This window comes from Gossypium hirsutum, chromosome A07 (genome assembly GCF_007990345.1).
Source record: "Gossypium hirsutum isolate 1008001.06 chromosome A07, Gossypium_hirsutum_v2.1, whole genome shotgun sequence".
Lineage (NCBI taxonomy): Eukaryota > Viridiplantae > Streptophyta > Magnoliopsida > Malvales > Malvaceae > Gossypium > Gossypium hirsutum.
Genome location: NC_053430.1, coordinates 374,765 through 518,943, shown reverse-complemented (window position 1 = coordinate 518,943; position 144,179 = coordinate 374,765). Strand labels below are relative to the sequence as shown.

At 31.8% G+C, this 144,179-nt stretch overlaps 8 protein-coding genes, 2 long non-coding RNA genes and 2 pseudogenes across 26 annotated transcripts; 7 read left to right on the top strand and 5 right to left on the bottom strand.

Annotated features, from left to right (window-relative positions):
• Positions 1 to 2,040: 2,040 nt before the first annotated feature.
• LOC107930842 (protein phosphatase 2C and cyclic nucleotide-binding/kinase domain-containing protein) lies at positions 2,041 to 9,919 on the top strand. Of its 5 annotated transcripts, none has more exons than XM_041117041.1 (16): positions 2,175 to 2,230; positions 2,407 to 3,560; positions 4,015 to 4,146; positions 4,222 to 4,452; positions 4,547 to 4,672; positions 5,137 to 5,199; positions 5,647 to 5,729; positions 6,140 to 6,371; positions 6,465 to 6,781; positions 7,004 to 7,091; positions 7,189 to 7,255; positions 7,530 to 7,807; positions 7,914 to 7,979; positions 8,141 to 8,262; positions 8,915 to 9,071; positions 9,149 to 9,919. In XM_041117041.1, exons 2-16 carry the CDS (start codon positions 2,517 to 2,519, stop codon positions 9,392 to 9,394), a joined length of 3,252 nt encoding a protein of 1,083 aa, XP_040972975.1. In that variant the 5' UTR covers positions 2,175 to 2,230; positions 2,407 to 2,516; the 3' UTR covers positions 9,395 to 9,919. The 5 variants fall into 5 exon arrangements, with proteins under 5 accessions (XP_040972974.1, XP_040972978.1, XP_040972975.1 ...); XM_041117042.1 differs by having other exon boundaries at positions 2,175 to 2,302; XM_041117040.1 differs by having other exon boundaries at positions 2,041 to 3,560.
• Positions 9,920 to 17,094: 7,175 nt separating this feature from the next.
• Positions 17,095 to 18,364, bottom strand: LOC107930825 (E3 ubiquitin-protein ligase ATL42). Its single transcript, XM_016862571.2, has one exon. It carries the CDS (start codon positions 18,286 to 18,288, stop codon positions 17,143 to 17,145), a length of 1,146 nt encoding a protein of 381 aa, XP_016718060.2. The 5' UTR covers positions 18,289 to 18,364; the 3' UTR covers positions 17,095 to 17,142.
• A 9,347-nt stretch (positions 18,365 to 27,711) lies between these two features.
• On the bottom strand, positions 27,712 to 29,213 carry LOC121231929 (uncharacterized). Its single transcript, XR_005930167.1, has 3 exons — positions 29,153 to 29,213; positions 28,591 to 28,673; positions 27,712 to 27,920 (listed from the first exon to the last, which is right to left on the bottom strand). It is a non-coding gene; the product is annotated as an uncharacterized lncRNA (long non-coding RNA).
• Positions 29,214 to 42,322: 13,109 nt separating this feature from the next.
• LOC107930844 (leucine-rich repeat extensin-like protein 3) lies at positions 42,323 to 45,799 on the top strand. Its single transcript, XM_041117039.1, is given in 2 exon segments — positions 42,323 to 44,689; positions 44,692 to 45,799. Coding segments are annotated over 2 exon segments (2,829 nt in total). The 5' UTR covers positions 42,323 to 42,589; the 3' UTR covers positions 45,421 to 45,799.
• Positions 45,800 to 60,883: 15,084 nt separating this feature from the next.
• On the top strand, positions 60,884 to 76,311 carry LOC107930796 (probable serine incorporator). 3 transcript variants are annotated; one of them, XM_041117036.1, is made up of 12 exons: positions 60,997 to 61,140; positions 73,897 to 74,194; positions 74,272 to 74,345; positions 74,429 to 74,588; positions 74,669 to 74,693; positions 74,805 to 74,894; positions 74,971 to 75,142; positions 75,223 to 75,296; positions 75,381 to 75,450; positions 75,526 to 75,728; positions 75,798 to 75,871; positions 75,940 to 76,292. In XM_041117036.1, exons 2-12 carry the CDS (start codon positions 73,969 to 73,971, stop codon positions 75,999 to 76,001), a joined length of 1,230 nt encoding a protein of 409 aa, XP_040972970.1. In that variant the 5' UTR covers positions 60,997 to 61,140; positions 73,897 to 73,968; the 3' UTR covers positions 76,002 to 76,292. The 3 variants fall into 3 exon arrangements, with proteins under 3 accessions (XP_040972972.1, XP_040972970.1, XP_040972971.1); XM_041117037.1 differs by lacking the exon at positions 60,997 to 61,140 and having other exon boundaries at positions 73,812 to 74,194; positions 75,940 to 76,311; XM_041117038.1 differs by lacking the exons at positions 75,798 to 75,871; positions 75,940 to 76,292 and having other exon boundaries at positions 60,884 to 61,140; positions 75,381 to 75,494; positions 75,598 to 75,728.
• A 3,444-nt stretch (positions 76,312 to 79,755) lies between these two features.
• LOC107930793 (protein SODIUM POTASSIUM ROOT DEFECTIVE 2) lies at positions 79,756 to 82,096 on the top strand. 2 transcript variants are annotated; one of them, XM_016862511.2, is made up of 4 exons: positions 79,756 to 80,003; positions 80,199 to 80,408; positions 80,563 to 80,638; positions 81,680 to 82,096. In XM_016862511.2, the coding sequence occupies exons 1-4, from the start codon at positions 79,869 to 79,871 to the stop codon at positions 81,799 to 81,801; spliced, it is 543 nt and encodes a 180-aa protein (XP_016718000.1). In that variant the 5' UTR covers positions 79,756 to 79,868; the 3' UTR covers positions 81,802 to 82,096. The 2 variants fall into 2 exon arrangements, with proteins under 2 accessions (XP_016718000.1, XP_040972969.1); XM_041117035.1 differs by having other exon boundaries at positions 79,777 to 79,875.
• A 2,722-nt stretch (positions 82,097 to 84,818) lies between these two features.
• LOC107930866 (3-hydroxyisobutyryl-CoA hydrolase-like protein 3, mitochondrial) lies at positions 84,819 to 90,869 on the top strand. Of its 4 annotated transcripts, XM_041117034.1 has the most exons (11): positions 84,819 to 85,239; positions 86,084 to 86,185; positions 86,363 to 86,407; positions 86,645 to 86,697; positions 87,854 to 87,988; positions 88,100 to 88,196; positions 88,837 to 88,966; positions 89,063 to 89,241; positions 89,373 to 89,500; positions 89,620 to 89,721; positions 90,391 to 90,869. In XM_041117034.1, the coding sequence occupies exons 1-11, from the start codon at positions 84,921 to 84,923 to the stop codon at positions 90,490 to 90,492; spliced, it is 1,392 nt and encodes a 463-aa protein (XP_040972968.1). In that variant the 5' UTR covers positions 84,819 to 84,920; the 3' UTR covers positions 90,493 to 90,869. The 4 variants fall into 4 exon arrangements, with proteins under 4 accessions (XP_040972968.1, XP_040972966.1, XP_016718114.2 ...); XM_041117032.1 differs by lacking the exon at positions 86,363 to 86,407; XM_016862625.2 differs by lacking the exon at positions 86,645 to 86,697 and having other exon boundaries at positions 86,363 to 86,427.
• A 17,998-nt stretch (positions 90,870 to 108,867) lies between these two features.
• LOC121203113 (uncharacterized) lies at positions 108,868 to 115,731 on the bottom strand. 6 transcript variants are annotated; one of them, XR_005930165.1, is made up of 7 exons: positions 115,434 to 115,731; positions 115,157 to 115,269; positions 114,986 to 115,057; positions 114,816 to 114,859; positions 114,381 to 114,730; positions 114,155 to 114,265; positions 108,868 to 109,249 (listed from the first exon to the last, which is right to left on the bottom strand). It is a non-coding gene; the product is annotated as an uncharacterized lncRNA (long non-coding RNA). The 6 variants fall into 6 exon arrangements; XR_005930166.1 differs by lacking the exon at positions 108,868 to 109,249 and adding an exon at positions 110,076 to 110,566; XR_005930164.1 differs by having other exon boundaries at positions 114,986 to 115,269; positions 115,434 to 115,721.
• A 9,087-nt stretch (positions 115,732 to 124,818) lies between these two features.
• LOC107930788 (uncharacterized) lies at positions 124,819 to 128,681 on the top strand (annotated as a pseudogene).
• Positions 128,682 to 131,297: 2,616 nt separating this feature from the next.
• Positions 131,298 to 134,187, top strand: LOC107930870 (nucleolin). Its single transcript, XM_016862631.2, has 3 exons — positions 131,298 to 132,265; positions 133,132 to 133,387; positions 133,605 to 134,187. The coding sequence occupies exons 1-3, from the start codon at positions 131,948 to 131,950 to the stop codon at positions 133,991 to 133,993; spliced, it is 963 nt and encodes a 320-aa protein (XP_016718120.1). The 5' UTR covers positions 131,298 to 131,947; the 3' UTR covers positions 133,994 to 134,187.
• A 2,995-nt stretch (positions 134,188 to 137,182) lies between these two features.
• Positions 137,183 to 138,276, bottom strand: LOC107930807 (non-specific lipid transfer protein GPI-anchored 13-like; annotated as a pseudogene).
• A 651-nt stretch (positions 138,277 to 138,927) lies between these two features.
• Positions 138,928 to 142,092, bottom strand: LOC107930777 (E3 ubiquitin-protein ligase At4g11680). Of its 2 annotated transcripts, none has more exons than XM_016862492.2 (5): positions 141,940 to 142,092; positions 140,950 to 141,405; positions 139,785 to 139,907; positions 139,439 to 139,697; positions 138,928 to 139,352 (listed from the first exon to the last, which is right to left on the bottom strand). In XM_016862492.2, the coding sequence occupies exons 2-5, from the start codon at positions 141,279 to 141,281 to the stop codon at positions 139,200 to 139,202; spliced, it is 867 nt and encodes a 288-aa protein (XP_016717981.1). In that variant the 5' UTR covers positions 141,282 to 141,405; positions 141,940 to 142,092; the 3' UTR covers positions 138,928 to 139,199. The 2 variants fall into 2 exon arrangements, with proteins under 2 accessions (XP_016717981.1, XP_016717982.1); XM_016862493.2 differs by having other exon boundaries at positions 141,856 to 142,002.
• Positions 142,093 to 144,179: the final 2,087 nt, after the last annotated feature.

The window sequence follows — 144,179 nt, the reverse complement described above, 5'->3', positions numbered from 1 at the left end:
GTTAGACTCGGACTTCAATATTCAAAGCTCGAGTTTAAAATTATATAATTTATATCATATGAAAATTAAATATAATTATTAAAATGCAAATATTAAAAAAACATGTAAAATTGTTTGAGTTTAAAAATTTAATAAAAGAGCCATTCAAAAAAAAAATGGTACTAAAAAAATACAATTGCTTAATATTAAATACAATATTGTATTTAAAAAAAATAAAAATATGGACGAATTTAAACGAGATCGAGTTAACTAGTTACAAAATTGATGATATAGCTTTTTAATTCAACAAATGAGATTAATAAATTTTTATGTATCATTAATTGATGTTTTAAAAAAAATAATACTTAATTTATTAATACAAAAAATTTTTTAATTCTATAAATATATTAAAAAATTATCATTAATAAATAACAAAATGAATAATGAATATGGAGAACTTTTCTTTTTTCTTTTTAATGGGTAATTTGTTTGTATATATTTTTTTGGTTAGGTGAAATTGTTTGTATTTTAACGACATTTCATAATCTACGAAAAGAAAAGTGTCTCAAATAATAAGAGTTTCATAGTGGAACTCGTTTGGTCACCGTCATGAAAATGGTGGGTCTTTTTCTAACATGATATGTTCTCGTAATTCGTTTTTGTTGCATCCACTAGTAATGATTTTAAATTTTTTAAAGTTTAAATTTATAATTTAATTAATTTTTAAGTAAGATATTGATTTGAATTTTATAAATGTAAAAGTAGTGTTAATTATAAATCGTTTATGGTTTTAATATTGATTTAAGTTTGTTTATCAACTTCTGTATTTATATTTTAATATATATAAATATAATGTAATGTTAAATTTAGCTATTAATGTATGCATATTTTACTAATGTGACCCTTATTTTTTTTAATGTGGGCTTTATATTTGAAAAAAAAGTCGAATTTGACGATTAACATTTAAAAAAGAGTTGAGATGTTTTTTTTAAATATTCATTAAAAAATTAATATTTTAATTAGTCTTCCATTTTAAAAAATAATTTTTTAAAAAAGTTAATTTTTAAAAGATTAATGATTAAATTTAACTTAAAAATAAAAAATTTAAAAATTAAAAAAAATTAAAATAATTTTAATGTTATCCTTAAAAATATATTAAAATAAAAAGCTAAATTAAGTTTGTTGATAATCTCAAATTTGGCTTGGCTTGACGACAGCTGGAGCTCCGGCTCATTGCTTACGGGATTTGGAGTTAATTTCGTCGAGGATCTTGAATCCTCGATAGTTAATCTAGTAATGATTAAATTATGATTTTAACCCATTTATTATTCTTAATTTATTTTTTTTATCAAAATTAAAATAATTAATAAAATAGGTCAAACGAACAATTTATTTATCGAAATAGGTCGAAAGGGAGGCCAGCAGCTGACAACTTTCGCTCAAGTAATTGTTCCGATCAAGCATGGAGTAATGTTGTAAATGGGTCCCTGAACTTTTTAAAATTTTTGATATGGTCTAATTACTTTAAAATTATATTTAAAAATAGTATGTCAATTTAAAAAAAAAGAATAAGAGATTATATGAAAATATCAAATTGATATAAATATTTTTATTTTAGTTATCTTAAAATTTTTTAAAAGTGTGGTTAAGCACATAATACAATGTTTTTGAAATAAGAGAGATAGTTAGACTGGTCAAACTATTGATTTTCGATCCGATTGATTCGATTATCTAGTTGGTTAGTTCGGTTCAATTAATCTATATTGATTCATGAATCAATTAATTTAATCTCTTTTTCTAAATTGATGTACCGACCAGATTTTGAAAATAAATTTTTTTTGTCTTAGTATTGACTACCAACCGGTCAATATTAAAATTTTTAAAATTTGAAAAATAAATAAACTAAAAATGTCCAAATATTAAAATTTTGACTTATGCATAGTACAGGGATTAAAAACAGAAATTGACCCACTTTACGGCACAAGACGCTGTTTCATCTCGCGATGCTAACGGACGCTTCCCTCATCTATGAGAGTGCCTTTCGAGTAATCCACTTAAAATAAACAGTGACTCTACGGCTCTTCCTTTCACTATCTCTGTTCCATTTGTTTTATATTTTTATATTTTTCCCCATTTTAAAATAATTTATTTAAATAATATATATTATTTTAATATTGTAGTAATTATTTTAGACTGATTGGCTCTTTTCAATTATTTAAAAAAAGAAATTATAAGAACGGTTTTCAGAGCAGTAAATCACATTTTTTTTCTTCAAACAATTTCATTTCAGTGACGAAATTCGAAAATTCTTTGAACAAGAAATGTTGAATTCGTTAATTTTTTTCTCCAATTGATTTATTTTTTTCGAAATTTTGAATCCTATCGCATTTTTTTTAAATTTTGTCTCTTTTTCTTTGAATTTTGAAGGAACAAAAATGGAGTTTTAGTTATCCAAACAGCGATGAAATGAAGCATTTAACGATTTCGAAGACTATTATCGTCTCCAGATTTTGTTTTTGATTTTTTTTTGTGGAGTGATGGGCTGCGTATACTCGAGAGCTTGCATCGGCGAGATTTGCGTGCCGAAGGATGGTAGAGTTAAAGAACCGCAACGCGGGAGGACAAACGCGGCGGAGATTGCCGTTTTCTCGCCGACATCCTCAAACGAAGGTGAAGAAACCAGAGACCAAATCCACTCTCAGTTAAGCTTGAACCTACCTGGTGACCAGGAGCTTGGCATCACGCGCCTCTCTAGGGTTTCATCTCAGTTCCTTCCGGCGGACGGTTCTCGAGCGGTTAAAGTTCCGTCAGGGAATTACGAGCTTAAGTATTCTTACTTGTCTCAAAGAGGTTATTATCCAGATGCTTTAGATAAAGCTAATCAAGATAGTTTTTGTATCCACACTCCGTTTGGAACTAATCCTGATGATCATTTCTTCGGTGTTTTCGACGGCCACGGTGAATTCGGAGCTGAATGTTCACAGTTCGTCAAAAGGAAATTATGCGAAAATTTGTTGAGAAGTAATAAATTCCACGTGGACGCTATCGAAGCTTGCCATGCCGCGTATTTGACGACGAACACGCAGCTACACGCTGATAGTTTGGATGATAGTATGAGCGGAACGACGGCCATAACGGTTTTAGTTCGTGGTCGGAAGATATACGTGGCGAATTCTGGTGATTCGAGAGCGGTTATAGCAGAAAAGAGAGGGAAAGAAATCGTGGCCGTTGATTTGTCGATTGATCAGACACCGTTTCGCGTTGATGAGCTGGAGAGAGTTAAGCTATGTGGAGCGAGAGTGCTTACATTGGATCAAATTGAAGGGTTGAAGAATCCGGATGTGCAGTGTTGGGGAACGGAGGAAGGCGATGATGGTGATCCTCCCAGGCTTTGGGTGCCGAATGGGATGTATCCTGGAACTGCTTTTACAAGGAGTATTGGGGACTCGATTGCTGAGACAATTGGTGTTGTGGCAAATCCGGAGATTGTTATGCTGGAGCTCACTGAAGATCATCCCTTCTTTGTGCTTGCTAGTGACGGGGTCTTTGAATTCCTTTCTAGTCAAACCGTGGTTGATATGGTAAGGGAATCATTTGAATGTGCGGGATTTTGATCATTAGTGATTAAACTGAAACTTAGTTGTTGTTACCTGTGATTTATGATTAATGCTAGTCGGTTAGATTTCTTAATTTTTGGTCAGAACTTGGATGCTATTTTAGGAGTTTTTAGGAGTTTGCCTTCTTTTGTTAATGTTGGACTTTGGATTTGAGGAATTGGTATTCATATATTATGCAAATTAGAAAAATGACCATTGAAGTACATTCCATGAATTTCTGGTTGTAAAAGGTTCTCTATTTATTATATTCTTATTAGTTGCTTATTTAAGTCTTCCTATGTGTCTATGATAATGGTATTTTCTTAATTCTTCTCATCATATTTTTATTTAGGATGATATATTTGTTCTTATTCTTAGATATAAAATTTGATGCCTAATTCATTTCATTCTTTATTAGTAATTGTCCTTTATATTTCAGGTTGCAAAACACAATGATCCTCGTGATGCTTGTGCTGCAATTGTGGCTGAATCTTATCGACTTTGGCTTCAGTATGAAACCCGAACTGATGATATTACTGTGATAGTTGTGCATATTAATGGACTAGTTGGGGTAAGTGAGCAAGCTTTTTGCTCCAGATGTATTTCTTGTCAGCATGGCTAATTGTTTCTCATTTGTTTCTCTCAGCAGGCTGGTGGTGAATCGGCTAACCCTGCTTCTATTTTACGGCCTCCTGTTCCTCAAGTGTCAGAGGCAACAGGATCAGAATCTCCTTTGGCCTTTAGCTTGAGCTCTAGGAACCAGCAAGCAAGGCATGATTTATCACGGGCTCGTCTTCGTGCTATTGAGAGTTCATTGGAGAATGGGCAAATCTGGGTTCCACCACCTCCAGCTCACAGGAAAACTTGGGAAGAAGAAGTAAGCCTTCTGTTCTATTCCATAGTTTTGGATGCATTAAAGGGTTTCCTGACAAAACCATTCTTCTGTCTCGTTTTATGATGATGTGTTACAGGCGCATATAGAGCGGGCGTTGCATGACCATTTCCTCTTCAGAAAACTAACTGATTCACAGCGTCATGTTTTATTGGATTGCATGCAAAGAATTGAGGTCCAGCCAGGGGATACTGTGGTTAAACAGGTTAGTCTTTTAATTTTCTCTTATTCTTTTGTTGCTACTATTTCATTTAATTCTGATGTTGTTCCCTTACTGCATGAGCAAATAATGTCTTGAAATCACATCATTACTATGTTGCTATCATGTAAGTTATGAATAACCCAAGCGAAGATGCCACTTTACTAGCGGTCAGTAGGATAGAAGTTTGAAGCAATTGGCAGCAGTAAATCCGATGAATGAGCTGCTGATATTAAAACCATTAGGTGTCAAAGATCCAAACTTCTCCTGCATATAAGCGTGCTTTCTGCCTCTGTTGGCTGGTTTGGTTTGAAATTGAGGTTCTTTTTGACAAAGCTGAACCCTGGTTCAACGACCTTGATTTCACATGCAAGGACCGGAGTAGCTAATATCTTAAATACAGGTCAAGATGAAGTTGTTTGCATGGTTGCAATTGAAGTTAGTATCCTAATTGTTGTTATATTTTGTAGGGTGGTGAAGGTGACTGCTTTTATGTTGTGGGAAGCGGAGAGTTTGAGGTCTTGGCAACCCAGGTTTGTTTGTTTGCTTTGATCATTATATATATATATTATATTTGGTATCTTTCATGTCTGTTTACTGTTTATGTTCGGGGTTCATGGCTGTCCCTCCCAACAATGTCGTTTCCAAGGTTCAAACCTGCGTTCTCTTCTTGGGAATGCAATTTGCCTTGCCACTACGCCCAATTCTTATCGGTTGCTTTGATCATTATATGTAATATTACCTGCTATCTATGGTTAAACCTATCAAAGTTCTCAAGGGCCCGAGCTTGTTTTATGGAATTTGAACTTAGCCTCAGCTCAAATATTTGCATCCTTATTGTGGTTCAAAGCTCAAGATTGTCATGTTCTATTTCTCTGTTATCAAATTTTCTTTTTTGTTTTTATTAATGGGTTCTTAGTTCATGGATGATTGTTTATTTTTAGCGAGATTTAAGTTTTCATAAGAAACTATTCTTGCAGGAAGATAAAAATGGAGCAGTGCCAAGGGTTCTGCAACGGTATACAGCTGATAAGTTGTCATCGTTTGGGGAGCTGGCACTGATGTATGTTTTCTTCTCTTTTCCTTTCTCACCTCATAGTAAATGAAGAACTCTCTAATATATTTTTTGAAGTTGACATTGTTTTGCTTATTAGAAATTGAAGCGCACATTTATTTTTATTTTTTAAAAAAGAAATGCACATTTGGAAAGCTTATTGAGAATTTATACGGAGTAGCAAACCAAAATTAGGTTAACATGTTACCACCATTTATTTGGAGTAGTAACAAAGCAAAAATCCACCTAATTTTCTTAACACCTACGACCTATCAGTCACTATTTTGGTGCATTTTTAGTTTTCACATGTGGTGTGTGTGTGAAACCTGCTGGTTTCTTGAATTGGGGTTATTTTACTTCGCTTTCTGGCTAATTGTGTTGTACAACTTACCTTGATAATTTGTTTTATTGGTATACAGGTACAATAAGCCTCTCCAAGCCTCTGTGCTCGCTGTGACAAGTGGAACTCTCTGGGCTTTGAAACGAGAAGATTTTCGTGGAATTCTGATGTCTGAGTTTTCTAATTTATCATCCTTGAAGTTGCTCCGCTCTGTCGATCTTCTATCAAGGTTAACAATTTTACAGCTGAGTCATGTTGCAGATTCTCTTTTCGAAGTTTCTTTCTCGAATGGGCAGACCATATTTAATAAGGTAGAAGTTTTCCTTCCAATGTTATATTTCATTTTCTGTGTATTATTTTTGGTTCATATTCTTATTTTGTATATTTCTCTTGCATATCTGCAGAATGAAGGCCTCTCAGCATTGCACATTATCCAGAAGGGCCAAGTGAGGATTACTTTTGACAGGGATTTGTTAAGCAGCCCAAATGTCTGCAGTCTCAAGTCTGATAACTCCAACGAGGATGATGATCAGCAGACTGCGAAAGAGCTGTCTGTTGAAAAGACAGAAGGAAGCTATTTTGGGGAATGGACGCTTCTTGGTGAGCAGATGGATTCTTTAAGTGCAGTTGCAGTGGGTGATGTCATGTGTGCTGTTTTGACGAAGGAGAAGTTTGATTCAGTTGTGGGTCCTTTGACAAAGCTTTCCCAGGATGATCAGAAGTATGTCTTAGTCTAATGCACTGAATGCTGCATCTTTGTTTTCCTCCTTTTTTCTGTTAGAATGCGTTTCATTTTATATTTCACATAAACCTTCCATTTTAGAATCTGTAAGCTTTTAGAATTCTCTAACTGAACAACAATGAACTTTTTATTCCTTCTCTTCTCATTTGAATGTTTAATACTTTGTTTGAGAATGATATTGTTGTCTTCATTGCCATTTAGGATTAGAGACTATCCTCTAGACGTGACCAAGGATTCTTCCAAAGAAATTGATATTTCAAGTCTTGCTAAAGTTAGCTTCACTCAGTTGGTAAGAAGTGCTTAGTTCTACCTCTGCCTTGTGGCTAATGTAGCAAAATGTGATCATCAAGAGAACAATTCCTAAACTCAGCTAATGGCATATGCAGGAGTGGAGAACAAGTTTATATTCCACTGACTGTAGTGAGATTGGGCTTGTACTTGTAAGAGACTCAGGTTGGTTATATCTGTGTATTTACTTTTCCTCTCATTTTAAATTAAAAAAAGAAGCTTTTTCTTGTGTAACAAGTTTAGGCACAACAGTTAACTGACATGCGATATATAGACTGATTATGCATGCTTATATTAACTGACCAAGGCATGTCAGTTGCATTATGGGAGTATAGGAAAATAAGCATGTTAGGTGCTATCTGCTATGTTGTGTTTTTAAGGAACTTGTTATGGAACGACTGATAAATATTTTTTTTGTGCTAAATGGATTGATTACTAGAAAAAATCCTTAGTTTGAAGAGGTTTTCAAAGCAGAAGGTAAAAAAACTAGGAAAAGAAGCCCAAGTTTTAAAGGAGAAGGGTCTGATGAAGAGCATGAGCTCTGCAGCTTGCATGCCGGAGATTTTGTGCACTTGTGCTGATCAAATGCATGCTGGAATTTTATTGAATACCTACCTTGTCTGCCCTTTGGCTTCTATACTTCACTCTCCTCTAGATGAACAATCAGCACGGTTCTGTGCTGCATCTGTTGTTACTGCTTTAGAAGATCTACACGAGGCGAGTTTCTAGCAGTAGTTTTCTTCCACTTCATTTCCTCAATTCCTTGTGTAGCTGTAATTTATTTTAGTTTGTCATTAACACCCACATTTCATTTGAATTTCAGAATGGTGTCCTTTACAGAGGAGTCTCTCCGGATGTTTTAATGTTGAACAAAACTGGCCATTTACAGGTTGGTACTATTGTATGCTGTGTTATAGTTTGTGCTGACTTTTATATTTAAATTACTATTAAGTTTACACATAATCAAAGGTCTCCCTTCTCTTTTACATATGAAGGATGGCAAATCACGAGCTAAGCTTAGTTATTTTATTTTGTTATGTTGCATTGCAGCTTGTCGATTTCAGATTTGGGAAGAAGTTATCTAGTGAGAGAACATTTACAATTTGTGGGATGACAGACTCTTTAGCACCAGAGGTAATTCAGGGAAAGGGCCATGGTCTTCCTGCTGACTGGTAAAAATACATCCTTTTCTCCATTTGTCTGGTTGTCATAAACCTCTTCCTGCTATATTTTTTATCTAAATGAACAGAATTGATTAGCTCAAAATAACTACACTCCTAGCTTGTTAAAGAACATGATTTGGGTTTATAATGGAGATTAATTAACAGTAACACAAAGAAAAGAATTTTAATTTAACCATGAAGGTTTGGTTAGTGCATCAGAAATGTCTTAACACCTACAGGATGTTTTTGTTGGCTTACTGAAGGGTGCAGTGGTAAGGAACATTGCACTGCCAGGAGAGAACTCAGGTTTGTACCTTGGAGATGACATTGTTGGGAGGGGCAGCCAAGAACCCCAAAAGGATTAGTCTTCATGGACCGTAAAACAGACATAAAGGATACCTTGGTCATACCAAAAAAGAGGGAAATTCATCTTTAGTTTGTTCCTTTACCTGCCACTTAATATACCATAGGTTTTCCTATTGTAGTTCTTGAAAGTTTTCATGTGGATTTTAAAGAACATCAAAGATGGAGGAGCTTTGTGTAGGATGTGCGGTCCTAATTTACTATTTCTTACCAGTGGGTTTGAAAGGGTTTGTGCAGTTTGATGACCCTTTTTTCCTCTCAGCTTTCTTCTATGAAATTAATCTTTTGAAACATGCAGGTGGTCCCTGGGAGTCCTAATCTATTTCTTGCTTCAAGGTGAAATGCCATTTGGATCGTGGAGACAAAGCGAGCTTGATACAGTTGCAAAGATTGCAAAAGGACAGTTTACACTGTCGCAGAATTTAAGCCCTGAAGCTGTTGACCTAATCACTAAGGTCTTTATTACCATTTCTTAGATACCTCATAGAAATCATGGGATCGCTCACATGTTTATGTTAAAATAATTTTTCAGTTGCTTGAAGTTGATGAAAATGTAAGACTGGGTTGCCATGGTTCTGATTCTGTCAAAAATCATCCATGGTTTGATGATGTTGATTGGAGAGGAATCAGAGATCAAAGTGTTCCTGTTCCACACGAGTTAACTTCTCGTATAGCTCAACATTTAGAAAGTCATAATGAAGAGTGCCCTGTTGCCGTTACTTCCCCGACCCAAGATATAGCAGTGCTCAATGATCCAGAGTGGCTCGATGAATGGTAGAAGAATGACCTATATAGTTTCTCCTTCGGTCTACATTTTGCCAATAGTTTGCGAGTTGAGTTCCATTCGACATGATCAAAATGACTACTGGATTATCGGAAACTGGAGCAGAGAAATCATTGCAATAAAGTCAATTGTAAAGTTGAAGGCCTTAGATTGCTCATAATTCTGTGATTTTTTGGTGCTCAGTTGCCACATTAGCCGCATCTAACCAACTCAGTGGATAGCTCAGTCAATAGTTTTTTTTTTTAAATCTTCAATTTTTACATATTTCCTACTTTTGTATATAGGTAAATATGTAAATAAGGGTTCCTTGTACTTCAGGCTTCCACTTCACTTTACCGGCGGCAGTAGATAGTTAATTGGTGGGGTTCGGCCGATTAGGTCGTTATAGATGTATTGGCATATCGAAACCACATAGGATATGTTGATTGACATCTGTAATTCTTATTTCGAAGTTACTCGATCATTTGTACTGTTTTCAACCGTCTTTTATTTAAATGAATTCTAGTTTTCTCTTGCAAACCAATCCCGTCTTTCCCCAAGATATATAGATATATATATTTCTATGCGCAGAAAAGCCTGCTCGGAAAAGGAAAATACTCCAGGGCACTTTCGATCAAGTTCACCAGCAACAGTTCGGGAGAAGACAAGGAAAGATTGCAGGTGAGGTCTTTCTTCTATGCTTAATTCATGGAGTTAAAGCATGCATAGTTTCTGGTTATACTTGCTTTTGCTGTGTTTGAAACTGGTCATATCTGATTATCTTATTCACAGAGGGAAGTTGCTTCCACGAGAAAGATAGTTGAGTGGACTTTTCTCACTTCTCAACCAAGTTTTAAAGGAACCTTATCACCTTTATGGAGTTCACTGCCAATGATGTTGAACAAATGACTTTGATGAGAAGAGAAGATTTTTGTTTTTGACAATATGTAAAGAAAAACACTGTCTGGCATGGATATATGCTGTTATTCATTAGTTTTACTGTTGAATTTTATTTTCTGTATTAATAATTGGTTGCATCTGAGATTTTGACATCGGAAAGCACTGAGACTGGGACTTATACAAGTTGATCTGTGCAGTTTAGTACTTCAGTTCTCAACTTCTCCAGTTCCGATATGGATGATGGCTATTTGAGGTTCTTCTCCGAAGGATAACACGGCTACTTGAAACAATGATTTGCCAAAGTTATGAACAACAATGATCTTTGTGTCACTTTTTTGATACCATAAGATGCCTTACAGCAATAAGTGGCTCTGATATCAAATGTCACGGCTTACGTCAACGTGTAAGGTATCGGTCAAACGTTTTTGTCTGCAAAAAGCGTTTCATAAGTTAAAGATGATATGATCATTTATATCCCATTCTTTAGTATATAGCCAATATGAGATTTATAACACTTCTTTAGGATTACGACACTTGTATACACGAGGATCAGAAGCGGAGAATCCCCAAAAGATAGACAAAGTTGTTGCTGTACTTAGCTTGTCCCGAGTTGGTACAAGAGGTCACCGGTAGAGAGGAGATAATCCCGCATCCAGCCGTGCATAATGCTTTAAGGGTTACTTGATGGGTTCAAAGATATTCAGGTACTGAATTTGAAAATATAAGGCAAAGCTGTTTAGTACTTGGTTGCTGTTGAAGTCATTGAATTTAGTTTTGAACCCATTATAGTCAACAAAATTCTCTAGTTAGGGAAATAGAAAATGCAGTAAATTATTACTAGATTACTACAATATTTTAGGGTAAACTATACTAAGGTCACTAAACTATTAGAAAATTTTTGTTTTGGTCACTTAATTTCAAAATGTTACAAAATGGCCATTGAACTATTCGAAAGTTTTTATTTAAGTCACTAGGTTGTTACAATTTTTTTAAAAGAAGTTTTGCTAGAAAGCTCTAAGCGAGAATTCGACAATCGATACGGTGGATAAATATCCATCGATAAGTAAAATAATATACCTTAGATCCAACTCAATATGATGGCTAGTGTCAAAGATCAAAGAAGAAAGTTGTTTGGATTTTGGTTCTCAGATTAGTGACGTTCAAAATTGTTTCATGAAAAAAATTAAATTGTGGAATGGAATGAGAATGAGAGTTTTTGATTGGTGTATGTGGTGTGAACAAAGGGTCATAAATCACCTATTTTAATAGCCTAGTGACTTAAATGAATTTTTTTGAATATTTCAATAATCATTTTGTAACTTTTTGAAGTTAAGTGACTAAAATGTAATTTTATTAATAGTTTAGTGATCTTGAATGTAGTTTACTCAATATTTTAATATTATTATAGTTGAGTGTATGACAAAAAAAAAAGTGAGATTATAGTTTTTATGGACCTGTTCAATTTGTAGTGCATGCAGGTGACCTTGAATATTTTGCTGAAAGATCGTAAGCTATATCAAGTGATCAATAAATTATAGAGATGCATGCCTCAAACCTAATGGGGGGGGGGGGTTGATACTTGACCTCAAAAAGGGATATCAATGGTTTTTTTATTGGCTAAAACTCGTATTAATCCAAATTGATTTGTACCCAAAACAATTCGAATCCTAAATGATTTAAATCCAAAAAAATCTTAACCCATACGAATTCAGAAAATCGAGCATCACATGAAATGAACAGGAAAGGACTTAAATGACTGGAACTGAAATATTGTGAAAATTTTAAAAATTGAATTTACTGATTGATCCCGCGGTGATGTCATTAGACTGAGGAGTAGTTGGTGCCTTCCATAATTTTCTATGGAGGCGTGGGTTTATTAAAATATATTGGCCTGCATTCATGGTGTTTTTGGTAAGTGAGTGGCATGATCTGGTTCTGGTCAGGCAGATATGGACGAAGGAAAACAGGTAAGCTGCTTTAACTTTTAGGGATGGCGTTGTCCCGAATATTCGAAATTCGTAAATTTGTTTTAAAATCTCAATTTGTACAGTATTATTCAATTATATGATGGATAATTGAATCTATTAAATATTTTGTTATACAATTATAATAAAATATATAATAATTCGACTCAAAATTCGACCAGAAATATTTATGGTTTAAATAGTCCCAAACATTTTATTTGGGGGTGGGGAGGCCATACAAACTATTTTATCTTCTCTTTTTCGGAAAAGTTTCTTCCTCCCTACACTTAACCTTCTTCAAGACCATTTTGTCTCTCCATTTTTACTTTCGTTGATACTGTGTATCAATATACTAAATTAATCAAGATAAGAAAAACTTCAAAAGTAAAATATTATTCTAGATAGTAAAAACTTCAAAAGTAAAATATTATTCTAGATAGTAATTGGAATGAATTAAATAATTATTCAGATATGTAAAATGCAAATAGATTAGTACATTTCGACGACTTTTAGTGTTTTTTTAGAGTTTATAAGTGTAAAAACATGAATAAATAATTACAAAATAGAATAAAATCAATACAAATTATAAACAGATGAATAATAAGTAATTATCAGATAAAATCTATACATGGTAACTGTATATAGTGGGACTAGAGACCCATTAATGATAATCGCACATGATGAAATTTGATCTTGAAAGAGATCTAATATATCATTCTTTGCCAACAATATCAAGATCTCATTGACAATAATCACTCATAAATATAAAGAAATAAAGAAAAACAACAAATATAAATTTGAGCGAAAGACTATAATAAGCAAGGAAAAAGTATAACTTAATTGAATAACCTACATTCTTTGGTGGTGTTTATCAAAAATAGAAAGAAATAAGCTTTTTGGCTGCATTTAGAAGAGTTCATTGGTCGAGTTTCATAACGGTCAGATTTTTTTAAAAAAATTAACATTAATATTTATACATTTTTAATAATTAAATTTAATTAAAATTATTTTTAAAAAATTTGAATGAGCTTATATTGAACTAAGGCAAAAAAATAAAATCATCATCCAAATATGATGTAGGATGAATCAAACTTTTGAATCGGACTAACCATTAAACCTGTAAACAGTTCTAATCAAAATATTTTATTAAGACAAACCAATCCATTCTTTAATCTTATCTAATGCTAAAGACATTAAGCAATCAAACCATAATCAACGTTGCTTTATCTTAATATGAATTGACTTGGAAATAAATAACGACATGCAGTTTATCTTTTGTTTGAACGAAGTTGCTTGGTCAAGGCTGCTGCAATAATTGTTTTTAACCTAATAATTCATAGATATCCATGTTTTTTTCTTATCCTATCATAATCATGTTTGCGGTATTTTATAATAAATTTTGATATATTTATAATCGCTTAAAGATTAAACTCGAGATTAATATTAATTAAAAAATTGAGCTTCATTTATGATTCGTTCGACTTATAGATTTATATAATATGTACACTAACATTGAATCAAGTATGTGAAAAAATTAATTAACTGTTACAAAAAATTAATCAATCGTATTTTATAAAAATATTATAGAGATTTTTATATTATGAATTAGATTGCATTTTGCCCTCTTTACTAAAAGAATAGACAAATTAATTCCTATGCGTTAGATTAAATACCTCTGTTAAAAATTTTATCTATTTTTATTATTAAAAACTGTTATGGTTAACAAAATAACTCCAATTTTTAACCGTAAAAATAGATGAAACTTTTAATAAAAAGACCAATTTGTACATTTTTGAGTAGACGAAACAAAATGCAATCAAATTTTTAGTATAAAGACCTTCATGATATTTCACCCTTTTTTTGTCGATATTTCAACTTCTCGTTTCCCGTCCATATATAAATTTATACATTAAAAATATATAAAAACAAACCTTAGTTTATATTGTATTATAAAGATTGAGAGATTTATATACTCTTATGTTTCATTTATTTTTAAAAAAAATTATGCTGATATCATATTTTAATTTTTTAAAGAATAAAACAAGCAGAAGCATATCGTTTTCTTTGTTTTCCGGATACTAAATATGATTAAATTATTTCATTTATTTGTCAAGTAATGTAACATTGTAATAAGAAAATATAAGATGTAACTTTCAAAACTGAGTTCTATAGATTGTGCAAAAGCAGGACAAGAAAGAAAGACCCATTTCTTACGTTAATACAACAGTAGATCAAATAATAAAATAATAGACCAAACACAATTAAAATGAATTTGAGTAACAGGGTAGGGATAACAGTAGGACGGGACAGTACGAATGCTGCTATCCAATTTATTACCACGTTATGTGTTGTTTTATTATTTCTCTTATTTTATTATAGATGTGTAATCTTGAAATCTATAGACAGGAGTGATAAAATTTTATTGAAAATTATTAATGGGAGGTCGAGATAAAATTTTAAAATTTTTATTCTTAAAAAGATTAAATTATATTATTAATTTTTAAAAATGGCTAAAATTACAAAATTTTTAATTTATTTAAATGACTAAAAGGGTTAGAATGAAAATTTAATAGTTGAGGGGAACTACTAATTAAAATTTCCCATTTGACCAGGGGCCAAAATCCCCTGCCTGCCCTGGTTTCGTCTCTAGCTATCATTACCTTTGTTGTGTTGGGATGCATTTATCCCTGTGCTTCACTTTAATTGTTTGTTAGATTTTTTTTTAAATATTTTTATTTTTTTAAAATAAGTAAATATTTAAATATAATTCTTTAAAAATAAACGCAAAATTAATGGGTCTTTTTATATCACATTTTTACATTTTTTTTCATTTTAATAGTTATATATATAAGGGTAAAATGATAATTTCATATGATATGATAAGAGTAAGCAATTACTATAATTGTTCTATCTCCATAGTAAAAAAAAAACGCTCCATTTCATATTTTCTTTTTTTAAAAAAAGAGAGTGAATTAATTCAAAATTCATTAGACAATTCAGTTTTGTCATCTCTAAGGTTTATTGTTGATTAAATTTTTTATTTTGAGAGGTTTATAACAATTAAGTCAAAGCAAATGAAAAATAAGATTTAATTATGAATTTCATCCTCTAATTTACAAAAATTAAGAAATTAGTCCCTTTATCTTATTAGATTTTGGTCCTCATACTTTATACAATTTGAGAAGTTAGGTCACCTCTTGGTAAACAAGAGAACTTGAACTATTGGTTTTTGGTAATTTATTGCATATAAGTTGTTCAACAATTGATTTTTACTAATTCTTTGCATACAAATTGTTCAACCTTTAGATTTATTATTTTTTTTTTTTAGGTTTATGATTTAATAAAAGAAAAAGTTTAATAGTGCTACCCAATTGAATTGACTTCTCTGGTTTCGTAAAGTAAGAGGATCAAATTCTAACAAATTAAAATAGAAAGACTAATTTCTCAGTTTCACAAAGTAGAGGGACGGAATTCAAAATTAGACAATGAAATCTTTACAAACATTGAAAAGTTAATCCTTCTATTTTAATTTATTAGAAATTAATCTTTGTATTTTAACTAATTTCACAACTTAATCCAATTGGATAACAATTAACAATTTGAATTTTTATCTATACCCGTTATCAGAAATTGCATATTCCGTTCATGAAATCTGCCTTAAAACTCATTTACCTACAAAAGCAAATAAAACAAATATTAAATTGGACTAATTTCTTAATTATCATAAAGTATGAGGATTAATTTATGAAAAATTAGGTGTATATTATTATTGTTTGGTAAAGGTGTGCAATATGCAGCCAATATATATTACAAGCTGACAATATGAAAAAGCTTGCATTTAATAGAGATATTGTTTTAAATTTAGGTTAAAACTTTAATGATATAATATTTATCTCAATGTTTTTGTTTCTTTCCAAATTTAATAATCCAAAAATTTGATTAATATTTTGTATCCATCATCTTTATCCCTAAATTAATCTAAATAAAATAAGCTTTACTTGACATGGATGGCTAGAGATTGTGCTTAAATTTTTTCCTTTATAATAAAAAATTAATTATTTGATTAGTGTAATTATTTTGAAAAGTTTATATGTAATAAATTTAAAATTTTATGAATAAGGTTCAGTCTTTGCAACTTTAAATTTTCATATCCAAGTCTTATCATATTTAAATGTCATATAAATTTTTTATAAATTATTTTAAATTTAAATTTTATTATGCGTGAATTCAATTTAAATATATTAAAATTTTCAATTCATTATATTTTATTAAATTAATTCTTAGTTTTAATTGATGGGACCGATTTGTAAGATAATTATACTTATAATTATTACTTGAATAAGTGACATTGGTATCATTGGCAGATTTTATTTTCAAAACCAGATTCCTTGGGTCTGCCATTTTGTCAACCTTGTATGTATATATATATATAATTTAATATGCTTTAATTCGATTAATTCTGAATTTAATTCTAAAAAATAATAATTTAAATATACTTAATTTGAATTTAAATTAATTTAAAAAAATAGTTTAAATTTGAAACAATTTGAATAAATAATTTAAAAAGATTAGAATTTAAAGTAATTAAGAATCCAAAATGTTTTAAACCAAATAATAAAAAATTTGAACCTCAAAATTAAATGACTTAAACGTAAAATAACCCAAAACTCACCTCATTCGACCCGACGAGTTTAAAATACCAAAATAAATAAATATAGTGCCTTTTTTCTATATATATTTCTAGACTTATGGCTTTTTCATAAAACATAAATTTTCCATAAAAGAAAACAATATGATTTTTTTTAAAAATCATGGAAAATAAAATTCAGAAAGGAAAATAATTTTCTAACTCTGCCTATATTTAAAATTTATGCACAAATTTACTTACATGAAAATATTTCAAACATTTAAGTGCTGTATTATTGTATCCTTAGATTGTTGTTGATACCTCCTTTTTTCTTTATTAACAAACCATTGAACTGTTCTTCTTGCAATCGGCAACCACAGCCGCCTTATTCTCTCTTCCTTTGTGTAATTTTCCGACAAGTAACCGCCGCCGCCTGTTATGTTCCTCGACAAAGCAGTGATTTCCGACATTGATCTTTTGTCACCTTGGTTAATTGTATGGCGGCTGGTACTTGCTTCATAATCATTGCTTCTGTTTAATGAACTCACTTTGTTCTCAAACAATCTCTTTATCTCTACCTCTTCTTTGATCTTCATGATCCCATCGTTTCCGATGGGTTTCGTGGACCGACGGTTATCATCGTCAGTTCCTGGTATTGAGAACCTGTTGCTCGACATATCGTTGAGCATTTCGGCGTTTAAGAACATAAGGTCCGATGAACTTACACTACTCCATCGGTTCTTCATTACCACATCGGATACAATGATTTTGTGATTTAACTTATGAAAGATTTCGGGTTCGGGTCTCGGATCTTGCTCTCTTTGTATGTAAAGTTCTATGTTCGAGTCTTCAGTTAACTCGGATTGATTCCTTGAGAACCTCATACTATTTGTGTATACAAACATGGTCAAATCCTCAGCGTTGACTTTTTGTCTACAAAGTGGACAACTTGAATGTTTTTCAAGCCATTGATCAATACAATCAATATGGAATCCATGTTTGCATTTAGGTAATAACCTCATGATTTCGATATCATCGAATTTCGATAAACAAACTGCGCATTCGAGCCCCTTCTTCGATCCTTTAAGCGACGAGAAACGAAAAAACGGGAGTGATTCGATGACTTTCCTGTCGATCCCGGAAAATCGAGATCTTGTCCGATGGAGCAACCCGAAGTGATGATTGTCACCGTGATGAACCGGTCTTCCTCTATGACATAACTTGGCATAGATTAGTAAGAAAAATGTTAAGGCAAACATGACACAAAGAATACCTATGACAACCGCAAGGCTCGGTCGGAAATTCGAGACGGGATCATCACTTGGATCGGGAGATTGCGCATCGACGAGGACGATTGAGATAGAAAGAACTAAACTAATCAACACCGTTAATTGATTCATCGGACAGTATCTGTGCATCTTAGAATTTTCCCCCCAGAATTCTATTGCTTCACTGCATGCATTTTAGTTAGCAAAAGATGTACTTTTAATAGTTCATATACAGGTAGTTTGATATATATACATATATTATTATATATCACGATGATGAAATTTAAAAGTATTGTCTATTTTATGGTGCCACCTAACAAATTATTAAATAATTAAAAAAAGGTTTGCTTTTGAAACTTTGAAAGAGTTTTTGCATTTGACATTTAGGAGATATTCCATTCAGAATGATAAGAGGCCTGCCATTTGTGTTCTAAATTTTGTTTAAGACAAAACTGTTTACTTTTGTATGTTTTTTTAATTATGTTTTGATGATTGAATTATTTGAAAGTTTTTATTTAAGTTACTAGATTGTTAAAGTTTTTATTTAAAGTCTGAATAATATGCTTCAAGCGACAATTCAACTATTGGTATGGTGGATTAGTACCGATCAATGAGTAAAAAAGCATACCTTAGATCCAAGTTGATATGACGGTTGGTGTCGGAAATTGAAAGAAGATAGTTATTTAGATTTTGGTTTGTAGATTCATAAAAAAAAAATTAAACTATATAAGAAAAGGGGAATGAGGCTTTTAATTGATGCAGACGGTGTGAATAAAAAATGTCATACAATAACGATTTTAACAGTCCATTAATTTTAATAAAAACTTTTGAATAGTTCAGTTACTATTTCATAACTCTTTGAAATGACCAAAACATAAATTTACTAATAATTTAGCGACCTTGAATGTATTTTATCCTTTAACATATAAAAACAATTTTTATTTTTTTCAGAATTAAAATGAAATTTGTCCTTAATTTGGTGGCTAAGGCAATATAAAATATCAAAGTCCTGTTAAAAGACTAGACTTGGGCAGGTCTAATTGGTTTTATATCCGTTCAATTTGAATGGAGTAAATTTTAGTTTTAAAAATTTTGGATCTCAGGTTAGCTTTGGTCTTGAATTAATTTTGGGTTTGAGTTGAATGAGTTTAGAATATTTACTTTTTATGATAATAGTTTTGAAGGCGGAACTTTGTTGGTCGGAGAGGGTTTTTCCTCCCCCCAATTTAAAGAAATATATTATGCTCTTTAAAATTTTTAATTGTTTTAATTAACCCTAAAAAAATTGAAAATTCTTATTAAGTCCTTGAAATTTTTTGAAAAGTTTTGATTTGAATTTATCGAATCAATTTTCAAAGTTGAATCAACATCAACGAGTCTAAATTATTTAAGTGTGTAATTAAAAAGTCAATCTTAACCATTAATACAATAATAAAGTCAAGGGGTTGCATCTAGTCTATCTTTACGTATTAGGTTAGGTTGTTTTAGGTGAACTCATCAACTGATCTTCGCCGGCTAAAATACTCACTAACCCACCATCAAACTTCTGATATAATGAAAGAAGCATATATACATACATAAACTCGGTCAAATGGGATAATTTATTGGAAAGTCATTGAAATAAACCAGCCTAGATGGTATCTTAATGATTAATACAACTTGCGTTTATCAAACATTATGAATCTTTGGTTGTGTTTTAGAAGCAATGTTATGTTTATTGGATTCTTCAATTTTTTTTAAGTTTTTATATCTGACACGAGTGTCAGAATAGGTGAATCTAGAAATATTTTTAGAGGCAAAAGTTTAATATAAAAATTTTGTGATGTCAAAATTTAATTTTATTATTTATTAATTTATAATTTCATATTTTAAGGGACTTATTTTTTTCATTCTTGGGAGCAAAAATAAAATTTTACCATATATTAGTTTAGAATTTTATTATTTAGAAGAGACTAAAGAAATAATTTTCCATTTTAAGAGCCATCAAAGATCCTTTAAATATATACAATATAGAAAATAACCATACCCTATATTAAATAGATACCCGTACTGAACATTTATATTTGAGTTTAAGTGACATAGATTAAATGCGAATTTGAAAAGATGGGTTGATATATATAAATAAAGGGAAGCAAATGATTGTTGATAATTAATTGGGAAATCAATTAGAGTAATGAACATAGACTCAATAAATCATGCATTTCTTTATGAAGGTGAACATGGAGAGAACCCAAAGGGGAAACCCAAGAGTCAACTATGAAAAACTTTGGTCTCCATTGAAAAAACATATATATATATATAACATTATATATGCATACATGCACATGTATATTATAGGAGCAATGCCATTTTGGTTATCATTAATGATGGAAGCATATGTGTCCCTTGGATTTGGATATATTCAATTTTTTTCTTAAAAAAATTTCATGTATTTGGAAATATTTTAAAAGATTACATCTCAATACTCAATAGCCATGCTTGAAAACAATCTTTTAAAACATCATATGTATATGTACCAAAGTGGCCGAGATGATTTTCTCGAGCAAAGATTGTCAAATGTTATTCAAGGCCATGGCAATGTATGTTTTTGGCGTTCGGGACCGTTGCCAAATCATTCTTAGTCGGAGTATTGTATTTTTCCTTGACATGCAATTTTATGAGAGTTAAAATGTAATTCATCATTATATTAATCTATATCTTTATGATTTTAAAAAAACATTAAACTTATAAATTGATAACGGAAAATATTTTTCTAATCGGTATAATTCATTAAATCAATAATTCATCAATATTTTAATCGGTATAAAACAATTAATAGATGTGGGATGCTTATGTCTTAAAAGCTAAAAGCTTTGGTCAGGAAATTTGAGGATCAAATTAATAGAATTTGTAAATGTGAAGGGTTAAATTTTATTAACTTATTTAGAATTAAAATTAAATTGATAAAAATATGTAAATATTGAGGACTGCATGTGTTATTATACTAGTTAAAAAAAGACTTTCTATTACCCATTTAACAACATATAATCAAAACAAAAATAAATTCAAACATGAAAATTTTTTTAAAGTTCAACCTACCCAAAATATTATATAATAACAAAAAAAAATCCCATCAACCTCATTTGTATCAGAGCTGTCTGGATGAAGTGACAAACACTTGAAACTATAAATCAGTTTCTTCTCTTTTTTTTTTTCTGAAAAGATTTTGATTGACATTTATTTATTAAATTTAAAATTCTAAACCAATTGTTAAAGTGTATTTTGGTTTTTAGGATTAATTTGACTAAACATCTAAAATTATCATTCAGATTTTAAATTGCTCCCTAAATGTTAAAATGTTCTAATTGAGTTCTCAAAATATTAACATTATATTGATATGGTCTTTCATTTCAACTTTGGCATCAAGTTATAAATTAATTGTTAATTTAGATTTGACAATGAGTATATTTAAAAATGCACAGATAAAATTATAAATATGTCTATGTCTATTGTATGGATAGTTTAGATCTAACATGTTAAAAGAATAGACAATATCAATAAAATTTATGACATTTATTTTTTTTAACATTCGGATCCAAACTATTCATGCAATAGACACAAAATTTTATCCATTGTCAAATTTGAATTGTCATCTAACCGCCCTCCCAAAGCCAAACTGATAGAAGGACTTGATTAATACAACACTGATATTTCGAAAACTCGATTAAAATAATTTAAAATTCGAGAACACATGACCCATTTAAAATTTAAGATATAGTTTGAGGACATCTTATTGAATTAACTTTCATTTAATTAAAAAAATTATCAATCTAATTGCTTATTTGGTCAAGATTCTAATTTATAGGGTTGAATCCTAGTTTCTAAAAAAGCATAATTTATGAAAAAAAATAGCGTTAAAAATTTGCTTTAAATTTTGTAAGTATAAACACATCACATCCAATATGATAAATACAACTTTTAATCCACTTTCCAATAATTTTTTTTATGAGACTTTCTGATAAAATTTTAAAATCTTTGTTTAGTAGTTTTCTATGATCATATAGTCTTTATTTCTTTCCCATCATGGGTGCACATTTTTCATCAACTAAATGATAATTAAACATTAGTAGTTTCTTCATACAAAGCCTTGGGTTAATTTCATTGAACCCCCCATTGTTTATATAACACTTTTTTTGGGCTAGTTTTGTTTTTTTTGTGTGTGTGTGTGTGTGCGCGCACATGCGCGCGCTAAAAAGAAAGTGGGGGTATTGAGAGAAAAAAAGATGGCTGGTGGGGGTTTTACTGATGATGAGAACTTAAAAGAGAGCCCATTTCTATGAATACAACATTACTAGTTATTTTATATTTGCTTGCCTAGTTGCTGCCTTGGGTTGTTCCCTTTTTGGTTATGATCTTGGTGTTTCGGGTGAGTTTTGAATTAGTGTTTTTGCTTCTGTTAGCTATGTAGGACCATTTCCATCATAAAATTACGTGATTGATCTTGGTTTCAAGGTTTAAATTGTTACTTTTAATTCAATTAGGTACCTAAATTTAGTTTCAATGTTTAATTTGAAACTTAAACTTTCTTTTTTTGTTCAAATTGTCACTTAAATTTAGCTCCCTAGTTCAAATTGGTTCAAATAGCTAAGTACTAATTTAAAGAAAAAAGCCAAGTTCGAATAAAAAATCCTTAGGTAACAATTTGAAGGTAAAAGTACCATGAATGCCATTGTACTAAGAGTCAAATTGCATTTTTTTCTCTCTACTCAAAAAATGGGCCAATTAGCCTTGTACATTAGATCAAAGAACAAACTTATCCTTTTATTAAAAATCGGTTCATTTCTATTGTTAAAAATTGATCCATGTACATCAGTATGAGATACATGTGTAACTGTATGATTATTTCGTCAACCATGTCAATTTTTAATTGTAGAAATGGATGAAATTTTTAATAGAAAGGACTATAGTTTGCTCTTTAATCTATTGTAAAGGGATTAATTAGCCTATTTTTTGAGTACAAAAGAAAAAATGCAATTTAACTTCTAGTGTAGAGCTCCATTGTATTTTTACTGAAACTAAGTTCAAGTACTAAAATGTATATTTACCCTAAAATTATCTATTACCCATTTTGGCCATTAGGTTCAAGCATTACGAGATGCTCCTACCTTGTGAATTCCCCCGTAAATCATTTAGGCATTACAAGATGCTCTCACTCTGTGAGTTATACCATCATTTTTCATGAGACTTGTTAGCCATATGGATTTGGTTGCATTTAGGTGGGGTGACATCCATGGATGATTTCTTGAAGGAATTTTTCCCAAAGATATACAAGAGGAAACAAGAAAAGCTAACAGAGACAGATTATTGTAAATATGACAACCAGTTGCTCATATTGTTCACATCATCATTGTACTTTTCTTGTCTCATTTCAACATTCGGGGCTTCCTATATGACAAGGATCTATGGTCATAAAGGCAGCATACTTGTAGGTGGTATCAACTTCTTCTTTGGTGGTGTCATTAATGCAGCTTCAGTGAACATCCTAATGCTAATTATAGGTCGCATACTCGGTGCAAGCATTGGTTTCGACAATCAATTGAGAAACCATAGCTCCCTTTTAACATGAAAATAAGATCCATAACCATAGTCTATAGTTGGTAAAAGTACTATATATGGAAGCTCTTATACTAAAAATTAGCTTGCATTTTGCCTCCTTACTAAAAAAAAGGGGGTAAATTAATTTTTGTACATTAGATCAAAGAGCAAATTAGTCATTTCTGTTAAAAGTTTCATCCATTTCTACTATTAAAAACTGACATGCCCGATGAAATAACCAGATAGTTATACTTCATACTTTTTCTTTTTGCAACATTCGAACTGTGCTGTTGTCAAAAGACAAACAAAATAGCAAAATAAAAACAAAATTACATCAGATAACAAAGTCGCATACCACCATAACAACATCAGTAGAGCGACAAAACAAAAATCTAACTACCAAGCTTTAAACATTTTCTCCCTATAAACGCCAGCAATAGCCAAGGAAAAAGCCAATTCGTTACTTTTCTTATCTGCCACCAAGTAAACAACATTTCCAGCCCTTAACAAATCTCAAACCATGCCTGCAAAAATTGCTTGAAAAGACCAATGGCTCAATGCCTTAATAACTCACCAAGAAATCACCACCAAATAACCAAGATCAACAAATAAAAAAACAAAAGAATTCTAAATCTTAGTAAAAAATACTCGTAGATCTACCTTAACCACACCAGCCTCAGCCACAACAGTATCGATAGCTTTCTTATTTGCCACCAAGAAAACAACGTTTCCAGCCCTTAACAAATCTCAAACCATGCCTGCAAAAATTGCTTGAATAGACCAATGGCTCAATGCCTTAATAACTCACCAAAAAATCACCTCCAAATAACCAAGATCAACAAATAAAGAAACAAAAGAATTCTAATCTTAGTCAAAAATACTCTCAGATCCACCTTAACCGCACCATCCTCAGCCACAACAGCATCGATAGCAGTCATTGAACCAGATAATAAAGCTCTTACATCACCCACCTTATCTCTCTACCCCACCATATCCCTCTCAACCATCTTTTACAACCCCACACACCAAAAAACTATAACCATCCACGAGGGAGAGATTGTAAAAAATGTAAGCTGCTGACTTAAAATCACAAGAATCAAAACAACACCTATTCGGACAAATCCACCAAGATCTCTCTTGCACCTTGACAACATAATACACCGACTGAATCCACAACAGCTCCCTCATCAAAGATTGAAAAATCAAAATTTCCAAAGACACCCTTTTGCTTTCAAACACCAAATCGTTCAAGCAAGCCAAACAGTCAAATAAGTTGCCAATATTGATAACAACCAGAAACTCATCCTGATATCGGCCAATATAACAAAGATACATAATGTGAAGAAGTCCTCAAAATCATCAATCTATTTCCTAAACATATCCCACCAATCTAACAATTTAAACTAAAAACCTTCAAGAAAATCTGCAAATGAAAACCAAGTTGAAAACGTTCTCCGGCTCTCTATAACACCAAAGACAGCCAACCAAAAAATTTTTAAATTCATCCCTATTGAACAAAAAATCCTTAGAGGGAATTCAATCGATATCTAACATCCACAGGGAGCTATGCACTCTGGGAAGTTCCTCACGTATCCATAAACTGATGCAATCGAATCTAAAAACCACCCCTCCGTCCAATACCAATAAATCCAAACATTTTTATACCAAAAAATCTCCATATTTATCATTATCCCAACACAAGTTGTCCTCCATAACTAGAAACCAACACCATACCTCTCACCCTTACTGCCAATTCTCAACACATCACCTCTTCCCTATCCAACCAACAATCTTAAAGAGAAATCATTCCATTCATCTCTACATATCCCAGATAGTCTCAAACAATCAACACCCGAACAAACCTTGTATCAAACAATATGAAAAAGTTTTGGAAAGATTAGTCATAATAGTTGAAACCCATCCCAAATGACAAACTAAAACAATACTGTCTATCCCCTCAAGCACCCATTTGCCCTCAACAACAATAATCTCATCCCACAAAAAACTCGACCGCGACCAAAAAACGCCCCTTAACCCATATTGTTAATAGACCTTCCGATCTAACACAAGCATCAATAATTAAAATCCAAATCAGTCATCACCTCAAAAATTTTCAAACAAAATCACATGACACCGATTCCAAATAAGATTCTTGAAGAAAACAAACAATCACCCTATAGATTCCCACAATCTGAAGTCAAACAGTCATCTCATTCTCTTTGACCCTCCTACTTTCTTGCTACTACAACGATCCTCCTCTTACACAAAACAACTTCAGCCTAGAAATGACCCTTATCCCAAATCATTAATAAACCCCCTGACCTTTCAACAGCAGCAGCGAATATGAAAACAAAGCAATCTTCACCCCAAAATTTTCTAATTAACTCTACTAACATCGAATCTAATTTAGTTTCTTGAATAAAACAAACATCAGCTCTACTTGTTCTCACTACTCTATTGACAACCTCAATATTGGGAACCGAACCCAACCCTGTAATGTTCCATGTAGTAATTCTCATACTCCTTAACAAAAAAAATAATAAAAGAAAACAACACGAAAACATCCACATACCAGTATCCCGAACTGTATCAACCCCCATCCTAGAGTGCTACCTATTACTTTCTATAGATCCTCATAATTTCTTCAATAATTATCTCTTCGTTTCCTTGCACACTGAAACCCAGCCTTTTCCCTACCTCCCACGTCTTTTTCACTACTCTTCGGAGAACTCTTTTTCTATTACTAATATCGGAGCCCGAAAGAGACAAATTCACAATACTGTCGTCGATTCTCAAAATCCCTTTTCCTTTTTGTTTTCTTAGCCCTCTGTCTCTCTCTGCTTCTCCTTCATTGAGATTGTTGTATCTTAGATCTCGCGTATAGATCTAGTTTTCTTGTTTAGAGCTTTTTTCCTTCTTTTACCTTGCCTAATTTGGAAATATTCCTCTTCAATCTCTGCTGTAGAAATCTGATCCCTATGGCTCTTTGAATCAGAAAAAAGAGCCTGATTTTGATTTAACGTTGGGCTTACTCTCAAACATGTACTCATTAATTTAGTTTCATTAAACTTGTCTGCATTGGCCCTTAGACATTGATTCTCAGCCTCTACATTCGAACCCAGGCCCACTCCAGCGACATCCACACATTGGATCTTCAATCTATTAATCTGCTCTATACCCAACCCCAAGCTCATATTGTTTACATCTGAAGAAATGTGGACAAGTAATTAAGCATTTGTCTCCCCTACTACAGGAACACTCAACATGTAATACCCATTACTCGTATTTACTGTCGGAACAGGGTACGAGGCATTACTGGACTAAAATATAAGCATTTGTACAAAACTGGAACAATTATTTCCACTTAAACTTAAAACTTTTCCAAAAACACACTTCATGTCCTTATTACGAGCCTTCAAAACTCGAAACATACATTGGAAATGGTTCGGACTAAACCGAGAAGTTTGAAAACTTTTTAGAAAACTTAGAAAAATTATCATGTAAAAGGGATTACACGCCCGTGTGACATGGGACACGCTCGTGTGGCGTAGCCGTGTAGCCTAGTGGCCGTGTCGCTGGGGCGTGCAACTCTCTGACTTGCATCCATGAAGAAACTTGAGTCACACGGCCTAAGCACATGCCGGTGTTACTAGGTCGTGTGGTAATTAAAATTTTATATTTTGGGTGCAGACTTCACACGGCCGTATCACACGGCCATATTGTAGCCCATGTGTGTCACACAGCCAAGCAACACGCCCATGTGCTAGGTCGTGTGTCATAACCTGGACATTCTATTTCTCATTTTTTAAATGCAGGGGGCACACGACCTCAACACATGCCCTTATAGCAGGCCATGTATCACATACGGCCTAGACACACGCTCGTGTGTCCGTCCGTGTAGACGAAAATAAGCCATTTAATACCACTTTTCTCACCTTCATACTATCCTCCTGCACAAAAATACATTTATACTCCAATAATGCCCAACCAATCGACCATTTCAAGCCAAAACATGTATATTTCATTATCTAACACAACCATTACATTCTAATTACTTGACCTACTTAATCATTCTTTCTATATCATTATTATTTTAGGCCCTATACATGCCATATAAATCAAAAAGTTGTTTACAAAATCTACTAGAGTAAATCTGAATAGTGTGATCCTCGATGTAGATCCGATCCTCCGAAGGTATATATGTCAATCTACAAGAAACAATAAACATATACAAGTAAGCTTATAGAAGCTTAGTAAGCTCATAGGCATAGAAAATAAATCTTACCGCATTTTATAACAATCATATAATATTCAATTTTTACTAATTCCTCCTGTCAATCACAAAACCAGTGATAAGTTCACTTTGTTTAATTCAATATCACTTATTAACCAATTTCAATCTCTTGGGCCCATTTATCATTTACCATTCTTAATCAAATTAGGGATCGATTACGGAATTGAGTACCTCGTTTTCACAATGCCATGTTAAACTATGGTCTTGTACATAATCACATATCACACACCGAAGCCACAACCTAGCCATGATCTTACACGGATCTCTTATCACACTAATGCCATATCCTAAATATGGTCTTACACTGAAGCACATAATCACATCACACCGATGCCATAGCCCAGCTATGGTCTTATACGGAAATCACATATCACATGTTGCCATGATCCAACCATGGTCTTTTCCGTCAATTCGTCTTAGCCACTGAACAAAAGTATTCAAATCTATTGTTCCAACTAATTTGTACTTTTATTCAAACATTAATTCACAATTATCACAATTTGATAACATTCATATACAATTATATATCATAAGATTCATGAAAGTTTCATAATAATACATAGAATTTAGCCATATGAACTTACCTGGGCTAATTTGCAAAAGTCGTAAAAATTCAGGAACTATTCTAGTAATTTATCCTTTCCACGATTTGCTTCAAGTTCTTGATCTATAATTATAAGATCATTCAATTATTAGAATTTATCATAATTTTACTTTATTTCATACTTTATGCCTTTTAATTTTGAAATTACACTTTTACCCTAATTTTTTTAGTTTTTACAATCGGGTCCCAACTCAATTTATTCATTAATTAAACTAATTCCTCTCAATTAACACTTTATCTAGACATTATAAACTACTTCAAATCCTTTTAAATTCAAAATTTCAACACAAAACCCTAATTACAACAACTTTCACAATTAGGTCTTAAAAATCAATTCCTATTAAAATCTCTTCATAAAATCATCATATAATAAAATTGAAACCCAATTCCATGCTAAATAATCATAAAATTTCAGCACTTATTCATGGAAACTTTCTAAATTATTCATAAAAGCAAAAACTAACGAATTAGATAATAGGACCTAGTTGTAAAAGTCTCAAAATCATAAAAATTACAAGAAATAATCAAAGAATTAAGCTTACAAGTAGTAAAAATATGAGAAACCAGCTTAAGAAAACCCTTCAATGGCGTTTTTAGCTGGAGAGGATGAAGAAAAATGAAGAGAATTCTAGATATTCTTATTTAATCCAATTTTTAACTATTCAATTTCAATTTAATTACCATTTTGCCCTTAGTTCACACTATTTCTCAGTTATTCACTTACCTAACCGTCCAGCCCATTTTATTTTGGGTCAAATTGCTCTTTTAAGTCCCTATTATTAATTTTTTAAGCCATTTAATCATTTCTTACAATTTTACATCTTATTCTATTTAGTCTTTTCCATTCAATTGACTACCGAAATGTTAAAATTTCTTAACGAAAATTTAATATTAACTTATTAACACTCCATAAATATTTCTAAAAATATTTATGACTCGATTTATAATTTCGAAGTCTCGATACCTCGTTTTAATCTCAATTTAGCTAATAATTTTCTTTAATTCGCAAAATTCACTAATTCAAAAATATTTCTAAAATCACACCTAACTTTTATTTATTAATATGTAAACTCACATGTTGGATTTAGTGATCTCAAATCACTATTCTGACACCCTGAAATTTGGGTCGTTACAACTCTCCCCTCTTAAGAAATTTCGTCCTCAAAATTTCATACTTGAAAACAAATGCGGATATTGTGATCTCATTGATTCCTTCATTTCCCAGGTTGCCTCCTCCAATCCATGTCGATGCCATAACACTTTTACTAATGGTACTCGTTTGTTCTGTAGTTCTTTAACTTCTCGAGCTAAAATTTTCACTGATTCATCCGAATAAGTCATATCTAATTGTATCTCTATCTCGGTATGAGGAATCACATGTGAAGGATCCAACCTATACCGTCTCAACGTTGATTCATGGAACACATTGATGTGATCCTGATCGCATCATGTAATGTCACAACCCAACGCCGTCGAGATTGGCCTAAACACGAGGGCCCCAAGTGCAAGATGAAGCTAATTTTTAGCTCATTTGAATTTCTTTTCGTGTGGTTCAACATTTGAGCTCAAGTTAGCTCATTCGTGCTCAAGTCAGCTCATTCAAGCTCAATTTAACTCGTTGAGCTCGTTATTAGCTCTTTTAATTTAATTTGCCGGAATAAATTAATTAGTTGAGTTAGTTATTTTAGCTCAAATAATTACTAAGTGTTTAATTAAGAAATCTGGACATTTTAATTATGTTTGTTTATTGCATGTTTAAATTGTTTTAATTATTACCTAGCATAAATGTGTTTGCCTTATTACAATTATTTAATGTGTGCGATTTAAGCTAAGTAAATTTGTTGAATTTGCTAGGACAATGTACATGGACGGCAAAGAAGAGGTGGACTGCAACAAGCATAAAAGCCGAATTAATGTGGAGGTGAACGGCATGAAATTAAGGAAGCATTTGACCAACATCATGCATAATTTATGGAACAAATTAAGGAAGCACTTGACCAACATCATGCATAATTCATGGAAGAATTTGAGGAAGCATTTGACCAACATCATGCATAATTCATGGAAGAATTTAAGGAAGCATTTGGCCAACATCATGCATAATTTAAGGAACAAATTGATGAAGCACCATGGCCGAATTTGGCTTCCAATTTTACCCATTCGGCTACCCTTTTGTTTTGCCTATAAATATGTGTTAAATTTCATTGTAAAAGGGAGAAGAACCTTGAACTAATGTTTTTACATTTTGTGAGATTGTTTACAACTCTCATTGTTCTCCAAAGACTCGTTTGACTTATCAAGTAACCCTTGTGGCGTCAACCCATTCTTCTTATCCGAACTTATCACTTTGCATCCAAAGTGTGGCGTTCAAGTTATACCGAGGTTCCTATCATCTTTGATAGTGGGTCAAGGTTCCATTTTATTCGTTTTCCATCCATACAACATTTAACCTTTCCTAAGTATTCGTATAAGTCCCGGGTTAACACACTTATATTGTGTTGGTTCAACTTGAATACTTGGTTTTCATTCACCTATCATCCTCAATACACTTCATAACCCCTTTTGAACTAAATTTGAGCCTTTATCCCTTCTTTCTTAACCTATCTTCGACAAACCTTGATATTACTCCAATTCACGATCGGGTACATCAACGACTCGACTCTCATCACCGAGGCCGGGGCGTATCACACATTATGGATCTTCTTAAGTTCCGGTGGCAAAGCCAATCTATAAGCTACCGGACTAATTCTTTCTATGATTTCATACGGCCCGATAAATCGTGGACTAAGTTTTCCCTTTCTACCAAACCGTAGAACTTTCTTCCACGGAGAAACTTTCAAGAACACATGATCGCCCACATTGAACTCTATATCTCTTCTCTTCAGATCTGCATACGATTTTTTACGATCAGAAGCAGCTTTCAAACTATCCCGAATAATCTGGACTTTTTGTTCAGTTTCCCAAATCAAATCCACTCCCACTAACTTCGATTCACTTAATTCAGACCAATACAACGGAGTTTTACATTTCCTTCCATATAGAGCTTCAAACGGTGCCATTTTGATACTAGTTTGATAGCTATTATTATAAGCAAATTCAGCTAAAGGTAAATACTAATGAACTTAATAGACTTGAATTTTTCTTATTATTATAGTTGAGTAAGGTAGAAAAAAGGCGAAGGTGGCATTTTCAAATTCTAAGGTTTTAAAAGCAAATCTAACTTTAGTTGATGTTAAGTTGAATGGAACATACTTTAGTTTGTTCTCATATGCCGACAGCTTTTAGGGACATAAAATAAAGAAGAAAAAGGAATAGATTTTTGAGTTTTCTGCCCAACCTTACTGTTTCCCTGCTTCCTCTGAAATTCACATTACATGATTGTTTGTTTGTTTGTTTATATATATAAATAAATTTCATCAAAAGCATTGAACAGGTCACCAACTGCTCAATATTCATAATGTCCAGGTGTCCAATATTTTCTTATGTATTTAAAGGTTTTAACTCATCTGTAGCTTTTTCTTTTATATAAATATTATAAAGTTCATGATTTAAAAACCACAAACATTGTTAAGTTTAATGATTAAATCTTGTTTTTCTTATACTTATTTGAATAGTTGTATTTAGAGATGATAAATAGTTTTTAATCCAACCCGATTTAATAAGGTCGAATATATTTTTTGAAAAAAGCCTGTCTAATTTTAAAATCATTTGGGTTGAGTTTAGATTAAATTTATTTGTCTCGACATAATTACTAAAATATTATTTATATATGATATTAATTTAAAATAAATGATAATAAAATATATACTAATATTAGCTGTCACATAATTATACCTAAAACATAATTAATAGTATCATTAAAAAGTTAAGTCATAATGATTTACTTGCATTATTTGTCAAATCACCTTAAAGTTTTGTTAACTTTGTTGACATGCCATACATGTGGATTGTCATATGGGTTCCACGTTAGCAATTAATTTTTTAATTTAAAAATTCAAAAAAGTATAAAAAGTATTTGAAATTATTAAAATTGTTTTAAAATGTAAAAATTATTTAGAAATTAATTAACGGCTAACACAACATACATATGGACTACCACGTGAAAGCTACATCGGCAAAATTAACAAATATTAACTTTTCCACCCCTTTTGGATGATTTAACAAACAATATAAGTTTAAAAACTAAAAGAAACGAAAATTAAATGAAGAGTTAATATGATTTCTTTTATAAAGTTGGATTGCGAAATAACTTAAGTGTCATTATAATGAACAAAGACTTGAACTTACTTTAACTTCTATATTTATAAATGTCCCAAAATTTTCTTACTCTACAATTCATTTATGTTTCGAGGAGGAGCAAGACAGAAGTTTATTTTATTTTTAAAAATAATTTATTGTTCTATTTTGATCAAATATTGAAAATATTAAAAAATGTGGTACATCGAGGGAGTCAAGTAAACCTTTAATTGTACCTTCTTCTTCTTTTTTTTTTTTTTAGAGTTAAAAAAAATCATTCATTCGTGGGTCCTAATATATATATATATATATATTCGAGATATTAAGAGATTCGAGCCCATTGCACCTTCCTACCATCCGAACAGGGTTTTATGTTAGATGATTTCAAGATATTAGATTCATCATGCATGTATATCTATAAAATATGTTGCCGTGGGACAATGATACTTATGGCGTAGGTACTTCTAGTTAGAAACCAACACATCCAACTTATGATATTTTTCTATTTAAGGTCCAAAAAATTTATGGGTCTTTGCCGTCTATAAATGATCAGCAGGTTTTTGGGACTAGAAAAGAAAATCAAACAAGATTTGGAACATGTTAACTTTTGAAGTTATTGTGGGGGAGTTTATTGGTCTTGCCACACACATAAATATAATCTCCTTCGAGGATTTTGAGTGATTGGAAACACGACAATTAGGAGCCTTTAGTTTGCATCTAGCTAATTATCTCGGAATTTTAATGATTGAATTTTGAATTAGATTATGCGTGTGGATTTTCTTTCAAATTTTTAAGTTTAAATTTTATCAAAATTTATTTTGATTTAAGTTTAAATATATTTTGATTTTTAATTTGTTATGCTTTACATTATGTTCACTCTAATTTTAGTTTATCAGACATGTATTATTTGTGATTGTACTTGTAAACTCCATAAAATTTACAACTCAAATAAATTATATGTAGAGCTTAGGAGTAAAGATAAGAATTTTTTGGAAGGCTGGGATAATTTTTTTAAAAAAAAATTGAGGGATCAAAGCTAAAAATTTTGTATTGAAATTGCTTAAATTGAATTATTAATTTTTTAGAGAGGTCAAAAAATGAAAATTTTGCATTTAAGAAAAAAAAAGATAAAAAAAGATTAAATTGAATTATTTATATTTTAGAGGGGCTAAAAGTGCAATTAAATCATTTAATCAAGGGAGCCACGTTGAAATGTCCATGGCCTAGGTGGCCTACTTGAATGGTTGGGCCGGGGTTCAACAAAGATTTTCATGTCTCAAGCGATCCAACTCGAATTCCAAATTAAATAAGAAAAAAGGTTTTTTTTTAAATATTTGAACAATAAAATGAATTCAAGGGTCAGACTTACAATGTTATTCAGAATCAAGTTGTGATTCCGTCCAACCTAATTTATGAATAGCTTTAAAATGGATACCCTATCTTCTCTCCCTTTCTCCACTAGTAGAATTTAAACACAAAAAATAAAGAATTATTATATTCCACATTGGTAGTGAAACTACTTTGGTGTCACAATTGAAGCTAAAAATATGCCACAAGGACCATGTATATCTTTTAATTTTTAAAAACATGTAACTGTTTTTTAAAATAAAATTCATTGTCGGTGATTATAATTATTTTATGTGTACATTATAATTATTCATAAAAATATAAATTTTTACACCTTGAGTTTTAAATGGAACCCAAATTTAATTAAATTCAACAGTTTCAATAACAACAACTCACCTACTCTAAGCCCCAATTGTAAATGAATTGATTCTTCTTTCTTCTCCCCTTTCATTGCTATACTTGCAATGAAAATTTGACCCCTTATGCTTTTGTTAGTGGCTTGGAGTGGTTTGAAATATCCATATCAAAAGTGGCTTAGCCCGTTACCAATTAGTAAGGAGCTAATAACCGTATAACATAAATTTTTATATTTTTTGAAAATTTGGAATTTAATTTTTTATATTTTTTATATTTCAAAATTCGAGTTTAATTGTTAATACTTTAAATTTGTTGGTACGACATTTTAAAATTAAAAAATAATACTCATTCAGTAGTTATGTAATTAAAAAATGACGTAATAATTAACTTAAATTTAACAAAAAATTAACAGTATTAACAATTTAATCTAAATTTATTTTTAAAGTGTAACCGAAAAAACATGTTATGTAAGGAAGGAATAGGGCATCTTATCTCCAATGGAACCAAGTTTTGTGCATTTGAATTTGATAAGATGAGGAACCAGCATATGGTCCCCCTATTGCATTCTCAAGGACAAAGTTTATTATTTTCAGGTCCATTCACTTTTTTTGGGTGGATTATTGAAAAGCTGAACAAGATTCGAATGAAAAATCTTAATATAAGTTCACTGCCATTTTCATGGCATGTTGCGTTATAATGGACCAACCCACTGCCGTTGCCTTTTGGCATTGCCTTCCCTAGCTTAACCATCTTGGTCCTCACATGCAATTTACCCACCTTGGCATTCACGTAGAAATGTCAATTTAGCTGGGTTATTCGATTCTTAATCGAATTGTCAACTATAAAAGAAAGCAATTACTAATATATTTGATGATACCTTAACCTTGTTTATATAATTGCCCTTCTCTCAATACCACACAAAAATCTAGATCAATCATTTTAGGGTTTTGGTTAATTCTTTGTTAGTTATTTTTAATTTAGGTAATGTAATCATTTGTAGGGGTGTAATAATGTTGAGTTGAGCGAAACTTTAGATAATAGCGAATTTGAGCTCGACTTGAATATCAATTTTTAAATTTGAGCTCAATTCAAGACATAATCAAACTTGATTAAACTCATTCATTTTTAAATTTAAGTTTATTCATAATCAACCTATTTCTATATAATAAAGGTAAAGATGTGATTTGATAATATAAAAAAATATACTAAAGAGAAAAAGCTTGTTTAGTATTGAGAGCCATTTGAATAGAATATCATAGTGTTCAAATTCAACTCGACCGATAGCTCACGCTGCTCAAGCTTGAGCTCGACTCGATAACTACTGAATTGAATTTGAATTTTTTTAAATCGAACCCAAATAATTTATAAGTATCAATAACTCATTTACACCCCTAACCATTTGTGTTTGTTAGTCAATTATTGGAGTTCAAATCCTTTTAAATTTTATATCAAATTTAAAACTGGAGTTTAAATCAATTTAAATTAAAATTTGAGGTATTTTAAATTCTAAGTTTGAATCAACCAAATACAAAATCTAAGTGATTTAAATCGGAATTTTAAATTTAATTATTATTTTTACAACTTAATCAACTTTCCTTGGGTACCATTCCCATCAAAACCAGAAGCAAGTGGGACAATTGGCAAAAATCCGCGACGACACGAAGGCAACTTTCACATGAAACGTGTCGTTTTGAGAAGTATAGCTGGCATTGCCGGTTGGATTTTTGTAAGGTTATAAAAAAGAGGTTCAACTATGAAATCCATCCCTATATTTTATGAAAATTAAGAAATTAATCCCTCCAATTTAATCTATCAAAATTTAATCTTCAAATTTTGTGAAAATTAAAATTTTAATTCAATTAGGTAACATTGTTAAAGCTTCACATTAAATCCCTAATTTGAAAATAAGCAGTTCAGACTAAATTATCAAAAATTATCAATTAGACTAACAGTTTAAATATGTCATAGGTCATTATACTCTTTATAAATTTAAAATTTAATACTTAATACTTTTTTTATTTCAAATGATTTAGTTCTTTTACTTTTGAAAAGTGAAAGGACCAAATTTTAACATTTTAAAGTATAGGGACCAATGTCTTAATTTTTTTATAAAATAGAAGGATGAAATTCACAATTAAACCTAAAATAAAGTTCCACCTTCTTACGTGCCATTAAAGGGTCCCATGATGACCTGTACCATCCCGCCGTTTATACGCTACGCTCCTAATTAAGTTGTCTTTGATAATGATATCTTAGAAGAATAAAAATTAATTGTGTTCTTTTTCATGAAAATGAATAATGAAAAAGAAATTGACTTTATTTTTCGGTGATTATTTAATTTTATAACAATCAAATAATAAGTATCATAAGTGAATATTAGCATGAAAAATATAATGTATTTATATCTTAGTTGTTAAATGTAGTAAAAAATATTCTAATATATAATTTCAATACTTATCCAAAATAATTTCGTCAATTTTTAAAAATTTCCTTCTAACGTTGTATTTACTTCTTCTTTATAATCTCATCCTTTTTTGTTTATTTCCTTTCTTTCAATCATTAGGTTTTTTTTCATTAATTTCGTTTTTTTTTACGTTTTTGTATAATTAGACAATTTTTTTGTAAATTTAAAAATGGAAAAAATTATAATATTTTTCTAATTGCACTCAACGTTGATATTATATATATAGGCATAAAAGTTAAAATTATATATAAATTTTGGTATAATGTGTAAATTGATACATGAAATTTTGATTGTGATTTAAATGTATACATGAAACTCTTATTTTGATTCAATTATATACATTTAAATAAATAAATATAAATTTTATTTTATATTGAATAAATATAATTATTTATATAAGTAATATGTTAACATAAAATGATATTAATTTTATGATGTTTAGTGTATAAAATTGCACAAAATTAAAATTTATTTATAAGATTACATATTAGACCAAAATATATGTCATCACATGTCATGAATAATTTAACAAAATTAATGAAAAAAGTTATTATTAAAAATAATAATAAATGGGGTCAATTTGTTAATTTTGAAAGTTTCAATTTGCCATGGTTTTGGTCACACATTTAATTGCCCACTTGTTTGATTAAATTTAGATCATGGAAATCTTTTGGTTTACGTTAAAATGTTGACAAAAACTCTAACATTCAAGTCGTAATTTATAAATTGACAATAAAAATAATAAGATTAGATACTGTAACAACATAATAATAATAATAATAATAATAATAAAGTATGTTAAATACACCGTGTTGCACCGTTTATCAAAACTCAGGTTAAGAAAAAAAATTAGAATTTAATAATTGAAAGTGATATGAGTATATTACTTTTGTTTCTTTTTTCTTAATATTATAAATTTTACTATCAATTTATAATATTCTTTTAAATGGTTACATTCTATTCTTATTCTTTTTGTTAATACTTCCTGCTAGTCATTTTAGAATATTTTATTGATTTAAACATCAAACAACAACAACAAACTTCCACACCACTTTATTTATCTATTTATTTCGGTCAATCCTTATACTACCATAAGATTTGAGATCTAGTCCCTCTAATTGCCATATTTATTGACATTAGTTTGTTAAAGAAATCTTGGATTATCTCTTACACAGTAAGGATCCATTTGAAGACTTTTTATGTAATTGAATTGAACTATTAAGTTGTTTATTTTAAAAAGGTTTAGCTATCAAACTCCAAGAAACTATTTAACGAACGGTGCAGTGGATTAATACCTCATTGATGAGTAGAAGAATAATCCTTAAATCAACATTAATCTAAAAATTAATGTCAGAGATCGAAGAAAAAAGTTATTTAAATTTTGGTTCATAGATTTATAACATTCAAATATATTTTATAATAAAAAAATTTAATTGTAAAATAAGAAAAAAAAGAAGACTTTCGATGGTGCAAGTAGTGTAATAATAAATTTACTAATAATTAGTACCTAAATGTAATTAATCATATATATTATATAAAATAAAGGGTAAAGGATGTATTGAATTCAAAACATTGATGTTAATCAATATTTAATTTGAAAGAAAATGTGTTATGATTGCATGAATAGCTCAATTAACAAAAGCAAACAACAATAATTTTCGTTACATTATAAAATAATAAAAATAAAAAGCCCAACAAAATGATCAAAAGAAAAAAATGCAAAGCTAGTGTCTATTATAGATGATGCGGTCGCGGACGCGGTCCAACTCAACTCACCGAAGATCCAGCCGTGAATGACGTGACACGTGGGGCCTATAAAGGGCCTAAATACTCGCTTGATTGATGTGGCTTAAATTTGAAACCAAATCTTTTTCTACCTTCTGGTCTAATTCTTGATTTAAGTCCCTTTATTATGTTATAATTTAACATTAAATCCTTTTTTATTTTAGCATAGTTTGATTCCCCCTGCTTTTTTAAATATTATTTAACAGGACAAAATTTATAGCACCTTAGTTGCTTTTTTGATAAGTGGTGAAGTAGAATCCTCTAAATAAACTTGAGCATTTAATTGGTATCAATTGAACATGGTTTGATACATTTCATTGTCTTTGATTGTGTGCTCGAAAATCAACGTTAGTAATTTGCTAAATCTCACAGACACCTCACCTAATTTTTTCTCGTTGAACTTTAGTGGTGACTCTTCACTGAGGAACACATCATAGGGTCAACCCCTATTGAAGAGCAGACACTTCCCCCAATCGATCCTTGCAATCTGTCCACATTAGTCACCACCACATCAAGCCAACCCCACTCACTAATCATCCTGTCCAGTCTAAAGAGCCCGTGTATACATCATAGCATCACTCAACCTGAACCAATTAGGACGAACCAATTAGGACAAACCACTAGGCTATCGATGCCTCAATCACAGAACAACACGTGACACATTGAACAATGAAATATTCATATATATATATAAACCAATAACTCAATGAGAGGGCACAAGTAAATCTAAAACACTTGACTTTTTCGTCTAATTAAACCATTGTCATTCTTCTACTATCCTTCCACCTACCTCCGACCACTAAATAACTCTCCGCCTAGTAGGATGAACTATCCTAAGGTACCACCATCTCATCTATGTATCAACATAACTAAAGATGTTATCGAGTTGTATCTACTAATAATATTATTATAAATTTATAAAAGTAGAGGGACTAAAATAAAATTAAACTTTCCCCCCTTTATCTCATTGCCCTTGGAGGGGTTTGTTTTCCTAGTCCAATGTTGATGGATTGTTATGATAAATGATGATCTATGGTTATAATCCATCACCATCAAGCTTGATGCAGACGAGCAACATAATGGATCTTTCGATGTAAACACATTTTAAAAGCTTTGACAAGCGGCGCTTTATGTCATGTATTAAAATAAAGATTTAATCAACTCGTGTTTAGTTTGGTGATCAAGAATTGTTTGTACGTAGAATCGATACAAATTTAAATTTCTAGAGAGCAAATGATAGATTTTTATTTGGACAACTCGCTTTAGACATAATGTATATTTGTGTGGTATGAATATGTTCATATTGTATATGTGTACACAATACCAAAAAATAAATTAAAAAATAAATTTAACAAAAAAAATCAACATAAGAAAAAATATATATTTTAGGGGTTAATTTTAAATAAATCAAATTCTAGTATGAATATAAGGCATGTCTAAAATTCTTAATTTACCCTTAATGCAGGTCTTACAAATTTTAATCAGAATGATTTAGTAGGAATTTAGTCTAATTTTAATTTTACTGTTTGAAAATTACTTGACAGTTAAATTTATTAATACGATAAATATTCTTAGTAAATAAGATTTCTTAGTCCATTAATCCCATTTAATAACTCTTAGCCAAAGTTTTAAAAACGGTATCACTTATCAGATTGATTTAATTATCAATTTTTAATAATAAATACTTTGATAAAATTATAAATTCATTTAATTAAATTCATTTAAACCAACAAATATATTAATGACCCAATTCTAATAACTCCTAGCAAATAGTGGGGATAACGGTCAAACTCAAAACCGTATTTGAAAGTGGAAAGTAACGTACCAACAAATTACTATTATTTTCTTTTTGGTTACTATTGATAGTTGAATTACTTCAATTTTCCCATCGGAACACATGGAAAGAAAAGTGTTCATAAACTGGACAAAAATAGTAAAATATTTCAATGGAGTCTCAAAGCATTACAATTGTATTAATTAAATCCTTTTTAGTACTTAATTATCAGTTTTAGCATTAAATTCTAACTTGGATCAGACATGGAATATATGAACCAAGTTTCATGGACAATTTATATATTACATTAGTTCTTCAGGTATTTGGATCAAGTTTGAAACTTGAAATTACTTTATTTCAATACCGTCATTGACTTGAACATGATTAAATTTAAATTATAAAACGGATGAGGTACATGTGACATGTCATGAGTTATTTTATTAGTCATGTCAGTTTTCAACAATATAAATGAATGGAATTTTTAATAAAAAGAATCAATTTACTCTTTCATCTAACATGCAAGGATTAATATATCTATTTTTTCGAGTAAGAGGGACAAAATGTAATATAACTCCTACTAAATCTTTGTAATATTTTTACCTAAATAAACTCGAGACACAAGCTAACATTTAACGTCTAAAACTACAAACGATGCAGAAAATAAGATTAAAGCTTTAAGGGATCCATCAGAATGTTTTAAAACTTTAAACCAGTTAACCCAACAAATTTCACCCTAATCTTGTGATGTCACCAGTCTACCCGGTGGATATATTATTTTTGTGGTCAACAGTGGTGGTCGGAAAATCCTACTAACGCACATATTATTTTAAAATAATTTGAAACTTTAAAAATTCAAAAATTGGGAAGGTACTGAGTGACAGTTTCCCCTTTTTTATTAAAATGGGTTGGTTCTTTGTTTCAAGTTTGAAATGGGAATGAGATTCTAAAAGGAAGAAAGTCGTCAGCCTAGCTATGAAAGAGAAATTTTAATATTATTAATTATAACACTGAGATAGAAATAAAAGGAGCTGGTGGCTTTGAGCTGTGATTTAGCTGTCCCTTTATTATTATTATTATTATATGTTTCTCACTTTGAATTTAAAGCAATAATTTTGGTTTTGTTCCTTTTACTATGTTTAAATTTCAAATTTAATCTATCTATTTTAATTTTACATAATTTGGTCATTCATTTTCTGTGATGTTACAAATATGTTAAAAGTGACAAAGTGGTTTATTTAAGCTTAGGCCACGATTTAACTTTTAAATTATACTAATATTTTTCACTTTGGTACATGAATTTTTTTATCTATTTTGATACTTGAACTGTCAATTTGGTTCAAATTCATCTCAAAATAAAAAGTTGCCAATAACAACATAATATATGACACATTCTTATAGGATACCTATAATTCTTTAATGAATGTTTGATTTTCTTCTTTTTTTTTAATTTAATATCAAGTGTAAGGGATAGGATAACACCATTCAAACCCATGTTAAATAAATGTATGATTAATCACTAGTCCATCCAAATTAAGATAATGGCTGATTTTCATATGATCTTAATCATGTAATTGAATAAGACAGTAAAAGAATTATAATGTTACTTCAATGATATGAAGTAATTGTGCTGTCCTTCCCAACTTATAATAATATTATAAGATTGTAAATTTAAAATTATCCCAAAATTGAAGTAAAAGGACTAGATATCAACTTTTAACATAATATAAGGACTAAAGATAATATTAGACCTTAAATCTAAATAATATATTTTATATATAACAGCTTTACAAAATGCTACATTTATATTTATCTTCTCTCCCATACACACATCTCCATACTCGAAAAAACCAAAAAAGCTCTCTCTTTTGTCTCCTCTCTACATTTTCTTCTTCAGATCTCCAAATTGAAACCCCAAATTCGTGTCTTCTGCACAAGCCCCATATTCAAAACCCAAGCTTTTGTTAAAAAAAAGTTCAAAAAAAGGTGGCATTTTTAATATCAGATGTCTCATGTGAAATGAAGAAGACGAACCTTATCGACCTCCATTGTTATTCTTCTTTCTGTTACCTTTTGCTTCTTTTAGTTTCAGTTTTTGTATCCTTATGTTCATGCGATGAGCATTATGTTTCCAGCCATGGCGGACTTACCGACGAGGAAGTATCGTACATAAAGCAACGACAGCTGCTTTATTACAGAGATGAGTTCGGTGACAGAGGGGAGAACGTCACCGTCGACCCGTCACTGGTTTTTGAAAACCCGAGGTTGAGAAACGCTTATATAGCTTTACAAGCTTGGAAAAAAGCGATTCTTTCCGACCCGTTTAATCTCACCGCCGATTGGGTTGGATCCGGGGTGTGTGACTATACTGGTGTTTACTGTGCTCGAGCACTTGATAACAAGAGAATCAGAACCGTCGCCGGTATTGATTTAAACCATGGAGATATTGCCGGATACTTGCCGGAGGAGCTTGGGTTACTCACCGATCTGGCATTGTTTCATATCAACTCGAACCGGTTTTGTGGTACGGTTCCGCATAAGTTTATAAAGTTGAAGCTGATGTTCGAGATGGATCTTAGCAACAATCGGTTCGCCGGTAAGTTCCCTGAAGTGATTCTTAAGCTTCCTTTACTTAAATTTTTGGATTTGAGGTTTAATGAATTTGAAGGAACTGTGCCCAAAGAGCTTTTTGATAAAGATTTGGATGCTATTTTTATTAATCACAACCGGTTTAGATTTAATCTACCGGATAATTTTGGTAACTCGCCGGTTTCTGTTATTGTTTTGGCTAATAACAAGTTTCACGGTTGTGTGCCGGCGAGTCTTGGGAACATGACGGGTCTTGAAGAGATAATTTTAATGAACAATGGGTTTCGATCTTGTTTGCCGGAGCAAATTGGGAGGTTGAGAAATATGACTGTTTTTGATGTTAGCTTTAATGAGTTAATGGGTACTTTGCCGGAGCAAATTGGGAGAATGGTGAGTCTTGAACAGCTAAATGTGGCACATAATATGTTGTCTGGGAAGATTCCAGCAAGTATTTGTCGGTTGCCAAAGTTGGAGAATTTTACGTTTTCGTATAATTTCTTCACCGGAGAACCGCCGGTTTGTTTGGGGTTACGTGCTTTTGACGATAGGAGGAACTGTTTGCCGGCGAGGCCTTTACAACGGAGTGCTGCTCAATGTAGGTCTTTCTTGTCTAGACCGGTGGATTGTAATTCATTTAGATGTGCTCCTTTTGTTCCTTCTTTGCCGTCTCCTCCTCCGCCTTCTCCGCCGCCGGTTGTAGTGCTGTCACCGCCACCCCCATCGCCTGTTTTTATTCCACAATCACCACCTCCGCCGCCGCCACCGCCAGTATACTCTCCCCCTCCCCCTTCACCACCTCCACCTCCGCCGCCACCTGTGTACTCTCCTCCTCCACCGCCACCATCTCCACCTCCACCTGTTTATTCACCTCGACCTCCACCACCACCACCACCACCACCAGTTTACTCTCCACCACCACCACCTCCATCCCCACCTCCACCATCACCCCCGCCACCTACTTATCCATCACCACCTCCACCATCTCCTCCACCACCTTCACCAGTATACTGTGTGAGGTCTCCACCTCCTCCACCACCAAATTCACCCCCTCCTCCACCTCCATTGTTTTCCCCACCTCCACCAGTTCCTTACTACTATAACTCCCCGCCACCGCCACACCATTCACCGCCACCTCCTGTACATTCTCCACCACCCCCACCACATTCACCTCCTCCACCAATTTATCCATACTTATCTCCACCACCACCACCACCTCCTGTTTATTCCCCACCTCCTCCAGTTCACTCACCACCACCACCATCACCTCCTCCATGTATTGAGCCACCTCCACCACCACCACCACCATCCCCACCTCCACCATCACCCCCGCCACCTACTTATCCATCACCACCTCCACCATCTCCTCCACCACCTTCACCAGTATACTGTGTGAGGTCTCCACCTCCTCCACCACCAAATTCACCCCCTCCTCCACCTCCATTGTTTTCCCCACCTCCACCAGTTCCTTACTACTATAACTCCCCGCCACCGCCACACCATTCACCGCCACCTCCTGTACATTCTCCACCACCCCACCACATTCACCTCCTCCACCAATTTATCCATACTTATCTCCACCACCACCACCACCTCCTGTTTATTCCCCACCTCCTCCAGTTCACTCACCACCACCACCATCACCTCCTCCATGTATTGAGCCACCTCCACCACCACCACCACCATCCCCACCTCCACCATCACCCCCGCCACCTACTTATCCATCACCACCTCCACCATCTCCTCCACCACCTTCACCAGTATACTGTGTGAGGTCTCCACCTCCTCCACCACCAAATTCACCCCCTCCTCCACCTCCATTGTTTTCCCCACCTCCACCAGTTCCTTACTACTATAACTCCCCGCCACCGCCACACCATTCACCGCCACCTCCTGTACATTCTCCACCACCCCCACCACATTCACCTCCTCCACCAATTTATCCATACTTATCTCCACCACCACCACCACCTCCTGTTTATTCCCCACCTCCTCCAGTTCACTCACCACCACCACCATCCCCTCCTCCATGTATTGAGCCACCTCCACCACCACCACCACCATGTGTGGAGTACACGCCATTACCGCCGCCACCATCACCATCACCCCCACCCCCAATTCATTACAAACCACCTCCATCACCTTCACCCCCACCCCCACCAATCCATTATCATTCACCTCCACCGGCTCCCGTATACGAAGGGCCACTTCCACCAGTAATCGGAGTATCATACGCTTCACCTCCACCGCCACCTTTCTATTGATTCTTTCAAGAGTTTCCCTCTAACCTTGATAAAAAAAAACCCCAAAAAAGAGGAGAAATTCTCTCCCATAAATTATTTGATATTTGGAGTTGTGAAAAATAAAAGAAGAGAAGAGTGTAGGTTGAAAGGAAAGATGTATGTATAGGGGATGAATTTGCAAAAAAAAAAAGAAAAACCATAGTAATCTAAAGCCCTTACAATGGTAGCAACAAGCAACACTTGCTTCATGTTGCTATCTTGCTTCTAGTTTGTGGGTTTTTTTTCTTTTTATTATTGTTATTATTCTCTCTTATTTTTTCTTTTATAGTATATTCTCATGAACATTTTACATGTACTTTATCGTCACTTAGCCATTCATAATCAATTCTCCTTTGCTTCATTCATACCTTTTACATTCTTCTTCCATGTAATTTGAGTTTTCCTATAAAAAATTTTACTCTTTTAACATTGTGTAGGGAGCATTTTCCAGTTTTTTTGGCTTAAAAATTCTGGGTTTTTTAAAATAGTTTTGTATGAGTGGATTATGAAAAGCTCCCTGGAATTTCTATCGAGGAGGTAGGTGGTAATTGAGATGATTAGTGGGACCCTAAAAAGGGGGCCATTTTCAAGTTTATTTTTGCCCTTTCCTTAATTGGTGGTAGATTCAATATGCCATCAATTTTTAAGCATTTAATCAATGTTGTTGGGATTTAGTCCCATGTGCAACCCTTAATGCTGGTGGGTTTAAATTTTCCAATTTACACTGAATGTCTTTTTCTTTTTACATCTTTTGTATATTCACCCGTCAATCTTTCCTACAAAAGTTCGTAAACTCTTATCACTAAATCTCTATTCCATTATCCACCTATCTTATCCAAAATTACCGAATCACTATTAGTAATTTGCTAATTAAGATTTTACATCAATTAATTTAATTGTAAAATGATAATTCGAATATGATATGAAAAAATATTTAAATTAAGGGTATCAAATTATAAGCACAAATGTGCTTACTTTATGAACAAATTAGATAAATTTTTATTCGTCCAATATATATTTCAAATTATATATGAATTTTAATTTTATATATAATTTGATCAATAAATTTTGATTTGGTGTGGTGCAATGAAAGTGAAATTTTATTTTTTTAATTATACACGTAAAAAATAATTATAATTTTTACGTTTGAAACAAAAATTATTTATTTTTATATTAAATTATTATAATTATTTGTGTACACATTAAGTAAACTAAAAACTAAAAATGGTGTCTCATGTGTTGGCAATTTATGTAAAAATGATTAAAATCTAAATGTCATTAATAGAATTGTATCCAATCTAAGTTTACAAATGATATTACATATTAAAATAAAGTTCACGTGTTTGATATTTATATTCTTTTTATCAAGTGTTTTAAATATTTTTTAATTAGATTTAAGTTGACTTTTAACATATGTTCTTGTAATATTAATATTTTAAAATTTAATTTAAATTTTAAATTTTAAACTTAAATTCGAGATTAATTTAATATCTATCATAATTTAAAAACCACTAGTGCAATTAATGATTTTTTGGCATTTTCCTTTTTCTTTTTTTTTTTCCATTTTTGAATATGAAATGTTAAAAGTTGAAATCCATAGACACCACAAGTGGTGGCCGTTTCTGTTGACTATTGTCCTTTTTTTCTCAACAATGTGGCAAGAAAACAATAAACCCAACTCTTCCTCAATTGGTACTTATGTTAGTGCTTCATTTGAGTAGGACATGCAGGCTCTCAGTTGTGATGGTTGAGTCCATTAAATGTGTTTCATATAAAATTAAATGCTCTATATTGTAGTATTACATTACCAATAAGTATTATATACCTAAAGATAAGAGCGAATGTAAGAAATTTTTTTGAGGCCAGAATTAAGTTCTATAATTTTTTTGAGAACTAAAATACAATTTTATTATTTTAAAAGCTTATATCTTTATAAATTTTTAAAGAATTAAATAAATTTTTTATCATTTTGGGGGGTCAAAGTGCAATTTGATTATATATTAATTTAAAACTTGGGGGCTGCTTAAGAGAACGTAAGTTCTAGTCTAGGAAACGACATATTGGAGACGGCAACTACAAACCATGAACGTGGACTATAAAATGGGCATTAAGAATATAAAAAAAAGAACAATCGTTGTTACAATTGTCCAAAATTATCCAAATTTAAAACGGCTCAAACAAATAATTATTACAGTCAATTTGAAATGATCCAAAATTGAAATAATTTTAATAAAACAACTCAAAATTGTTTAAACATGAAATAATTCAAACCTGAAATTGACTCAAATCCATTGTCTTCATCAAGTTGCAATATTAAATATCTGATTACCTGGAGCGTATCTAGGGGGATTGGTAGGAGCCCGTCTCCCCTAAAATGAAAAAATTTTCACCTAAATCCTTTAAAATTTTTAAAATTTTAATTAATTAAAGTAAAGTTACATTTTTATTATTGTAAAATTATAATATAATTTCTGCCCTAAAAAGATTTCTTACTTCACCATGCTGATTACTTAAATCAGTTTATTTGCTCTTGTTATTTTCTGGCCTACAAAGTAGAGTACTAAATTAAAAGGGATGAAATTGAACAATGTTGTTCTCTTTCAATAATAATTTAAATGATGAATGGACAAACAAAGAAAGAAGAGCCCCGGCTGTCGGATAAATGCATGATTAGGTACATTACCCTAAAAATATGAAAAGTTTAGATAAAAGGGTAAAATTCTGGTTTTGGTCCTTATACAATATTTAATTTTAGAATTTAATTCTTATACTTTAATTTGAGATAATTTGATCATCCTAGTTTCATCACGTTTGTTCTAATTAAAGTTTAATTAAAATATTATCTCAAAAACACATTTTCCAACTTATCGTGTTGACATGGTTTTTTTTTTGTTGTTGGAAAGGGTGTTTTTAAGTATAAACTATATCAACATTTTAATTAAAATTGTTAACCTTATTAATTATTTAGATAAACTAGTAATATTATAAAAATAAGAAAAATTATATTATATAAAAAACATCTCAACTTATGAATGATTGTTAGATATTCCCAAAAAAAGAAGAATCTACTATCCATAAAAGCAGTGGTTGAATGTAGGAACCATTCCATAAGGCAATATAGGGTCACCTTCCTAGCTCTCAAATTTCAAATAGGCTATTAACATATAATGTTATCAGAGTTGGAGTTTTGTAAATAAAAAAAAATTAATACTTTCATTTATAAATTTTATTGAACTCAACTAAATATTTAATTGAGATTCTATTAAACACTAAATGTAAGTAAAATAAAAAAAAATAAAAATGAGATGGCATTAAAGAATTTCATAACATTGTCAATTTTGAGCTTGAATTCTATTTGTTTAAATTAAATTAAAAGCAAAGCCAACAAGCAAGTCTTCTACTTGTACATTTCCCATTTGCAAATAGAATGACAAAGGTGCAAACTATATCTCACCAAAAGATGCAGAAAGAGGGAAAATTAAATAGAAACTGGGGCCCTACAAAAGGTGATAGTCACATGGGATGTTAGAGCTTTGCACACCATAAAAAAAAATGATGTAAAACTTAATTGAATTTTGGGTTTAATTTTACCTCAAAAATGGGGCATAACTATCATTTAATTAGTGTTTGGACTGGCTGTGATTAGGTTTCATGTATTGATGGAACAATATAAAGCCATTGCTTATCAAAAATAACTTTTTGTTTATTATCTGTTTTTTTTACGTAATACTTAAAACTACTCATAACTTCTCTCCAACTCATAAATAAGAGAATAATATGCTTTAGCGCACTTGAATCCATAAATAGGAGTTTGACATTTTTTAAATGTAGTATTTGTGCTATTTTTAGTCCAATTTAATACTTGTATTTGACAAAAAGTTATATGTTTTGGTACTTAAAAGTAACGATGTTAATTTTTTCGTGTTTAATTTTAGTTTTAGAGTTGATTTGGCGAAAGTTAATTGTTAATATTATTAGCTGATTATGAATTTTTAAGAAATCAAAATTAGAATCCGAATTAAATACAAAAAATATATATCATTGTGACCTTTAACACCATAATATATAAATTTTGTTAAATACAAATATTACATTGAACTAAAAAATAACACACAAACTAAATTAAATATATATTAAATTCAAGTACAAAATTATATATTAAAATCATAAAAAAAAATTTGACCCCAATCAACCAAAGAAAATTAAATAAAATAAGCATTTCCCCATCAATTTACCAAATCCCACCCCCAATGATTTGTGTTGTTCTTATGGTAATCTTTTTGCCCAACTTGCTATCTAAGTATTGTTAAAAACAAACAAATCCTTACAAATAGGTAACCTTATAAAAATAATGCATTATGATGAAGATATTAAAAGAGGATTTGTAATTTTGAATCCCTATGATGATTTAGATGAGTTAATGTTGAGAGTAGGGGCAGCCGGCAAAATCCGATTTTAATATATTATTAGTTTATGTGGTACTTGTATTTAATAAAAATTATATATTTTGGTACTTAAAGGTAACATTGTTAATTTTTTGGTGTTCAATTCAGATTTTAAAGTTGATTTCATAAAAATCCATAATTAGCTAATAAAATTAACAATTAACTTTCATCAAATTAACCCTAAAACCCAAATTAAATCATATCTACCGGACTATATTTGACAAAGTAAATGCAAAATTAAACAAACTCACAATTAGCACTAAATTTATTATATAAAAAAAATCATAAAAAATTCGAACCTAATAATCTTAGCAATTAACTTTCATAAAATCAATCTTGAAAACCTGAATTAAGCACTAAATGTTAGTACCATTATCTTTGGATACCAAAATATATAACTTTTGTCAAATATAGATACTCAATTGGACCAAAAATAATACAGATACCACATAAGAAACAAGTGTCAAGCTCAAGTACCAAATGATATATTAAGCCATTTAGTAATTATATATATCTTTTGCTATCTTTATTTATTTATTATTTTTTAAAATTTATAAGCAAAAACAACTTAATATATTTCTAGTATTTACATTATAGTATACTATGTCTATTTTTCATAATATATAAAAGAAAAAATTATTAACTTCAAAAAGTGTTAAGTCGAGCTCATGTTTTGAATTTTAGAGTTCGAATCATCCCATATTTTAAACAGGTATAATGTTTTTATCCTAACTCATTTTTCAATTCTAATATGTATGTCCTAACTCTCCCAAAATTCGGACAAATCTTGGGCTTGAACGAAAGGCACCATTCTTGAACATGTTTAGGTTTAATTATGGCTTTAGTTTTCTACATTATTGAAATTTAATATTTGATATTTAAGGGTGGGAGGGACAATTGATAGTTTTAGGCATTGTATCAAAAAGAGCAGATATGATAAGAACCTATAATGAAATTAATATTCTTTATATATATATATAGTTTTACTTTAATATGACTTATAGCATTATTAGTAAGGCATGGGTTCGATTGCGCTGAAACTATTATTCTTCTATTTAAGGGTTGGGAAAGGGCTATGGTTAATTTTAGGCATTTTATCAAAAAGAATAGATATGATCAGAACTTATGATGAGATTAATATTAAAAAAAATAAAGTGGTGACATGAAATAAGCTTTTAAATAGTTTTAAATGTTCAATTGATATGTAAATTTTTTATTGATAATTTTAAGTATTCAATAAATTAGACTATCATATCACTCTAATTATATGATCGAATAATAATAAAATAAATAAATTCACTTTATAACTTTAACAGAAACAAATAAATATATCATGATTGTAGGCCTACTAATAAAATTATAAAAATAGGGAAATTAAGTCTCTAAGTTTCTAAAGCTTTTTAGTCATTGTGACAGAGATGGGGTGCTGGATTTAGTAATGCAACTTCAACAACAAGAGTACACGACCCTCTTAATGGTCTAATTGGAGTCAAGTTAGTAAATGAAATAAGGTCCCCATAATTTAATACAGTTGAATTTTGGGTCTTGGCATCATTGATCAACATCATGGATTTATATATATAAGGAAAGGTAGGTGATGTTTATATAGAAAATCTATAACGATTGTATTATGAATTCAATTGATAACTTTATTCGGAATGTTAATTAGTTATAATTCGTGATTATTTGAAACAAAATAAATTCTTTAAAAAGTATCTAATCTAATATAAAATTGAATTGTAAAATTTGATACTAGGAGCCAAGCACTTAAAAATGGGGTTATATTTACAAATTTAAATTTCAAATGTATCAAATTATTTTATGAGAAAAATATACTCCACGAGAAATATTAGGGGTTGACAAATTGTCCTATAGAGATATAATAAAATATTAAAATTAATACATTTTTTTTAAAAAAAAGAGAGACATACAACATGTTTATGAAATAAAAACAATACATTATCAATGTAACAAATATTAACCCTAAGTTGTAACTCTAATAATTTTAACAGAACTACAATAAGAGTCAAGGTATCTTTTCTTTCAAAACTTTTAGAAATTTTAAAATTTTTTAAAGTTTGATTTAATTTAGTTTTTTTTGTAATATTATTAATAAATTTAAATTGATTTCACATTCAATTATTACCACTAAAATAATGATATGGAATAATTTTTTAAATGATGTTAAGTATTTAATTAATATATAAATTTATTATCGATTGAATATGATTGAGAACGAAGAAGAAAATAAATTTCAATTTCATAATTTTTTATTTTCTTTTTGGGTTGAATGGAAACTAGTTAACAGGACTAGTTAGCACCAACTACAAAACTGGAGTTGTCTTCCGCCAGAATCCGTAAAACTGATCCGAGTGGTTCTGCAAACACTTGCATTAAACCAATATCAGCATGTGCAAGTTTGGCCATATGATCAGCGACCAGATTTGCAGTTTGTTGGACTTACCGTAAACGGACCACCAACTCCGACTGAGCATTTGCGACACTAAGCGTAACTCAGTAAGATTGCTGTCCACAGCACAGCCAGCCCGAATAGCTTCGACAAGAACACCATTGTCACTCTCCAACTCTACTTCCTATACCCCATTCACCCAAGCCAGCGGGATGCCCTTGCCTCCAATTGAAAAACCGAAGCAGCCCTATATTCATCGCAAATCAAAGCTGCCAGTCCCCATCCGAGCCCCGCAAGACTCCTCCAACAGACGAACGTCGACAACTTCAGGCCCACGCGCCGCCGTATTAACCTTGATCCAAATTTCATGTCATAACTTTAACCACAACAATTAAATATATCATAATTTTCAACAAGTTTCTAAAACCTTTTGGTTATTAAATTGTTGTGATGGTGATGGGATGTTGGCTTAGTAATGCAACTTCAACAACAAGAGTAAGCCACCCCTCTTAACGGTATAATTTGAGTCAAGTTAGTAAATGAAATACGGTCCCCAAAAATTAATACAATTGAAGACTTTGATGAAAAAAATTAATTAGGACTTTAATTTTGGTAATGGAATTAGTAACTCTATTTGGAATCTTTTATTTAAAGGGTAATAGTGTCTAGGACCGAATATAGGACTCAATGTTTATTAAAACTTCACTGTAATAGAAATTTTTTGCGATTGTACCTTAAATTCAGTTGACAACTTTTTTCGAGTTTTAAATTTTAAGGGTCTTTGGGATGCATCCAATCTATATAAATTGAATTGTAAAATTTGATACTAAAAGCGAGTCACTTAAGTATGAGGTCATATTGAAAAATTTACATTTCAAATGTATCATCTTATTTTATGGGGAAGAACATAAGAATGAATCCTAAAATTACACATAAACTTTGGTTTAAAATACAATGTTATACATGAACTTTAGGTTTATGCATATCATTTTGGGTTGATTTAATATTTATAAACATCTAACATTATTATCGATATAATACTATTTTACATTTATATATTACTTACATAAATAATTATAATATAAAAATAAATCGATATTTTTATTTTTTTTAAATATGCACAATTAAATCGAAATCAAAATTTAATATTTATAACCATATGTTAGAAGTCCTAATAATAAGAAGAGGCTGACTATAATGGAGCCAGGGTGCCTTGGGGTTTTCAATTTTTTTAAAAATTTCAATTAAGAACCCTTCAAATTTTTGGAATTTTAATTAACGCCTCCAAAATTTTTAAAAATTTTACATGAGCCACAATTAACAAGTCCATGGGTGTAATTTAGGCCTAGTGTTCATATTTGGGCCTATTAGTTTCTCTTTGAGAAAGTAGTGATGACATACATGTTCATTAAACAAGATGATAATATCTATTTATTTGGGCCATCAATGTTATTTTCTGTTTGGATTTCTAAAGGAGATTTGACATGTTAACCATCAAATTTCGAGTTTTATTTTTTATGAGTTCTCACTTCTCAAACCTCATTGTAAATTAGTTCTGTTTTAATTATATCTTCAAATTATTCAAGTTATATCAATCAAGTCATTTTGTTATTAAAACTGTTAAATGATATGTCAAATCTTATATAGCTAAATTTAAAATATTAAAAAAAAACGATATTGCAACATAACTTTTAAAAGTAAAGACTAAAAATAAATTAAAACTAAAAAAAGAGAGTGAACGATAAAGCATCCGTAAAAGTTCCGAAAACTTCAAAATCAAGATTTTGACAACATGCATTTTAACAATATTCATTTTAGGTTATGTCATATAAGATCCGATGTATCATTTAGTAGTTAAATTAATAATTTTAATAGCAAAAGAACCTAATTAATATAACACCGATAATTTGAGGATGTAATTAGAATTATTCACTAATAAAAAAATAGTCAAATCTCCTAAAAATATTATATGACTTTTTGAGTGAATTTAGGGAGAAACTAAAAATTTGTTTTAAAAAAGTTAGTAATGAATTACAGATTTGTGGTTATTATATTAATTTATAATTTCACAAAACTTTGAAGAGTTTAAATGGTAATTATACCATTTTTTGGGTCCATAAAATGATTGAATGTCTAGGTATAAAGTGAGGACTCCATATAAGCTTTATTATTATTATTATTATTCATGTCTGTTTTATAATTTATATTCAAGGTTCATATTTCATGGTTGTCCCACCTAACAATATTATTTTTAAGATCTGAACTTTTGTTCTTTATTGAAAATGCAATATGCCTATACGATTTTTGCCGTTGAATGTCCAAAAATTTTATATTGAAGAATGATATTGAATTATATGATTTTGAAAGATGAAAATGTAATTTATTATTAACAAGTGTTAAGTGTAATGGTAAAGTATATTAAAATTTTAACAAGAGAATTCAATTTTTCTTTTTAAAAACGATATCGTTAAAAAGAACAATCATAAATATCAAAAAATTTAATATTCATGAATCGTAAAATGAATATAAAACATACCGTAATTAAAAAAATGATAATTTTACTAATATTTTTACCTGACACTACCTATCCTCTCGTGTTGGAAGGAACAAAGGGGCCAATGTCCCTACCTTCAAATTCTTTTATAAATTGTGTTCGACTTGCCTTTGCAATTTTTGTGTATAGACAGACCATAACGGGAGCCGAGAGCCTTGGCCTATCTAAATATTTTTGAAAATTTTTATTAGGCTTTTGAAAATTTTAATTAATACCTCAAAGTTTTAAAAAATTCTCATTAAGCCCTTCAACTTTTAATTGAAGACTTCCAAAATTTTAGAAATTCAATGCAAAGATGCGTTAATGATTTTGTGCCACGTCACTTGCAAAATTGTTCTCCCGAACTAGGCCTAAATGTAGGCAATCCATGATGGACATGTTTGGAAGAATAAAGACCAAATAAAGGGACAAAGTTAAAACTTTCTTTTAGGGAGGGCCAAAACTAAATTATAAATTTTTAGAATGTATAAGTACAAAATTTTCATTGTATTAACTTCGTTGATATCAAAAAGTGGCGTGGAAGTTAGAGTCGATTTACCTTATTTGGGTTGAAAGTCGTAGGGATTGATGGAAGAGTAAGGCTGGAGAGGAGAAGGAGCAAGAAGGTAGGGAGGATGAAAAAAGGGGGTTGGGGCTTGAAGGAAAGTGTCTATGTGTGGACCTCCCTTGCTCAGTAGCGAGATATAAATATGGGTCAGCTTCCCTTGTCATGTATCGCCTCCTAATAGGCTAGGTGGCCACTTCTTGATTCTTTCTTATGTAACATGGGATGATTACATTACATGTGATAAGTAATTGATATTTTGTCAGTAATATTTAATAATTGGATTGATGGTTAAATTTAATGTGTTTTAAATTGAAGCGATGGTTAAATCAATCAAGTTGTTAGTTCAATCAATTCAATTGATCTGATTAAATTTTTTTTTAAAATTACAGTTCAACTAGTTCGTATTAGTTCTTAATCTGATCGGTTCAAATCACTCTTTAAATCGATACCCCGATCAGTTCCTAATTCAATTCAAACATCAATTGTCGAATCAATCAAATCATTAATTTTGATTTAACTAATTCAATTGTCGGACCAACAATAATTAAATAAATTATTAAAAAAATTATAAAATCGATTCACCTATTAGAGATGGATTCAACACTTATATTTATACTTGTATACCAACTAATTCCCAATTTAATTGATTAGTCCAGTCCAGCGGTAGTAGTCTAATTGTCTGAAATGGTTAGCTTGTGATGTAGCAAAACAATTTGTATGGCGAAGTTAAGAGATTATGATGCCTTCACAAAGGTATCCTAGTGGCGGAGCGTACATGTGTAACATAAATGCATCACCATTTTTGAGGCCCCTGCTTACCCGGGCGCCATCCTAGCCAGATTTGTTGTACCTAACATGCTTGGTTCCAACCAGAAACATCGTTTGTAATAATATTCTTTGTAATTTAATTTACTAAACCAAACTGATTAGATGCTAAGCCTGTCTGTCCAATTCCTTTGTTAGAACCCCCATTCAAACATAAGCTAACTTTTTTGTTGCTTTTTTTCAATTTAAATTCTGTAAAAAGGAAGACCAGTCTATAATTACGGGAAATGAACATCCAAAATATTTGTTGTTAGCCATTGATTTGGAGTAACAAAGGCTCCTTGATTGACGTTATTTGCGTAAAATCAAACCCTTTTTTCTTTCTTTTGTCAAATAGCTACAAACATAGTTATTCTGTTTTTTTTTTCACTTTTTTTTAATCAAGATTTTAACAAAGTTCAAAACAGCTAAAGCAAGGGTAAACACGTTATCCAAACATAGATCACAAGAAAAGTGAAGCAAATTTTTTATTACATTCTTACGTAGGAACCCAGCAATTGAAGAAAAGAAGGGTTAATTTCATTGTACATCCTCAAACTATAGTTCAAATTATAAATCGGTCTTCAAACTTCAAAACATTTTATTGAGTCATGAAAGTATCATCATTGTATAAATCAAACAACTCAAACATGAAGTGAATCATATTCAAGGTACATAAATCAAATTGTAAATAAGCGTGTATCTATCGCATGGATAGCTTGGATTTGATAGGTAAAAAAAAAATACTCCTCTTAAATGGTGATGACATAGTTTGCTTTTTTGATACATTAGATCTCAGTTGTCCATGCAATAAATACATACTAATTATAATTTGATCAATTATTTTAAACATGCTCTACGTTGGATGTGAACATTTAACATCAAAATTGATAGCTAGCCAAACAAATTAGCTTAATTGATATAATATTGATATTTTTATGACTAATAACATAATTTAACCAAACAAATTTAACTACTATTGTTTGGGTCAAGATTGAAATTTTAAAATTCAAAAAGTATAATGACTAAAAGTTAACCAATTCAAAAGGCATAGAGATTAAAATTGACCAAATTAAAGTATACGGACTAAATCTATAATTTACGTATAGTACATAGATTAATAGTCAAATTTGATGTGAAATTTAAATACCAAAATATGAAATGTGTATAGTTTAGATGTTAAATCACGAATTAACCCAAAATTTTATTGTCTCATTGCTCTTTTAGCGTATGGATTATGGACCAGGTCCCCTCCTTTAAACATAAAAGGGAAAAAGAAAAAAAGTACTTTAAATTTTGTTAGTCATTGTGGACAGTTCGATTTTGTATTGTGCAAATGAAAATCCACGTGATTTCAGATTTATTTTTTTTTTAAAATCTTATAAAATAAGTTAAAAGTATCATGGATATCATTATATTAAGAATCATATTATATATTATCTCTTTTACTTAAAAATTGAGTAAATTAGTCAATATATATTAGATCAAAGAGCAATTGATCATTCCGTTAAAAAATTTGCCTATTCTTTCTGTTAAAAACTGGTGTTATTAACGAAATAACTAAATAATTATATGTGATATGCCAGGTGTATCTAAGGTTGATGTACAAAGACTAACTTTAACTGTAAAAAAATAAATAGAATTTTTAATAAAATGACTAGTTTATTTTTTGATTTGACGTTTAAAAATTAATTTACTTATATTTTAAATAAAATACAATTTAATTATTAATACAAAAATCTTTATAATATTTTTACATCTAAAATAGTTTGATACAATATCCAAATCAAATAAAAGAAATAAGAAAAATAAAATAAAGTTAATAAAACCCCACTCTGGGAAACTTTTATATTGCCTTATCTGGGAATCATTTAATCTTATTATAGCTTTGTTACTTGTATATTGGACCATTGCTCTCTTCTGTTCCCTTTTTTTTTATCTCTCTTTTATAAAAAAGATATATCAATCTTTTATTTGTGCATTATCATTTTATATTTAATGAATGGTAGGTACATCACCTAAAATGGATTTAAGTAAATTTAAAAAAAAATAAATGATGTATTATTATTTTATTTATTTCCTATCATATGAATGTAGCAGATTTTTAATCTTTGTTTTTAATATAATATTTAGTATTATACATAATCTCTTCTAATTCTTAAGTAAAATGACAATTCATTAATAATATATATTATATCATATATTAACCTCTATAATTAAAATTGATTTTTAATTAATTTAATATAATTTATAAAGATATATATATACATATTTATATGTTTATTAAGAATTATTACAACGTATATCCAATGATTACAAGGGGGAGGATTGAGCAAAAAATTTACTATCATAAAAAGTGACAACATGCCCTCTTAAAAGGTGACAAAGATTGACATGTCTTTACTCTAATTGAGTGACCTCTCATTTTCATCCTTTTCTTTTTCCCCTCATCAAACCAATAGTCCTTCAAGTATGTAATCCTTTTAATTTTTAATTCAATTTTTTGCTCAAGTAAATAAAGTTCGCATTTGATGTATATTTTTAATAAATTATTTGATATTATGAAGTGAATTTTTAATTTTTAGTGTTGGAGTATTATTGTTGATTGATTTTAAGTAACTTGAAATTATGGAAAGTTCTCATTAAAGCTATGTTAATGTAGTTGATTTTTGCTACTTCTCTTTTTTATCAGAAAAAAGTTTTAAAACAAAATAAAATTATAGATTTAGTTTCAATTTTGGTTTGGGAGTGTTAAATTTAGTTTTTCTCCATTGATATACAATATACATCTTAATAAAAAATAATAATGTTGTCAATTGAATTTTAACTCAATTGACATCATTGTTATTGTAACAATTAAGAGAATGTAGGACAAGTACATATTATTTCATGACTCCAAAGGTTTGAAGTTATGAGTAACTAAAAATTATCTTTAATCTTTTAAATGCTTTAATTTTACTTGGGCTTCCATCAGTAAATTGTAAAATTTAAACATATGGAAGCAAGGGTTTTAGTTATGGATCATGATTTTCCCAATTTTAATATGACTTATTTAATGAGATTGAACTTTTATTTATCATAATTCCATTGAATTATGTAAAGGGTGCATGAAAAATCTTTGGTTCCTTGAGTGAAAACATCAATCAATCAGTGTTTGGCATGTGACCTAGTTAATGGAGTGCATGCATCTCTAATTAAGCCTTTGTTATTTTTTGAGAATCCAAATCTGCAATCAATTCAAACTCATCATCATTATATCATCTTATTTTCTTAGCACATTTTAATTACTTAATTAATGTCCAATTACTCAAATTATATTCTCAAAAAAAAAACATTTCAATGAAGAGCAAATAATAAAGCTTGAATCTATGCCATTATTATTATCTAAAATCTAATTTAATAACGAGTAATTAATTTAGTTATAAAATTATAAAATTATAAATTTAAATATTAGACATGGGTTTAATTGTATTAAAATATAAGTTTATTATGATTAATTTACCTATATTTATTATCAAATAATTTTTTTAAAAAAATATTTACATTATAACTATGAAAAAAATTAATTATTATTAATTTCACTAATTGAATTAGTGTTACAAATCAACCAAATACTAATTCAGAAAACAAAAACAAAAATTACATATGTTTTCTAAAACCAATCAAAGCCTAAATACCAAAGTTTAAAATAGCAAAGAGACTAACACCATAATTTGACCTATAAAATAAAGAGATAAAATTCAAAATTACATATGAACTTTGGTCTAATGTGTGATGTTATACATGAATTTTGATTTGATTCAATACTCACAAATTACTAACACAATTATTGATATAATATCATTTTAGGTTAAGATATTGCATATACAAATAATTATATTTATTCAATATAAAAATAAAACAATATATTTATTTCTTTAAATGTGTATAACTGAATCAAAATCAAAGTTTCGTATAACATTTGAACTACTACAATCAAAATTTCATGTATCGATTGAATTATACCAAATTAAAATTTATGTATTAAATTATACATTGAATCGAATTTCAAATATAATTTTAATATTTATCTAAAAAAATATTCATATATTTATAAGGTATATTACTAGCTGATTAGAGTTTAATAGCCTGAATACAAAGCAATAAAAAAAAAAGTGATAAGAATATTGACTGAGTCGAATGATAGTAAATTTGATTTGATATGTTTTATGTAAAGTTTAATATTCAGATATTATAGGTAAAAAATATAAAGGATAAATATTAAATTTATACATAAAATTTTAATGTGTAATTTGAAAAATGAATTTTAATTTGGTGTAATTGTACACATGAAATTTGAAATATGATTTATATGTATAAATAAAACTTTGATTATGATCATTGTACATTTTTAAAGAAATAAATACATATATTTATTTTCATATTTAATTAATATAATTATTTGTGTATGCAATAAATCGGTGTAAAATAATATTAATTCGACAATGTTATTAGTAATTTATAAAAATTAAAATAAATTAAATTTTATATATGATATTAAATCATAGTTAATGCATATTTATTAGAAACTACAACATTGAGAATGTTTGGCTCTTCATTTAAAGTTTTGACCCGAGATTTATTTATTTAAGTTATAACTAAGCCTTGTAAGCTACGATGTATGGGAGAGGGGTACAATAAGCTTACGGCATGGGAAAAGTAAAAGATGATGATGAAGAAACCAAATTACATACCCCAAAAGCAAGCTCTCCATCTCTTTTTCCCTTTATGGTATTCATATATATACACACAGATATATTAAAGAAATGGCAAAATCCATATCTCTTTCTTCTTCTTCTTCTTCTCTCTGTTTTTTGCTTATCTGAGATAGAAGGAGCTCTCTATTTGTAGAGAACGTTGCCCTTTTGGGATTTTAAAGCTTTGGACTAATCTCATTTTTCAGGTATATATATACGTTAATTTCTTTACTACTGTTAACTTTTATTCATGCGTTTCTCGGTGTGTGTTTATGATTTTGGAAGTAATGCATATGACAACGAACAAGTTTTTCAAATTTTGAAGAAAAATGTTTTGTTTCTTTCTATACTAATTTTCTTCATTTCACACCAATCACCAAATCAAAGGAAAACACATCTGCTTATGTTTGTTGCAGGCCCATTTACTCGGTGGCCCACTACCCGTTACAAGCCCAAATGACATTACAGGCCCAATAAGCCCAACTGGCCCCAAAACCCAGTCAGACTAGGGCAGAAACCCTAGCCCCCTGTTGTGCCGCACCTGCTCCTGGCCGCCTCACCTGCCCTCTGTTCACAGCCGTCCCATAGCCATCTCTCCTCCACCTGCTCCCATCACCTCCTTGAACACCTGCAAACATGACGGAAGCAGCAACAGAAACAGAAACGCAGCAAACAGTAACAAAACAACAATAGGACTTTGTATAATCGACTATAAAGAGCCATTCATTTTCAATGTAAAGGGGCGGGGGGGTTCGGCCTCGATTTTTATAAAAGAACAGAAAGAAAAAGGTTGAACATTTTTTTGCTCAGTTTTATCTTTTCTTTTGCTTACTGTGTTTATTTCTTTCAAGTTTATTTATTTATTTTTAACTTGAAAACATAAAGAAAAATAATAAAGGAGAAGGCTTTTTACCTTATTTACCTGCACCGCGCCGGACGTGGAGGAAGGCGAGCGGTTTCGCCCCTTTTCGGGTCTTTGGCCTTTGTTTCACGAGATTCGGCCCCAGATCCGTGCCTAAGAGGCACTCAGCTTTGAACTAGGATAAAAAAGATTTGATTTTGAGACGTCGGCCACCGCACGCGGCGGTGCTACGCCGGAGGCCGGGCCGGACCGGTGGCCGGATTCTGGGGAGGAAGATGAGAGAGGAGAGAGTTTTGAAATTTTATTTTTTAAAATAGAAGGGCTGAATGGATTTTTTCAGAAAATTTGGGCTTAAATGCTGATATAAAACGGCGCCGTTTTGAGACTCATTGACCCGCGCGGTGACCCGACCCGAAGGGGAGGATCCGCGTGTTTTCTTTTAATGGATTAATTGCGCGCGCAGTCCCCTGATTTTGCAATGTATTATAATTTGATCATTTTTCGTTGTTTTCTCTTATTTTTAATTTAGCCCTGCAATTTTATTTTTGTTTCGAGTTGGTCCACTGCTGCGCTGTGTTTTGGGGGCTTTGGGTTATTTACTATTTTGATCCCCCTCTTTCGGCGCGTCACAATTTAATCCTCTTTACTCTTTTTTTTATTTCGATTTTGCCCAATACTTTTGTTTTTTATTGCTATTTAGTCCATCTGTTTTATTTTTGTATCTTATTTTTTTTACTCATCTATTCATTATTATATTTCTATATTATATTATTATTTTTGTATTATTATTATTATTATCATTATTATAGCTGCTCTTATATATACACGTATATTTCTTTTATATATAAATATATTTTTCTATATATTTACATGCATACTTTTTGTACTATATATATACATATACGCTTATTTTTATACTTTATTTGTGCATGCATATATGTTCATAATAATCGTACATATTTCTAATCTTCGTAAATAGTACATATTTTTACATATATATATTTGTATTACTTCTATTTTCATAATTTTTATGTATATCTATGCACATATATATTTTTATGAATATATACACATACTTATGTGTCCTTTTTTTTATATATATATGCAAATCTCCATATATTTTACATATGCATATAAATTCATATTTTTATATATTTTATAATACATACACGTACGTATACTTTCATATTTTATAATTCTCGCATACATACATACCTATATCTATAAATATTATAATGTTATTCATTAATCATTGTTTCATTTGATGGTAATTTATTCATTTATTTACATGCTCTTTATTATTTTACATAAGTGCTTTATTTATTTTATTTTATTTTATTTTATATTGTTTCACATGTTATTGATTTGTTTTTTTATTTATTTTATTTAGTTGTTATGGCCTGTATTATTTTTATATACATTTTCGTATCTATCATGGTATTACCACGCATATCGATAATGGAATTAGTTTCCATCCCTTTTTTATAACGACTATATATGTTGTTTTGCTCGGTATGACAAAATTTGTTTTTTTAAAGATGGCATTTCGTGTATAGATTCGTGAGGATCGTACCCTAACTTACTGGGTTTCAATTTTCACAATAAATCTAAATGCATGAATCCTTTTAAACTCAAATTTTAAATGATCTCGGGATTAAAAAATCGCGTCCTAACTTACTGGTCGTGATCTCGTTTTTAAAATCCGAGATGGCTAAATTTTTTTAAATTAGTATTTTTCATTCGCGTATCGGGAATTCGAGACATTGTGTCCTAACTTACTGGATATGATTCTCTTTCTCGAATAACGTGAAATATGTTTCTTTTCCAATTTTTTATTTTATTTTAACACAAGGATCGTATTTTTAATTTTTCCAAGGTTCTCAATTTTTGACATTAAGACATTAAGTAATCAACTAGGTACCAATTTTGGGCGTATCGAGGGTGCTAATCCTTCCTCGTGCGTAACCGACTCCCGAACCCGTTTTTCTGAATTTCGTGGACCAAACTTGTTGTTTTAATAAAATCAAACCGTTTATTAAAAACAACCCCTCTTCGAGGTGATCCAATCGCACCTCATAAAAAAAAAGAGGATTGGTGGCGACTCCCGTTTCTTTTTTCAAAACCCAAGTCAACCCTGTTTTTCATCCAAAAAAATGGTGTCAACAGCTTGGCGACTCCGCTGGGGACAAACACGAGAGTCAAGCCATGAGTTGATTACTTTTTGTCTTTTTGTCAAAAATCAAAAACCTAGTTTAAATATACGATCCTTTCATTGTATTTTTATTTATCTTTATTATGATCTTCGTCATTGTGATTCATAATTGCTGTGTTTAAGTTCAGATTTATTTTTGCACATTGCATTGCATGACTGTTGGTCATACCCTTTTAAGTGGGAGTGAGAAGCTACGCCTTCGTGAGGTTTTCACCTCCGCATGGGATAGTGAATCGCTTTCGGGATACATCCGTACCTATGTCTTCATGAGATTTTCATCTCCGCATGGCCATAGGGAAATGTATTCCCCTGAACTGAACTCAGTCCGTATGAGCCTATAATGGGTGAGGATCGAGGAATCTGCTGGTTCGGGTACCCTTACTTTAGAACCAACCCTCATATAGTAGACTTAGGAACTTAACCTAGGTAGAGCCACTCCAAACCCCTAGTATCTACCCGATTAGGTACTTTTTGTTTCTGTGCTTGCTTATGTTTTGTACTAACCCTTCTTGTTGTGTTTTGATTATGATTGCATTACATTGCATTTGCATCTTAGGAAAGAGATATGGATTCAAATCCAATTACTAAATTAGAAAGCTTGTCATGGAATACGAATTCCTTGATAAAGTGGAAAACAATACGACTTCCCAAACATATTCTGAGAAACACAAGAATGGCGATGGAAGAGTTCGTGACCTTGCTTGGTGGCCTGGGGATTCGAGACGATTGTCCAAAAGCCTTCAACAAGCTGACGAGCCTTATGAAGATGGGCAGATGATGGATCGCAACCGGGATCAAGAAAATGAGCTAGCAATGGCATCTATTGGTGAGATTACCTCAAACATGCGGATGAAGAAAAAAATCGATGTTGTTTCTTGGAATATGAGGGTGAGGTCGTACATGTATCCGTTTTATGTAAGGGAATTTGCTTTCTAGAAAAGTTTCCTAAATGTAATTGAATCAGAATCAACGTCTCTTTAGGCATTCATTTCATGCATTTGCATTACATCGCATCATATGCATTAGATTTTCACGAAGTGACCCTAATTATGTAAAATTATTTCAGCTAATCTGGAAAACCAATCAACCAAACATCCTTACGGTACTCGTCGCAAAGCCAAAGAAATGGATCAAAGATTAGAGAAACTGGAGCAAACGCAAAAAGAGATGCAAGACCAGTTACAGGTGCAAATGAAAGAACATATGGAAAAGATCCAGAAAGACATGGCACAAAAGATGAAGGAGTCTCAGGATGAACTAATGACTAAATTGACGCAATTAATAACCAAGGGAGTGGATAAAGGGAAAAATCCTGTGGTTTGCGATGAAGAAGGAAACAATGATGAGCCACTTTATCCTCCAGGTTTCACGCCTCCGCATGCGCAAGTACAGATTGAACCACATCCACGAAGATCTTCTGTTTCGATTAGGCCTCAGCACTTTCAAGGTGACGCTTCAATACCAAAGAACCTTCAGGGCAGATCTGGTTCTAGTCCTGACGATAATCTTGTTGTCCCGGACTTCGATGAAGTAGCGGAGAAAGACAAGATGAAGAAGGAGTTACTAAAGCAGTTTGAGGAGAAATGGAAATGGATTGAAGAGAAGTTTAGGGCGATAGAAAGTATCGACGGCTATCGGGGAATAGATGCGAAAGATCTGAGTTTAGTTCCGGATTTGGTGCTTCCTTACAAATTTAAGATGCCAGAATTCGAGAAATATAATGGGACCAGCTGCCCAGAAGCTCATATTACTATGTTCTGTAGGCGTATGGCCGGATACGTCAACAACGACCAACTGCTCATACACTGCTTTCAAGATAGCCTCACAGGGGCAGCGTCTAAGTGGTACAATCAATTGACGCGTATCCAGATTAGTTCTTGGAGGGATTTAGCACAAGCCTTTATGAAACAATATAGTCATGTAGCTGATATGGTCCTTGACAGAATTACCCTTCAAAATATGGAGAAAAAGCCTAATGAAAGTTTTAGGCAATACGCGCAAAGGTGGAGGGAGGTCGCTATCCAAGTTCAGCCGCCACTCCTAGAGAAAGAAATGACGATGCTCTTCATCAACACATTGAAGGCCCCGTTCATCACCCACATGTTAGGAAGTGCTTCGAAGAGTTTTTCAGACATAGTCATGAGCGGTGAAATGATTGAAAGTGCCGTGAGAAGTGGAAAGATTGATGCTGGAGAAAATAATAGGAGGCCAGACTTAAAGAAGAAGGAAAATGAGGTGAGCAATGTGAACACCTACAACAAATCGATTGCACAGCCAATAAAGGTGATTACTAGTCAGCAAGGTTCATCTAGACAAGAATCGTATGTGAAGCAAGGCACTGAGAACCTTCAATTCACGCCAATTCCGATGTCATATAAGGAGTTGTATCAAAGCTTATTCAACGCACGTATTGTCGCCCCTCTCTACACGAAACCTCCACAGCCTCCGTACCCCAAATGGCACGATGCCAATGCACAATGCAAGTATCATGCGAGAAATACGGGGCATTCCATAGAAAACTGCATTGCCTTTAAGAAACTGGTTGAAAGGCTTATCAGTATGGGCATCGTTAAATTTGATGATTCCTCCATTGCGGAAAATCCATTACCCAATCATAATTGACGAGTGGGGTGAATGCAATGCACAAGCAACTGAAGAAGGGACCTTATTAGATGTTCGCCCTTATAAACCTGGGAGTGTTCTAAAGAAACCTTTGTAGTATTTAGAGCTTACTCAGAGTAATATTCAAAACACACTTGTTGCTTTCAGCCTAGAGCAACAACAAGTCTTTCGTGAAAAAGGCTTATGTCTGAACGTCATTATTTTAATGGAATGCATCTTTGCGATCTTTTGAACTAATATTTTTTCATTGATTATTCTTTTATTCTTCCATCCAAATCATTCTTTCATTCATTCATAATCATACTGTGCAGATAATTATTCTTAAATTCATACATTCTTTATATATTATTTTGTACCTACAATAGGTCCCTGGATATCAACGACATGAATGACACTGCTACAGACTTAGAATCTCCTTTTGAGCGAGACATGTGTTTAGAGGGATCTCACGACTTTGAAGTTGACACAGATCGTAGCTTATCTCCAAACTTGATGAGGATGGTAGAACAAAAGGATAAACAGATCCTACCTCTCAGTGAATCATTAGAAATAGTGAGCTTGATAATAAAACCTGCACAACAGCACGATGTCAGAAATTTACAGTGCGAACGATGCAATTCTTTGCCGGGGCAATGCCTCTCTCGTTGAGTCAGCATAGCTTTACCCATTTGAAGTTGAGTTTCCATCCCTTCAATATGTTGTTGGATTTTATCCTGATTAAAGATAGAGATCCAAATTTTTCTGCCGTAGTTGCGTCCCAAAAGGGCTCTATGAAAGAAATCTGGTACCAAAGAAGGTTTCTCACATACAAGATGAAAGTGGAAGATCTTATGTGGAAGACTTTAGAATAACATTGATTCTGGTCGAAAAGCATGACCAGAACTTGCCTAATCTCATGAATTCAAAAAATCAAAAAATCAAAGTCAAAAATGAAAAAGAAAAAAAAAGAAGAAGAAGAAGATGAAAAAATGAAAAATGAAAAAGTAAAAATGGAGAGGCTAAGGGGAAAACCCGCAAAGGGCACCTTAGGCCAAAGGGGATCTGAGCTGAAAACCCGAAAAGGGCGGCTCAAATACTGATCAAAATGGGGCATGAGGTGATATAAGCTGCTCAAGTTTTGTTCATATTGAGACATGTGTTGATCTTGCCATGCCTGAATCAACAGGAAAGGATAGGCGACATCTTGGGGGCATCGACAGAGCATTGTAGATCTCTTAAACACATGTCCAACTCAAAAGGGTCTTCAGAAAGTTTGTATAGAGAAGTTCAAGCTGTGATATCTGGGGCACCCAATTCTCATGTTATTTGTTGTTCTTGGAATACTTTTTCTTTCTTTCCAAGATATACATTCCCAATTAATTCTTTTGTTGTCCTTCTTCACTATTTTCGATAATTTGTTCTTTCGAGCTATGCTCAGAACCAACTTTATTCTTATCCATTGTTATGACCTTTTTGCAAGCATTGGAATAATGATTAATGGACTAATAAAACTTTCACAAAGGAATGTTTTGCATATTACTCTGAAAAGTTTCTAAATAATACAGGAACCTGAAACAGGACCATTGTTTAGAACATGCCAAATTTGAAGGTTGGAAATTTGAGAATGAAGAGTCTAAGTTTGGACTTTCTCTTTGGATTTTGTTGACAAATGCATTGATTGAACAAAAGGACAAGATGTCGTGTCAATGAAAAAGCTTAAATAAACAAGCAAGCAATGATCACTAGGCAATAGGAAGAGGTTACCTCGGAGAAGAGAGCCTTCATTTGTGCATGAGTCTTTGAAACGACACCCTGGAAATGGTGTAAGGGGGACCAGAAAGATTAAGATCCTATATCATTGAATTGTGATAAAAGAGGATTGAGGAAAAACCATATTTCTACCCTTGGATTGTAGAGGGAGAATGATGGTACAAATTTTGTGCCCTAATGGATTAAACTTTAAGGTTTACAGTGGGGGGCAACCAGATTAAGTGTTTCTTTGGATATACCAGACGAGCAAAAGGGCGTTGTAGTACGTCAGTGATAAAACCTTAATAAGTTTTTACGTGATGTTAACCTAAGCATTAAGGAATCATCTTCATGACATTTTGCATTCATTCAAATGTCATTCATACATATCTAGTTAGGAGCATTTGATTCATTCTGATTATGTTATCCTAATCACTAGGCACAATTAGGTTCATAAAATAGAACATACAGGTCATGTTCCCCAAGGGACAGATCAATGAAGACAAAAGATCTTGCCTTCCTACATTGACAGCGAAGCAAATCGAAGACACAAACCTTGCCTCTTTCGGTTGTGATAGAGCTGGTTGAAGACAAAAGATCTTGCCTTCCTACATTGACAGCGAAGCAGATCGAAGACACAAACCTTGCCTCTTTCGGTTGTGATAGAGCTGGTTGAAGACAAAAGATCTTGCCTTCCTACATTGACAGCGAAGCAGATCGAAGACACAAACCTTGCCTCTTTCGATTGTGATAGAGCTGGTTGAAGACAAAAGATCTTGCCTTCCTACATTGACAGCGAAGCAGATCGAAGACACAAACCTTGCCTCTTTCGGTTGTGATAGAGCTGGTTGAAGACAAAAGATCTTGCCTTCCTACATTAACAGCGAAGCAGATCGAAAACAAAGCCTTGCATCCATCGATTGCAGTGGAGCTAGTTAAAGAAGCAGATCTTGCCTTCCTGCATTAACAGCGAAGCAGATCAAAGACAAAGCCTTGCCTCCATCGGTTGCATTGGAGCAGATTGAAGCCAGAGATCTTATCTCCCTGAGATTACAGCGGAGCAGATCAAAGATAGTAATCCTATCTCCTTGAGATTACAATGGAGCGGATTAAAGGATCTTATCTCTCTGAAGTTACAATAGAGAAGATCACATCAGGTCTTATCTCCCTGAGATTACAGTGGAACAGACCAAAGAATTTCAGATCTTATCTCCCTGAGATTACAGCGGAGCAGATCGAAGACACTATCCTATCTCCCTGAAGTTACAGTGGGGCGGATTAAAATAAGAGATCTTATCTCCCTGAGATTACAGTGGAGTAGACTTAAACCACAAACCTCGTCCCCCTGAAGTTGCTACGAAGAAGATAAAGGCTACAGGACGCATCTCTCTAAAATGCAGTGGAATGGATCGAAGCAACAAGACCTAGTGGACTGGAATGAAACTACTTGAAATGGAGAAGTACCAGAACAAGTCAAGACTCGGCGAGACCGGGCAAAATGGGCCTTTCTTAGTCTTTGCTCTGTTATCGTTACACGACAACGAGCAAAGAGGGGCAGCTGTTGCAGGCCCATTTACTCGGTGGCTCACTACCCGTTACAAGCCCAAATGACATTACAGGCCCAATAAGCCCAACTGGCCCCAAAACCCAGTCAGACTAGGGCAGAAACCCTAGCCCCCTGTTGTGCCGCACCTGCTCCTGGCCGCCTCACCTGCCCTCTGTTCACAGCCGTCCCATAGCCATCTCTCCTCCACCTGCTCCCATCACCTCCTTGAACACCTGCAAACATGACGGAAGCAGCAACAGAAACAGAAACGCAGCAAACAGTAACAAAACAACAATAGGACTTTGTATAATCGGCTATAAAGAGCCATTCATTTTCAATGTAAAGGGGCGGGGGGGTTCGGCCTCGATTTTTATAAAAGAACAGAAAGAAAAAGGTTGAACATTTTTTTGCTCAGTTTTATCTTTTCTTTTGCTTACTGTGTTTATTTCTTTCAAGTTTATTTATTTATTTTTAACTTGAAAACATAAAGAAAAATAATAAAGGAGAAGGCTTTTTACCTTATTTACCTGCACCGCGCCGGACGTGGAGGAAGGCGAGCGGTTTCGCCCCTTTTCGGGTCTTTGGCCTTTGTTTCACGAGATTCGGCCCCAGATCCGTGCCTAAGAGGCACTCAGCTTTGAACTAGGATCAAAAAGATTTGATTTTGAGACGTCGGCCACCGCACGCGGCGGTGCTACGCCGGAGGCCGGGCCGGACCGGTGGCCGGATTCTGGGGAGGAAGATGAGAGAGGAGAGAGTTTTGAAATTTTATTTTTTAAAATAGAAGGGCTGAATGGATTTTTTCAGAAAATTTGGGCTTAAATGCTGATATAAAACGGCGCCGTTTTGAGACTCATTGACCCGCGCGGTGACCCGACCCGAAGGGGAGGATCCGCGTGTTTTCTTTTAATGGATTAATTGCGCGCGCAGTCCCCTGATTTTGCAATGTATTATAATTTGATCCTTTTTCGTTGTTTTCTCTTATTTTTAATTTAGCCCTGCAATTTTATTTTTGTTTCGAGTTGGTCCACTGCTGCGCTGTGTTTTGGGGGCTTTGGGTTATTTACTATTTTGATCCCCCTCTTTCGGCGCGTCACAATTTAATCCTCTTTACTCTTTTTTTTATTTCGATTTTGCCCAATACTTTTGTTTTTTATTGCTATTTAGTCCATCTGTTTTATTTTTGTATCTTATTTTTTTTACTCATCTATTCATTATTATATTTCTATATTATATTATTATTTTTGTATTATTATTATTATCATTATTATAGCTGCTCTTATATATACACGTATATTTCTTTTATATATAAATATATTTTTCTATATATTTACATGCATACTTTTTGTACTATATATATACATATACACTTATTTTTATACTTTATTTGTGCATGCATATATGTTCATAATAATCGTACATATTTCTAATCTTCGTAAATAGTACATATTTTTACATATATATATTTGTATTACTTCTATTTTCATAATTTTTATGTATATCTATGCACATATATATTTTTATGAATATATACACATACTTATGTGTCTCTTTTTTTTATATATATGCAAATCTCCATATATTTTACATATGCATATAAATTCATATTTTTATATATTTTATAATACATACACGTACGTATACTTTCATATTTTATAATTCTCGCATACATACATACCTATATCTATAAATATTATAATGTTATTCATTAATCATTGTTTCATTTGATGGTAATTTATTCATTTATTTACATGCTCTTTATTATTTTACATAAGTGCTTTATTTATTTTATTTTATATTGTTTCACATGTTATTGATTTGTTTTTTTATTTATTTTATTTAGTTGTTATGACCTGTATTATTTTTATATACATTTTCGTATCTATCATGGTATTACCACGCATATCGATAATGGAATTAGTTTCCATCCCTTTTTTATAACGACTATATATGTTGTTTTGCTCGGTATGACAAAATTTGTTTTTTTTAAAGATGGCATTTCGTGTTTAGATTCGTGAGGATCGTACCCTAACTTACTGGGTTTCAATTTTCACAATAAATCTAAATGCATGAATCCTTTTAAACTCAAATTTTAAATGATCTCGGGATTAAAAAATCGCGTCCTAACTTACTGGTCGTGATCTCGTTTTTAAAATCCGAGATGGCTAAATTTTTTTAAATTAGTATTTTTCATTCGCGTATCGGGAATTCGAGACATTGTGTCCTAACTTACTGGATATGATTCTCTTTCTCGAATAACGTGAAATATGTTTCTTTTCCAATTTTTTATTTTATTTTAACACAAGGATCGTATTTTTAATTTTTCCAAGGTTCTCAATTTTTGACATTAAGACATTAAGTAATCAACTAGGTACCAATTTTGGGCGTATCGAGGGTGCTAATCCTTCCTCGTGCGTAACCGACTCCCGAACCCGTTTTTCTGAATTTCGTGGACCAAACTTGTTGTTTTAATAAAATCAAACCGTTTATTAAAAACAACCCCTCTTCGAGGTGATCCAATCGCACCTCATAAAAAAAAGAGAGGATTGGTGGCGACTCCCGTTTCTTTTTTCAAAACCCAAGTCAACCCTGTTTTTCATCCAAAAAAATGGTGTCAACAATGTTGATATTAGATTTTTTAGAACGAAGATTAAATATACTAATTTTAAAAGTAGACTAAAAAATAAATAAAATTGAATCGTTTAATAATTGTTTTGTAATATTTCTGACAAAAATAGAAATTTATTGATAGTTAGATGATTATTTTGTAATTTTTCATGGTGAATTGATAAAAAAATTTACTCATAATTAAAAGCTAAAATAAACTCAATTGTCTTATAAAGCACACTCCCAACTTTTGACATTTTGATACTACAATGAAAAATTATAAAATGATTATTTAATATTAAAATTTTATTTTTTTAATCACCCAAAACTTTTAAATATTTAATTTTTAAGTTGGTTAATTGATGACTAAAAATAACAAAATCAAACGTGAAATCAGCAGATTTTGCAAAGGTTAAAATTGTACCAAAACAGTAAAAAAGACTGCTTGCAATTGAAGAAAAAGATTTCAAAGATTCCTACACTCTTTTGTTAATTTCATACACGGTTCTCCATGCATAAATAACCCATATTTATTTTTTTTGGTGACATAAATTTGCATTTTCTGCAATGCTCTTTTTTCAGTTTTGCATACAGCAAAGAAAAAAGAAAGATTCACTGCCAAATTTATTTAGATGCATCAATTTCTTATTAAAGTAAAGATAAAAGCTGCAAGCTTACCCTGCATTGCACGCAATCAAATTAGGTTCTCATTTCTAACAGGTTTATTTCTAAATTGGTTTAAATCATTATTTGGCTCTAAATTTCATAATTATTTTTCCCTTATGGTCTGAACTTTTTTATCAAATTATATCTTGAACTTAGCCATTATTTTTATATTGGGGCCTGAACTAGGCAACTGTTATCATATTGGAGTATAAACTTTATTTTATCTAAATTAGTCTTGAACTTGATAATTGTTCTTATATTGGTGCTTGAACATGGTAATTGTTCCCATATTGGGGTCTAAAATTTAAGGTTAATTTTTAAAATTAACAATCAATGTCACAAAGAAAAACAAAACTAAAATAAAAATAAAAATTACATAATGTGTAAATATTGAGGGTTAATTTTTTTAGAATAAAGATTAAATTGATATAATTTATAAATATTAAGGATTAAAGTTGCTATTATACTAATTTTAAAAGTTACCACAGTTAGTCCACTAGTGACCAAAAAGATAAAATTAAATAATTAAGTGATAAATTTATAATTTTTCAGGTGACAAAAAAAATTAAGCTGAAAAGTAAAGAAACCCAATTTTCTTATGAAAGCACGATTTTCAATAACTCCTACCTTTTGACATTTTGGTAACGGTATCATGGATCCACTATGACAAAAAATGATTATTTAATTTTTTTTTTTAAACAAGGTTTCCATTTTTGCAGTGAACTGGGAATCTACTGTTTTTTCCTTGCTACTTTCTTGGAGCACAATGAAACCTGTAATGTAATGTAAGAATGGAAGGTACTACTGGAAGGTCCAAAAGTGAAATGGAAAGTGGCTCAACAAGCAACAACAATGAAAGTCATATAGCTTTCAAGGAAGGTTCCTGGTTTGGTCAGTTCAAAAATGGTTCCAACCCTTGGATGGCTAGATATGTCTATGGTTTGATATTCTTAGCCTCGAATTTGTTAGCTTGGGCGGTCCGAGATTACGGCCGCAACGCCTTCCCGGAAATGGAAAGTAAGACGATTCGATTCAATTGTTTTGTCTCCGAAATTGATTTCCCTTACATAACATGTTTCACAATGTGGTTGCAGGACTGAAGAACTGTCAAGGCGGCCGAGGGTGTTTAGGTGCCGAAGGTGTCCTTCGAGTGAGCTTAGGATGTTTTGTATCCTTTATATTATGTCACATTTGATCCATTTCAAAATTTGTGTTCCATTGTTAATCTGTTACCTTAACTTTATATGTTAGGCATTTTATTTTGTAATGTTCCTTTCAACTGCTGGTACTTCAAGTCTTTACAATTGCAGAGACACATGGCATTCAGGATGGTGGTCCGTCAAGATCGGTCTTTGGATTGCCTTGACGGCAACCGCGTTCTTAGTGCCTACTTTTATCATACAGATATACGGTTTGTGTTCTATTCATAAGTTACTGTTTTGTTAATAGACATCGATGGTCTGAACACGTGTTTTCCGGTTGCTCGTGTAGGGGAGATTGCGCATTTCGGTGCCGGGTACATGACAGCTGATTCATGTTATAGTATGTTGAGGAAGTTGAAGATGCTTCCTATGTTATAATTATTCAAATCTTAATTGTTTTAAGAATGTTTTCTTTGTTCTTATAGGGTCTTTCTCTTAGTTCAGCTTGTGAGTGTTATCAGTTTCATTACATGGTTGAATGATTGTTGTCAACCAGACAAAACAGAAGATAAATGGTAAGTCTCGTCCCCGACTCGAACCGCACGATCGTGATCGTAATAATGCTGATGAAAATTTACTTTTTTTCTTCAGCCATATCCATGTGATGTTGCTTGCAACAGCTGCATATATTATATGTATAGTTGGGATCATCATGATGTATGTATGGTATGCTCCAGAACCGTCTTGTCTACTTAATATCTTCTTCATTACATGGACACTGGTACTCATTCAACTCATGACGAGTGTTTCTCTTCACCCAAAAGTACGTACTCAAACTTCTCCGGATTGTATAATCCCATAGCATGATTTGTAACCTAATGAAGTGCATGATTTGTGAAACAGGTGAACGCGGGTATCTTAACTCCGGGACTCATGGGACTTTATATAGTATTCATCTGTTGGTGTGCGATTCGAAGGCAAGTTTTTTAAGCCTTTTGCAGTTTTGAAAACCGGCGTTGGATCGAGTAAATGTTAACCTATTAACATTTATGTGTTTCCAGTGAACCAGCTGGTGAAAATTGTATTCGGAAAGCAGAGGCTTCAAACAGAACAGATTGGCTTACAATCATAGTAATGTTTCATTCTTTCGAAAATGTTTAACGGGCTGAGACACGGTGATTAAACTCTTTTTGTGTTTCTTTCCAGAGCTTTATCGTCGCGTTATTGGCTATGGTTGTCGCTACGTTTTCGACCGGCATCGATTCTCAATGTTTTCAGGTTAAAAAGGAAGCACCTGTCGGAGATGCGGTACCGTACGGTTACGGTTTCTTCCACTTCGTTTTCGCGACTGGTGCTATGTATTTCGCGATGCTATTGATCGGATGGAATACTCATCATATTATTAAAAAGTATGTATTACATTTGAAGAATCACTTATTTGATAATAGGACTGGTTGTGACATGGTTTGATTTCGCAGATGGACGATCGATGTCGGTTGGACAAGTACTTGGGTGAGGATAGTGAACGAATGGCTAGCCGTCTGTGTTTACTGTAAGTACATAACTCGACTATTATCTATGAGTTTCGGACGATCCTTAAGGACTTGATATTTGTTGCAGTGTGGATGTTGGTGGCTCCTGTCATATTGTTGAGGTGCAGACAAACAAATGAATCTGCATGAAATGGTGATCAGTCATGGATTTATTTTATTGCAATTGGGTCCTTTGGATTCCATTGTTGCATAAAATGGTAACCATTTGCTGAAGAATAGTAAGCAATCGGTTAGATGGGGATGTTTGGATCAAAGTGGGGGAATGGGAAAATACAAAATTATACTCAAAATTTGTGAAAGCAAAATGCCTAATTAGTATCTGTTAATACACATATTGAAGGAAGATATAAACTTCCTTTCATTTCTTTAGTAAACTTCTCCAAAATACAATTTTTTTTCATCGAAGTTATATACGAGAAAATTTATGATTATAACATCTAATTAGTATCTACATTTGAATAAAATTTCAGATTTATGCAAAAAAAAAAAAACAAGTGAATGTAAAAAGTTTGTGAAAAACTTTGTTTTTACATCGTAAGTAGATAAGGCGTAAAGCTATGTCATTGCAGATAATAAAGGATAAAATGATCATTTCGAACAAAAAATATGATAAAAGTTTTAATTTAAAAATAAAAATAGGATTGATTTTCATTAAGATAATTAAGTTGACTATTTAATCGACGTACTTTGTCAACTTTATTGGGTGAGAGAATTGAGTGAATTTCACATATTTGTTCGAGTGTGAACCTTATTATTTAATACCTCGTCATTTTTGAATGACTTTACTTACCTACCAAATGATTAAGTTATTAGATAGTGAAAACTACACTTTCATGTGCAAAGTGAGGCTACAACTTGTAAGTGTTGACTTCAGCTTAAATCATAATTCTTTGTGCTATGATAATATTAATGGATTTATTTTCCAAATAAAACATCACATATGTAAGTTAAGTCTAAATTACGTTAATAATATTTATACGCAAAGTTAACCATATATATATGCAAAATTTTATTGTTATGATCACAACTCTTACCACAATATAACCATACATACATTCAAAAGCAAATCTTTTCCTCCATGATCTAGCAAGTAGCAAAAAGAGGATGCATCATTATTCATGTTGAATTCAATGGGTTGCTTTGTTTAACTCAAGCTTTAGAGTTTGAGTTTGAATCGGTTTTAAGTTTATGTTGGATGGATTTAGACTATTAATTTTTTAGGACCAAATTAGATTGATTCGAATTTAAATTTGAATTAATTAAGTTGAATTTTAAATTTAAGTTAAAACTTATGGTTCTAAACTTTCAACTATTGGTACACCTAGTACTAAACTAATGTATTTACAATACAAATTCATTTTATTTTATTTATATCCTATTTGAAAAAGTACACTAATTTATAGCTATTGAAAGTTTTTGTCTAACAATAGTTTTAACATAAGTGAATTGCTTAAAAGATTGAATCTATTAAATAATTTTTCAATACAATCAATGATTTAAGTTTTATATTCTAAATATCCTCACTAATTGGTTGTACCTAACGGAAAGTTCCCATAAAACTCTCAAAATGTGGTGGTTGTGTATCATATCTCCAGTGTTGATTCTTCGTTGTTACGGTGCTGTCTGCAGCTTTATACGGTGAATTGATACAATATTTATGTGATCCGAAAACGATGCATTTGCCATAACTTGTCGAGGGGGGCGGTGCTTTGCCTGCTCTTAAGCTGTTTTTCAGACCAAAAACACAACATTTTTGCTGCTTGTCTTGTCTGTAACCCCACATTTCTTCAATGCTTCCATGTGAAGAGGAAAAAGAATGGTGAATCCAGACCGTACGTCATGTGACTAACACGTGCTTAACTTGCTTTACCCATAACCATTCACCACTCACTTTTACTCTTTTTTATTTTTTAAAAAGGAATTCCTTTATTTTTCCACCCACTATAATAAAGGAACCAATATCATTCACATGGTCCAACCTGGTCCCCTTAATCTTGTTCAAAAATTACTACATTTACTTATTTTTTAAATATAGCTACACATTATTATCTCTTATTGCTACAAAAATATAATTCAAATCATATAATAATTGCTCACCTCAGAGGGCACCAATAATTCAATGCCACATCTCCCTCTTCTTCTTTACATTAGTAATAAGGTATAATTCTATTCTTACTCCTACTATACTAAAATTTACCACCATATACTTCAATTTAATAGTGTAATCGAGTAAAATCGAACTCAAATACTGACAAGTTCAATATTAAATTCAATTTTGTTATTCAACTTGAGTTCAAATAAGCTTGTTCCTATACAAGCTCGATCTCCTTCATTTTTAAGTTGTTCCTGTATAATAAAGGTAAAAATATAATTTTATAATATAAAAACATATTCAAGTAAAATGTTCGATTAGGCTCACAAGTCATTCGAATCAAATATTACAGTGCTCAAATTTGGCTTGATTGATAACTCCAATTACTTGACTCGATAATTATTGAATTGAATTTGAGTTTTTTTTTTTTTTGAGTTGAAGTCGAATAGCTTGCAAGCACTAGTGTCTCGTTTACACTTCTAATTCAATTTGGCATAATTTAATCTCTTAAATTTTATAATGTTATTAATAAATCTAAGTTCAGAACACTGATAGTTGTTATTGTTAAAGTGATTACATGACCTTTTTTTATACAAAAGGAAACAACTTTAAGCATTCAACTGATATGTAAATTTATTATAAATTGAACATGATGTGATTGAATAACACTAAAAAAAAAGTTCACATCATCAATTTAACAACAACAACTAATGGTATCATCAATTTGGGCCTACCGAGAACATTATAGCAATAGAAGGATCAAGTTATAATAAATTAAAATAGAGAAATTAAATTTTAAATTTGAGTATAGTAGAAGGATGAAACCCAAAATTCAACCAATTCGTAATAAAAGAATGAAGATGAAGACAAGGTTTGCCAACAAACTTCAACTCTTTTTTGAATTAAGTCATTTCCATCCTATCATGTATATATATGTGTGTGTATAGACCGTATTCTTCTCTTGGAATTGATTATTAAACTTGTTTTGATCTTTTTAATGCATGCTTAAGGTCATGCGCCATGATCATATATTATACCAAATCTACTTATACACCCTACTAAAGATGTTTTATCCACGCTTTTACTATAAATCTATATATTACCGAGATGCTAATTTAAAAAAAAATTTAATTTTTAACTAATTGAATTGAGTTTTTCGAACTTTTCAAATAAATTTGAATATTTTGAATTTTCCGAATTTGAATCAAATTGAATATTACAATTTGAATAATAAATTGATGTAAATGCCCCTTAAGTCACTTTTAATTTTGAAAAAAAACAAATTGGTCAGAAAAAGTTGTAAAAAATTCAAAATAATATTCAAAAATTATATAAAAATATTATATAAACTAAAAAATTTAAAAATTATATAAAAATATTATAATATTTAAAAAAATCAAAATAATAAATTTGAGACCTTAAACAAGTAAAATACCAAATTAAGTTTATCATACTAAATCATAATATTTTTCTTGTTATTTTGGTTTGAAAAGATTTTTAAATATATATGATTTCAAATTTATGTTTTCTAGTTTGAAATTAATAATCTTGTCAGCAAATTTTAATTTGACATGTTTAATTTTTTATTTAACTCGAAAACAATTATTTGATTCGATTTGGCTCGAATTTTATTTTACTCAACTCGATTAAAAAAAATCAAATCGAATTAAGATAATAAATTTTTACTTGCTAACTTAACTAAAGTGAATTTTTTTTTTAACTCATGCCATGTTCAGCTTCTCCTTCGCAATCTCTGGCAGTGCTAACTATAAATGATCCCCTGTTTAATTGCTTTACTTCCAAAAACCAACTACAATATCTCACATGAAATTTGTTTTATATCCCACCTTCATTCCCTCACTCAAGTCCTTTTTTATAACAGCGTAGCATAGTTTTTCATGTGAATGCTTGGTGTGTTAACTGTCTTCATAAGCAACTTCTTTTCTTTTGCGTTTTTGGCTTTGGGGTTGCCCTTTGCTTTGACTAGTGTGGCACTGGCAACTCCAAACAAACAAACAAAAAAAATAAAAATTGGCCTTGTAGGTTCTTTTCCTCTTCAATATTGCTTCACAGTAGGTTCATAGGTTTCTGAATTATAGTAGCTTTTGTTTTCCCCAAGAAACTTTGACTTTCTGTTTCGCTTTTTAGAATTTATTTTTCTTCTTATAAATTTGACATTGTGGCTATGGTTTGATTTTCGCAAGTGAGATTATATTTTGTCTTTGGTGTGTTAGAAAACAATGGGAAAGCTCAGTTTTGGCAAGAAGTTGGATTGTTTATATTTGTCATCAATTTCAGGCTCATCATGTTCTTGTTTCTGCATGAACAATGCTTTGGATGATGAGTTTGAGAGGACGACATTGATGGTATCTGAAAAAACCCAGTTGAGATTGAAAGATGTTGTTTCTGGCAAGCAAACCTTGGCCTTTCAACTTAAGCCTAAGGTAGGAGTTATTTTATTTTATGCCTCTAATGTACTCTTTATATTATTTTGTTTCGAAGTATCATCCGATGAGCAGTGGATCAAACCTCCAATGATTGAAGTTAATTTTTTTTCTAATGAACGATACTTTGATATTTTGTTTGGGGTTTTTGTAGATGGTAGTACTAAGGGTATCCATGCATTGCCATGGTTGTGCAAGAAAAGTGGAGAAACACATTTCCAAGCTGGATGGTAAGTAACATATTTTTATTTTTCCTCCTTGTTTTCCATCAAAAGATTCATACTATTACTTGAAATTAAGTGTTCTTGTAAGAGAGAAATAAAATTTAACCAAGACGACTTTTACATATTAATTTAGGGCCAAGACATATCATTGATCTCATAGAATATTGAAAATGCTCCTTATTATCAAATAAGAATACTAATGAGATTGGAACCTATTGCTTGAGAATAGATTAACTAGTACTAATAATATAGAAATCCCTATTTTAGAAATGAGATTATATTTTGACTAATTTACTTAAAAAATGAACAAATGAGCTCTTATATATTAAATTAAAAAGTAAATTAGTCATTTCAATTAAAAATCTTATCTAATTCTAATTTAGTGTTTAAAAACTAACGTGGCAGACAGAATAGTCAAAAAGTTACACCTGGTATGCTATGTGTACTTTATGTTGATGTATAGAGATCAGTTTTCAACAATAGAAATGAATAAAATTTTTAATAGAAAAATTATTTTATTTTTTAATTTAATATACAAAGATTAATTTACTCCTTTTATTAGTAGATGAGACAAAATACCTAGTACAAGGGCCTTCATTGCAGTTTTAAAGAAAAAAACTAAATTTAAATCTTAAAGCTATATTATTAAAAGGAATAAATATGAACTTAAATATAATTTTCATGAATAGTAAAAAATACATAAAGTATATGTTAATTATATTAAAAAAGAAAAGTATGGTAACCTGTCATTTACTCTTTTTTAAAATATATTTTACACTTGTCTTCTCCCCTACTTGTACTTTTTTTTTTTTAAAATTGAATTATTTTAGTAGTTTAACCATTTCTGACAGTAAACCTAACAAGGTCAGAAGTAAAAGCAATATACTGACCATAATGCATTACAGTCATCAGCCATCACTCATCCATATACAGAGCCAAACATATTATAATGCAAATGTTGTTGTATTGCTTGTCATGCAATGAATTTTGCCTTTGTTTTCTTGGTTACTATAATGTAATTCTTAGCTGTCCCACTGAAAAAAACAGGAGTGACCTCATACAAAGTAGACTTGGAAAGCAAAAGGGTGGTTGTTATTGGTGATATAATCCCTTTTGAAGTGCTTGAGAGTGTCTCAAAGGTTAAAAATGCAGAGCTTTGGACTTCTTGATTATGAAATAACTCGTTCCGGTTTAGATAAGTATTTCGACTCATGAATAATTTTATTTATAAAATATAATATTATATATATATATCAAAGTTCTTGTTAGCCTTTTTAGAGGATAGTAAAGGAAGTAACATAGCCATCTAGGCCATTATGTTAGTTAAAATAGCTATTAAAAATACTGTGTAAGCTTATCCTGGTTTAGTTTTGCTATTGCATTTTGCAAAGCAGCATAACAATGTTGTAAATTGTGATTACTATTCGGGATCCTTGTTTAATTGTAGTTTTAGTCCCTCCAAAATGTTGAAATTTGAGATTTAATCATTTTACTTTGAGATAAAGCAACATTTAATCCCAAAATTTGACAACTTTTTCTAAGTTGGTCCTTAAATTTTTTTGGTCCTTACTAATTTTGGAATTTGACAACTTTTCTCAAATTAATCCATGAACTTAGATTCCATTGATGTGTAATGACGTGGTACTTATCTGAAATTTTAAAAATTTATATAAAATATAAAAACATTATTAAAAATTATTAATGACTGTCTTAAAAAAAATAAGTGATGATACTACACCATCCAAGAGTGTCTGTGACTCCTCATCTTTAACAAAGTCCAAGTTGTTTAAGTTACAGGATTAATGGGACAAAAAAATTAGGGACCAAGGTAGCTAATGTTGTCTAATTTTAGGGATTAAGCTTTACTTTATCCCTTCTACTTTAATTCGGTATAATTTTGTCCCTCTATTTTTATAGTGTTATTATTAGATTCAAATTGATAACATCACTAATTTTTATTAAAGTAATTATGTGATTTTTTTTATTGTTACTCGATCACAAAATTAAGGTCAAGCGAAAATTTAGTCTACTATATTTAACAAATAATAAATTTATGTTTAAATATATTATTATTTTAAAAATAGAAACTAACGAAATTAAGCGACTCAATCTTGACTTAATTAGTATCAACATTATTATTAGTATAGAAGGAAATGAGTTCAAACGCGCTAAAGCATGTTTACTATGAGGGGAAATGGCATTAGGTATTAAATGGGGTATTATTTTTGGATCCAACATGGCCCTGTTCTAGTGGTTGATTGATACCTAAAAACACTTTTTTTGTTAATGTGATTTTTGTCCTAACCGTTGAAAGACATGACATGTGATTTTAGAGTTGGATTAATGAGAAAAAAAAACAGAGATGGACCCATTGCATGACTGATTCAATCAAACCAACTTATATTGTTTGTTGCATGCATTAAGATAAAGATGTGGCTTAGAATATCAATGGAACACAAAACATAAATCAATAGGTTTTCACATCTCAAATGCTTCCTCCACTTTTACTTTTTTCTCATTAACACTTTTATAGAAAATTAAATTGAGGTTTTATAATTTTCGAATATGTATTTCAAAATTTAATTGAATTGGATTCAGATCGATTGGATTAAGTTTAAATTTCGAGTTAAAAATCACATATGTACATCTGTTACCAATTAGTATTGGGTCACAAGCTTGAAAGTAGAAGGTAAAAAGATTTTTTCAGTTCTCTCAATTTTAATAATGAGCAAACTGGTTTTTCTAAAAAAATAAGAGTAGTTTAGTTCTTATCAATTTTAAAAGTGTACAACTAAGGATAAATTAGTCAAACGTTAATATTTTTGTCAAATGTACGTACTTTATATTGGTACCATAACAAATTTAACCCTCGAAATTTATACATTTTATCAGTTTTGTCTTGATTTAATAAATTTAGCCTATAACATTTACACATTATGTCAATATTTACACAGAATGCATAAACACGAAAAGTTAAATTTATTATTATACTAATTAAAATTATGTACAATTGACAAATAATATTAATATCGTGATTAATTGTCCTCGATTATTCACTTTTAAAATTTAACAAATTAAATTGTCGTATTTTATTTATAGGGATCAATTTAATGCATAAAAAAATGAAAATAATTATTGAATTACAAACATAAAAAGATTACATTAATGAAGCATTGGTTGAATAACAATGCTAAGGTTTTAGTAACTTTAAGATGTGAATTTTATTAATTATTTTTTTATTACTTACTTTTAAGTATGGTTAATTGTTCCATTTTTATAATAAAATTGGTTTGATTTTAAATTTGTCAATCTTGACTGAATTCAACTTAAAAACTTAATGAATCAAATCCAAATTATCTTATTTTCAAATTTACTTAATAAGATGACTTAAACTTAATTGATGAATTTGAAATGATTTCACATTTTTTCTCAAATTGGTGTCTAAATTTTTTTAGATTCAATTTGGAGTCTAAACTTGACACTTTTTTCTTAATTTGGTATTTAGTCTTTTTTAGGTTCCAATTTAATACCCGAACTTGACTCTTTTCTAATTTGGTACCTAATCTCTTTTTTTTTGTCCAATTTTGGTCATTGAACTTATCAAACATTTTCTAAATTACTCTAATATACTAAAAATGTTATTTTTTTATGAGATAGCAAAAATAACAAATATATAACCGACATGTGACAGATGACATGATATTTCTTTTTTGTAGTTGAAATGTTCAATTACTTTTACTTTATTTATTTATTTTACTAATTTAAAATAATTAATTTATTTTATTTTAGATTTTTAAAGCTTTTATTTTCTTATTCAATATTAATATGTTAAGCAAAGCTAATGCCTATTTTTTAACACGAATTTCCTCTAATATTAATGATACTTTTGTAGCATGATACAATTTTTTTTAACACCCTTAATGTTTTGAGTAATTTGTATAACATATAATAATTTTATGTACCAAAAAGAAAAAGTTACAAATTAGGTTTAAAAAGTCTAGATATCAAATTAAGAAAAAGTATCAAGTCTATGTACCAAAGTGAAAATTTCATAATTCCAAATTATCCTATCCAAAACCAACCTAATCCGCCCAATCGAGAGTCAGCCTGCCCCAATTTCAGCCCAATCAATACAGCCCGAAAGTAATCGGCTTATCGGACCCAATATTGCCTAACGGTATGAGCAAATCGTCAGGTTGATTCTTCCAATTTATCCAACATTTTTACTCGGATCTTGAAATTCAGTGTTCACAGTCACCAAGGCGAAAAACTTGAACCAAGGACCAGCATGAAATGCTTTTCTATCTCTAAACTCACCACCAAATCTTTGTCTTTGAAGTTTCCGCTATCCTTATTCCCCAACTACCCCGCATCATCGGCGGTTGCCGCTGCTGCCCGATTTCCAAGCCTTTCTCCTCGTTCAATCCGGTTCTCTATTTGCAGTGACGCCTCGAGGTCGTCGAGGGGAGGTGTTTCTTTATCTAGTCGTGATCGGAACTTGTTCACCATGGCTGGTGCTGATGAGTTTGTCAAAGGAAATGTTCACCCGAACGGCGTTGCTGTCATCACTCTAGATCGTCCCAAAGCTCTCAATGCCATGAATTTAGGTCCTTTTCGTTATTTATCCTTAGTTTACATGTAAAATTCGTGTCCTTTTAATTATTTAAATTTAAATGGTTATTGTATGAGCTAAAAGATTTACCTTTGATTGCATTAAAGCTAATGTCAAGTGAATGGTCCGTTTTAGCTCGATTTTGAACTACAATATTTACTTTATAAAAGATTGTTGAAGGGGGGCTGATTTTTGTGAGAAGTCTGAGAAGTATTGTCCGCCAGGAGCTGGTAGACTGGCTCCAGTCTTGTCGCCACTGGAGTTTTCCCTCCGGACTCCATTGAGAGGCCGAATGCTTGAAAAGCACTATATGCAATAGGTCACGGGTTTAAAACCCACCAAGTGCAAATATAGAAATTTCCTACCCGCCTGCATGCTCTGCCTTCTCAGGCATTGGATGAGACGCTCACATTTTGCTGAACTCACCGCCTCTTTAAGCACTCAAGCTCTCACAGAATCGAGGGACAAAACCCCCACCAAGGATAATATCAGGGGTTTGCAAGTTCCTGGTGGGCGACACTTTACAGACTTCTTCTTATGGAGTCGGTCTCTCCTCAATAAGGATAAAATTTGATGCAAGGGATAAAGCTATCAAAAATAGTTAATAGCAAAACAAGAAAGGAAGACCTTGTTCAAGGATTTGCTGGTAGTAATATTGGAAATGAGTATATTTATAGAAGTATGTAATGGTTCTTCAAGATATTAAAAGAAGAATCCTTTTTGTGTACAAAAAAATTGATATCATTGAGAATTAATGGGATATTTTGCTAGTTTAAATTTGTTGTTTCGTCGATATGAATTATTGTCGGTGAAACATTTGTGTATTTTGATAAATGCAGATATGGATATCAAGTACAAGCAAATTCTTGATGAATGGGAATCGGATCCAAAGGTCAAATGTGTTTTGATCGAAGGCAGCTCACCACGTGCCTTTTGTGCAGGTACTTTGAAGAACAAATTATAGGATTCTTCTTTGTCAAGGCAAATATACTTCTACAATAGCATTTCTAGATGTTGTTTGTAATGAAAAATACGCATTCGTATATTTGTAGGCTATTTTTGTATGTTGCTAGTGTTAAGGGGGAGTTTTCGGGGCTAACCATTGATGGATAATGCAGGAATGGATATTAAAGGTGTTGTTGCTGAAATCCAAAAGGATAGAAACACACCTCTTGTGCCAAAGGTTTCTTTTCCCTTCCATCCGAAATGCATGCTATGTGCTACAAATATTTCCTGCAAGTTCTTGATATATCCACTGTTGCTAGCTATAAGTTGTTTGCATTTGCATTGTTCTCGTTTTGGGCGGGTTGCGGTAGTTCTAGTTTTCTTTATCTTCTATTTTTTGGGTTCTGTTTAGTGTTCTTTTCTCATTGGTAACTTAGATATTAGCTTATATGCAGGTGGTGATGTGAAGCAGATAACAGAGAAAAACAACCTATCAGATATGATTGAGGTTATATTATATACCGTTAAAATCATAAACATTTCCAATTTGTCAAAATTTGAGTCAGCAAAAGATGTCTATCATGGTTTTCAAACTCGAAATACAACTCTTACCATGGCTATGATATGATCCACTTCCAATAGCCATTTATGATTGCGCCTTTAGGTGTCAGTAAAGCGCTATCCTTTACCTTTTCTCCTGAGAAAAATGAAACCATTTTTACTTAAAGAGAATTTGAAACCCCGCAAGTAATTGTATGCAATTCTTAAATTTCAAGCATCCTTGAGTTTAGGGCTTATGTGGACTTTATATAAATCCCAGGTGGGGATAGTTGCGATCAGATAATTGTAGGCAATAGGAATTCCATGGTAAAAATACCATGGAAACCCTTGTACTAGAAGTTGAATTCCATTTTGCTTTCTTTACTCAAAATATGGGCCAATTAGCACCTGCACGTTAGATCAAAGAGCAAATTGGTCTTTCTATTAAAAATTCCATTGATTTATATTGTTAAGATGGCGTATTACTGTCTGGTTACCTGAATTAGTCCCTCCATGTTAGCACATGGTACAGAGATGACACTCCAAGTGTCACTATTTGGTTGTTCCATCATCTACATCAGCACTTAACAGTAAAAATAGATAGAATTTTTAACAGAAGGACCAGTTTTCTCTTTGATCTAATGTACAATGACTAATTTGCTCATTTTTTCAGTAGAGGGGGCAAATTGCAATATGGCTCCTGGTATAGTGGCCTCCATGGTACTTTTACCAAATTCCATTTTTTTCTTTCTTGAATAATATAGTTCCGCTTCTGTGTCCAGATGAAATTAGCTTTTGCTTATAACGGTAGGAGCATAATTTAAAATAGAACTGTTGACGAGTTTGCTTGCGGTTTTAACTCGTAAGATAAGTTTGAAGTGTTTTATCTTGTGAATGCATCAAGATTGTAAACTATCGGTTGTTACACATCCCTAATTGTCCTGCACCAGCAATGATTTACTCATATGTGCATGATATGTTCGTTGGACTAGATATTTTTTCTTATTACATAGTTGTTCGTATACTTTGTTTTTTTCTCATTACTGTAATGCTGTTTTATCACTTTGTGTTTATTACCCTGTTTCTGAAGTAACTTACCTAATTATACTGTATTGTTTTTCCAGGTTTTTACTGCAGAGTACTCTCTAATATGCAAAATTTCCGAGTACAAGAAGCCCTATATATCGCTTATGGATGGCGTAACAATGGGCTTTGGCATTGGCCTATCCAGTCATGGTCGTTACAGCGTGGTAACTGAGGTACAAACTGATCTCTTTGCTGTCCATAAATTTTTTATCTTGCATTTTAAATTATTAATATCTTTACAAATTCTCTCTAATGTTTTGTTCTTTTATAAATCATTGGATCAGAGGACTGTTCTTGCTATGCCGGAAAATGGAATCGGTTTATTTCCCGATGTTGGGTTTTCATATATAGCAGCACAAGGTCCTGGAGGGGGTTCTGTTGGTATGTTTCTTTTTCTCTAAAACTAAGCTCAAAGAGTTGTACCAAAAGCAGGTTGGTACAGTATGCTATAAATCGAACCAGAAGTACTGGGGTTGACGTGTGAGTCTTTTAGAACATTTTGGAGATGCCAAATCCGTAAAGCTAAACTTTAATTGTTGTACATATGCACAACCATTGGTTTACTTCTCTTCCTCTTTTCAAGGTAAAAGCATCATTGGGGCTCTTGTACGAGGTGGATAGCAGTTTGCTCTCTCTATTAAAAAAATGGGCAAATTAGGCCCTGTACATTAGATCAAAGAGCAAATTGGTCCTTCTGTTAAAAATTCCATCCATTTTAATTGTTAGAAACTAGTCCCTCTACTTCAACATGAGGTATACATGACATGCCACATGTAACTATTTAGTTATTTTGTTAGCCACGCCAGTTTTTAACAGTAAAAATAGATCAAAGTTTTAACAAAGAGGACCTTTTTACACTTTGACCTAACGTATAGAGACTAATTTGCCCTTTTTTTTAGTAGAAGGGGCAAAATGCAATCTGCCTCCTAGTATAAGAGCCTCCATGATACTTTTACCCTCTTTCCAGCTCACTATGTTGTACCCCTCTATCGTTGCCATTTACAATTTCGGAGTTCTGCAGGTGCTTATCTTGGAATGACCGGGAAAAGGATATCAACACCTTCAGATGCACTATATGTAGGGCTTGGAACACACTACGTGCCATCTGGGAATCTAGGTTCACTGAAGGAAGCCCTTCTGTCAAGTACCTTGTATATCTCTGATCTTCTTTCTAGTTTAATAGTTTTTCTTTTCAAATGGTAGTGAAATTCTTTTAGGATCTCATGACAAATGATATGCTTATGCAGTTCTGAGGATCCAGACAAGGATCTTACAACATTGTTGGCAAAGTACTGCAGTAACCCCGAGTCTGAAGCTCACTTGAAGTTGCTTTTGCCTCAGATAAGTTCATGCTTCAGTGCAGATAAGTCAGTTAATGAGACAATCGAAGAGGTTAAAAAACATCTGCAAAGCACAGAAGCTTCTGGTAAGCTTAGTTAAAACTAGTTAATCCAAACAGTGAATTGATCTGGATATGCATCATTATTGTTCTCTTTTCGATGACTGAGGACACTGAAACTGTCAATATGGATATGTTTTAACTGTTTCTTTCTGCAGTGGCAGAGTGGGCAAATGATGCTCTGCAGGGGCTGGGAAAGGGCGCTCCTTTTTCTCTTTGCTTAACAAAAAATTATTTCTCTCGAGTTGCATCCGGATATGGTAAAAGTGGCAATGAATTTACAACGGTGAGTTTGGTGGTGTATAACACAACTGCCTTTCTCTCTCACATGACTTTTTTTTTTTTTTTGTAGTGATATTTTTCATGTAACATCTATATATTTGTGTTGCATTGATCATTTTCCAGCTAAAAGGTGTTATGAAAACCGAATATCGCATTGCCTTACGGTCTTCTTTGCGAAATGATTTTGCCGAAGGTGTCCGTGCAGTCTTGGTTGACAAAGATCAGGTTGGCTGTTCTTGCTTCTGTTCCCTTTCTCTCCAAGATCGATCCACTGCTTGCTAGGGCTATTATACTTTGATAATATGCGAATATATCAAATTTTATTTCTTTGGAATGTACATGTTGTTCATGCATTTATAATGTGCATACTTGTTTGTGTGGATGTGCATGTTCCTGCATGCTTCTGGGTTTTATTCTTATTTGCCTTAAGGACAGTACCCTTATTTATTCCCAGACTTGTCAATTGGGTGGTTGGATTAGATTTTGGATAGGATAATTTGGGTTTCAAAATTTTCACATCATTTTGGGTTCGAATTTGAGGTTCTGGTTTTTCGAGTCAAGCCGTTACGTATTCAGGTTCGGGTGCAGTGGCGGAGCCAGAGTGGGAAAGGCAGTGGCCTTTCCCCCGCCCCTAAAATGTTACAATTGCTTTGTCACTTTAGAAATTGTAAGATTACAAGTTAGTACAATGGTAACATTGCATTTAGGCCACCCAAAATTTCTGGCTTCACCCCTGTTTGGATCATTTCGGGTTTGTGTCGTTTTGAGTTAAAGTTGTTTTAGATTTGGGTCATTTTGGGTTTGGATCATTTCTCATTCAGGTCAGTTTGGGTTTTCATGTTTAGGTCAGTTTATTTGTTCATAGTTGTGAATCATTTTTCTATCTGTTTGCAGAATCCAAAGTGGAATCCTCCAAGCTTGAACGAAGTTAACCTGAAGGATGTGGAGGCAATTTTCGAACCATTAGGTCCTGGAATTGAAGAGTTGAAAGTGTAAGTTTCGCAGCTTCACATATCAAGTCGTCTGGATGGACCATAGTGATGGAAGTACAAATTTGGAGGTGAATAAAATAAATAAACAAATGATTATTCAAAAGCTTTTTTTTTTCTTTTTTGGGTGAAAAAAAGAAACTTACAAAACTAAGTTACATGGTTGGAAAATGGAATATAAAAGTTCCTCTTTTTCAGCTTTGATGAGTGCTGAGACTGCTACTAGGGGGTTTCAATTAGTTGAAGGTCTTCCTTTTCTTCAAAAGCCAATTTAGCTATAAAATTGGCACTTAGATGGCACTTGAAGGCTTTTAATAATACTGTGAAACAGTGGAGCACAATCATGATGACATCCAACTCTTAAGTTGAAAAGTTTATAGATTACATAGATTGTTACGTTCTAACATTGATGATGGAGAGTACTTGGGGAAAATATGAGATAAAAATGAGATAAAAGTATCATAGATACTTTTGTATTAGGTGTTAGAATTTTTTTTTGCTTCTTCTAAACAAATTAGTTTTTATACATTATCAAAAAGGGTAAATGTACTATGAAAGTCTCTATAGTAGGAGCTAGAAAATAATCTCTGTATATTAGATTAAAGAGCGAATTGATATCGTTAAAATTTTTTTAACATTAATGCTGAAAATATTATGATTTATGATATTAAATGAAACCATATAAATTCCACGTTAATTATGTAATTAGAAATGATTTTGGGGTGTACACTTTATGGTGAGCCTAAACAAAGCTTACCAGTTTGGATCTTTTATATATTGCCCAAGTTGACAAATCATCCCAATATCTGCGGGCAGATACCTTCGTCGTCGGTTCTACTTGATGACGTGGAATGGCTGCCCGTTTGCCCGCAGCAAACAGATTTAAAATAATTTTTGTTTTAAAAAAGAAAAGAAAAATGCTGCTTAAATGCCCACGGCCTACCGCTTACTGTTACTCTTATCGATATTATATATATTAAGGTTAAAATCTGTCATAAGTACCTTTATTTTTTGACAATTTAAAATTTAGTATATATGAAAGTATTTAAATTTGGTAAGTTATATTTATTTGATATTTTAAATTTTTTTATTTAATTAGCACTTAACTTGAAAATTATAAGCTAATTGATATATGATTAATCCTGTTAAAACAAGTTGAGATGATGTTGATGTGATACTAACAACTAATAACATGGTGACACGTGACAGTCTTATATTTTGATACATGAAAAAATTTATATTTTTTTATAAATTTTAAATATTTTTGTCATGTATCAAAATATGAGACTATTATGTTAGTGCTAAGTCAACATTTTTTAACAATGTTAGTTAGGAACTTGAAAAAAGTAATAAGTTGGCTTATGGTTTTCAAGTTTAGATGCCAATTAGGTACCAAGCAGGTATAAATTGCTAAGTTTAAGTACATCTGTATATATTAATTCTATTTTTATTCTCAAGAATTTAGACTCTCTATTTTTTATATTTCAAAATTCAGGTCTAAACTATTAATATTGTTAATTTTTTGTTAAATTCATGTTTATTACCATATCATTTTTTTAGTTATATATTACCAAGTGAGTAGTTTTTTTTTTTAATTTCAAAAGTTCACACTAACAAATTTAGCAAAACATTTTAATAGTATTAATAGTTACGTAACTATGAAAAGGTACAAAATAGTCATTCAATTATTCAACTTTGTATTTTTTGGTCATCAGCTAGCTAGGTGATAGCTTTGACCTCAGCATAATAGCAACTTTAACCTTCGATATTTATAAATTGTGTCAATTTAGTCTCAATTCTAAAAAAAAATACAAAATCTAACCCTTAGCATTTACACATTGTCTAATTTGATCCTTTTTTTGCAGTTTTACATTATTTTTTTGTGACCCTTTCACCTACAAAATTAAAACAAAAATTATCAGCTAAAATTGATTGAAAATATACAAAAAAATGAAAACACTCAAAAATCTAAAATAATAATTTTCATATTTTTTATTTCTTTTAATATTAACCCTCAATATCCCAAAGAACAACAAATCTGTAAAAAAAAGATAAAATTATACTATGTGTAAATATTGAGGGTTTATTTTAAAAAAAATTAAAACTAAATTGACATAATTTATAAATGTTGAGAGTTGAAGTTGTTATTATACTAATTTTAAAGGTTGTCACCATTAGTCAATTAGTAACAATAAAAAGATAAAATTAAATAACTGAGTTACGATTTTGTAACATTTTATAGTTAGATATCCAAAAAAAATCTAATACTTGAATGATATTTTTTAATTTTTATAATTCAATCATAAAAAAATTATTAATAATTTGGTGAATACTTATCCTATAATCAATTATGTCGCCAGTTGCCAGCGCATGAAATTCGAGGTAGTTCCTAGTTATGGTTTAGGGCAGGCGAGAGAAGAAAAGGAAAACGTGTGCAAAATGATGACAAGGATTCCACGTGTGGGGATAGATATGAAGAGAATTGAAGGTGGTGGTGGTGGCCCCATTTGCTTTCTCTTTTTTCCTTTTCTCTAGATTTTCCGATGTTCCTTTTTGACTATGATTAATACTCCTTTCTTTCTAAATTGTCTATTCTATCTTGCTTTTATATAAAATTTAGAGTAAAGGCCTAAAGTTTATTCAACTAGTAGTACTTAATTTCCAAAAATTTGAAAATAGTTATTGAATTATTTAAATGTTTTCATTTAAATCACTAAACTATTCAAAAAAAATTATCTAAGTTATTAGGTTGTTATGTTTCTTTTTTAAAGTTTAGCTACCAAGCTCTAAGCAATAATTCGATAATCAGTATGATAGATCAATACCCATCAATAAGTAAAAGAGCATACCTTAGATCCAAGTTAATTTGATGGTCAATGTCTGAGATTGAAGAACAAAAGAACTTAAATTTTGGCTCGCAAATTCATGATGTTCAAAGTTATTTCATGAAAAAAAAACTAAATTGTAGAAGAGAAGTGAAATGAGAGCTTTCGATTGATGCATGTAGTGTGGACAAAAAAGGTCATCTAGTAACGATTTTAACAATCTAGTGACTTAAATGAAAACTTTCAAACAATTTAATGACCATTTGGTAATTTTTTGAAGTTGAATGATCAAATGTAAACTTACTAATAGTTCAATGGCATTGGGTGTCGTTTACCCTATAAAATTTACATGAGCAAATCGTATCTTTTTTTTTTAACGAGGGATCTATTTACATTGCTATAAAATTAACATGGTTTTATATATATTTTATAACCTTTTATACTATTGATGTTTTAACGATTCAATCATCATTTTTTAATTTCTTCCATCTGGATCAAACACATTAATTTGGAGTAAAGAAAAAAATAACTTTTTTTTAGATTAATTATTTGGTACACAGGCGGAGGAAATCTTCAACTCTATAAGTGGGGTTAAGATTTTGCCACATGTCCCATTTATTTATTTAAAAAAATTTAAATACAAATTAATGACACATGAAAAATCTCAACTCCACTTATGGAGTTCAAAATTTCCACCGTAAGTGTTCCAAATAATTATCCTTTATTTTATGTAAAAAAAATTCAACCATTAAATATATATTAATATAGATAGTATTTTAGATCTATATGATAGAAATATTGGATCAGTTTAAATTTTTATATGTATGACAAATATAATTAGATTAATAAATTCAATGGTTAAATTATTAAAATATCAATTATAGAATTGTAATGACCTGAATTTTACCGTTACTGAAAAAGTGTATTTTCGGGTCTCCGTTTCTGAAAAATGGATTAGTAAATATTTATTAAAAATATTTATGAAGTTAATCGAGTGGTTAATTAGAGTTTAATTAAGTGAACTAACTTAAATTAAGTATAATTGGATAAAATGATTAAATTGAATGAAGTGTGAAAGTTTAATTATAGAATAAAGAAAATTGAAAGGACTAAATAAGTAAATAAGCCAAAAAGAATGCTAAGTATATGGCAAAAATAAAATACAAGTGTAATAAATATAATACACACATTTGTAATACATGTATTTATTTGTTTATTATTTAAGTAAATATTAGTGTATTTATTATTATTAAATTAATATTATATGATAAATAAATAAAAGTAAGACAAATGTGTGGTAATGATTGGGTACAAGTGTATTAATAAAAAAAATACATACACTTGTAATGCTTGTATTTAAGTATTAAAAGATATTTATTAATTATAAAAGATATTTATTAATTAAATAATTATATTATAAGATTTTATATGATAAATATATTAGATAATGACAAATGTATGGTTATAAATGAATACAAATGTACTAATAATATACACATGAATAAATAAATAATACTTATTATTTAAATAATAAATACATGTGTGTATATATATAAAAGGAAATAAAGAAAAAAAAAGAATAGAAATAGAAACAGAATAGGCAAAACGAAAAGCAGGGAAAGAAAGAAAGAAAGGAGAAAAGAAAGAAGAAAGGGAAAATTCAAGGTTTGAAGCTTGAGATTTAAATAGGTATGTCAATTTAGCCATTTTTACTTAATTTTGATGTTTTAGAAACTTTAGAACAAGGTTTTGATGAAGTTAAGTTGATTTATTGTAAGATAGTTGATTATAAGACATTGTTCTTATTGAACAAAAAAGATGAATTAAGGGCTAAATTGATAGAAATTCAAGTTAGAAATGAAATAAGGATTGAATTGTAAAGTGATTCATAAGTTTTATGCTTTAAGGACTAAATTGAAAGAATTTCGAAATTATGATTTTATGATGAAAAATAGATAATTATGTGTAAGTTTGGTTAAAAATTGAGTAGAAGCAAAGTATGAATTAAGATAGAAAAGTAAGTGAATTTAGTTAGGATTAAATTGAAATTAAAAGTAGAAAATCAACATTTTGCACTAAGACTATTTTGGACAGCAGCAGTAGTTTAAGTTTGAAAAATCACAAAAAATTGTAGAAATTGAATTAGAGGATGAATAAAATATGGAATTAAATCTTATTGAGTCTAGTTTCTTATGAAAGAAACTATATAAGCAATTGAATTGTAAATTATGAGATATAATAACTTTTGTGAGACAAGGTCAGAATGATTTCGAGTTCCCCTGTTCTGACTTTGGAAAATCATAAAAAAATTGGATAAAAATTATTAGGGGCTTAAATTTATATTTTTAGAATCCTGAATGAGTCTATTTTCAATAGAAACAAACGAAGACATCATTTTAATTTTGAACAAGAAGATAATTAATTTTTAGTGAAGAAGGGTCGGAACTGTCAGACAGCAGAACAGGGGAGACTTTAATGAATAAACTGTATTAATTGGCCCAACCAAAAATTATGAAATTTTTATGGTAAGAAGGAATATGAGTCTAGTTTCAGAGAAAATTATAGGATCTTAATTTGGAGTTCTGTATCTCAAGATAAAAATAATTTAGTGACTATGACACAGATGGACAGCTTGAATATTCACATAAGTAGATAGTGAAAATTATGGATAATGTTACCTACAAGTGTGTTGTTTATACTAAGGATGTGGAATGGAGAGGAGGAGGAAAAATATGTATGAATATTCAGCTAGCATGGCTAATTGGTATGTTTTTGTCTCAAGGACTAAATTGAATAAAAGTAAAACTTTATGGGTAATTTTGTAAAAATGTCGAAAATGACTAAATTGAAAGGAATGAATTGTTTTATTATCTGAATTAATATATGCAATGAAATTATCAATTTAAGATTGGGTGAAATTTGGGAAAATGGTAAATTACCAATATGCCCCTAAATCTTGGCATTTCTGCAATTTAGTCAGGTAGGTTCTTATATCCTGAATAAGCATTGTAAATATGACAATTTAAGTATTGTATCGTATTTTATATGATATTTTGAATTGAATATATGTAACGCCCCTTACCCGAGACCGTTGCCGGAGTCGAGCACAAGGCACTACTAAACTTATTTGAGCACTTAACCAAATTTAGATAATTTATATCATACTTTTCAGACAAGCTGTCCAACTGCATCATAGTTGTTAAATAATTCATATCTCGAGTTATAAAACTCGAAACCCAAATCCGTAAATTTTCCCCGAATTTATACTCATATATCTACTTACCAATTTTTTTTATAATTTTTGGTTGGTCCAATTAGTACAGTTTATTAGTTAAATCCTCCCCTGTTTCAGGGTTTGGCTACTTTGACCCCTGTGCACTACGAACCAAATTTCTCTCTGTAAAAAATTCAAATAACCATACCGTTTGTTTCTCTTAAAAATAGACCCAATGAGGAATCCATACATATACAATATGACTCATAATTAATTTTTTGCAATTTTTAATGATTTTCTAAAATCAGAACAGGGGAACTCGAAGTCATTCAGACTCTGTCTCACCACAATTTAAATATCTCATAACATAAAATCCAATTGCATGCACCGTTTCCTCTATATGAAACTAGACTCATTAGGCTTTAATCTCATTTTTTTCCAGCCCTTAACTCAATTTCCACAATTTATGGTGAATTTTCAAATTCAAACTACTGCTACTTACCAAAACTGTTTTAGTACAAATATTGTTAACTAGTTCATAACATCTTTACTTCAATTCATTCAAACTCTATAAATGCCATATAAATCTTTAAACATAAAACAAAAACTACCAGAATTGATCCGAATAGTGTGCCCTGTTGTGTTGATCCGATCTACCCACTTCACTTTAAGTCAATCTACATAAAAATATTAAACACACACAAGTAAGCTTATTGAAGCTTAGTAAGCTCATAGGCATATAAACACAAATCATATCAAATATCGTACACAATCATATATCTATTAGTTTAACTATTTCATCCTCCAAATCACAATTTCATTAATAACTCATTGGACTAATTTCCATATGGCTACTCACAATTTAACTCCCTTAGGCCCATTTCTCATTTACTTCATTGTCAAATTAGGGAACAATAAGGGAATTGAGTGCTTCATTATCACATTGCCATAGTAAACTATGGACTTTCACATTGTTACGCATCACACACCGAAGCCATAGCCTTGCCATGGTCTTACACGGTTCACATATCATACCGAAGCCATATCCCAGACATGGTCTTATACGGAATCACATTATCACATTATAACGATGCCATAGCCCAGCTATGGTCTTATACGGAGTCACATTGCACCGATGCCATAGCCCAGCTATGGTCTTAAACGGGCACACTTATCACATATTTTTCGTCAATTCATCAGGGTCACAGAATAGAAGCACTCAAATCCATTGTTCCTACTAATTTGTACTTTTAGTTACACATTATTCATTAGTTAATGCAAATTGATAGTATTCATCAACAATAAAATACTTTAACAATCATAAGATTTTCATATCAAAACATTGAACTTTGCCATATGAACTTACCTGGACTAATTTGCAAAAGTCGTAGAAATTCAGGGACTATTCTTGAATTTTCTCCTTTCCACGATTCAGTTCGTTTTCTTGATCTATAATTATAAAATCATTCCTTCATTAGCATCCATTTCAATTCTATTTCACTTCACAATTTGTGCTGTTCAAATTTCGAAATTACACTTTTACCCCAAAATTTACAGTTTTCACAATTTAGTCCCTGCTCAATTCACCCATCAATTGAACTAATTTTTCTCAATTAACACTTTATTTTATCATTATAAACTATTTCAAAACCTTTTATATTCTTAATTTCAACAGAAACCTTCAATTCACAACTTTTTCAGAATTAGGTCCTAAATATCGTTTCCTATCAAAATCACTTAATAAAACCACCTTAATATGAAATTAGAACTTAAATTTCATAATAATTCATCATAAAATTACCTTATCCATCCAGGGTAACTTCCAATTTTACCCATAAAATCAAAAACTAATGAATTCTACAAGTGGACCTAATTGTAAAAGTCATAAAAACATAAAAATTATCAAGAAAAGTAAGAATTAAACTCACATGATGTTAAAATATGAAAAACCAGATTTCTCCAGACCTTCTATGGCGTTTTGGCTGAGAAAATATGAAGAAATGTCTAGATTTTTCAATTACATCATTATTTAACTATTAACTTTTATGCTATTTCCAATTTTGCCCCTTGTTCACATTGTTTTCTTGCTTATTTCATACCCAAACCATCCAGCTATTAACCTTTGGGTCTAATTGCTCTTTAAATCCATATTTTTAAATACTTAAGCTATTTACTCACAATTTAACAAATTTTGCGCTATTTTCAATTTAGTCCTTTTTAATTAATTAGCCATCCAAACGTTAAAATTTTCTAACGAAACTTTAATACTAACTCAATGACACTCCATAAATATTTATAAAAATATTTATAGCTCGATTTTCAACTTTGAGGTCTCGATACCTCATTTTTGACCCGTTTGACCTAATAAATTCTTTTAATTCACTAATTTCACCATTTCACAAATTCTTCTAAATTCTTACTTGACTCATAAATATTAAATTACTATCTTGTTCAATCTTATTTGTCGAATTTAGTGATCTCAAATCACCATTTCCGACACCACTGAAAATTAGGCCGTTACAACTCTCCCCCCCTTTAAAAATTTCGTCATCGAAATTTGTTACCTGAAAACAGATTTGGATACTGTGATCTCATTGACTCCTTTGTTTCCCAGGTTGCCTCCTCCAATCCATGTCGATGCCATAACACTTTTACTAACGGAACTCGTTTATTCCGTAGTTCTTTAACTTCTCGAGCTAATATTTTCACTGGTTCCTCCGAATAAGTCATATTTGATTGTAGCTCTATCTCAATATGAGGAATCACATGTGAAGGGTCTGATCTATATCGTCTCAACATAGATACATGAAATACATTATGGATCTTCTCAAGTTCTGGAGGCAAGGCCAATCTATAAGCTACCGGATCGATCCTCTCAATGATTTCGTATGGTCCGATAAATCGTGGACTAAGCTTTCCTTTTCTACCAAACCATAAAACTTTTTTCCACGGAGAAACTTTCAAGAACACACGATCACCCACATTGAACTCTATATCTCTTCTTTTCAAATCTGCATACGACTTTTGACGATCGGAAGCAGCTTTCAAACTTTCCCGAATAATCTGAACTTTCTCTTCAGTTTCCCGAATTAAATCCACTCCGACTAATTTCGATTCACTTAATTCTGACCAATACAACGGGGTTCTGCACTTCCTTCCATACAGAGCTTCAAACGGTGCCATTTTGATACTAGCTTGATAACTGTTATTATAAGCAAATTCAGCTAAAGGTAAGTACCTTTCCCAACTGCCACTAAACTCGAGTATACAACACCTTAACATATCTTCCAAAATCTGAATCACTCGCTCTGATTGTCCATCTGTCTGAGGGTGAAAAGCTGTACTAAATTTTAACTTAGTACCTAAAGCTTCCTGTAGTTTATTCCAAAATCTCGAAGTAAACCTCGGATCTCGATCAGAAATAATTGATGTCGGCACCCCATGTAATCTCACAATTTCTGACACATATAATTCCGCTAACTTATCAAGTGAAAAATCTGTTCTGACCGGAATAAAATGCGCCGATTTAGTGAATCTGTCTACTATCACCCAAATCGAATCTTTTTTCTTCGGAGTCACTGGCAATCCAGATACAAAATCCATCGTCACATGTTCCCACTTCCATTCTGGAATCATTACGGGTTGTAACAAACCTGTAGGCACTTGATGTTCAGCTTTTACCTGTTGACAGATTAAACATTTTGCCACAAATTCACAAATTTCCCGTTTCATACCAGGCCACCAATACATTTTTTTCAAATCACAATACATCTTCGTACTACCCGGACGAATCGAGTACATACTACTATGAGCCTCTGATAAGATATCCTTCTTCAATTCTAGATTATTTGGGACACAAATTTTATTACGATGGTATAACATACCACTATTATCAATAGAGTAATCTAAGTTCAAATTATCCCGAACCATTTGTCGTTTTAACACCAACTTCGGATCTTCATCTTGCAATTCCCGAATTCGTTGAAAGAATATTGGTTTTGTCTTTAATTCAGCTAATATAGAACCATTTTCATTAACAGACAAATGAGCATTTAACGCCCGAAGAGCAAATAATGATGATTTCCAACTAAGTGCATCTGCCACTACATTTGCCTTACCCGGATGATAATCAATGATAAGACCGTAATCTTTCAACAGCTCTAACCATCGCCTCTATCTCAAATTCAGCTCTTTCTGCGACATTAAATATTTCAAACTTTTATGGCCTGTATACACATAACATTTTTCTCCATATAGGTAGTGTCTCCAAATTTTTAAAGCAAATACTATGGCAGCTAATTCAAGATCATGTGTAGGGTAGTTCCTCTCATGTGGTTTCAACTGTCGAGAAGCATATGCTACAACTTTTCCTGACTGCATCAATACACAACCTAAACCATTCAGAGTCGCATCACTATATACTACATATGGCACACCTGATTCAGGCTGAGTTAACACCGGAGCCTCTGTCAACATTTTCTTTAATTGATCAAAACTTTGTTGGCACTCATCAGACCATACAAACTCAACATTCTTCTGTAATAATTTAGTTATCGGTGAAGCAATCAGTGAAAACTCTTTCACAAATCGACGATAGTAACCAGCTAATCCAAGGAAACTTCGCACTTCCGTAACATTCTTTGGAGTGTTCCAATTAATCACCGCTGACACCTTACTCGGATCTACCCGTATACCATCAACTGACACAATGTGACCCAAGAATCCCACTTCATGAAGCCAAAATTCACATTTACTAAATTTTGCATATAACTGTTTTTCCCTTAATATTTGTAGTACAATTCTCAAGTGCTGAGCATGCTCGGATTCTGTCTTTGAATAGATCAGTATATCGTCAATAAACACAACCACAAATCTATCCAGGTAAGACTGGAAAATTCGATTCATTAAATCCATAAAAGCAGCAGGAGCATTTGTTAAACCGAATGGCATAACTAAGAACTCATAATGACCATACCGAGTTCTAAAAGCTGTTTTCGGTACATCACATTCCTTTACCTTTAACTGATAATACCCAGATCTGAGATCTATTTTGAAAACACTGTAGCATCCTTAAGCTGATCGAATAAATCATCAATACGAGGCAAAGGATATTTATTTTTAATTGTTACCTTATTCAGCTGCCTGTAATCTATGCACAGCCTCAATGAACCATCCTTCTTTTTCACAAATAAGACAGGTGCACCCCATGGTGACATACTCGGTCTGATAAACCCTTTGTCTAACAGTTCTTGCAACTGCGCTTTTAACTATCTTAATTCTGCTGGAGCCATTCTATACGGTGTCACTAATATGGGATCTGTTCCTGGAAGCACATCTATCACGAACTCAACTTCTCTATCGGGTGGTAAACCTGGTAATTCTTCAGGAAATACATCCATGAATTCATTTACAACAGATAGTTGCTCTAACTTTGATTTAGAACTTCGAGTATCAAGAATATAGGCTAAATAAGCCTCATTTCCTTTACGCAACAATTTCTGAGCAGACATAAAGGAAATCATTCTAACCATGTCATCCAAATTCCCAGACTCAACCAAAACAATATCTCCTGTTTGACATTTCAAGCTAATTTGTTTTTCTCGGAAATTCACTACCGCGTCATGTTTCATTAACCAGTCCATGCCCAATATAATATCAAATTCACGAAAGGGTAGCAGCATCAAATCAGCGGGGAAATCACAGCCCTTAACTTTCAGTGGACAGTTATGACATATTAAATTAACTACCACACTTTGACCTAACGGATTTGTAACTTGTACATCATAATCAGTAGGCTCAACAAATAAGTTCTTTTCAGATGCTAACATAGTGCAAATATATGAATGAGTAGACCCAGGGTCTATTAAAGCATACACAGGAACATCATAAAGATAGAAAGTACCAGTAATTACATCTGGAGCTGTTGCTTCTTCTCTCGCTCGAATGGCATAAGTACGAGCAGGAGCCCTAACTTCTGATCGGCTAGCAGTATCTTTCATACCCGAACGAGTAGCCCCTGTAGCACTGCTCTGACCAGAGCGTCTTCCTTTTTGAGGAAGAATTTTCTGTTTCTCCCTCTGTTCCACTTCATCTACTTGTAATTGGAGACAATCACGGATAAAGTGATCAGTGGCCCCACATTTATAACAAGCCCCTAACTTACTTCTACATTCACCGGGGTGACTTCTTCCACAATGTTGACACTTAGGCCTTTGGGTATTTTGTAAACTACCCACATGAACAGCAGGTCTGTCAGATGCTTTGTAATCAGATTGTCTTGGCCTACTTTTTCCTGATCTTTCCGGTACTGAAGTGGCTCGACTGAATTCCTCTTTAGATTTCTTCACTGGTAAAGCCGAAAATGACTTAGATGCACTTCTTTTGAAAGATTCTTTACTTCTTCTATCTCGTTGCATCTTTTTATTATATACTTCTTCAAGCTTCTGAGCACGATCTGATAGAACAACAAATTCTCGTATCTCAATGCCCCCTATCATCATTTTAATCTCATCATTAAGCCCTTCTTCAAATCTGATACACATTTCTTCTTCTGTGGGTACTATATCTCGAGCTTATTTGCTCAGATAAACAAATTCTCTTTCATATTCAGCCACTGACTTGTTTCCCTGTCGCAAGTCGAAAAATTCTCTTTTCTTCTTATCCAGATATCTTCTACCGACATATTTCTTCTTAAATTCATTTTGAAAAAATTCCCAAGTGATCTTCTCAGCCGGTACAACAGCTTCTATTGTTTCCCACCAGTTATAAGCTTCTTCTTTCAATAATGACACGGCACATATTAAGTAATCATCTGGTGAGCACGCCATTTGCTTAAAAACCCTCATTATACTTTGTAACCAATATTCAGCTTTAACGGGGTCATCATCTGTTCTTCCCCGAAATTCTTCAGCCCCATGTTTTCTGAGCTTTTCAAATGGAGAACGTTTGCCAGATTCAGTTGTCGGAGGAGGTGGAGGAGCAACCGGGGGTACTACAGATGTTGAGATAGGGGGAGGAGGTTGTGTAGTCTGATTTCTTTCTCGCACATTCTCATTATACCACTGATTCATGAATCCATAAATCATATTTTTGAGTTCTTGTTCTCGCATCAATGAAATCGGAGCTTCACTACTTGTTCCTTGTTCAGAGGTTTGTACTCTGCTATTATCTTCTTCTTGCTTAGTTTGTTCTGGTCTATCTGACATCTTTTCAAATCGAAGATAATCTATAATAAAAACAAGGATTAGATCGGATCATACACAGCACACTATCACAGATTTATATGGCATGTAATTCTAGACACTTTTCACATCATACATATGTCGAGAATCGGCTAAACCGAAGCTCTGATACCAATAAATGTAACGCCCCTTACCTGAGACCGTCGTCGGAGTCGAGCACAAGGCACTACTAAACTTATTTGAGCACTTAATCAAATTTAGATAATTTATATCATACTTTTCAGACAAGCTGTCCAACTGCGTCATAGTTGCTAAAAAAATCATATCTCGAGTTATAAAACTCGAAATCCAAATCCGTAAAATTTCCCCGAATTTAGACTCATATATCTACTTACCAATTTTTTTATATAATTTTTGGTTGGTCCAATTAGTACAGTTTATTAGTTAAATTCTCCCCTATTTCAGGGTTTGGCTACTTTGACCCCTGTGCACTACGAACCAAATTTCTCTCTGTAAAAAATTCGAATGATCATCCCGTTTATTTCTTTTAAAAATAGACCCAACGAGGAATCCATACATATATAGTATGACTCATAATTATTTTTTTGAAATTTTTAATGATTTTTACAAATTAGAACAAGGGAACTCGAAGTCATTCAGACTCTGTCTCACAACAATTTAAATATCTCATAACATAAAATCCAATTGCATGCACCGTTTCCTCTATATGAAACTAGACTCATTAGGCTTTAATCTCATTTTTTTCCAGCCCTTAACTCAATTTCCACAATTTATGGTGAATTTTCAAAGTCAAACTACTGCTACTTACCAAAACTGTTTTAGTACAAATATTGTTAACTAGTTCATAACATCTTTACTTCAATTCATTCAAACTCTATACATGCCATATAAATCTTTAAACATAAAACAAAAACTACCAGAATTGATCTGAATAGTGTGCCCTGTTGTGTTGATCCGATCTACCCACTTCACTTCAAGTCAATCTACATAAAAATATTAAACACACACAAGTAAGCTTATTGAAGCTTAGTAAGCTCATAGGCATATAAACACAAATCATATCAAATATCGTACACAATCATATATCTATTAGTTTAACTATTTCATCCTCCAAATCACAATTTCATTAATAACTCATTGGAATAATTTCCATATGGCTACTCACAATTTAACTCCCTTAGGCCCATTTCTCATTTACTTCATTGTCAAATTAGGGAACAATAAGGGAATTGAGTGCTTCATTATCACATTGCCATAGTAAACTATGGACTTTCACATTGTTACGCATCACACACCGAAGCCATAGCCTTGCCATGGTCTTACACGGTTCACATATCATACCGAAGCCATATCCCAGACATGGTCTTATACGGAATCACATTATCACATTATACCGATGCCATAGCCCAGCTATGGTCTTATACGGAGTCACATTGCACCGATGCCATAGCCCAGCTATGGTCTTAAACGGGCACACTTATCACATATTTTTCGTCAATTCATCAGGGTCACAGAATAGAAGCACTCAAATCCATTGTTCCTACTAATTTGTACTTTTAGTTACACATTATTCATTAGTTAATGCAAATTGATAGTATTCATCAACAATAAAATACTTTAACAATTATAAGATTTTCATATCAAAACATTGAACTTTGCCATATGAACTTACTTGGACTAATTTGCAAAAGTCGTAGAAATTCAGGGACTATTCTTGAATTTTCTCCTTTCCACGATTCAGTTCGTTTTCTTGATCTATAATTATAAAATCATTCCTTCATTAGCATCCATTTCAATTCTATTTCACTTCACAATTTATGCTGTTCAAATTTCAAAATTGCACTTTTACCCCAAAATTTACAATTTTCACAATTTAGTCCCTGCTCAAGTCACCCATCAATTGAACTAATTTTTCTCAATTAACACTTTTTTTATCATTGTAAACTATTTCAAAACCTTCTATATTCTTAATTTCAACAGAAACCTTCAATTCACAACTTTTTCACAATTAGGTCCTAAATATCATTTCCTATCAAAATCACTTAATAAAGCCACCTTAATATGAAATTAGAACTTAAATTTCATAATAATTCATCATAAAATTCCCTTATCCATCCAGGGTAACTTCCAATTTCACCCATAAAATCAAAAACTAATGAATTCTACAAGTGGACCTAATTGTAAAAGTCATAAAAACATAAAAATTATCAAGAAAAGTAATAATTAAACTCACATGATGTTAAAATATGAAAACCAGATTTCTCCAGACCTTCTATGGCGTTTTGGCTGAGAAAATATGAAGAAATGTCTAGATTTTTCAATTACATCATTATTTAACTATTAACTTTTATGCTATTTTCAATTTTGCCCCTTGTTCACATTATTTTCTTGCTTATTTCATACCCAAACCGTCCAGCCATTAACCTTTGGGTCTAATTTCTCTTAAAATCCATATTTTTAAATACTTAAGCTATTTACTCACAATTTAACAAATTTTGCGCTATTTTCAATTTAGTCCTTTTTAATTAATTAGCCATCCAAACGTTAAAATTTTCTAACGAAACTTTAATACTAACTCAATGACACTCCATAAATATTTATAAAAATATTTATAGCTTGATTTTCAACTTTGAGGTCTCGATACCTCATTTTTGACCCGTTTGACCTAATAAATTCTTTTAATTCACTAATTTCACCATTTCACAAATTCTTCTAAATTCTTACTTGACTCATAAATATTAAATTACTATCTTGTTCAATCTTATTTGTCGAATTTAGTGATCTCAAATCACCATTTCCGACACCACTGAAAATTAGGCCGTTACAATATATGAAAAGGATGTTACATGAAACATGAAAATGAATATTAAATAATAAAAATTAATTGAAATTATTCTGAAAATCGCGGTAATGCCTCGTATCCTATCCCGGTCTCAGGTACGGGTATGGGGTATTACAAGAATAAGCTATGAAATTGTGTCAAACTATAAGTTATACATTAATGCAAGTAAATCTCTCTTCATATTTAATATTATATAAAATAAAAATAAAAAAATTATGTCAAAATTTAAATAGATAGATTAAATATTAAATTTCAATATAATAAAAGAACTAAAATGATAATTAGATCAAAAGTCAAAGGCATCAAGATTTGTGGTATCATGAGAAAATTTAGTTAATTCGTGAGTAGTATTTTGCATTGTTGAACACATTCTCTGTTAAGAGGATTAATTTCAATAGGAGCCGAGTGAAACTAGCATGGTTGAAAAATCGAATCCTTTTTATCTCAATTGATACAAATGAAGTTGAAATCAATATCTTACATAATGTATTTGATATGAGGAATGATGATGTAAGATAAGTTGGATAATATGGTTCGTTGCACTAATTTCTAGGCAACTCTGATTTGGTCGAGATCAATAGGGTTCAACAATTTTAACATTAATGAAATAAATAATTGGGTATATGGTGGTTACGATGGTTGTGGTGAATGCCCATCCCTTTCTAGCCATATGCCTTAATATTTGAACAAATTTAGCGGTCATGTGGATAATAATATTTACGAGACAAATCAATCAACATGCATTTAAATACGCTAGTGTTATATATATAGATTTGTATTTAATTAATATAGTTATTATTGTAACCCAATATAATTTTATTTATTGTTAATGTAATTATATTAGTTTAATCTCTTTAAAAATTCTAAAATAATATGTTAATAAAATGATAAAATTATATTTTCACTTTATCCTTGAAAGAAAGGAGTGGAAAAAAAAATTTAGAGTGTGGAACTAAATTATAAAATTTTTAATTTCATATTTGGTTGTTAGTGGTATTGCAATTTTCTTTTTGTAACATAGTGTTTACAGTTCTAGAAGAATTACAAAATACGAAGTAATCATAATGATTATTTTATTTTGAATAATAATTCATCCCCCGTGCATTACTAGGATAAAAATACGTTAAAAACTGCCATCGACTAAGATAATATATTTAATAATTAATTAAATATATTCTTTTTTTTTATTTTAATAACAAAAATCCATAATCCTCCAGGTCAAATTTCATCTTTAACAACCCATTATTGATTAGAGCACTTAATCATTGTTTAATATATCATTAAAGAAATACACAACTTGCATTAGGGTGGTGATGTCACTACACAATTCCTTTTTTCCACTCTTTTTATCTTTAAAATGTTAATTAGTCCACTAATCACAATTATTAATAATTAATTGTAGTTTGGATTATTTGACTTTGCTTCCTTAATCTATGCGAAACATCAATAGGGACAAAACGAATGTCCAAAAATAATCAACGTCCTTACATCTAGAATCTCAAATATAAAGGAAATCAGATTTCTAATTTCATCCACCTCCAATTAATTTCAACATTATAAATAATTTAAATAAAAACAGAATAATTTGAAAGTACCGAACTTTAAAACCAATATTTTGCAAATTGAGTCAGTTAGCACTGTTGTTATTACAATGATAAGGAGGACGTGGGTTCGAATATGTTTAACTTATATTATCCTCTTATTTAAGGATTTGAGTGTTATGGATTATATTAAAATTTGTATAAAAATACACATATTTTAAAGATTAGATTGATGATTGAATCTGTTCAATTGTTGATCTTATAATAATTAAAATAAACAAATAAAAATGTCCATAAAATCATTAAAAGAATTTTAAAAATATTCTATATAAACAAAGTTTAATGGTTGTTGATTTTTTTGTCCCAATTTTTTGTTTTTTACCAATTTTGAGTTGTTCCCTTATAGATCAGTTTAATTTTTTTGTCTAGATCAATATACTGATCAATTTCTAATCCAACCAGTCTAATCTAATTTCAACAACAGTGGTTAAGACTTGAATAACATGGAGACAAATTAAACTAAACTCGAAATGATAAAAAAAAGGTTACAATATGTCATTTGTACATTTCAAAATTTTAGAATTTGGTCTCTATATTTTTATTTTCAAGAATTTAGTCTCTTTACTTTTCAAAATTCAGGTTCAACTGTTAGTATTTTTTTGGTTAAATTTGTTGGTGTGAAAGTTTGAAATTAAAATAGAAAAACTCACTTTGTAGTAACGTAATTAAAAAGAAAAAAGAAAAAAAAAGACTTGTAATGAAAATGAAAGAATAAGGACTAAATTATAAAGCTTTTAAGAGTATAGAGACTTAGAACATATTTTAACCAAAATTAAAAATCTCCACGAACCAAACCAGGTGAGTTGAAATTAAGGTTGTGGTTATATAAGTAGGCCTTAAAATAAGTCATTTTGTAGTTGTGCTCCTCAAACTCCAAAACAACAACCACCACCAAAATCCAAGCAAAGTCGGCCATGGCTGCAACTCCATACTTGGTTTCAAGCTCCAAAAGGAATCTTTGTTGCCGATCTCGGAAACCCAGTTTGAGGAAACGGTGTTCGTCGATGGCAAAGCAGCAGAAAACCCGGTTTTATATCCTCGGACGTTGTGTCTCCATGCTTTTGTGTTGGCATGTTCATTCTATTTCAGATTGAAAAAAAGTAGTTCTTACTGTAAATTATGACCAAAAAGAAAAGCAAAAGCTGTTTCCAGACATGGATTCGACAAAGCTGGGTCTCAAGCTTCAATTGTCATCAAGGTTTCAGGTGAGAAGAAGAAGAAGAAGAAATAGCTGAAATTAAGGATGTCAATGATTTGTATGCTAAAAAGGAAGGAGCAAACTGTAAATAACAATTTTTCTTTTTCTTTTTCTTTTTCCTCAGAAACCCTTCTTTTTATTTTTACGAACCACTGTTAAATTACTGTAAACACAGAGAATCTCTACAATTCGAACTTCTGAGTTATAAGATGAAAACCTTTAGCTAATGCTCCAATAACAAAGACATTGTTTTCTATTTTCTTTTGATTATTACAAGTAAATAATGTTAACTTCAATAGCAAATATTTTTACTTTTCTCTTTTCAATTCTTTATCAATTCTATTTATGTTCAAATTTTTTATTAAATCCCAATAATCCCTTCACTTTCTTAGTGAGTCCCAAAGTTAGGTTACAGGAAAATTCAATTAATAATTTGGACTCTAATACCCCCAAAAGATAGATTTCCTATTGACCCAAAAAAATAGATTGGCCCAACTAAAGTTTTGCATCATATTATCCATATTCGCCTACGCTTAATCTGCCCTTTGGAAATACTTGCTGACTGTAGTTATCGTTCGGAGTTAGAAAGAAAAAGGCTGAGTTATCAGTTTAAACTTAAATACTTATTCGAATTTTAAAGAAATTAAATAAAAATATTAGACTCGAGTTTATACAAAAATATATATATGAATTAGTCTCGAGCCCAACTTCACTTAACATATTTTATAAATTTGTAATATATTATATTATTATGTAATTTACAATATATAATATATAAAAATTAAACCTATAATGTAATTTTTTTTACATTAAAAAATGTTCAGTTGTTTGTATGTAAATTTCTAATAAATGAAAATAATATATAAAAGTATTAAATATTTAAAAAAAAATATTTAGTCTGCCGCTTTGGCACGCTTCTCTATCTGTCGCTTTTGACATGATTTAGTCTTGATCTCTGGTTTTTTTCTGTCTTCTTTTCTTCTTTCTTTGTGTCTTCTGGTATTCTGTCGATTTGTCTTTTAGTTTGGAGGGTTTAGTTTCTTTTTATTGGATGGATAGAGGAATAGTCGACTTAAATCTGAATGATGGTGATGGTGAAGATGAGGCGTTTTCTTTACCGGTTGACTCTGAAGAACAAAACGCACTGTATGATTTCTGTTTGGTAGGGTGTTATCTTACGGCTAGCGTGGTGAATTTTCCTGCAATGAGAAACACTATGGCTAACATTTGGCATCAATTAGAGGGTGTGCAAATTTCAGATCTCGGGGAGAAACGTTTTCTTTTTAAGTTTTTTAATGAGGTGGATATTTCTCGAGTTATTTCAGGCGCTCCTTGGACTTTCAATAATCACCTTTTGGTTTTCCATCGACCGGTGGAGGGTGAAGACCCTATGGCTGTCCCTTTGGTGTTTTCAGACTGGTGGATTCAGGTTCATGATCTTCCTCCGGGCTTCTTTAGAGATTCTATGGCAGTTCAATTTGGAAATTTTATTGGAAAATTTCTGGAATATGACACGAAGCAACTATCCACTGGGTATATGAATTATATGCTGATTAGGGCTCAACTTGATGTTCGAAACTCTTTACCACGGCGAAAGAAAATTAAGATCTCAGAGTCCAAGTTTACTTATGCAAAGTTTAAGTATGAAAGATCAACTCTTTAATGTTTTTTATGTGGACGTCTGGGTCATGAAGATAATTTCTGTCCAATGAGATTACAATATGTAATGCATGAATTAGAGATCGGTTGGGATCTATCATTGAGAGCTCAAGGGAGAAAGGCTTCCATTGTCAACAGCATTTGGTTGAAGGGGGAAGGAGACAACAATTTTTTTGGAAAGTCTAGATTTGGCCAATCTTCTAGTCACCAATCAAACCAAAATAAGGGGAGAGAATCTAGAGGAAATTTCAATTTCCCTCTTGGAATAAATTTAGAAGGTACCAAATTGAATGAGTATCAGCAAGGAAATAATTCCCATCATAATGGAGATAATGACTTGGATCGTGAAAAAGGTCAACTTTCTGGCCTTGCACATTATGGTGTCATTCAAATGACTACTCCAAGTGGACTGGGTCGTTTACAGGAGAAAGGGGTGTCATGTATGGATTGTGAGCTAGAGGATGAACCTTTTCTCAATTATGATGGAAAAAAAAGGCAAAGATCTAATTCTTTGATCTCTAATGTTTCTAACACTCAAGATTCATTGGAGGTTGCTGGGAAGAACTTTTCTCATCCTAAACAGATATCGGCGGCTGCCATTGGGCAAGCCAACCGAAGGCAATGAAAATTATATGCTGGAACGTTCGCAGATTGGAGCAGTTAAAAGACTTCAGAGTATGCTGAAGATTTATCGTCCCCAAATTGTCTTATTTACGGAGACTAAATTGAGTGCTACAAAAAAGGAGTTTGTTAGAAAAAATTTTGGTTTCGTTAATGGTGTTGATGTCTAGGCTAATGGGTCTAATGGAGGATTAAGCCTTGGATGGAATGGGAATTACTTAGTCAATTTGCAGAGCTTCTCAAAGAATCATATTGATGTTGAGATTCAAGAATAAAATTTTCGATGGCGGTTTACAGGGTTCTATGAGGCTCGTATTAAAGCTTTCCGTAAGACTTTGGAAGCTTGTGAATTGAAAGATTTAGGCTTTTCGAGAGCTTGGTTCACATGGGAAAGAGGTAGAACTGTTGAGAGAAATATTAAGGAACGCATCGATAGAGGGGTTGCTAATGATGGTTGGTTTCAACAATTCCCACAGTATTCCTTGAGATATCTTCCACATTCTTTCTCCGATCATTGTCCTTTGCTCATTGATACGGAGGATGTTGGAATAGGTAGGCAATCCAATAGATTTCGTTCGGAAGTCTGGTGGGTTTTGGAAGAGTCATGTGAAGCGGAGATAAGAAAGTTATGGGAAGGCAGTTTTGGATCTTTTTTATTCTGAATGGAAACATTGGCCACTGGGTTGAGATATTGGGGCAATAAGATTAAGACCAAAAGAGGGAGGGAAGTGAAAAGGTTGAATAGGAGATTGGTTGAGCTAAATTGTGAGGAGATTTCAGAGGAGAACTTGGGGGAAATAGTCGAGGTCAAACTTCATTTAAATATGGAGATGGATAAGGAGGAAAAGTATTGGGAGCAACGTCCAAGAGCAAATTGGTTGAAAATGGGGGACAAGAATACTTCTTTTTTTCATAAATTTACTTCCCAAAGAAGACGTGCTAATCAACTCAAAGCTTTGCAAAGAAGGGATGGTTCTCTTGCTTCAGATGGTAGGGAGATGGAATGCATCGCTCGTGGGTACTTTTCGAATCTTTTAGCCTCTAGAGGAATTGGGGATTTGGGACATATCCTATCCAGAGTACATTCGTGCGTATCAGATCAAATGAACCAAAGTTTGTTGGCCACTTAGAAGGAGAACGAAATAGTTCAGCGTTGAAGGGCATGGGACCTACAAAAGCTTCGGGAGCTGATGGCTTACCAGCAATTTTCTACCAGAAATTCTGGCACATTGGTAAGGACGTTTGCATATATTGTTTAAACACTCTGAATAACAGGAAATCTGTGGAGGATATAAACAAAACACAAATAGTTCTAATTCCCAAGATTGTCAGTCCTAGCAATCTTAAGAGTTTTCGTCCCATTAGTCTATGCACTGTTATTTATAAGATCATTGCGAAAACTGTTGCTAATCGGCTTCAAAAGGTTTTACATGCGTGACCGATGATGTGCTTATGGCATATGAGGTGCTTCATTCATTTAAAGACAAAAGATACAGGAAAAAGAGATTCATGGCTTTAAAACTCGATATGAGCAAGGGCTATGATCGAGTGGAATGGAATTTCATTAAAAGCATAATGTTAAAAATGGGATTCGACAAACGGTTTATTGAGTTTATTATCTGTTGTGTTAATTTTGTTCAGTATTCTATTCTAATTAATGGGGCAGAAGGTTTAAGTTTCAAACCTTCTAGGGGCTTGCGTCTAGGGGATCCTTTAAGTCCCTATCTCTTATTGTTTTATGGAGAAGGGCTTTCTGCGCTAATGAGGTTGGCAAGTCAGGATAAAAAGATTTATGCAGCTAATGTTTCCACATTGGCCCCACCTATAACTCATCTGATGTTTGCTGATGACTGTATCCCGCTCGGAGTTGTATCAAATCAGGGGATTAATGTGCGGAAAGAAATTCTTGGAGTGTGAGTCTTGTTCGTGTCAGTGCGCTAATCATTAAAAATCTACGGTCTTTTTCAGCACAAATGTGAAGGATTAAGACAAGAGTAGGGTGTTTCAGGCGCTTAATGTTCGTTGCTCGACTGATCCAGAAAGTTATCTTGGACTTTCTAATGTGGTGGGTCTTTCCAAAGTGGTGGGTCGTAAGAAGAAAATGGCTTTTCAAAAGTTGAAAGATCGTTTGCAGCAGAAAATAACTGGAGTATTAGGCATATTTCACAAGGAGGTAGAGAGGTTTTTATCAAGGCTGTCTTACAGTCTATTCCCACGTATTCGATGGCTTGTTTCCTTTTATCGAAATCGCTTTGTGTGGAACTGGAAAATATTATGAGCTCATTTTGATGGAGGAATAATCATAATAGGCGGGGGATGCACTGGTGTAATTGGAAATCCTTATGTGCGCCTAAGGAGGAAGGTGGTATCAGATTTCGTTAATATTGCTTTATTGGATAAACAAGGTTGGCGCCTGTTAAATAATCCTAATTCTTTACTAGCGCGTACTTTGAAAGCTCGGTATTTTAAAGATGGGGATTTTTTAAACTCCAGTTTAGGAAGGCTACCTTCTTTTACTTGGCAGAGTATCTGGGCCGCGAGGGGCCTCCTCTTGAAAGGTTTGGGTTGGCGGATTGACAATGGTCAGAAAGCTTCCATTTGGGATGATGTTTGGATACCTGGAGATGATAATCTCAGAATTCAGAATATGAATAATAATCAGAGTCTCATCAAAGTTGCAGATCTTATTGATGCAAGTTCGAAAACTTGAAAGTCTGATCTGATCAGTTTTACCTTTGATGAACAGACTGCAAAAAGGATCCTCTGTATTCCTCTTCCTTTGTTTGAGCATGAAGACACTCTTGTATGGCGGGGTAAGTTGTCAGGAGAATTCTTGGTCCGAAGTGGTCAGACTTCTTTTACAAGAAGGTCGGGATCAATTACATTCAGATCACAAGCAAATTTACAAGAAATTATGGAAAATGAATCTACCCTCGAAAATCAAAATTACAATATGGAGAAACTTTGTAACTATATGCCTAGTTTTAGTAATCTTCATTATCTCAGAATGATGGCTTCCCCCATGTGTAGAAGGTGTCTAACAGGAGCTGAAACAAGGGAGCATATTTTCTAGGCATGTCCTCCTGCAAAAGATACATGGGAACATTTACATATGGCATGGGCTAGATTGGATGACAATTCAGTATTTACAGATTGGTTGAAAAATACCTTTGAGAGTAGACCCATGGCTTTCTATAGAATGATTGTCTGCGCTTTATGGGTGTTATGGATGGATCGGAACAAATTCATTTATGAGGGGGTAAACCAAACTGGCAGTCAGATTGCAAGTTTTGTGCAAGCATATTTAAAGGAACTTGATGATCTAAAAAGTGCTATACCTGGAAGACGGATCTGTGTTGACAGATGGTCTGCGCCGATAGGATCCAGATTGAAAGTGAACTTTGACGTAGCTTTCAACAACCACACCAAAGAGTCGTGCTCTGGGTTAGTGATTTGTAACAGTAAAGCAGAGATTATCTGTTGTAAAACGGAGATGAACTTGAACATACCGTCTGTTTTTTCTGCAGAAGCAGTAGCGTGTCTTCAGGCACTGAAGCTGGGGTTACAGCTTGGGTGGAGGGAGATTGAGGTTGAAGGTGATTCTCGAAGGATCATCAGGAAACTGCAAGAGAAAACGTATGATAGATCGGAAATTTCTGGGTATATCAAAGATGCTCAGTATCTCTGCTGTCAATTAATCTTTGTGTTTTTCTTTTCACAAACAGGGAGGCTAACAGAGTTGCCCATTGTTTAGCACAAGGACTCAAGAAAAGAGAATCTACTTACCTGACAAATATGGTACCTGCTGGTGCGGTGGAGGCGATGGCTGAAGACAGGAGGAGGATGGAGGTCGTGGGTGAGGTTTGGGGAAGAAGAGATGAAGAAGTTGGAGAAAGTTTTCTGCAATTTTGATTTTGCTGAGAGTTCCAATGGGTTTTGATCTTTCAATGTGCATCGGGGTAATGAAGAGGTTTTGATGGGATTGATATGAGGCTAATTAAGTTTTCTGATGGCTTTTTGTTTCCCCATGCGTTTCTTGTTGATTTTTTCAAAAAGGGTTTTAATTACTGGAGTACAGCTGGAGAAGATGTTTCTAGAGATCCCCTTTTTTTGCTATTTGCTGGATCTTGGTTGTTGGGTTGTTTTTTCTTTCGGTGTTTGTTTTCGTTTTTTTGGTTTTGGTTTTTGTGGGCTTTTCTTTGTTTGTAAGTTTGGACTGGTCTTTTATGACCTATGTCATTTTGGTTTTGCTTTTGGGTTGGTCTATTATAATAAAATCCAGCGAATTTTTCTTCAAAAAAAAATAAAAAATAATATGGATAGTTTAAAATAAATTTGGGTTAACTATTTATAAATATGAGTAGATTTGGACAATATTTTAAACTCATACTTTAAGCAAAACCGAACTTGAATGTATAAAATGTATTAATATTATACTCAAGTTTAACTCAAGTTCTACATCACCCAACCTATAACCCTTGATATTCCCCATTTGTCTATTTCTTGAATTTTTGTAGCTTATTAACCATTGAATTATAAATTTTTAGGGTTAAATCAAATTTTAAGCAATGAATTTGACAATTATTTCTATATTAGAGCTTGAGATTTTTTATATGAAGGCTTAGACTTTTTTTTTGTCCAAATTAGGACATAAATTTGGCAATTGCTCCCACATTAGGACTTGAACTTTATTTTGTCCAAGTTAGTCCATAATGTTTCCTTAAAACCCATAAAGTTCATGCCTTAATGTGGTAACAATTGTCAAGTATAGGCTCCAATACAAGAACAATTGCAAAGTTCAAGGACTAACCTGGACAAAAAAAAAATTAAGCTCCAATGTGGGAAAACTTGCCTAGTTTAAGTCTTAATGTGGGAACAATTACCAAGTTTAAGGTTTAACTTAGAAAAAAAATCATGCCCCAATATGAGAATAATTGCAGTTCAAGCCCCAAATAGTGATTTAACCCTAATTTTTAAAACGAAGAAGTAACTTAATTTAATTTTTAAGGTAAACTATACTATTAATCGCTAAACTATGATGAGTTTTCGTTTTGGTCACTTAACTAAAAAAAGTTACAATTTGGTCATTAAATTATTTCAAAAGTTTTTTTTTATTTCAATCACTAAACTATTCAATAATTTTTGTTTAAGTTACTGGGCTATTAAGGTTTTTTTTTTAAAGTTCCATCAACGAGCTTTAAGCGACGATTTGGCGATCAGTATGGTAGACCTATGTCAATGAATAGAAAAACATACATTAGATCCAAATTGATCTAACATTCAGGGCACGTTTGGTTCGCTGTATTGGATTAGAGGCGTATTGGATTAGAGATGTATTGGGATTAGAGGTGTATTGGATTAGAGGTGTAATAGCTAATCCACTGTTTGGTTGAATGTAATGGAATAGAGGCGTAATAGTAATCTTGTGTTTGGTTGAATGGAATAGAGGTGTAATAGCATAATGGAAAAAACTAAAATGACTAGAATACCCTTAGCATAAATTTGTTTTGGTAAATGATTATTGTTATTGTTATTTAAATTATAATAAGATTATTATTATCAATAATAAATAATTTAATCATATTTAAACATAATTATTATTAACTATATTTTAATTAAAATATATAATTTAATAAAATTCTTAATAATTAATATTCTTATATTAATTTACTGAAATCATAATATATGATACTGTAAAATATAAATTAACATAATTATTATTAAATATATTTTAATTAAAATATATAATTTAATAAAATTCTTAATAATTAATATTCTTATATTAATTTACTGAAATCATAATATATGATACTGTAAAATATAAATTAACATAATTATTATTAAATATATTTTAATTAAAATATATAATTTAATGAAATTCTTAATAATTAATATTCTTATATTAATTTACTGAAATCATAATATATGATACTGTAAAATATAAATTAACATAATTATTATTAAATATATTTTAATTAAACTATATAATTTAATAAAATTCTTAATAATTAATATTCTTATATTAATTTACTCAAATCATAATATATGATACTGTAAAATATAAATTAACATAATTATTATTAAATATATTTTAATTAAATATATAATTTAATGAAATTCTTAATAATTAATATTCTTATATTAATTTACTGAAATCATAATATATGATACTGTAAAATATAAATTAACATAATTATTATTAAATATATTTTAATTAAACTATATAATTTAATAAAATTCTTAATAATTAATATTCTTATATTAATTTACTCAAATCATAATATATGATACTGTAAAATATAAATTAACATAATTATTATTAAATATATTTTAATTAAACTATATAATTTAATAAAATTCTTAATAATTAATATTCTTATATTAATTTACTCAAATCATAATATATGATACTGTAAAATATAAATTAACATAATTATTATTAAATATATTTTAATTAAACTATATAATTTAATAAAATTCTTAATAATTAATATTCTTATATTAATTTACTCAAATCATAATATATGATACTGTAAAATATAAATTAACATAATTATTATTAAATATATAACTTGAAAATTATATTCTACATAAACATAATTAACTTATACTAAGAAAAAGTTAGATGAAAATGAAATTGTACATCATAATCAATATGTTCAAAAGTTTTACAACATCAAAAGTTTGAACATTGATATTTAATGGTGAGAAAGAAATCTTCTGACCCATTCCAATCGGGCAACAGAAGGTAAACTGAAGAAAACGATCATTTGAGTTGGATGATCGGGAATTTTACTCAAAGCATCATACCGCTGATCGTCGGTTAAACCTTCAATTGACCATAAGGCTGAATATAAATTTGAAGCTTTCTCTTCCATCTTTTCTTCAGACTTCTGCTGAACTACCACATCGGAGGCAATACTCATACTGATTCTATCGCCAACGGCCTGGATTTTTTCCCCCAACAAGGTGGCAGCCTCCTCAAATGAAGCATACACATTATCACGAGCATCATATTTCTTTTTTCTCTTGTTTGAAGATGAGGAACCCCCTTGATCTCTATCTCCTCGCGGATCCATACCGGAAACATCCATGTCGTCTAAAGAGACGTCAGCTTCGCAGTCATAGAATGTGTTTCTCTCTTTATTCATATCTGTAGTACGATCATCCTCAGCATGTATTTCTTCAAGAACATCAGCAGCTGTTTGAGCGTCTTTCCCAGTCGCCCGATCTCTTGCGTATATGGCAGTAAGCTGGTTGTAGTAAGGGAAAGAACGATGTCTGAACTGAGAGGCTTCTTTGTGACTCTGAAAAAAACGAGGAAATCATATTAGTTATAAGTTTTGTAAAAAAGCAAATAAATACTTGAAATACATTTTACCTTAACATAGGATTCCCAAACTGCATCTTCAGCAACAACGAGCTGCCTATGCTCGTCCCAACCAAAACTGCTGTTGTTTTGACCATTAAGCATGTCGTAGACGACTGACCATTCCCTTTTTAAGCACCTAATCCGAGATTCAATATTTGGTCTCGCCTTCAACATTGCTCCTGGTAAAGCCTTTTCTAGCATTTTCTCTAGCTCGTTCAAATAACCGGCTTTGAATCCGGTATCAGCATTAAATGTTCCTACATTGTGCAAATCCACCATGCAAGAAACCAAGGCTGCATCCTCTTCTGGAACCCATTTTCTCTTGCTTCCTCGAGAAGCTTGAGAAGAAGCACCCGTTGGTGGAACACCTGACATATTGTTCTTAAGAAAAAAAAAACAAATTAACATTATTTACTATTTTGAATATCATGAATCAAAAGGTGAACAATTTATAATATTATATCGGTAGTTCAATACTAAATTTAAATTTATAACACATGCTGAATGAAAAGATAATTAAATTACAATTCAACAAAGTTTAGTACAATACAGAATTTTAATCAAAGACCACCAAAGTTTCATAAACTAGATACATAAAATAACATCAACTTCTCAATTCAAACTCAATTTGTCCCTAAACCTAACTAATTTCTAGATGTTTGCCATTCATCGAACATTTGGTTGGCTAGTTCCATCCTCCAAGTTGCCCAAGCATCCGATGGATGAATATTTGTGATATTCGGTTCATCGTCATCCACCACATTAGTAGGTAATCCTTCTCCCACCTCCGCTTCAATGGGATCAATACTCATATGGGTTCGAATAAAATTATGGAGCAAACAACATGCAATAATAATTCTATTGTGCACCCTTACAGGATAAAACGATGGACTCCTAAGTATTCCCCATCTAAGTTTTAATAAGCCAAAGCCTCTTTCAATGACATTACGTGCTGAGACATGTTTCATATTAAAAAACTCTTGCGGAGAACTTGGCTGATAACCCTGACGCCACTTGTTCAAATGATATCGCTGTCCTCTAAATGGTGCAAGAAATCCCTCACAATTTGTGTATCCAGCATCAACTAGATAATAACAACCTATAAAATAATTTTTTTAAAAAATGATTAATTCAGCAAACAAAGTTTGATCTCAATGAATAATTCAAATTCCTCTAACTATACACTGTACCACGAGGAACTTTTAGTCCATATCTTCTACTAATGGCATCTCGAAGCACCCGTCCATCGGCAACTGAACCTTCCCAACCAGGAAGAACATAAACAAATTGCATCTCAGGTGTACAAACACCTAGCATATTTGTTGCTATGTCACCTTTTCGGGTTCGATATCTAGGTTTATCAACTGTTGGCACCCTAATCTTGATGTGGGTTCCATCAAGAGCACCTAAGCAATTCTATATCACATGATATAAAACCTTGAGTTAGAATAATCATGTCATTTTTAGTCAACTAAATGTCGTACAAGCTATATATAAAACTCAGTCTAATACCTTAAACCATTTCCACCTTGTGTCAGAAGAATCGGCTGTAATTGGCTCCGGCTTTTTAAATAAGACATCTTGTAAGCGTATGACAGCATTTAAAACACTATGAAAAGCTCTGCTTACAGTTTCCCCGGACCTTCTAAAGTGATGCTTGATAACTCGATTTTTCAGGTGATGGGATATGATATGTAAAAACATTGCTACTTGCTCATCAACAAGCATGTTTCGTTCTTGACGACTTCATCCCTATCGATTCTAACATCTCACATAGTTTAAAAAAGGCAGTTCTATTCATCCTAACTTGTTCAATACAAGTCTCATCACTAGCATATACAAGCCTTTTCACATAATCCCGTTTTGCATAAAAATCTAAGGTATAAGACCTAATCCTTGGTCTATAAGTCTGTAGGCTAAGGCTGGCACCCATTCTAAATAAGAACCAAATCGCAATTCTACAGATTTCCAACCATAGTGTCAATGCAATACCAATTCTTCTACGCCTCTCACATAGTGCAATTAAAGGCAAACGGGCCATTACTGCACCATATTAAAATTAGAACACACTATCAATGAATTGAAGTTGCAATTACACATTATCAAATAAAATAAACAATACAAATTTAGAACACACGAAGCAAAATAGTATCTACTAAATGATATCGTTTCAACTTTAATTTCATTTCTTTATCAATCACCCAAACAATAAAGAAATTATAAAGCATGTATAATTGACCTAAAATTAATTGTTTGTGTATGTATAATTGACCTAAAATTAATTCTTGGTTTATTTTTATTTACCCTAAAATTAATTGTTGGTGTATGTATAATTGTTGGTGTATGTATAATTGACCTAAAATTAATTGTTGGTATATGTGTACTTCAAGTTTTAAAACTATGCTTAAACACATTAATTTATAGGTAATAACATTAAATACAATAATAATAGAGGATCGAATCTTAATTTAGACAAATTTGAGAGTTATAAAAAATTTTATTTACTCTTGAAGGTCCGGGATATGCGAGGTCGGGCTTTTTAGTATATTACACATCAAGATACAGGTAGTGTATATTTAGATGAACTAATTTTATTATAATTATAATTGGGATTAGATTATGATAATCATAAATTAGTACTACAAATCTAAGGTTATATATTGAAAGGATATAACACAGGGAGGTAATAATAAAATATTATAGCTGCGTGCTTCCTTATTTTATTTATTTATTTACAATTATTTGGATTTACATATTACAAATCATCATGTGATTTTGCAGTGAGATTTTTTAGGAGATATATAAATACCATTATATTATTTGATAATTCGACATTAGGGAAATATTTTAACTGCACAACTCTTTTAATTTTGTTAGTGCGACATTCATGTGTTTTAAAAATTTATAAAAATTATTAAAATGATATAAAACTTTATTTTTTAAGAAAATATAGAAATATTTTTTTTAATTTTAAAAAAATTAAGTAATTATTAACATAGCATGCATACAGACATGGATGATAGGTTAATAAAGTTAACCAAATAATGCAGTCAACAAAGACAAGAACAATCTACATTTGTATGAATTGCCATGTTTAAATCATTCATTCCTTTTATTTCTCAATATGCGGATACTCTGATGAGTAATCCATATCAAAAGGCCCCCTGTTCTATATTATGAAGTGGATGATGCCCTCATGTTTTCTGAGACTTAAAAAAAAGGTTTGCACAAATATTTTAGTAACTTTACATGATATCATAGGTTTCTACATGTGTCTGTGGCTGGTTAAACTATTTGTTTCAAAGAAAAGGCAATACTCATATTGCTTAGGGTTGAAACGCAAAAAAGGGCAACTAATAAATGTATGTCCTAATTTCATCGGAGGAAATTTTGACAATGTTTCAGGACAGACATGCCTATGAAAAACAAACATAGCCAAAAAATACAGTTGAATAAATGCAAATTATCAATTCTTTGTCTCAATCAATTGGGGCATGATCCAGAATTGAAAACCAATAAAGCACATATTTGAATCAACATACAGTGGCATCTATGCCAACACTACATAACCACTCAACCATCTATTGAGATATGCATGCATTATATCAGCATAGGCATTCATATTCAACGACCTAAACCCTTCTTTGAAGAGTTCATGACGCAGCAGCTTTTATTTTTATTATAATATTTTATTATTTCAGTTTATTTCACAATATTTATTTTAAGTATTAGATATATTATACATTAATATTTATTTTATTATTTCAGTTCATTTCACAATATTTTATTATTTCAGCTTTTATTATTTCAGTTTATTTCACAATATTTATTTTAAGCATATTTTGTTTATATCTAATGAAAATGCTAATCAGCCTCGAGACAATGGATTGAAAGAATAACATCATGAAAACAAATGCAAAACCAACCTTGCAAATCAAAAGGTCTTCTGTCTTTAAAGAATTTTCCTTCTAGCTCCTCCTGAAAGGAAATAAGATAACTTTCTCACACTTCAGACTAGAAGGTAAACAGCAAGGCAATAAAATTAAGAGAAAAGCAACGTCTTAAAGATGAGTCATATAGCAATGAAGAGGCCCATAAGTGAAAGGGAGCAAAAGAGAAAAAGGGGATATTAAACATAGAAGAAAGGCATGGAATTATTTTACATGCTTTCAGTCACAAATTATATTGCTAAAAAATGCAGTAGAAAGTACAGTAATAAAGTATAAATTCAAAAGTTCCATTTATAAATGTGAAACTGAAACCGCAATGATCAAGTAATCCTTTAATAGTATGTTTCTGGTGGACTGGAAATTTACAAGGTCTAGTAGGTTTCTGGTGGCTGGTTTTGTTGGAATAACCAAACCAAACATGGTGTAAAAAAATGGAACTTCAATCCGTTTGCCATAGCTTTCATGCCCCAAAGTTCAAATTCCACAATCATCGTCGCTTTCCCTTTCAATCTGTAAGTAAATTCTCTCCCAAATTTCCCCTTTTTGATTTTTTGTTTTTACCCTTAAATTAGTTTCATCAATGGCAGAAACTAACTCTTTGTCTCCAATTTCCAGAATTTGAAGCCCCCTATCACCAACCCCACACTAAGAACTCGAAAGTTAAAATCCCTATCACCAACCCCACACTTATTTATATATGATTTTCCAGTAAAAATCAAAGCTAAAATTCCTAACACTATAATAAATGACATACGGTCAGAAGAAAGCTTAAAGAGTAATTAACTCACAGTAACTCCAAGAGCAGTACTTGTCGAGAACAGGTAAATGAAATCACCAATCAACTGGAGAGATGTTCGGCTGTTAATTCTCGAAACATCGATCTTTTGAATTGCGTTGAAAAGAACTGCTGATGTTGCATCATTCACTACTCATTCTCCAAACACTAGGCTGTATAATAAAGGATTTTCATCTTGATGAAGGACCTATAAGGAAGTAATCAAATCTAAAAATCTCTTTCTGTGAAATAATAAGCAAAAACGGGGGGGGGGGGGAGATTTGCAAACTGACCAACCTGCAATGTACAAACTGTATCTGTTGATGAGAAAATAGTTCCTACAGCTGAAACAGAACAGCATGAAACAATGGGGCCGGAGACCTGAGACGGTGGAGTCGGGTGGAGGTGACTTCGCTCGCAGGTTCTGTTTGATGTTGGGAGGGAGAGGCTGGAGGTGGATTTCTAGTTGGGAGGGCAAATTAGGGCTAAGGCTGTAAAACGGGTGTAAACTGAGGAGGAGGCAGGGATTACAAAACAGAGAATTTCGGGGATTAGGAAAGTAACGGATTAGAGGGGGATTAGCAATACATTGAACCAAACGGCAGATTAGAGGGGGATTAGGTGGGGCCCACCGATTAGGGGTGTATTGGCATAGCCAATACACTCAACCAAACATGGTGTCAGTGTCAGAGATAGGAGAAAAAAGTTGTCTAAATTTTGGTTTGTAGATTTATGGCGTCTAAAGCTGCTTTATGAAAAAAATGAATTGTAGAAGAGACAAGAAAAGAGAATTTTTGATTGGTATAAGTAATGTGAACAACGAAAACCATAAAACATCGATATTAATAACCAGGGACTTAAATGAAAATTTTTAAATAATTTAACAACCAAATTATATATTACTTTAATTGAATGATTGAAATGAAAACTTACTCATGATTTAATTACTGATTAATAGTGTATTTGATCAATAATAATAACAAAGCTGCGATCTAGCAGTAGATTTTGTTCAACGAGGTGATCTCGCTGCGTCCGGCATCATAGTACAACGAGAAGAAGCGACGTGGCGAGTTTTAATAAGCCGTTCGATTCTCTTTAGTTAGGAAAAACAATATTAGCGGGCTTTTTTGAATTTGAATCTCGTAATTCGTAACGGTTAAATGCTCCACAATCCATTTCCTCTTTCTTCACGCTCCTCCCTTTCTCTCTGTATTACGCTCCCTCGTTATGGCTTCGCTTACTCCCGGTATCCTCCTCAAGCTCCTCCAATCAATGAATTCCTCCGCCCGTGTCGCCGGCGACCACCGTTCCGACCTCCTCCAAGTGATCGGCATCGTTCCGGCTCTTGCCGGTTCTGACGAACTCTGGCCCAACCATGGTTTCTACGTTCAACTCTCCGATTCCCTTAGCTCCACCTACGTCTCCCTCTCCGATCGCGACAGTGAATTGATACTCTCCAATCGGCTCCAGCTAGGTCAGTTCGTTTACGTTGATCGCTTCCATTTTGAATCTCCCGTGCCACGTGTCTCTGGTATCCGACCGATTGCTGGTCGTCACGCTTTCGTTGGTTCACCGGACCCTCTCATTGCTCGCATTTCGTCTTCCAAGAGGGATTTCGTTGTACAACCCGTATCCGAATTCCCCTCGGACACGGTTGCAGTTTATTTGTCTAACAAGAAGTTGGAGCAACGCACTCAAAGTGGAAATAAGGATTCGAAAATTGAAAATCCTAGAACAAGGCAGCCTCTCGTGCCTAGAGATAACGTCGAAGTTAATGAAAATTCGGAAAGGTTTTCGTCTCCGGTGGCTTCCAAACGTTCGGTTCCGACTGTGAAGAAAACCAATGCGGCGGTTGTGGAAAGAGATCCGTCTCCGGCGGGAAAGGAAAGAGATCCGCATCTCCGTTACCTTCGAAATGCATGGTACCGAGCTTGATGGCAGGGAAGGAAGATAATAAGAAAATTGGTAGAGAGTCGGTGATCATGGTACCTTCGAGGTATAGGCAACCTTCTCCCAACGGGAGGAAGCAAGCATCACCAGGTGCTCGAAGACCGTCACTTTCTCCGGCGAAGAGGTTGTCCGGAGGGTTGAAGGTTTCGCCGGCTGTAGGGGATTCGAAGAAGAAGATGGCATCCATTGTTGCTGGGATTTCGAAGGCGTCCGAAGCTTTGGTGGGTTCTGCCAAGAGCTGGGATGAGCAACCAGAGAAAGGTTCAGGGGAGCTGAAGGAAAAAGCTTATGTTAAGACTAAGCCGGATCTGCAAGCTATTTTGCGGACTCAGGTAACTAAATTGGCTTTCTTAATTTGCTAGCTTGATTAATTAATCACTAAAATCCTAAGAAGATTAGGATTATTTGAAAATTGATATGTAATTGCATCAGATAATCTCTTTATTCTCATTCAACTACTAATGGAAAATCCCACATTAGACATTAGTTTTCTTTTTCTTTTAGAAATAGTTAAAAGTTTTCAATGGTCTTTAAGGTTCCTATTTAAAGAAAATGGAAACTGGAGACAGAACCAATTATGCTTTCAAGGAATCAAGAATGAGAGCATGGAATATTTTCTAGTAGATTATCATGTAGAATTTGAGTTTTATGTGCCTCTTTGTTGCCGAATTTTCTGACTTTTCGGCAATATATTTTCCTTTCCCAGACGGCCATTTCAAGACGTTTAACTGATGTACATAGTCAGAAATCCAATGATGGAAATTCTTCAAGCAATGAGAAAAGAAAAGCTAGTTCACCTAAAGATGGTTCTGCCGCAGAGAAACGAGCACGTGGAAGTGGGGCTCTGGAAATCACCGTCCATGAAAAGAAATGGACTGATGGCAGTGTTTCATGGGATACCCTTTCTGCTGACCTTGCAAAGCTTGGAAAGGTATGGGGTTGTGTCGGGAATTATCAAGAAGCTATCAAATCCTTCTTATTTTTGCTTTTTCTGTTTGCTTTCCTATTAAGAGAGTGCTTGTTTGATTCGAATTTCCTGTTTAAGATGCTTGCTTTCTGATATTATCTTGTCTAAACTGAAAAAAAGGTGATCTGATGGATTTGGGAGAGTAGAAATAAATATACTGTAGTTTCTAGTAAAGAATTAACTTCTTATACTTTCATGCTTAACACTTGGTAAATAGTACTAATTGTGTCTAGTCTTTGTTGTTAGCAAATGTCATTGGTTATTCAAAATTTTCAATGCTGTTGAAACCATATTGAAGTTTCATTATTCACACATAAGTACAATGCTATTATTGTGGGAAAACTAGTATCGCCACTAATGAGTGCTTGTCACCATCATTGAACTATTGTTATTATCCTAAAGTTTAGATTTAAACAAAATATGTTCTGTGAAAGAGAGGCTATTTCATGTATTTGGTGGGTTTTTAGAGAATCATATCTCTTTACTCATATTTAGATATGTATTGGACGCAAGTAGGATATATTTCAGTTTCAGTTAAGTTGTGCTTTATACAATATTATTTGTAATTATACTTGTATAACTTCTTAAAAAAAAATTGGCCACAAGTATTTCAAACCATAAAGGTCTCACTGCTGATATTGTGCTTAAAAGTCTTGCCTAAATATTAGATAAATTATGTAGAATTGAAGTTTTGTCCGTAGCAAATGACTCTAATCATAGATCAATGCATTTCAATTGTTGATGTCTTAAACTGCATTCCTTTGTTTGATTTGGATCTAGAACATAATATAGTGTTAATGCTAGGGATTTGCAGGAATGTTGATATACTTGAATACACTTTAATGATAAGCAAATGATAACAAAATATTTAGTTAAACAAAATACATTGTGTGAATGCAGGAAGCTATGCAAAGGAGAGTTCTTGCTTCTAAAACTGCAGCAGAGGCATTGGAGGAGGCCATCACTGCCGAGTCTCTTGTTAGGAATCTAAGGTTTGGATCCATTAAAATCTTGCAATATTAAGCATATAAATAAATGTAGCAAATAACTTGATGCATAGGCCTAAAAGGCTTATATTCTGTGCCTAATTTTACACTCCCAACCATATATGGTTCCAGCATGTTTTCAGAACTTTCCTCTAAATCCAAGGCTGGGAATCCTTTGCCAACCATTGACCGATTTTTATCCATTTACGACGACGTCGTAAAGTACACTGGAATTGCTGAAACTGTTGCAGCTGGTTACAAATCCGGCATTGAAGAACACTCGAAATCATCTTCTCTATGGGTTGAAGCTGCAGTGACAACTGATCTTGAAATAGTCTCCCTTCTAACCCCTCAAAACAATGAATCTCTATCAGCTTTACAAAATAAACCTGTCTCAGCATGCTTCACGTCAGCATGCTTCACCCAAAAACCAACTCAAAACCAGTTCAATCCCACAGCTGCAGCAAAATAATAATGCTGCAATGTGGACTAGAGGTGAAGGGATGAAAGAGACAATGCACTTTGCAATGAACTTGAAAGTTGAGATGCAAATGTGGTTTATTGGTTTCATGGAGGAGTCCTTGAAAGCATTAGTATTAGATTGTGGTTCCATTGCAGCGGTTTTATCACAATTGAAACGGGTCAATGATTGGTTAGACCGGGCGGTTTTGAAAGGGGATGAGGTATTGGTTCACATGGTTGAGAAATTGAAGAGGAAAATCTATGGGTTTGTTATTCAGCATGTGGGTACCACTTTTGATAATTCCTCGCATTTATCCTCATATTGAATATTATTAGTTTTTTTTATTTATTTGGTTTCTGAATAAAAAGTTATGTCCTTTATGTAAGTAATGCAAATAGCATGGTTTTAGTATATCAAAATTCATTTTGTCGGTGCTTTTTGAAATTTGGTTAGGTATTTAAATTTTTGGTTCGAGATCTTCGAGTCTAGTGTTTTTAAATTTGTTATTTTAAACTCTGGAATATTTTGAATTATTTATTTAAATTTTTATAAGTTTGCATTATTTTGGTCATTATTATTTTCAGATTTGAGTTTATTAAGATGATTAGTTTTTTATGGTTATATTTGATCAAATTTACTGTATACTTGTCATATCATCCTTCATTGAGCCACTAAACAAATATATTTAAAGTTAAAATTTAGCAAAACTTGATCTTGACCTCGCCAAGATATATAGAGAAAATTTCTTGTTCACCCCTTCTAATTTGATAACACATTATTCAGTCTTCTCATATCAACTTCAACAACATTATTAGTTGATGTCCACCACAATATCGCTTGCACTTATAAGTTACAAACTATGCCAAGTTAATCTCTTTTTATAAATACAACGTCTCAAAACCAAAGTAAATGATAAAGACATAATATTAATCATATAACTCATACTCAAATATAATTTTTTACCTTCTTAAATAATTATTTTTAGTGACTCTTTGTACCAAACCATCACCTTTTTTTATCAATAATATCTCATATAACTTAATTATTATAACAAAAATAAATTAATTAAATGGAATTTTTAAATTCTTCAACCAAAAGATAATTGAAAGGTAGAACATTTTGAATACGTTTGGGCCCAAGCATCACCAAAGTTTGACCGAAATTCTCGAATTTGCCTATATTCCCACAAGCCACAACTAAGTTTAGCTTTGAGTCGGCAAGTTAGGCATCTTCCTTTAGCTTAGCTCTCCCCCTTTCTTTAATTTCTTGGAAAAGTATTTTAATTGTAATTTTGTAATTGAATCGTATTAAATATGGATTTCTTTTTGCCTTTAGTTAATCATTTTATCAGAGCAAAAATAACTTATATTTCAAACAATAAATTATTATTTAAATTTTATTAATATGGTCCAAACCTGTGCTCTCACTAAATAAAGCTAAGATAATAAATCATTGCAGAGGATATAAAAAGAAATATGTTAATTTGTGACTTAATCTAAATAATAAATTCATAAATTCATTTGCACATCAAGGTCCATGAGTGCCCCTTGGTAACATGTGATTGTTGACTTTTTCCCATCTTAGTCCATGGAAAAGTAACAAAGATAATTTATTTAGAGTGCGACTTTATTTTTAGTTTTACTCTTCCTACAGATTCAAAATTTAATCCTTCTCCTTTATTTTCACGTTATTAAAATCTTCTTTTATGTGTAAGTCCAGATTAATGACTCGTTTGTTATTAGTGTTAGTGGTGACAGTTTTTTACAAAAATATCATACATTTGAATAATATGTAAATTTATTATTATTATTATTATTATTATTATTATTTTACAAGTACAATTATAACTTCAAATGTTATGCATTTGAATTGTTTATAATCAGAATCAAACCGTAAGTAGTTTAATTGTAGTAATAACCAAAATGTATATGGAGTTGTGTTATAATAGCTCTAGAGATGACTTAAACATTGTGAGATTTAAGTTAAAATAAATTTAAAAAGTGTCTGCATATGGAAAGTGAGCTTGCATGTCGTAAATATATCGACTAAGGTGCTTCCTAAGGGGACAAAACCACTAGGTGGGATAATACCTTTTGTTGAGAGTCTAAGACTCAACTCCACTCAATAAGGATAAAGCAACATTTAGCTTTTGAATTTGACAATTCTTCTAAACTTGGTCTCTAAATAATTTTTGGTCTATATTTATCCATAAACTTGGTAACTTTTCTTAATTTGGTCTTTAACCTGGATTTTATTAATGAGTGATGATGTGGCACTTTGAGATTATATCACATCATCACTTAATATTTTTTTTATAAATATATAAAATCTAAAAAATACTCATTTAAAAATATTCAGTGTGTCATGTCATCATAAATCAATAAAATCCAAGTTCAGGACCAAATTAAGAAAAAAAACTATCATGTTCCGATATTAATGTATACCAAAATAAAGTTCAGGGACCAAAGTGAAAAAAGCTACCAAGTTCAAAGACTAAATGTTGTTTTATCTTGTAAATTTATTATCGATTTAACATGATTAATTGAATTTTCACGTAACCCTTATTGTGTGACTAAATACCAAAAAAAAAAAGAAGGCACATTATTTCAAGAATAATAACTAACGATGTTTTTAATTTTTAACCCCTTAAATCAAAGAAATAATGAGCTTAAATACATTTTAACTCATATCGTCCTTATTGTTACAATAACAATAATACCAAATGCCAACCAAATTATTTATTAATTTAAACCGACTAATAACTTTATATTATTATCACTAAAAACATAATTAGGCTACCTAATTTTAAAGTATGAAAAAAAAATACTACTAAAAAATACCTTAATTAATTTTTGAGTAGAGAGATGAATAATTATGATCTAATTAAAAAAAGGAATTATGGTCTAATCTTTATTTTTTAAAATAAAAAAAAAATTAGTTACATTTATTTATAAAGTGGGTCCAAATGTTTGCATGATAGCCAAATGTCATGTAAAATTTCTTTTCTTCCTATCCACCATAAGTACCATTTATTTATTTTATTTTTTAATTTCACAAAAAAATTGCCAAAAGGTCCAATGGGCCATTTCTTCCCAACCACAAAGTCCAATCTGATCATCAGTAAATCGAACGGTTCATATTCATCCAACTTCACTTAAAATCCCTACATCTCTGAACACAGCACCCACCATTAAGTACCCTAAAATCAAAAAAGCAAAACAAAAAAAAAAAATCCAACCTTTGAAACCCATTTACGTGCATTTACCCTAAGAAAGACCCATCATTCGCCACGTTTCTTTCTATAACAAAAATAAATTTTCCCAGATTCCAAACGGAAAAAAAAAGGAAAATTTTTTACAAAGGGAAATACATAAAAGAACAGAAAAGGGTTTTCTTTTCGTTCTTTATTTCATTCTCAGTTTTTTTTCTTCTTTTTTGTATTTATTTTTACATAAGAAACTTGTAAACACTTAACCTACATTTGAAGAACACCTTGCTTCCTTCACTTTTGTTCTTTTTATTTTTTTATATATAATATTCGTTTTCCCTATTTCCAGAAACCAAAACGTGATTCATCACAATATTTTCCGGCATTTCTCAGATCATCCCTGAAAACCCAACCAAAAAAATTTAACCTTTTTATCAGTTTCACGTTTATTTTCACTCTAAAAATATCAAAATTTCCCCCTTTTTTTTAACTTTCTTTCTGCAACACCAGAATTTTCCATTGCTTGAAAATCGTTTCTTTGATAAACTACTGTTATATTTACAATTCTATAAAAAAAGTTCTATTTTTTGGCGTGGGGGAAGGATTGGATAAGAGATAAAAAAGAAAAAATGGCGGGAGGAGGGAAAGGCAGGAAGGAGGATCCTTTGGTGATTAACAGCACCAATGTTTTTGCTGCTCTTGGTAGTTTGAAGAAGAAGAAGAAGAAGGGAGGTGAAAAGGAAAATCTGGGTTCATCTTCTAAGAGCAAAGGGTTGAAAGGATTGGGAAAGGAAGCAGAGAAAAAAGAGGTGTTTTGGGCCCCATCACCTCTAAAGGTTAAGTCTTGGGCTGATGTTGATGAAGAAGATGATGATGATTATTACGCTTCAATGGCTCCTCCTGGTTCTGCTTGGGGCCCTCCTAAAGAACCTGAACCTACTTTAGAGGTCAGCACATTGTTTTTTTTTTTTGTTGCCATTAGATGATTTGATGCTTTATTGGTGTTGTTAATATACGTATGTTTATGTATGATATAATCTTGGGTCATGAAAGTATGTATGTATTTGGTGATGGAAGGGATGATTTTGTTCATGGATGATGATTATGAATCTTGTAGATGTAAATGTAACAATGCTTGTGTGGATTTATGAACATCATGATGAAATTTGTATGTATGGAGGGTCCTTGTCTTGTTAGGCATATTGTCTTCAAAGGCATTCATGAATCATGATGAACTAATTATGTTTAATAACATACATGTTCTATGTAGTTGCTAAATTAGATTCTTTTTGTTTGTTTTTATTTTAAACTCCGGATTGATAGGATATTGATGAATGGTTCTATTGATTTGATCATTCTTTAGACTTTAAAATGAAGTTAAACTCGATTCTTGAAGCTAACACATGTATGGTGTTGTGTATTTTAGGTTTCACTCTATCCGGTTTACACATGTACGTGTGATTGATGTCCCGTGTTTAACTGTTGAATGCCTCTTAATTTTGTTTGCACTTGTATTTAGTCCTTATTTGGTCTTTTTCGGTTAGGGTTAACGTTCAACGTAGTGGCAATCGAGTTACAAAATATTTATGCCGGTAAACTTGGTGCTATTTTGTGCTTCTGAATCAGCTGACAGTAGTGAATATCTTTCCAAATTGAATCTTTCGAATATCGGTTCTTTTTATGGTATTACTTAGTTTGATGTTGTGTATAACTGTATCTTTTACTACCATATATTATCATTTGAAGTAAACAAACTTTTAAAAATGCGATAAGGATATTATAGATTTGGTTTTATTTTGTTTTTGCATTCCAGGAAAGTGAAAGCGAGGAAGATGGTCTTGAAGAAGTCGATGATGAAGTTGAAGAAGAGCATGAAAACGAAGCTGAGACACCAGTAGAAGTGCAGCCAGTTACTACCAAGGCTCCCGAAGCATCCGCGGTTAATAAAGAAGCGGAAAGACAGCTTTCGAAGAAGGAACTGAAGAAGAAAGGACTCGAGGAACTGGATGCTGTTCTTGCTGAGTTAGGATATACGAAACAGCAGACAGGTGGCTCGAATGATTCCCATGGTAATTAATATCAACGCACTTATGCTTCTTAGTCTTTCAACGGGGCAAATAGCATTTATCTGAAAATGTAACGAGTTGAAATCATAAACTTCTAAAGGTTGAAGTTGGAAGCTGAGACTTTACGTCAAGTATTGATTGATTGTTACAAGTGGAGTTGCTCATTATTCACTGTTTATTAATTTCTTAGTGGTTTTTCACGTGCTGGTACCGATCGCAGGTGATGAGCAAGGGAAAATTTCAGAGAGCAATGGGAAAATCGAAAAGAAAGAAAAAACTCCAGCTGAGAGCAAGAGCGCCAAAAAGAAGAAAAAGAAGGATAAATCATCGAAGGAGGCGAAAGAATCATCACAGGTCCCGGGTGAAGGCAGTGTTACCGTTGGAAATGACGCCAAAGAAGCCGGTGAAAGCAATAAGCCAGAAGAGACGCCTGCTGTTGATGTGAAAGAGAAGCTGAAAAAAGTTGCTTCAGCTAAAAAGAAAAAATCGAGTAAAGAGATGGATGCCGCGGCCCGAGCTGCCGCCAACGAGGCTGCTGCAAGAAGTGCAAGGCTTGCTGCTGCAAAGAAGAAGGAAAAGAATCACTACAATCAGCAGCCGGTGCGGTAAAGTGGGTGAAAGGATTTCGGGATTTTTGGTTTTATCATTTATAACTTTCAACATCATGGACATTTTACCCTCCCTTTGTTCCTTTTTTGTTAATGCGAAAATAAACATCAGTATATGGTTTTTGGTCAATTGGAGTGTTAACATGGCATTTTGATTTAAGAGAGAAAAATATAAATGTTCATTTTAAGCTCAAATTCAATGCTATTTTACTGGTAAATTGTGCATAGCAGTATATTAGGAACTTGAGCAGTAGCTTCAGGGTTCGAAGTGGGTTTATTATTGTTCGAGATCATCCCTAGATTCGTCTTAGTGTAGATTCAGTGTGTGCGCGTGTGATGTTGAACTTTCATTGTGTATTTATATATATGTATATTAGGAACTGCAGAGCATGCCCCATAGTGTCTTGAAAACTGCAGCTATTTGGTGATGTATACCCTATCCTTCCATAATTTTTTCTCTTTAAAAATTTTATTCAATAATTATATGTCATGTCACATCTACTTCATGAAATTTTAATAGATTAGTTTTTATTTTATTTTACGAATAAAGATTAATTTATCTAATATTTTAGTAGAGAAGTAAAATGAAATTTTAATATAAAGATTAACTTTTTTTATTTTACGAATAAAGAGTAATTTATTTAATATTTTAGTAGAGAAGTAAAATGTAATTTGATTTACTAATATAAAATTTTCGATGATACTTTTATATAGAGTATATAATATAGAGAGTTTGACATTGATAAGGCTCTAAATATTAAGTAATTAATATAAATTATTTATAAAATTTAATTTAAATATTTATATTATTATAATATATTTAATTGAGGTGGTATTATTTCTGAATTGAGTTTTAATTTTGTTGTAAAATTATTTAAAATTTATTATGTATTATTAATTGGACTTTACTTTTATATATATATATATAAAATCTTTCAATGGTTAAATGCTATCTTTTAAATTGTGAATATAAGATATATAGGTTTGATTGTATAATTAAATTAATAAATTTAAAAGTTAAAAAAATAAAAAAAAATTCGAAGTTGGAATTATTAAAATATTAATGAAAATATATAAAATTATTTGAGCTTCATAAATGAAATTCCCCTGAATAAGTATTAGAGAAGAAATGGGTTTAATTGAATAGTTGTTGACAGGCAAAATAAGGAGTAAATTTATGTTATTCAACTTTCAATAAAATAACAAAATATCAAAAAGTGCTTTAGTTCTTATACATTTTCTACCTTTGAAATCTAATTTTAATTATTGAGATTATTAGAATTATTTGATTAAATTTAAATTTGGCTACAGATTAAACTACTACAGCGAGACTGCACACTGTGAATCATGCGAACCAACGACAGCGTCCAGAACCCACTCCTGAACCAAATCCACTGCTTGCTTACAGTCACTTCCCACGATGAGCATGTCAAATCCCTTCCACCATAGCGCGCAATTCAGCTTGAAGAACCAAGCCTATACCAATATGTTGGCAGATGCCGTACAACCAGTGGCCATCAGCACCATCTGTATTCAATTTCGACCACCCAACAGCAGGTGGCATTCACTGTGCATCAACAGTACCCACCTCGCGTTGTATCGAAAGCCGAGTTATATGCTCCATGAGACTGAAGTTGATCGAATTGATCCTACTCATCAGAGAACACACAACGATTGCTGGGTAACCAAATTTTCCAACAAAAGATACCCAAAACAATATTTCAGGGCACAATACCAGCTATCATTCACCATGAAAAAAAATCAAATGCAAGGCTGGTGGAACAATACTTTGCCAGATCGGTGAAACAAACGGACAGTCTCGAAGGACATGCAAAGTTGTTTCCACACCCGTCGCACAAACACCACATAGCCCATTATCCGTAAACCCTCATTAGTCATCAAACGATCTCGGAGCACCAGCCATAAGAAATGTCCAACCCGCTGCGGCACATGCAATTTCCAAATCAACCCACCAGATAGACTCAACTCAGAAAATAAATTGTAAATATACAAGATTATAAGAATTTGGAGCATCTTGAAGTCGGGACTAAATTACTATAAATTTAAAAATAATTTAAACATTTACTTTTAGCCGGCATGAAATTGGTTAAAATACTTGGCAGATTCCACTATAATAGATATCTTATCCTATTCATCCTTTTACTATAATACCAAATTTAAATATATTTAACCTTTGTTGTTAAAAAAAGAGTTATTTATTGTTTAACCTAATTAATATTTTTAAAATTTTTATAGTTCTGTAAATACAATTTTTTGTTTGAAATTAAACTGCAAATGGAAAGATAATTTATGTTATTTTTTAAATAATAAATATTATATCGGTTAAAATTTAGAATTATTTAATTAAGTTTAGCTAATATATTAAAAAAGTCCTTAAACTACTACAATTTATTTAAATGAACCCTTAAACTATTTATATAGTTAAATAAACCCTTAACCTATAATTTTTTACTCATGAAAGCTCTTGATTTTAATAATAAAGGAAAAATATTTTGAATTTGAAGCTCATATCTTAATTTTTTGTTGATGCAGTAAAAATTATATACACTTTAATGTCGTTATAAAATTTAAAAGAGTAATTAGAATTTTGAAAAGAGTGATTATGTACATTATGTACATAAACACTTCAAAAAAATTATTCATGTAAACATTAAATGTAAATTAGTTTAAAATTTTAAAATATTTTTCCTTTAATATTAAAATCAAAGGCTTTCGTGGATAAAAATTATAGGTTAGATGCTTATTTAACTATAAATTTAAGGGTGTTTTTAGTGTAGGGTAAATTATTGAAATAGTCACCCAACTATGCCCTTAAGTCTCTTTTGCCAACAAACTATTTATTTTTTCGATTTAAAATCTCAACTTTTCAAAATCAAATATTTTAGTTATTCTCCCATCAATTGTCCTTAAATGAATGACAGAAAGCTGATGTGGGCTTTTTTTATTGGCCTAAAAACCAATTTAACCTTCTAATATTTATACATTCTATCAATTTAATCATAAATAAACAAATTCAACAGATTTAACCCTCAATATTAAAAAAAAAATTGAAGGAAGGCATTCGGACTGTATTATTGTTGCTGATATTGAAAACTACAAACAAAACATGGTAGCCAAACACAACCAAAAGATCCTACATTAAGTCATACTTTCAACACAAACAACCCCCTCATATGAAAATCCATGCAATTAAAGCAATCAACACAAGGCAATTTCCTCCATGAAATACTTTCACTTTCTCTATATCATTGCTGCTACTAGGGGTTGCCTTCGAAACCGAGTTCGAACTTGAACTTCAACTCTTGTAGTTGAAGAACCAACTTCTTTAAAGATCTTTGCATATGGTGAATTTGGTGATAGGTTCAAAATACCTACCCAACACCATAAAAAAAATAATGGTAAAAGTATTATGGACGCATTTGTATTAAAAGTCAAATTAATTTCCTTTATTAAAAAAAATAGATAAATTAATTTTTGTATATTAGACTAAAGAACAAACTAATCCTTTTGTTAAAAATTTTATCTATTTTTATTGTTAAAAACAGGTTCCAGTATGTTAGAATGAGGTACACGTGGCACGCTACATGTAACTTTCTGGTTATTATGTTTGCCATTCCAGTTTTTAACAGTAGAAATAGATGAAATTTTTAATAAAAATGATCAGTTTGCTCTTTGATCATCTAACGTATAATGACTAATTTGCCTATTTTTTGAGTAAATGGAGTCAAAATGCAATCTAACTCTAGAGGGGCCTCCATGATATTTTTACCTGAAAAACAACAATAACAACAATTAGCTTTATAAACCATTAAAAACAGACAAATGTATAGTAGTATTGTAAGAGAGTTCACACATACTAGGGCAGTCAGAAACTTTAGCATCAATATTACAAGCTGATGGCATATGAAGAGCAAAGTGGTGTTGACTGGGAGACCGAATGAAGGATCAGTGCTCTCTTTAATGAGGATGCACTAGCACTTTGGCTTGTTGGCCTTCATTTTTTGTATGTCTTGGCAACACTGTGGTGCTGGTTTCTTTGCAGTTCCACTCACAAAAGGAATACAAGATGCAAGATTTGCATGCTGGTCAGCACATCCATTCTCATCACCCTCCATTATTGTTGCCTTTGTTGTTGCCATGACGGCCCATGTTGCCAATATAATGCGTATCACCACCATCTATAATGATCCCATTTTTTGGCCCTATAACACAAATTCCTTCTCTTTACTTTTCTGGGTTTTTGTTGTTTTCTGGTTTTATGCAAATTGGGGAGTTTTTTTTTGGGGTCAAGGTTTCTTTTGGTTTTTTAGCTTGAATTGGTTAGGTATATATAGAGAGTTAGGCCACTTTTTGCTCCAATCATTTTTGTTATTGCATAACATATGAATGGTTAAAGTACTTAGGACTTAGGAGGTCCCTATATTATAGGGATTGAATCAAATTAGTCCCTATATTATTAATAAGAATCAAATAAGTTCAAATTCTAATAAATTAACATTTAAATATCTTGAATTTTTTTTAATTTCAATTCAATTCCTAATAAAATATTTCATTTATGAAACAAAAAAAATATTAACCAATAAATGACATTTTTTATATTGAAAATGTCAACTATATTTCAATTTGACCTTATTTGACTTTTTATAATAGTAAATTGATCCATTTAAAAATAGAGGGACTAATTTAATCAGATCTCTATAATATAAGGACCTCCCAAGCACAATCACCATTTATGAATCCTTTCCTTCATTCATAACCTGTCTTTGCATTTAACGTTTTTTTATAATCTCTTGAAATACAGAAGCTGAAGTTCATTGTGAAGGAAGGGGTAACACTTAATATACCTATGGAATGGCTTGAGAGATGGTATCCCATATTCCAATGAAATATGTTAAAAAGCCATTCCCAATGATATCTCTTTGATTTGATTTCAGGGTTTTTTTCCGATATGTTTGGATGAACAGTGAAATTGATACGCGTAAAAAGGCTTGGTATCAACAGATTGTATTCAAGTATATTACAGATATCCTTGTATGTACAATCTTTGTAGCTTAGGTTTCTTTGTTTCCCGTTTCCCTCTTCTCATTTTGCTCGTCTTCAACCGTTGTCGGTAATCGGGGGAGTAATCTACTTGGAAAGGTGGTTAAGAACTACTATCGTAATATCAATAACAAAAAGGCAAACCCTCATTTCGTAATCAAAACCGTGCATTTGCAAAGCGGACAAAGAGCTTTCATCTTGAGCCATTTATCTACACAGTTGGTATGGAAGAAATGAGAGCAAGGGAGTTCCTTTAGCATATCATTGTCGGCATAACTCGCCAAACAAATGCAGCAAACCTGCATAATGTGCATATAAAACAAGTTGATTTATGGTTTTCGGGTGAAAACAGAACAATGTGATTATAATACTTCCTAAAACTTACAGCATCATCTCCCGGAATAGCGCAGTCCTTTTCGGTTCCTGCAGTTTCAGCCCCTCCTTTAACTTCCGAATTAATTTTCCTTATGCTTCCGCTACCATCTTTTTGTAACTTGAACGTGTAAGTTGGCAATGACTCGATGCATTCCGAAGAGGCTCCTTTAATTAGGCCTAGGTCTCCACAACAGCATGCTAAAACCACACAGAGGATGAAGGGCATAGTAAAGTCGAGATAGCTAAAGACGAGAAACATTATACATAACCTACAATGGAGTCAAAGAAACTAGTTGATTTCCGGACAGAGAAAAAACAACGAGTAGTATAATACTTATACAGGTAAGCGTCGACACCTGTGTAAATTCGAAGCCCCCGAGGAAGAGTAACCTCCAAATAACCAAACATTTCCAATAATAAACCATACAAAAAAGTAAGCTTTTAGCACCCATTTAAAGTGCTCTAATAATCTGCTAAGCCTGCCAAGTTATCATGCAAAATGCATCAGCGGTCATATATATGTAAAGATTGATGAAAGTTATATATAAAACAGCCAGATAAGTAAATCTTAGGACCAAAATGAAAAGAACTCATAAAAGACCATTAATGCATACTGTCTGAGGCTTCAATTTACTTTGGAACAAGCTAAAATCTTTCTTAAAACGAGCACAGCAAAAAATGATTATTAAAATGTTTATTGTACTTTCAATAAGAATAACAGTAACAATGAACATAAAAGATGTTCATATGAACCTAGGAATGGTAATTTATTGTACTTTCAATAAGAATAACAGTAACAATGAACATAAAAGATGTTCATATGAACCTAGGAATGGTAAAAGTAACATGGAGGCCCTTGTACTATAAGTTAGATTGCATTTTATCTTCTCTACTCAAAAAACGGATAAATCAGTCCCTATACGTTAGATAAAAGAGTAAACTAGTCCTTCTATTATAAAGGTCATCCATTTTTATTGTTAAAAACTGATACTTTCACGTTAACATGAGGTAGACATGGATATTTCATCAGCCACGCCAATTTTTAACAGTAAAAATGGATGAAAATTTTAATAAAAAGGACTAGTTTGCTCTTTGATCTAACATAGAGAGACTAATTTGCTTATTTTTTTAGTAAACAGGGCAAAATGCAATCTGATTCCTAGTACAAGGGCCTCCATGGTACTTGTACCACCTAGGAATCAATCAATGTTTATTTCTTCTTTTACTAGACAAGCCAAATGCAAAATTTCTTCCGATATTAGACATTCTAACACACGAATAAAATCAATATTGCACTTTTAGATATGAAAACTGACTGATTCTAAGGACAAGACCCGAACTTTCAAGCTCAGAAACGGAGACATGTAAACGGGATCATGCAACATGAAGCCAACTATTGTAATGTTGACAACAATTAAAGCAAATGGTTCCACAACAAGAAGAACATAACACTAAGAAACCATCAAGTACTAACAATTGAGCATCGAAAAACATCGAACATAAAAAAAGGTAAGCACTTACGTCGGATATGGAAGAAAACAATGTTGGAAAAGGATTGGAATAGAAGCAGCACAACCTGCAGCATAACCCATAATCCAAGTAGACAATGGAGCTTGTGGTTTTTCATTTCTAGAAACTACTATAACAGTTATTGATGCAACAATTTGACTGATATTGAAAACTAATCTAATATAAACCCAAAAACAAAATGATGACATAAAACTTCCATGACTTGAAGATGGCTGAATCACAGGTTCATGAGAGTCAACATTGTTCACAACTTGACCATCGTTTGGTGCTATATCAAGAACATGATCATTGCTTTCATGGAGGTTTTCATGTGTTTGCTCCATTTGGTAAAGTTTCTTTTGTTTGGCCTTTGATCAATTGTTCTTCATTTTCAAGCCATCATATCAGTTTGTCGATATCTTTAGCAAACCAACAAAAATCAGTTCTTGGTCGAACCACCAATTTGTGCTGCATATACAAAAATTTATAAGAAAACCAACAAATACTCCAAAACAAAGAATTTATTCATAGCAAAAAAAAAAATTGATCTTTCCTCGATTTTCTCAGCAAAACATCCATTAGCTTGGAAAAACCGCCACAAAGAACAAGAGAATCGTTAATTTTAGTTATAATAATTCAAATGGAAGCAAAAGTCTTCATCTTTTTTATTTTCCCAGCAACCAAAAACATTTTCCAATTTCTCAGGGCTGAAAAAAGAGGAGAAAAAAAGTAGTCTTAAACTAAAGATGGGTGATCCCAATTCTCAAGTTCCAGACTTTGTTTACATATTTGGATTCAAAATTATCTCTTTTTCTTGTTCTTTTTCCCAGTTTTTTTTCTCAGCATCCAAACATCAAGCAATAAGCTTACATGCATTAAAAATTTCAACTTGAAAGCAGAGAGGAATTAAGAACTTACCAATCACCAAAATTGATTAAAAAAAAAACAAAAAGTAACTTGACGTTTATTCATATTTAACCCAACACTTAAAAAAGGACTTACAGTATCTATTTTTGGGTTTTAGCCACTTGACCATCAGCTCTGTTTGGTGAAAGCAAAATAATAAAAGGGAGCAAAAGATTTTGATCAAAAGGTAAGAATTTTGGTTTACAAAGAAGAAAAAAAAATTAAAGCAGGAAAGCAAAACGGCGGTAATGCACCTGTTTATTTTGTCGTTTAAGCTTGGTTTTTTGTGCAAATTTTCCTTTATCCCATTCTAAACGGGTCTGTTCTGCTTGGATCAATTTTAGGTTTTTAATAATTTTAAATTATTTGGTTTTTCTTTATATCAATATTAAGTTTTTAGACATCAATCAAGCTTTTAAGTTTTTTCACTAATTTTTTTTTGTTAATTTTAAGACTATTTTATCATTTTATCATATAATTTTAATTTTTAAATTTAAAAGATTTTTTTATATTTTAAAATATCACATCAAGAAATTTAATTAAATATAATAATAATTAAATTTGAATTTTAAAATTTTAAAAATAAAAAAACTAAATTCTTCAAAATAAAATTATAAAGACTAAAGGCTAAATTTGAAAAGAGTATAAAAACTTATAATATATTTTAATCATATTTCTCAAAAATATATATATATTTAATCATTAATATAAAAAAAAAATCCTACCATACTTATTGCGTCCATTGAATTATTTTTTGTTGTTTTCCTTGTTGAGTGGGCATTCTATTCACGTTGCAAATAGTCACATTTTTTTTATTGGGGAATTTACTATTAACTTTTCTTAATGCTTACATATATTTTTTAAAGTAATGAATTAATAATGGAAGATTAAAATTAAAATTAAAATCACGATGATGAATTGTCATCTGTTTAATGAAAACACATAAAATTCTGAATTACTACAATATTTTTATTATTGCAATCAATATTATTACTAGAAGTAAAATATTTTATCCAGTTATACACTGTTATGTTAAGTATAAATAAGTTAATCACTTATATAAGTTTAAGGTTTATAGGTAAAATATTATACTCTTTATTGGTATTTAATTTTTTATTGGGTTAAAAATGATATCTAAACTGTTAATTTTGATCCAATTTACCTCAAAATCAATACCAACAAATAAGAATATGACACATGGTACAATATTATTAGATGTCATACACTTATGGGACAAAATGAGATAAATTTGATGTTTAGGTACCACTTCGGAAAGAAAGTTTAAGTATTGTTATCCCTCTCCCCTAGACCCCCTTGCTAGATCAGGAAACTTGGCGAAGCTCGACCTCATGGCCATCACACCAGGGAAGAAATATGTTTTGTGAGGACATTCTGTTATACCAAGCGGGCATATTGTTTAATGAGAAGAAGATATATGGATAAGAGTTTTTAATGAAAACCATCTATTTATCATATCCTAGCTTAACAAGCATATTGTTTAATCATTTCTAGTCGATTCCAGCAATAGCCTAAGTTAACATCTACCACCCTATTAAGTCACCTAAAGAATAGGGAACTTAATGGCTAGGCCCCCACCCACCCTTCTACAAATACTTCTTTAAACACCAAAGGTATAAGAGGAAGAGCAAGACACATTATCCAAACTCTGCTCAAGTATAGTTTCAGTCTCCTTAAATAACCATTTTAGTCGTTCTTGTGATTCCAATAGAGTCGGAAGCGTGTAAATTATTGTACTAAAAAATCACACAAAGTTCAATTCCCAGGGAAGAGAGGTGGATCACAAGGATCTCTTAAATACCAAGTCTTTCCTTAGTCAAAATATCCCTTCTATAGTAATTTAATAGCACAATTAAATACTACTATTATACCCTCAAATATTGAAAGAAAAATAGGACAAGAAAGAACACAAGAGTTTTAACGAGGTTCGGTAAATTATACCTACGTCCTTGGGCACTAACACCAGATGATAACTTTACTATCTCCAAAATATTACAAACAAATAGAATTCCTTAAGAATTCTCAAATGGGAGAAGAGAGAAAACTAAGAGAGAAAGATTGGTTGGGATAGTTGAAATGAAAAATGAGAAGGTCTATTTATAGTTGAAGTTTAGGGACTAACTTGCAAATGGCCTAAAAAATTAGGGACCAAAACTGCAATTATCCCATTCAACTTTTCAACATTCGGTGCAACTTGCTTCACCTTTTTAACAAGTTACTTCCTACCTTTGTTGACTTTTCAACAATCTCCACCTTGAAGATTTGATTAGGATAATCACATCTTCACACACTTCCTTCAACTCCCCAAATTCGATAAA

What these genes read in the sequence shown, in the direction of transcription:
- LOC107930842 (XM_041117040.1), top strand. Translation starts at nt 2,517, where the DNA reads ATGGGCTGCGTATACTCGAGAGCTTGCATCGGCGAGATTTGCGTGCCG. An exon ending in GTCAAACCGTGGTTGATATG is followed by an intron (nt 3,561 to 4,014) that starts GTAAGGGAATCA and finishes TTTATATTTCAG; the next exon opens with GTTGCAAAACACAATGATCC. An exon ending in TGTACTTGTAAGAGACTCAG is followed by an intron (nt 7,256 to 7,529) that starts GTTGGTTATATC and finishes ATTGATTACTAG; the next exon opens with AAAAAATCCTTAGTTTGAAG.
- LOC107930825 (XM_016862571.2), bottom strand. Translation starts at nt 18,288, where the DNA reads ATGCACAGATACTGTCCGATGAATCAATTAACGGTGTTGATTAGTTTA.
- LOC107930796 (XM_041117037.1), top strand. Translation starts at nt 73,969, where the DNA reads ATGGAAGGTACTACTGGAAGGTCCAAAAGTGAAATGGAAAGTGGCTCA. An exon ending in CGCCTTCCCGGAAATGGAAA is followed by an intron (nt 74,195 to 74,271) that starts GTAAGACGATTC and finishes ATGTGGTTGCAG; the next exon opens with GACTGAAGAACTGTCAAGGC. An exon ending in GAGTGAGCTTAGGATGTTTT is followed by an intron (nt 74,346 to 74,428) that starts GTATCCTTTATA and finishes TTTATATGTTAG; the next exon opens with GCATTTTATTTTGTAATGTT.
- LOC107930793 (XM_016862511.2), top strand. Translation starts at nt 79,869, where the DNA reads ATGCTTGGTGTGTTAACTGTCTTCATAAGCAACTTCTTTTCTTTTGCG. An exon ending in CCTTTCAACTTAAGCCTAAG is followed by an intron (nt 80,409 to 80,562) that starts GTAGGAGTTATT and finishes GGGTTTTTGTAG; the next exon opens with ATGGTAGTACTAAGGGTATC. An exon ending in ACACATTTCCAAGCTGGATG is followed by an intron (nt 80,639 to 81,679) that starts GTAAGTAACATA and finishes TGAAAAAAACAG; the next exon opens with GAGTGACCTCATACAAAGTA.
- LOC107930866 (XM_041117034.1), top strand. Translation starts at nt 84,921, where the DNA reads ATGAAATGCTTTTCTATCTCTAAACTCACCACCAAATCTTTGTCTTTG. An exon ending in TGAAATCCAAAAGGATAGAA is followed by an intron (nt 86,408 to 86,644) that starts ACACACCTCTTG and finishes GCTTATATGCAG; the next exon opens with GTGGTGATGTGAAGCAGATA. An exon ending in TCTTGGTTGACAAAGATCAG is followed by an intron (nt 89,722 to 90,390) that starts GTTGGCTGTTCT and finishes ATCTGTTTGCAG; the next exon opens with AATCCAAAGTGGAATCCTCC.
- LOC107930870 (XM_016862631.2), top strand. Translation starts at nt 131,948, where the DNA reads ATGGCGGGAGGAGGGAAAGGCAGGAAGGAGGATCCTTTGGTGATTAAC. An exon ending in AACCTGAACCTACTTTAGAG is followed by an intron (nt 132,266 to 133,131) that starts GTCAGCACATTG and finishes TTTGCATTCCAG; the next exon opens with GAAAGTGAAAGCGAGGAAGA. An exon ending in TGGCTCGAATGATTCCCATG is followed by an intron (nt 133,388 to 133,604) that starts GTAATTAATATC and finishes TACCGATCGCAG; the next exon opens with GTGATGAGCAAGGGAAAATT.
- LOC107930777 (XM_016862492.2), bottom strand. Translation starts at nt 141,281, where the DNA reads ATGGAGCAAACACATGAAAACCTCCATGAAAGCAATGATCATGTTCTT. An exon ending in GGGGCTTCGAATTTACACAG is followed by an intron (nt 139,698 to 139,784) that starts GTGTCGACGCTT and finishes ACTCCATTGTAG; the next exon opens with GTTATGTATAATGTTTCTCG. An exon ending in CTATTCCGGGAGATGATGCT is followed by an intron (nt 139,353 to 139,438) that starts GTAAGTTTTAGG and finishes CACATTATGCAG; the next exon opens with GTTTGCTGCATTTGTTTGGC.